Source organism: Cetorhinus maximus, chromosome 20 (genome assembly GCF_964194155.1).
Source record: "Cetorhinus maximus chromosome 20, sCetMax3.hap1.1, whole genome shotgun sequence".
NCBI lineage: Eukaryota > Metazoa > Chordata > Chondrichthyes > Lamniformes > Cetorhinidae > Cetorhinus > Cetorhinus maximus.
Genome location: NC_135898.1, coordinates 2,080,616 through 2,205,615, shown reverse-complemented (window position 1 = coordinate 2,205,615; position 125,000 = coordinate 2,080,616). Strand labels below are relative to the sequence as shown.

The 125,000-nt window shown below is 46.2% G+C and overlaps 2 protein-coding genes across 3 annotated transcripts; one reads left to right on the top strand and one right to left on the bottom strand.

Moving 5' to 3' along the window:
* The first annotated feature begins 46,320 nt into the window (after nt 1-46,320).
* On the top strand, nt 46,321-70,231 carry aspdh (aspartate dehydrogenase domain containing). 2 transcript variants are annotated; one of them, XM_078565389.1, is made up of 7 exons: nt 46,321-46,571; nt 57,866-58,010; nt 58,601-58,685; nt 61,882-62,031; nt 65,490-65,716; nt 67,743-67,900; nt 70,098-70,231. In XM_078565389.1, exons 1-7 carry the CDS (start codon nt 46,412-46,414, stop codon nt 70,133-70,135), a joined length of 963 nt encoding a protein of 320 aa, XP_078421515.1. In that variant the 5' UTR covers nt 46,321-46,411; the 3' UTR covers nt 70,136-70,231. The 2 variants fall into 2 exon arrangements, with proteins under 2 accessions (XP_078421515.1, XP_078421516.1); XM_078565390.1 differs by lacking the exon at nt 46,321-46,571 and adding an exon at nt 57,435-57,555.
* A 7,730-nt stretch (nt 70,232-77,961) lies between these two features.
* LOC144694782 (AT-rich interactive domain-containing protein 5B-like) lies at nt 77,962-98,111 on the bottom strand. Its single transcript, XM_078565369.1, has 6 exons — nt 97,991-98,111; nt 96,993-97,182; nt 96,051-96,103; nt 87,453-87,550; nt 84,690-84,876; nt 77,962-80,861 (listed from the first exon to the last, which is right to left on the bottom strand). The coding sequence occupies exons 2-6, from the start codon at nt 97,180-97,182 to the stop codon at nt 79,041-79,043; spliced, it is 2,349 nt and encodes a 782-aa protein (XP_078421495.1). The 5' UTR covers nt 97,991-98,111; the 3' UTR covers nt 77,962-79,040.
* Between the last annotated feature and the right edge of the window lie 26,889 nt (nt 98,112-125,000).

Here is a 125,000-nt window from a genome sequence, read left to right as displayed (position 1 = left end):
GTGTGTGTGTATTTGTGTGTGTGTGTGTGTTTGTGTGTGTATGTTTGTGTGAGTAAGTGTGTGTGAGTAAGTGTGTGTGAGTAAGTGTGTGTGTGAGTAAGTGTGTGTGAATATGTGTGTGTGAGTAAGTGTGCGTGAGTAAATGTGTGTGTGTGTATTTGTGTGTGTGTGTGTTTGTGTGTGTATGTTTGTGTGAGTAAGTGTGTGTGAGTAAGTGTGTGTGAGTAAGTGTGTGTGAGTAAGTGTGTGTGAGTAAGTGTGTGTGTGAGTAAGTGTGTGTGAGTAAGTGTGTGTGAGTAAGTGTGTGTTTGTGTGTGTTAGTGTGTGTGAGTGTGTGTTTCTGTGTGTGTTAGTGTGTATGAGTGTGTGTGTCAGTGAGTATGTGTGTGTGAATGTGTGTTAGTGCGTGATGAGTGTATGTGTATGTAAGTGTGTGTGTGATAAATGTGTGTGAGTGTGTGTTAGTGCATATGTGAGTGTGTGTTTGTGTGTGTGTATGAGTGTGTGTGTATAAGTGTGTGTTAGTGTGTGATAAGTATGTCTGTGAGTGTGTTTTTGTGTGTGCGGTGTGTGAGTGTGAGTGTATGTGTGATTGTGTGTGCGTGTGTGTTTTTGTGTGTGTGGTGTGTGAGTGTGAGTGTATGTGTGAGTGTGTGTGTGAGTGTGTGTGTGTGTGTTTGTGAGTAAGTGTGAGTGTGAGTGTGCGTGTGAGTGTGTGTGAGTGTGTGTGTGAGAGTGTGTGTGTGTGTGTGTGTAAGTGTGTGTTAAGTGTGTGTGTATGAGAATGAGTGTGTGTTTGAGAGTGAGAGTGTGTATTAGTGTGTGATAAGTGTGTGGGTGTATGAGTGTGTGTGAGTGTATTTTTGTGTGTGAGTGTGTGTGTGTGAGTGAGTGTGTGTGTGTGTATGTGTGTGTGTGTGTGTGTATTTGTGTGTGTTTTTGTTTGTGTGTGAGTGTGAGTGTGTGTTTGTGTGTGTTTGTGCATGTTTGTGAGTATGTGTGTGTGAGTATGTGTGTGTGAGTATGTTTGTGGGCGTAAGTGTGTGAAAGTAAGTGTGTGTGAGTAAGTGTGTGTCAGTAAGTGTGTGTGTGAGTGTGTGTGTGACTGTGTGTGTGTGAGTAAGTGCGTGAGTAAGTGTGTCTGTGAGTGTGTGTGTGTGATAAGTGTGTGTGATAAGTGTGTGTGAGTGTGTGTTTGTGTGTGTGTGAGTATGTGTGTGTGAGTATGTGTGTGAGAGTAAGTGTGTGAGTGTGTGTTTGTGTGTGTTAGTGTGTGTGTGTGTTTGTGTGTGTGTTAGTGTGTATGAGTGTGTGTGTCAGTGTGTGACTGTATGTGTGTGTGTGAGTAAGTGTGTGTATGAGCAAGTGTGTGTGTGATAAGTGTGTGTGATAAGTGTGTGTGATAAGTGTGTGTGAGTGTGTGTTAGTGTGTATGTGAGTGTGTGTTTGTTTGTGTATGAGTTTGTGTGTTTATGAGTGTGTGTATGAGTATGTGTGTGACTGTGAGTGTATGATAAGTGTGTGTGAGTAAGTGTGTGTGTGTGTGATAAGTGTGTGTGTGTGTGTTAGTATGTGTGAGTGTGTGTTTTTGTGTGTGTTAGTGTGTGAGTGTGTGTGTATGAGTGTGTGTGTATGAGTGAGTGAGTGTGTATTAGTGTGTGAAAAGTGTGTGTGTATGAGTGTGTGTATGAGTGTGTGTATGTGTGAGTGAGTGCGTGTGAGTGAGTGTGTGTGAGTGAGTGTGTGTGTTAGTGTGTGTGAATGAGTGTGTGTGAGTGTATGTTTTTGAATGTGTGTGAGTGTGTGTGTATGAGTGTGTGTTAGTGTGAGATAAGTGTGTGTGCATGAGTGTGTGTGTGTGAGTGTGTTTTTGTGTGTGGGGGGTGCGTGTGTGAGTGTGACTGTGTATGTGAGTGTGTGTGTAAGTGTGAGTGTGAGTGTGTGTGTGAGTGTGTGTGTGAGTATGTAAGTATGAGTGTGAGTGTGCATGTGTGTGTGAGTGTGTGAGTGTGTCTGTGAGTGTGTGTGTGAGTGTGTGTGCGTAAGTGTGTGTATATGAGAGTGTGTGTGTATGAGAGTTAGTGTGTGTATGAGTGTGTGTTAGTGTGTGATACGTGTGTGGGTGTATGAGTGTGTGTGAGTTTGTTTTTGTGTGTGAGTGTGTGTATGTGTGAGCGTGTGTGTGAGTGTGTGTGAGTGTGTGTGAGTGTGCTTGTATTTGTGTGTGTGTGTGAGTGTGCGTGTGAGTGTGTGTTTGTGTGTGTTTGTGCATGTATGTGAGTATGTGTGTGTGAGTATGTGTGTGTGAGTATGTGTGTGTGAGTAAGTGTGTGTGAGTAAGTGTGTGTGAGTAAGTGTGTGTGAGTAAGTGTGTGAGTTAGTGTGTGTGTGAGTGTGTGTGTGAGTAAGTGTGTGTGAGTAAGTGTGTGTATGAGTGTGCGTGTATTTGTGTGTGTGTGTTTGTGTGAGTGTATGTTTGTGTGTGTGAGTAAGTGTGTGTGAGTAAGTGTGTAAGTGTGTTTGTGAGTAAGTGTGTGTGATAAGTGTGTGTGAGCAAGTGTGTGAGTAAGTGTGTGTGAGCAAGTGTGTGAGTAAGTGTGTGTGAGCAAGTGTGTGAGTAAGTGTGTGTGAGTAAGTGTGTGTGAGTAAGTGTGTGTTTGTGTGTGTTTGTGTGTGTGTTAGTGTGTATGTGTGTGTGTGTCAGTGAGTGTGTGTGTGAATGTGTGTTAGTGCGTGATGAGTGTGTGTGATAAATGTGTGTGAGTGTGTGTTAGTGTGTATGTGAGTGTGTGTTTGTGTGTGAGTGCGTGTAAGAGCGTGTGTGTGTATAAGTATGTGTTAGTGTGTGATAAGTGTGTGTGAGAGTGTGTGTGTGTCTGAGTGTGTTTTTGTGTGTGAGGTGTGTAAGTGTGAGTATATGTGTGAGAGTGTTTGTGAGTAAGTGTGTGTGTGAGTGTGTGTATTTGTGTGTGTGTGTGAGTGTGTGTTTGTGTGTGTGAGTAACTGTGTGTGAGTAATTGTGTGTTTAAGTGTGTGTGTGTGTGATAAGAGTGTGTGATAAGTGTGTGTGATAAGTGTGTGTTTGTGCATGTATGTGAGTGTGTGTGTGAGTGTGAGTGTGTGTGTGAGAGTGTGATTGTGAGTGTGATTGTGAGTGTGATTGTGAGAGTGTGTGTGAGAGTGTGTGAGAGTGTGTGTGAGTGTGTATGTGAGTGTGTGTGTGAGTGTGAGTGTGTGTGTGTGTGTGTGTGTGTCTGTGAGTGTGTGTGTGAGTGTGTGTGTGTGAGAGTAAGTGTGTGTATGTGAGTGAGTGTGTGTATGAGTGTGTGTTAGTGTGTGATAAGTGTGTGGGTGTATGAGTGTGTGTGAGTGTGTTTTTGTGTGTGAGTGTGTATATGTGTGAGTGAATGTGTGTGTGAGTGTGTGTGTGTGTATTTGTGTGTGTGTTTGTTTGTGTGTGTGTGCATGTGTGAGTGTGTGTTTGTGCATGTATGTGAGTATGTGTGTGTGAGTATGTGTGTGTGAGTATATGTGTGTGAGTAAGTGTGTGTGAGTAAGTGTGTGTCAGTAAATGTGTGTCAGTAAGTGTGTGTGTGTGTGTGTAACTGTGAGTGTGACTGTGTGTGTGAGTAAGTGTGTGTATGAGTGTGCGTGTATTTGTGTGTGTGTGTTTGTGTGAGTGTATGTTTGTGTGTAAGTGTGTGTGTCAGTAAGTGTGTGTGTGAGTAAGTGCGTGAGTAAGTGTGTCTGTGAGTAAGTGTGTGTGATAAGCATGTGTGAGTGTGTGTTTGTGTGTGTGAGTATATGTGTGTGAGTATGTGTGTGTGTGAGTATGTGTGTGTGTGAGTAAGTGTGTGTTTGTGTGTGTCAGTGAGTGTGTGTGTTTATGTGAGTGTATGTTTGTGTGTGTGAGTAAGTGTGTGTGTGAGTAAGTGTGTGTGTGAGTAAGTGTGTGTGTGAGTAAGTGTGTGTGAGTAAGTGTGTGTGAGTAAGTGTGTGTGAGTAAGTGTGTGTGATAAGTGTGTGTGATAAGTGTGTGAGATAAGTGTGTGTTTGTGTGTGTGAGTATGTGTGTGTGAGTAAGTGTGTGTGAGTAAGCGTGTGTTTGTGTGTGTTAGTGTGTATGAGTGTGTGTGTCAGTGAGTGTGTGTGTGTGAATGTGTGTTAGTGCATGATGAGTGTGTGTGTATGTGAGTAAGTGTGTGTGATAAATGTGTGTGAGTGTGTGTTAGTGTGCATGTGAGTGTGTGTTTGTGTGTATGAGTGAGTGTGTGTATGAGTGTGTGTGTATATGTGTGTGTTAGTGTGTGATAAGTTTGTGTGTGTCTGAGTGTGTTTTTGTGTGTGTGCTGTGTGAGTCTGAGTGTGAGTGTATGTGTGAGTGTGTGAGTGTGTTTTTGTGTGTGTGTGAGTGTATGTGTGAGTGTGTGTGTGAGAGTGTTTGTGAGTGTGTGTGAGTGTGTGTATTTGTGTGTGTGTGTTTGTGTGTGTGAGTGTGTGTTTGTGTGTGTGAGTAACTGTGTGTGAGTAAGTGTGTGTGTGTGTGAGTAAGTGTGTGCGTGTGAGTAAGTGTGTGTGTGTGATAAGTGTGTGTGATAAGTGTGTGTGATAAGTGTGTGTTTGTGCATGTATGTGAGTATGTGTGTGTTTTTGTGTGGGGGGGGTGCGTGTGTGAGTGTGAATGTGTGTGTGAGTGTGTGTGTGAGTGTGTGTGTGAGTGTGAGTGTGTGTGAGTGTGTGTGAGAGTGTGTGTGTGTGTGTGTGTGTGAGTGTGTGTGAGTGTGTGTGAGTGTGTGTGAGAGAGTGTGGGTGTGAGTGTGTGTGTGTGACTTTGTCTGTGTGACTGTGTGTGTGTAAGTGTGTGTGAGTAAGTGTGTGTGTATGAGTGTGTGTGTATGAGTGTGTGTGTATTTGTGTGTGTGTGTTTGTGTGAGTGTATGTTTGTGTCTGTGAGTAAGTGTGTGTGTGAGTGTGTCTGTGAGTAAGTGTGTGTGATAGGAGTGTGTGAGTGTGTGTGTATTTGTGTGTGTGTGTTTGTGTGAGTGTATGTTCGTGTGTGTGAGTAAGTGTGTGAGTAAGTGTATCTGTGAGTAAGTGTGTGTGATAAGTGTGTGTGATAAGTGTGTGCGAGTGTGTGTTTGTGTGTGTTTGTGAGTATGTGTGTGTGAGTATGTGTGTGTGAGTAAGTGTGTGTGAGTAAGTGTGTGTTTGTGTGTTAGTGTGTGAGTGTGTGTTTGTGTGTGTGTTAGTGTGTATGAGTGTGTGTGTCAGTGAGTGTGTGTGTGAATGTGTGTTAGTGCGTGATGAGTGTGTGTGTATGTGAGTAAGTGTGTGTGTGATAAATGTGTGTGAGTGTGTGTTAGTGTGTATGTGAGTGTGTGTTTGTGTGTGTGTATGAGTCTGTGTGTGTGTATATGAGTGTGTGTGTATAAGTGTGTGTTAGTGTGTGATAAGTGTGGGTGTGAGTGTGTGTGTGTGTCTGAGTGTATTTTTGTGTGTGTGGTGTGTGAGTGTGAGTGTATGTGTGAGTGTGTGTGTGTGAGTGTGTTTTTGTGTGTGTGGTGTGTGAGTGTGAGTGTGTGTGTGAGTGTGTGTGTGAGTGTTTGTGAGTAAGTGTGTGTGTGAGTGTGTGTATTTGTGTGTGTGTTTGTGTGTGTGTGTGTTTGTGTGTATGAGTAACTGTGTGTGAGTAAGTGTGTGTGTGAATAAGTGTTTGTGTGTGATAAGTGTGTGTGATAAGTGTGTGTGATAAGTGTGTGTTTGTGCGTGTATGTAAGTATGTGTGTGTAAGTGTGTGTGTGTGTGAGTAAGTGTGTGTTTGAGTAAGTGTGTGAATAAGTGTGTGTGTGAGTAAGTGTGTGTGAGTGTGTGTGACAGTGTGTGTATGAGTGTGTGTGAGTGTGTTTGTGTGAGTGTGTGTTTGTGTGAGTGTGTGTTTGTGTGTGTGAGTGTGAGTGTGAGTGTGAGAGTGTGAGAGTGTGAGAGTGTGAGAGTGTGAGAGTGTGAGAGTGTGAGAGTGTGTGAATGTGTGTTAGTGCGTGATGAGTGTGTGTGTATGTGAGTAAGTGTGTGTGTGATAAATGTATGTGAGTGTGTGTGTGAGTGTGTGAGTGTGTGTGTCCGTGAGTGTGTGTGTATGAGTAAGTGTGTGTGATAAGTATGTGTGTATGAGAGTGTGTGTGTATGAGAGTGAGTGTGTATGAGTGTGTGGGTGTATGAGTGTGTGTGAATGTGTTTGTGTATGTGAGTATGTGTCTGTGAGTATGTGTCTGTGAGTAAGTGTGTGTGAGTAAGTGTGTGTTTGTGTGTGTTAGTGTGTGTGAGTGTGTTTGAGTGTGTGTTAGTGTGCATGAGTGTGCATGTCAGTGAGTGTGTGTGTGGATGTGTGCTAGTGCGTGATGAGTGTGTGTGTGTATATGAGTGTGTGTGTGTGATAAATGTGTGTGAGTGTGTGTTAGTGTGTATGTGAGTGTGTGTTTGTGTGTGTGTATGAGCGTGTGTGTGTATGAGTGTGTGTGTGTATAAGTCTGTGTTAGTGTGTATTAAGTGTGTGTGAGTGTATATGTGTCTGTGTGTGTTTGTGCATGTATGTGTGTATGTGTGTGTGAGTATGTGTGTGTGAGTATGTGTGTGTAAGTGTGTGATAGTAAGTGTGTGTGAGCAAGTGTGTGTGAGTAAGTGTGTGTGAGTGTGTGTGTGACACTGTGTGTGACTGTGTGTGTGAGTAAGTGTGTGTGAGTAAGTGTGTGTGAGTAAATGTGTGTGTGTATTTGTGTGTGTGTGTTTGTGTGAGTGTATGTTTGTGTGTGTGAGTAAGTGTGTGTGAGTAAGTGTGTGAGTAAGTGTGTGTGAGTAAGTGTGTGTGATAAGTGTGTGTGAGTGTGTGAGTATGTGTGTGTGAGTATGTGTGTGTGAGTAAGTGTGTGTGAGTAAATGTGTGTGTGTGTATTTGTGTGTGTGTGTGTGTTTGTGTGTGTATGTTTGTGTGAGTAAGTGTGTGTGAGTAAGTGTGTGTGTGAGTAAGTGTGTGTGATAAGTGTGTGTGAGTGTGTGAGTATGTGTGTGTGAGTATGTGTGTGTGAGTAAGTGTGTGTGAGTAAATGTGTGTGTGTGTATTTGTGTGTGTGTGTGTGTTTGTGTGTGTATGTTTGTGTGAGTAAGTGTGTGTGAGTAAGTATGTGTGAGTAAGTGTGTGTGAGTAAATGTGTGTGTGTGTGTATTTGTGTGTGTGTGTTTGTGTGAGTGTATGTTTGTGTGAGTAAGTGTGTGTGAGTAAGTGTGTGAGTAAGTGTGTGTGAGTAAGTGTATGTGTGAGTAAGTGTGAGTAAGTGTGTGTGAGTGTGTGAGTAAGTGTGTGTGAGTAAGTGTGTGTTTGTGTGTGTTAGTGTGTGTGAGTGTGTGTTTCTGTGTGTGTTAGTGTGTATGAGTGTGTGTGTCAGTGAGTGTGTGTGTGTGAATGTGTGTTAGTGCGTGATGAGTGTATGTGTATGTAAGTGTGTGTGTGATAAATGTGTGTGAGTGTGTGTGAGAGTGTTTGTGAGTGAGTGTGAGTGTGAGTGTGAGCGTGAGTGTGTGTGTGAGTGTGTGTGTGAGTGTGTGTGTGCGTGTGTGTGAGCGTGTGTGTGAGTGTGTGTGTGTGAGTGTGTGTGTGTGTGAGTAAGTGTGTGTTAAGTGTGTGTGTATGAGAATGAGTGTGTGTTTGAGAGTGAGAGTGTGTATTAGTGTGTGATAAGTGTGTGGGTGTATGAGTGTGTGTGAGTGTATTTTTGTGTGAGAGTGTGTGTATGTGTGTGTGTGTGTGTGTGTATTTGTGTCTGTGTTTGTTTGTGTGTGTGCGTGTGTGAGTGTGAGTGTGTGTTTGTGTGTGTTTGTGCATGTTTGTGAGTATGTGTGTGTGAGTATGTTTGTGGGAGTAAGTGTGTGAAAGTAAGTGTGTGTGAGTAAGTGTGTGTCAGTAAGTGTGTGTGTGTGAGTGTGTGTGTGACTGTGTGTGTGAGTAAGTGCGTGAGTAAGTGTGTCTGTGAGTGTGTGTGTGTGATAAGTGTGTGTGATAAGTGTGTGTTTGTGTGTGTGTGAGTATGTGTGTGTGAGTATGTGTGTGAGAGTAAGTGTGTGAGTGTATGTTTGTGTGTGTTAGTGTGTGTGTGTTTGTGTGTGTGTTAGTGTGTATGAGTGTGTGTGTCAGTGTGTGAGTGTATGTGTGTGTGTGAGTAAATGTGTGTATGAGCAAGTGTGTGTGTGATAAGTGTGTGTGATAAGTGTGTGTGATAAGTGTGTGTGAGTGTGTGTTAGTGTGTATGTGAGTGTGCGTTTGTTTGTGTATGAGTTTGTGTGTTTATGAGTGTGTGTGTATGAGTATGTGTGTGACTGTTAGTGTATGATAAGTGTGTGTGAGTAAGTGTGTGTGTGTGATAAGTGTGTGTGTGTGTGTTAGTATGTGTGAGTGTGTGTTTTTGTGTGTGTTAGTGTGTGAGTGTGTGTGTATGAGTGTGTGTGTATGAGTGAGTGAGTGTGTATTAGTGTGTGAAAAGTGTGTGTGTGTGAGTGTGTGTATGAGTGAGTGTGTGTGTGTGTGTGAGTGTGTGTGTGAGTGTGTGTGTGAGTGTGTGTGTGTGTGTGTGAGTGTGTGTGTGTATTTGTGTGTGTGTTTGTGTGTGTGCGTGTGTGAGTGTGCGTGTGAGTGTGTGTTTGTGTGTGTTTGTGCATGTATGTGAGTATGCGTGTGAGGATGTGTGTGTGAGAATGTGTGTGAGTAAGTGTGTGATAGTAAGTGTGTATAAGTGTGTGTCAGTAAGTGTGTGTGAGTGTGTGTGTGACTGTGTGTGTGTGTTTGTGTGAGTGTATGTTTGTGTGTGTGAGTAAGTGTGTGTGTGAGTAAGTGTGTGTGAGTAAGTGCGTGTGTGAGTAAGTGCGTGAGTAAGTGTGTCTGTGAGTAAGTGTGTGTGATAAGTGTGTGTGATAAGTGTGTGTGATAAGTATGTGTGAGTGTGTGTTTGTGTGTGTGAGTATGTGTGTGAGTATGTGTGTGTGAGTAAGTGTGTGTTTGTGTGTGTTAGTGTGTGTGTTTATGTGTGTGTTAGTGTGTATGAGTGTGTGTGTCAGTGAGTGTGTGTTTGTGTGAGTGTATGTTTGTGTGTGTGAGTAAGTGTGTGTGTAAGTGTGTGAGTAAGTGTGTGTGAGTAAGTGTGTGTGATAAGTGTGTGTGATAAGTGTGTGTGAGTGTGTGTTTGTGTATGTGAGTATGTGTGTGTATGTGTCTGTGAGTAAGTGTGTGTGAGTAAGTGTGTTTGTGTGTGTTAGTGTGTGTGAGTGTGTTTGTGTGTGTGTTAGTGTGCATGAGTGTGCGTGTCAGTGAGTGTGTGTGTGGATGTGTGCTAGTGCGTGATGAGTGTGTGTGTGTATATGAGTGTGTGTGTGTGATAAATGTGTGTGAGTGTGTGTTAGTGTATATGTGAGTGTGTGTTTGTGTGTGTGTATGAGTGTGTGTGTGTATGAGTATGTGTGTGTATAAGTCTGTGTTAGTGTGTATTAAGTGTGTGTGTGAGTGTATGTGTGTCTGAGTGTGTGTTTGTGTGTGTTTGTGCATGTCTGTGAGTATGTGTGTGTGAGTATGTGTGTGTGAGTAAGTGTGTGATAGTAAGTGTGTGTGAGCAAATGTGTGTGAGTAAGTGTGTGTGAGTGTGTGTGTGACTGTGTGTGTGACTGTGTGTGACTGCATGTGTGAGTAAGTGTGTGTGAGTAAGTGTGTGTGAGTAAATGTGTGTGTGTGTATTTGTGTGTGTGTGTTTGTGTGAGTGTATGTTTGTGTGTGTGAGTAAGTGTGTGAGTAAGTGTGTGAGTAAGTGTGTGAGTAAGTGTGTGTGAGTAAGTGTGTGTGTGAGTAAGTGTGTGTGATAAGTGTGTGTGAGTGTGTGAGTATGTGTGTGTGAGTATGTGTGTGTGAGTAAGTGTGTGTGAGTAAATGTGTGTGTGTATTTGTGTGTGTGTGTTTGTGTGTGTATGTTTGTGTGAGTAAGTGTGTGTGAGTAAGTGTGTGTGAGTAAGTGTGTGTGTGAGTAAGTGTGTGTGAATATGTGTGTGTGAGTAAGTGTGCGTGAGTAAATGTGTGTGTGTGTATTTGTGTGTGTGTGTGTTTGTGTGTGTATGTTTGTGTGAGTAAGTGTGTGTGAGTAAGTGTGTGTGAGTAAGTGTGTGTGAGTAAGTGTGTGTGTGAGTAAGTGTGTGTGAGTAAGTGTGTGTGAGTAAGTGTGTGTTTGTGTGTGTTAGTGTGTGTGAGTGTGTGTTTCTGTGTGTGTTAGTGTGTATGAGTGTGTGTGTCAGTGAGTGTGTGTGTGTGAATGTGTGTTAGTGCGTGATGAGTGTATGTGTATGTAAGTGTGTGTGTGATAAATGTGTGTGAGTGTGTGTTAGTGCATATGTGAGTGTGTGTTTGTGTGTGTGTATGAGTGTGTGTGTATAAGTGTGTGTTAGTGTGTGATAAGTATGTCTGTGAGTGTGTTTTTGTGTGTGCGGTGTGTGAGTGTGAGTGTATGTGTGATTGTGTGTGCGTGTGTGTTTTTGTGTGTGTGGTGTGTGAGTGTGAGTGTATGTGTGAGTGTGTGTGTGAGTGTGTGTGTGAGAGTGTTTGTGAGTAAGTGTGAGTGTGAGTGTGCGTGTGAGTGTGTGTGAGTGTGTGTGTGAGAGTGTGTGTGTGTGTGTGTGTGTGAGTAAGTGTGTGTTAAGTGTGTGTGTATGAGAATGAGTGTGTGTTTGAGAGTGAGAGTGTGTATTAGTGTGTGATAAGTGTGTGGGTGTATGAGTGTGTGTGAGTGTATTTTTGTGTGTGAGTGTGTGTATGTGTGAGTGTGTGTGTGTGAGTGAGTGTGTGTGTGTGTATGTGTGTGTGTGTGTGTGTATTTGTGTGTGTTTTTGTTTGTGTGTGAGTGTGAGTGTGTGTTTGTGTGTGTTTGTGCATGTTTGTGAGTATGTGTGTGTGAGTATGTGTGTGTGAGTATGTTTGTGGGCGTAAGTGTGTGAAAGTAAGTGTGTGTGAGTAAGTGTGTGTCAGTAAGTGTGTGTGTGAGTGTGTGTGTGACTGTGTGTGTGTGAGTAAGTGCGTGAGTAAGTGTGTCTGTGAGTGTGTGTGTGTGATAAGTGTGTGTGATAAGTGTGTGTGAGTGTGTGTTTGTGTGTGTGTGAGTATGTGTGTGTGAGTATGTGTGTGAGAGTAAGTGTGTGAGTGTGTGTTTGTGTGTGTTAGTGTGTGTGTGTGTTTGTGTGTGTGTTAGTGTGTATGAGTGTGTGTGTCAGTGTGTGACTGTATGTGTGTGTGTGAGTAAGTGTGTGTATGAGCAAGTGTGTGTGTGATAAGTGTGTGTGATAAGTGTGTGTGATAAGTGTGTGTGAGTGTGTGTTAGTGTGTATGTGAGTGTGTGTTTGTTTGTGTATGAGTTTGTGTGTTTATGAGTGTGTGTGTATGAGTATGTGTGTGACTGTGAGTGTATGATAAGTGTGTGTGAGTAAGTGTGTGTGTGTGTGATAAGTGTGTGTGTGTGTGTTAGTATGTGTGAGTGTGTGTTTTTGTGTGTGTTAGTGTGTGAGTGTGTGTGTATGAGTGTGTGTGTATGAGTGAGTGAGTGTGTATTAGTGTGTGAAAAGTGTGTGTGTATGAGTGTGTGTATGAGTGTGTGTATGTGTGAGTGAGTGCGTGTGAGTGAGTGTGTGTGAGTGAGTGTGTGTGCTAGTGTGTGTGAATGAGTGTGTGTGAGTGTATGTTTTTGAATGTGTGTGAGTGTGTGTGTATGAGTGTGTGTTAGTGTGAGATAAGTGTGTGTGCATGAGTGTGTGTGTGTGAGTGTGTTTTTGTGTGTGGGGGGTGCGTGTGTGAGTGTGACTGTGTATGTGAGTGTGTGTGTAAGTGTGAGTGTGAGTGTGTGTGTGAGTGTGTGTGTGAGTATGTAAGTATGAGTGTGAGTGTGCATGTGTGTGTGTCTGTGAGTGTGTGTGTGAGTGTGTGTGCGTAAGTGTGTGTATATGAGAGTGTGTGTGTATGAGAGTTAGTGTGTGTATGAGTGTGTGTTAGTGTGTGATACGTGTGTGGGTGTATGAGTGTGTGTGAGTTTGTTTTTGTGTGTGAGTGTGTGTATGTGTGAGCGTGTGTGTGAGTGTGTGTGAGTGTGTGTGAGTGTGCTTGTATTTGTGTGTGACTGTGTGAGTGTGCGTGTGAGTGTGTGTTTGTGTGTGTTTGTGCATGTATGTGAGTATGTGCGTGTGAGTATGTGTGTGTGAGTAAGTGTGTGTGAGTAAGTGTGTGTGAGTAAGTGTGTGTGAGTAAGTGTGTGAGTTAGTGTGTGTGTGAGTGTGTGTGTGACTGTGTGTGTGTGAGTAAGTGTGTGTATGAGTGTGCGTGTATTTGTGTGTGTGTGTTTGTGTGAGTGTATGTTTGTGTGTGTGAGTAAGTGTGTGTGAGTAAGTGTGTAAGTGTGTTTGTGAGTAAGTGTGTGTGATAAGTGTGTGTGAGTGTGTGAGTATGTGTGTGTGAGTAAGTGTGTGTGAGTAAGTGTGTGTGAGCAAGTGTGTGAGTAAGTGTGTGTGAGTAAGTGTGTGTGAGTAAGTGTGTGTTTGTGTGTGTTTGTGTGTGTGTTAGTGTGTATGTGTGTGTGTGTCAGTGAGTGTGTGTGTGAATGTGTGTTAGTGCGTGATGAGTGTGTGTGATAAATGTGTGTGAGTGTGTGTTAGTGTGTATGTGAGTGTGTGTTTGTGTGTGAGTGCGTGTAAGAGCGTGTGTGTGTATAAGTATGTGTTAGTGTGTGATAAGTGTGTGTGAGAGTGTGTGTGTGTCTGAGTGTGTTTTTGTGTGTGAGGTGTGTAAGTGTGAGTATATGTGTGAGAGTGTTTGTGAGTAAGTGTATGTGTGAGTGTGTGTATTTGTGTGTGTGTGTGAGTGTGTGTTTGTGTGTGTGAGTAACTGTGTGTGAGTAATTGTGTGTTTAAGTGTGTGTGTGTGTGTGATAAGAGTGTGTGATAAGTGTGTGTGATAAGTGTGTGTTTGTGCATGTATGTGAGTGTGTGTGTGAGTGTGAGTGTGTGTGTGAGAGTGTGATTGTGAGTGTGATTGTGAGTGTGATTGTGAGTGTGTGTGAGAGTGTGTGTGAGAGTGTGTGAGAGTGTGTGTGAGTGTGTATGTGAGTGTGTGTGTGAGTGTGAGTGTGTGTGTGTGTGTGTGTGTGTGTGTGTGTGAGTGTGTCTGTGAGTGTGTGTGTGAGTGTGTGTGTGTGAGAGTAAGTGTGTGTATGTGAGTGAGTGTGTGTATGAGTGTGTGTTAGTGTGTGATAAGTGTGTGGGTGTATGAGTGTGTGTGAGTGTGTTTTTGTGTGTGAGTGTGTATATGTGTGAGTGAATGTGTGTGTGAGTGTGTGTGTGTGTATTTGTGTGTGTGTTTGTTTGTGTGTGTGTGCATGTGTGAGTGTGTGTTTGTGCATGTATGTGAGTATGTGTGTGTGAGTATGTGTGTGTGAGTAAGTGTGTGTGAGTAAGTGTGTGTCAGTAAGTGTGTGTCAGTAAGTGTGTGTGTGTGTGTGTAACTGTGAGTGTGACTGTGTGTGTGAGTAAGTGTGTGTATGAGTGTGTGTGTATTTGTGTGTGTGTGTTTGTGTGAGTGTATGTTTGTGTGTAAGTGTGTGTGTCAGTAAGTGTGTGTGTGAGTAAGTGCGTGAGTAAGTGTGTCTGTGAGTAAGTGTGTGTGATAAGCATGTGTGAGTGTGTGTTTGTGTGTGTGAGTATATGTGTGTGAGTATGTGTGTGTGTGAGTATGTGTGTGTGTGAGTAAGTGTGTGTTTGTGTGTGTCAGTGAGTGTGTGTGTTTATGTGAGTGTATGTTTGTGTGTGTGAGTAAGTGTGTGTGTGAGTAAGTGTGTGTGTGAGTAAGTGTGTGTGAGTAAGTGTGTGTGATAAGTGTGTGTGATAAGTGTGTGTGATAAGTGTGTGTGATAAGTGTGTGAGTATGTGTGTGTGAGTATGTGTGTGTGAGTAAGTGTGTGTGAGTAAGCATGTGTTTGTGTGTGTTAGTGTGTATGAGTGTGTGTGTCAGTGAGTGTGTGTGTGTGAATGTGTGTTAGTGCATGATGAGTGTGTGTGTATGTGAGTAAGTGTGTGTGATAAATGTGTGTGAGTGTGTGTTAGTGTGTATGTGAGTGTGTGTTTGTGTGTATGAGTGAGTGTGTGTATGAGTGTGTGTGTATATGTGTGTGTTAGTGTGTGATAAGTTTGTGTGTGTCTGAGTGTGTTTTTGTGTGTGTGCTGTGTGAGTCTGAGTGTGAGTGTATGTGTGAGTGTGTGAGTGTGTTTTTGTGTGTGTGTGAGTGTATGTGTGAGTGTGTGTGTGAGAGTGTTTGTGAGTGTGTGTGAGTGTGTGTATTTGTGTGTGTGTGTTTGTGTGTGTGAATGTGTGTTTGTGTGTGTGAGTAACTGTGTGTGAGTAAGTGTGTGTGTGTGAGTAAGTGTGTGCGTGTGAGTAAGTGTGTGTGTGTGATAAGTGTGTGTGATAAGTGTGTGTGATAAGTGTGTGTTTGTGCATGTATGTGAGTATGTGTGTGTTTTTGTGTGGGGGGGTGCGTGTGTGAGTGTGAGTGTGTGTGTGAGTGTGTGTGTGAGTGTGTGTGTGAGTGTGAGTGTGTGTGAGTGTGTGTGAGAGTGTGTGTGTGTGTGTGTGTGAGTGTGTGTGAGTGTGTGTGAGTGTGTGTGAGTGTGTGTGAGAGAGTGTGGGTGTGAGTGTGTGTGTGTGACTTTGTCTGTGTGACTGTGTGTGTGTAAGTGTGTGTGAGTAAGTGTGTGTGTATGAGTGTGTGTGTATGAGTGTGTGTGTATTTGTGTGTGTGTGTTTGTGTGAGTGTATGTTTGTGTCTGTGAGTAAGTGTGTGTGTGAGTGTGTCTGTGAGTAAGTGTGTGTGATAGGAGTGTGTGAGTGTGTGTGTATTTGTGTGTGTGTGTTTGTGTGAGTGTATGTTCGTGTGTGTGAGTAAGTGTGTGAGTAAGTGTATCTGTGAGTAAGTGTGTGTGATAAGTGTGTGTGATAAGTGTGTGTGAGTGTGTGTTTGTGTGTGTTTGTGAGTATGTGTGTGTGAGTATGTGTGTGTGAGTAAGTGTGTGTGAGTAAGTGTGTGTTTGTGTGTTAGTGTGTGAGTGTGTGTTTGTGTGTGTGTTAGTGTGTATGAGTGTGTGTGTCAGTGAGTGTGTGTGTGAATGTGTGTTAGTGCGTGATGAGTGTGTGTGTATGTGAGTAAGTGTGTATGATAAATGTGTGTGAGTGTGTGTTAGTGTGTATGTGAGTGTGTGTTTGTGTGTGTGTATGAGTCTGTGTGTGTATATGAGTGTGTGTGTATAAGTGTGTGTTAGTGTGTGATAAGTGTGGGTGTGAGTGTGTGTGTGTGTCTGAGTGTATTTTTGTGTGTGTGGTGTGTGAGTGTGAGTGTATGTGTGAGTGTGTGTGTGTGTGTGTTTTTGTGTGTGTGGTGTGTGAGTGTGAGTGTGTGTGTGAGTGTGTGTGTGAGTGTTTGTGAGTAAGTGTGTGTGTGAGTGTGTGTATTTGTGTGTGTGTTTGTGTGTGTGTGTGTTTGTGTGTATGAGTAACTGTGTGTGAGTAAGTGTGTGTGTGAATAAGTGTTTGTGTGTGATAAGTGTGTGTGATAAGTGTGTGTGATAAGTGTGTGTTTGTGCGTGTATGTAAGTATGTGTGTGTAAGTGTGTGTGTGTGTGAGTAAGTGTGTGTGTGAGTAAGTGTGTGAGTAAGTGTGTGTGTGAGTAAGTGTGTGTGAGTGTGTGTGACAGTGTGTGTATGAGTGTGTGTGAGTGTGTTTGTGTGAGTGTGTGTTTGTGTGAGTGTGTGTTTGTGTGTGTGAGTGTGAGTGTGAGTGTGAGAGTGTGAGAGTGTGAGAGTGTGAGAGTGTGAGAGTGTGTGAATGTGTGTTAGTGCGTGATGAGTGTGTGTGTATGTGAGTAAGTGTGTGTGTGATAAATGTATGTGAGTGTGTGTGTGAGTGTGTGAGTGTGTGTGTCCGTGAGTGTGTGTGTATGAGTAAGTGTGTGTGATAAGTATGTGTGTATGAGAGTGTGTGTGTATGAGAGTGAGTGTGTATGAGTGTGTGGGTGTATGAGTGTGTGTGAATGTGTGTGTGTGAGTGAGTGTGTGTGCGACTGAGTGGGTGAGTGTGTGTGTGTGAGTAAGTGTGTGTGTGAGTAAGTGTGTGTGTGAGTAAGTGTGTGTAAGAGTAAGTGTGTGTGTGTGATAAGTGTGTGTGTGTTTGTGTGTGTGAGTGTGTGATAAGTGTGTGTACAAGAGTGTGTGTGTATGAGATTGTGTGTGTATGAGAGTGTGTGTGTGTATGAGTGTGTGTATGTGTGTGTGTATAAGTGTGTGTTAGTGTGTGTATGAGTGTGTGTGTATGAGTGTGTGTGTGAGTGTGTGTGTGTGTGTGTGTGTGAGTATGAGTGTGTGTGAGTGTGTGTGCGAGTGTGTGTGCGAGTGTGTGTGTGAGTGTGTGTGTGTGTGAGTATGTGTGTGAGTGTGTGTGTGAGTGTGTGTGTGAGTGTGTGTGTGAGTAAGTGTGTGTGATAAGTGTGTGTTTGTATGAGATTGTGTGTGTGTATGAGTGTGTGTTAGTGTGTGATAAGTGTGTGGGTGTATGAGTGTGTGTGTGTGAGTGTGTGTGGGTGTGTTTTTGTGTGTGTGGGGTGCATTAGTGAGTGTATGTATGAGTGTGTGTGTGTGAGTGTGTGTGTGAGTGTGTGTGAGTGTGTGTGTGTGTGTTTGTGAGTGTGTGTGAGTGTGTGTGTGAGTGTGTGTGTGTGTGTGTGTGATTGTGTGTGTGTGTGTATGAGTGTGTGTGTATGAGTGTGTGTGCATGAGTGTGTGTGTATGAGCGTGTGTGTATGAGTGTGTGTGTGTATGAGTGTGTGTGTGTGTGTGAGTCTGTGTTAGTGTGTGATAAGTGTGTGTGTATGAGTGTGTGTGTGTATGAGTGTGTGTGTGTGTGAGTCTGTGTTAGTGTGTAAGTGTGTGTGTGTGTGTGTGCCCCCACTCCCACCCGCACAAGGCCACATGGTAGACACTGATGAAAACAAGAGCTTGAGCAAACCTGTGCTTGTTGGCAGTTTCAGGCAGGCTAGATTAGCCGAAAATCCTCTCAAAATGGGCACTGCCTTTTAAAAAGTGGGCAAAGGGTCACCATGTCCCCAACCGTGCTTTGAATGAACCCCACCAGGCATCAGCCGCACGACCTCAGTTCCTCTCTCTAATCCAATACTTACTCCATTGATGTTACGAAGTAGATGAAGAGGGAACCAAAGATCAGAAAAAACACCATCATTATCTGTCAAAGAGACACAAGTCACTTCATGTGAACAAGGAGCGCTGTCAGCTGTTCTACTGCACCCATCTGTGTACGTCTTAGATTGAGATACAGATGGAGGGGCCACTGATGGGAGAGACTTGAGAGGATCTCCACATTTGTTCCTCTATCTGAGAACACAGTCCCACATCCCACTCACACCATCCCACATCCCACATGCCACTCACCCCATCCCACTCACCCCATCCCACATCACACATCCCACATCCCACATCCCACTCACCCCATCCCACTCACCCCACATCCCACTCACCCCATCCCACATCCCACTCACCCCATCCCACATCCCACATCCCACATCCCACTCACCCCATCCCACTCACCCCATCCCACATCCCACATCCCACTCAGCCCATCCCACTCACCCTATCCCACATCCCACATCCCACTCACCCCATCCCACTCACCCCATCCCACTCACCCCATCCCACATCCCACATCCCACTCACCCCATCCCACTCACCCCATCCCACATCCCACATCCCACTCACCCCATCCCACTCACCCCATCCCACATCCCACATCCCACTCACCCCATCCCACTCACCCCATCCCACATCCCACTCACCCTATCCCACTCACCCCATCCCACATCCCACATCCCACTCACCCCATCCCACTCACCCCATCCCACTCACCCCATCCCACATCCCACTCACCCCATCCCACATCCCACTCACCCAGACCCACATCCCACTCACCCCATCCCACATCCCACTTACCCAATCCCACATCCCACTCACCCCATCCCACATCCCACTTACCCAATCCCACATCCCACTCACCGCATCCCACTCACCCAGACCCACATCCCACTCACCCCATCCCACATCCCACTCACCCAGACCCACATCCCACTTACCCAGACCCACATCCCACTTAACCCATACCCCATGACACTCACCCCATCCCACATCCCACTCACCTCACCCCCCATTCTACTCACCTCATCCCATATCCTGCTTATCCCATTCCCCATCCCACTCACCCCATCCCACATCCCACTCACCCCATCCAGCATTCTATTCATCCAGACCCACATCCCACACACCCCATCCCATATCTCACTTAACCCATCCCACATCCCACTCTACATCTGCTCAACAACCCCTGAAGTGCAGTACCCAGCAATAATCAGCCACCCCTGTGGTGTTTAAGCAGAGCTTTATACTGTATAACTATATCATAACTTCTACCGCATTGTATTCTAGCTGCCTTGTGTTAAAGACCAACATTGTTTTAGCCTTTTTCATTCTGTTTTGTACCTGCTCACCAGCCTTTCCTGGTTTCTGTCCTAAGAGCCCCAAATCTCTCTGCTCCATCTGGGGCTGTCAGGAGCATTTTCTAATCTCCAAACAGCTGTTAGAGCTCTGGAGTGAATATAAATCAGAAATATAAAGGAACATGCAATAAAAGGGGAATGCAATAATCATTCAATCATCATGCAGACTGGACAAACCAAATTTGCATGGGTGGTTTGGAGGACAAGTTCAAGGATGCATTTCAGACAGCTTCCTCGGATAAGGTGTTCAGGAACAGGCTATTTTTGATCTAGCATTATGTAATGAAACAGGGTTAATTGGTAATGTTATCATAAAGGGTCATCTGAGGAATCATAATCATAATCATAATTGTGACAGAGTTTCATGTTGAGTTTGAGAGTGATGGAGTTAAGTCCAAAACACTAGAGTATTCAACTTAAACAAAACCAATATTATAGGTATGAGGCACGGATTGACAAAGAGAAATTGGGGAATGAGTTTAAAAGGTATGATGGTAGTTAAGTCGTGGCAAACATTTAAAGACACAATTCATAATTCTCAACAAATATATACTATTATTATTGTTGGTTATCCCTCGCTAGCGAGGATGATTGTCTTCCATGAGTCCGAAGATGACTGAGGAGACCGAATTGGGCTGCAGACCTTACAGCACGTAAGGCATTGTTGTAATGGGATATCTGGCCGTGTGTTACCAGCTCAGGTCATGGGATGCCTGGTCTTGTGTTACCAGTTCAGGTCATGGGATGCCTATCGTGTGTTACCAGTTCAGGTCATGGGATGCCTGGTCTTGTGTTACCAGTTCAGGTCATGGGATGCCTATCGTGTGTTACCAGTTCAGGTCATGGGAAGCCTATCATCTGTTACCAGTTCAGGTCATGGGATGCCTGGTCATGTGTTACCAGTTCAGTCATGGGATGCCTGGTAATGTGTTACCGGTTCAGGTCATGAGATGTCTAGTCATGTGTTACCAGTTCAGGTCATGGGATGCCTGGTAATGTGTTACCGGTTCAGGTCATGGGATGCCTGGTAATGTGTTACCGGTTCAGGTCATGGGATGCCTGGTAATGTGTTACCGGTTCAGGTCATGGGATGCCTGGTAATGTGTTACCGGTTCAGGTCATGGGATGCCTGGTAATGTGTTACCGGTTCAGGTCATGGGATGCCTGGTAATGTGTTACCGGTTCAGGTCATGAGATGTCTGGTCATGTGTTACCAGTTCAGTCATGGGATGCCTATCGTGTGTTTCCAGTTCAGGTCATGGGATGCTCTTTTTGCTACTTTTGCTTTTCCTCTTCATTTTGTCATCTTTGGGTCTCAACATGCTGGGATCCCTCCCACGGACACTGCCACCATCTGGTCCAATTCAAGGCAATGGCCTCCCAGGAGTTAATATCAATGTTGTATTTTTCACGTTGGCTTTCAGCACATCCTTGAAGCACTTCTTCTGTCCTCCTCTGGTGCGTCTCCCCTAACTGAGCTGAGAGAATAAGAACTGCTTTGATAGCGTGGTATCTGACATCCAAACCTGATGACCAACCCAGCAAAGCTGATGGTGAATGATCATCATGAAGTGTGGATGTCCTCTCAAATTTGTGACCATTCTTCAGCTGCTTCATGATGCTATGCTAGCGATGATCCAACAACATACAAGTATACATACGAGCATACAAATCAGAGCAGGAGTAGGCCATTCGGCCCCTTGAGCCTGCAATGGCTGATCTGATTCTGGCCTCAGCTCCACATTCCTGCCTACACCCGATAACCTTTCACCCCCTTGCTTATCAAGAATAAATCTACTGCTGCCTTAAAAATATTCAATGACCCAGCCTCCGCCACTCTCTGGGGAACCAGACAGGTCAGGTGACAGAAGTATGTGTAGGCGAACAGTTTGGGTCCAGTGACCACAATGTCATTAGTTTTAAGTTAATTATGGATAAGGATAGGTCTGGTCCTCGAGTTGAGATTCTAAATTGGAGAAAGGCCAATTTTGTGGAAATGAGAAAGGATCTAGGAAGAGTGGATTGAGATAAGTTGTTTTCTGGCAAGGATGTGTTCAGTAAGTGGAAGGCATTCAAAGGTGAAATTTTGAGAGTGCAGAGTTTGCATGTTCCTGTCAGGATTAAAGGCAAAGTTAACAGGCGTAGGGAACCTTGGTTTTCAAGGGATATTGGCGATCTGGTTAAGAAGAAGAGAGAGGTGTATAGCAGGTATAGGCAACAAGGAGCAAATGAGGTACTTGTAGAGTATAGAAAATGTAAGAAAATACTAAAAAAGGAAATCAGGAAGGCAAAAATAAGACATGAGGTTGCTTTGGCAGATAATGTGAAGGTAAACCCGAAGGGTTTCTACAAGTATATTAAGAGTAAAAGGATAGTAAGGGACACAATTGGTCCCCTTGAAGATCAGAGTGGTCGTCTATGTGTGGAGCCTCACGAGATGGGGGAGATCTTAAACAGTTTTTTTGTATCAGTATTTACTCAGGAAGCTGGCATAGTGTATAAGGAAGGAAGGGAAACAAGTAGTAGTTTCATGGAACATATAGAGATTAAAGAGGAGGAGGTGCTTGCTGCCTTACAGCGAATAAAGGTAGATAAATCCCCCGGGCCTGACATGATATTCCCTCGGACCTTGAGGGAGACTAGTGTAGAAATTGCAGGGGCCCTGGCAGAAATATTTAAAATGTCCTTAGCCACGGGTGAGGTGCCGGAGGATTGGAGGGTAGCTCATGTTGTTCCGTTGTTTAAAAAAGGCTCCAAAAGTAAACCAGGTAATTACAGGCCAGTGAGCCTGACGTCAGTAGTAGGTAAATTATTGGAAGGTGTTCTGTGTGATCGGATATATAATTATTTGGACAGCCAAGGGCTGATTAAGGATAGTCAGCATGGCTTTGTGCGTGGTAGGTCGTGTTTAACAAACCTTGTAGAGTTTTTCGAGGAGGTTACCAAGATGAAGGAAAGGCTGTGAATGTTGTCTACATGGACTTTAGTAAGACCTTTGACAAGGTCCCACATGGGAGGTTAGTTCAGAAGGTTCAGACACTTGGTATCCATGGAGAGGTTGTAAACTGGATTCGAAATTGGCTGTGTGGGAGAAGACAGAGAATGGTAGTGGATGATTGCTTCTCAGACTGGAGGTCTGTGACTAGTGGCGTGCCTCAGGGATCTGTGCTGGGACCATTGTTATTTGTTGTCTATATCAATGATCTGGATGATAATGTGGTAAATTGGATCAGCAAGTTTGCTGATGACACTAAGATTGGAGGCGTTGTGGACAGCGAGGAAGGCTTTCAAAGCTTGCAGAGGGATCTGGACCAACTGGAAAAACGGGCCAGAAAATGGCAGATGGAATTTAATGCGGAAAAGTGTGAGGTGTTACATTTTGAAAGGTCAAACCAAGGTAGGACATACACAGTAAATGGTAGGGCACTGAGGAGTGCGGAGGAACAAAGGGATCTGGGAGTTCAGATGCATAATTCCCTGAAATTGGCGTTACAGGTAGACAAGGTTGTAAAGAAAGCTTTTGGCATACTGGCCTTCATAAATCAAAGTATTGAGTATAGGAGTTGGGATGTTATGGTGAGGTTGTATAAGACATTGGTGAGGCCAACTTTGGAGTATTGTGTGCAGTTCTGGTCGCCTAACTACAGGAAGGATATCAGTAAGATTGAGAGAGTGCAGAGAAGATTTACTAGGATGTTGCCGGGTCTTAAGGAGTTGAGTTACAGGGAAAGATTAAACAGGTTAGGACTTTATTCCTTGGAGCTGGGAAGAATGAGGGGAGATTTGATAGAAGTTTACAAAATTGTGAGGGGTATAGACAGAGTAAATGCGAGTAGGCTCTTTCCACTTAGATTAGGAGAAATAAACACGAGAGGACATGGCTTTAGGGTGAAAGGGGAAAGGTTTAGGGGGAACATTAGGGGGAACTTCTTCACTCAGAGAGTGGTGAGAGTGTGGAACGAGCTACCATCTGACATGGTAAATGCGGGCTCACTCTTAAGTTTTAAGAGTAAATTGGATAGATACATGGATGGGAGAGGTCTGGAGGGTTATGGACTGGGCGCAGGTCAATGGGACTAGCAGAATAATATTTCGGCACAGACTAGAAGGGCCAAATGGTCTGTTTTCTGTGCTGTAGTGTTTTATGGTTCTAAGAGAGTTCCAAAGGCTAACACCTCCCCCCCACTTCAAGAGAAAAAATGTCTCCTGATCTCAGTCATGAATTGGAGACCCCCTTATTTTTAAACTATGTCCCCTAGTTCTAGTCTCAACCACAAAGGGGAAACATCCTTTCAGAATCCTTTTCCAGCCTCCTCCCCATCAGAGGCAAGCAGAGACAATCCTAAAGAGGGCTGCTCAGTCACAGTTACAGCTCCTGAAAAGCATCGCTCCCTTGCCTGAGTGCTAGACGACCATCTTGTAATGGCCACCTCTGTGCCAGATCATGACTAACAGCTTCCTGTCTGTAGAATCCTGCTCCTGTTGCCATTTATTGGTCGCTGAAGCACTGGAAGGTGTGCTCGGAAAGAAAGATGCCCGTGCGTGATATCCTTTAGTGTGGAAAAGCTGTTGCAGGCCAGCGTCCACATGTATCTTGACAGAGCGAAACCTTGATCCAATGACAAGGAAACCAGTACGATTGAAGGGTTCACTCTGCTGCAGCCATTGTCCAGCGGAACAGCCATTGAGATATACCAGATGACACGTCTTCCTCCACTCTTCCTGTTCTGCTGTTGAGGACTTGTTTGGCAGAGCCCTGTCTGCTGAGTATTTCTAGGGTCCCTGACAGGCCTTTAACAGTAACCAAAGCGACCCAGGACATAAGGAGCCCCACTGTACTTCACCCTGTTTCGAATGACCCTTTCTTACTCGTTGCCCAGGTTCGGTGGTGCAGGTGAGGAGGTGGACTCTGGAACCTCAACAAATACATATATTCCCTGAGAATCAACTAGCAAGGAATATAAAAAATAGATTTAAAGACTCCTAGAAGTATGCCTTTTGAAAATCCAAATGCACTACATCCACTGGTTCACTCTTACCAGCCTGCGAGTTGCAGACGTGATTTCCTTTTAAACCTGTGTTGATTTTATTAGCAAAGTAAAGGAAGTTAGTGAGACTAAAGCCAGCAAGCCACCTGAGCCTGACGGCCTACACCTGAGAGCTGTTAGCAGTGTCAGCAGAAAGGCATTGACTGATCTTTCAAAATTTGTGAGATTCAAAATCGTCCCTGTGAGTTGGAAGTTAGCAAACATAACACCACTATTCAAAAAAGGAGGGAGAGATAAACAGAGCACTGCAGGCCAGTCAGTCAAACATCAGGAGCAGCAGAAATACTAGAATCTATCATTAGGGATGCAATATCAGGAGTTTCTTCTCTCTTTTATTTTGGAACTGATTTTTGATAGCTAGTGGAATTTGACCACAGAGAGCATTGCACCCCAGCCTGATCTAATTCTCAAGCAGAAACCCATGGGTTTATATATTCTAGCCAGTTACTGGATATTCACCCGGGAGAGAGAGCTTCCCTGGTCACTGATCTGCTTCCTTGCCCAGGGTGTTGGAATCTGCTCCTTGCCTCCCACACTAGCTATGTTTCTACTCAACTCTTGTGCTCCTAAACATAGGTGTCTCTGGTGAAACTTTTCACTCTCGGTACTCACAAACCCTCGGCCAATCAGCGACTGAGCTGATATAATTCGCTGCGCCCATTCTTGGACTGCAAACATCATACGGTCAATCTTTGCCTTCGATGTTTCTGTGGTATTCAGATGTTGAATCTCCTAAAACACATTTAGCACCAACAGTTAGGTAAAGCAACACTCAAAATCATCAGCCTGCAAATGGCATTAACAACTGTTCTGGGTTTCAACACCCTGAGCCTCACTGGGACAGTCGTGTTGGTTTGGGAGCTACAGGCCATGTGCTGTGGGCTACACAAAGCCCCACAAGTGAGTGCCTCATCCCTAACTGCTGTTGGGATTTGGAAACATCCCAATAAGGGCTAGGGTTGCTAACTCTAGTTGGCCGTATTCCTGGAGGTAACTTCCATGATTTCCTTTTTCCAAGTGTCCCGTGAGCACACGCCCATGATTGATCACTCAACATCCCTTCTCATGGTCTCTTGGCAACCGATCAGAAAACGAAAAGACTCTTCATTACCTGATTGGATGATTCTTGGCTCTCAGTAAAACAGCCATTTTTCCCCAATGTCCAATACCTTTATAACAAAAATACAAGTCCTCAACCTTTTTACAACATGATTTCTCATGTGGCCCAATGATTTTTCTCCTGTGTTTTGCTGGGAGCAATGTGCTGGAGATGAGCCTTTAATTCCTGGAGACTACGGGGCAATCCTGGACAGCTGACAACTTGAGAGGAGGGGCATTGAGAAGGACTGGGGTGAAAGGTGACAGATGCTCTCCACTTGTCCTCTTGGAGTCTTGGACAACATCTTTCATTTAACAAACACCACCGGAACAGAAAGTCTGGGTAATTTATTTGCTTCACTGTTTGTGGAAACTCACTGTGCAGAAAGTGGTCGCTATATTTTTTCAGTTGGACATCCTGAGGCAGTAGCGAAATTTGGCTTCATCCCATCCCTTCTTTAACCCTCTGAAACAAAATTGAACTGGTGCTCCATGGTGTCTGGTGGCCCAGCCCAGACTGGGTAAAGTTATTAACCTTTCAGTTCCTTGTCTCTGTTTCTGTCAAAATCTTTGTCTTTGTTTATGGATTTACCTAATTATCCGTGTCTGCCTCCCTTTCTCTCTCTCTCTCTCTCTCTGGGTGGAATTTTCCACGATCCCAGCGGCAGGAATCGTGGTGGGTGGGGCACTAAATTTGGAGCGATGACAAAAGTCGGTTTCCCGCTGGCAAGAAATTAGTCTGGAATTTTGTTCCCCTGCCTTTCACAGCAAGATAAATGCTTTCCCGTTGATCCATGTCTGAAACCAGGTTTGCACCCCTTTGCATCATATGAATGCTCAACTCGCCGGAATCATGTTCTCTATCCAAATTTAAATGTCCCGCCAATGGATAATTCGAACAGTCTGTTTCACGACGGTAGGTAAGTGGTGAGCACCTGGCGACTCTAACCTCAGTGACCTGAAGATGCGTAGATGCTGCTTTCACCTTCCTTTAACAGCGATGCTGCAAGATCTCAGGGCTTGTCAGAAGTTGCACCAAGGCTGGTGCACGGGAGGCAGTACCAGTCGGGAGACAGTACCAGTCAGGAGACAGTACCAGTCGGGAGACAGTACCAGTCGGGAGACAGTACCAGTCGGGAGGCGGGAAGACAGGGGTATGACTGTGGGGCGAGTGAGTTGAGCACATTGGGGGTGGGGGAAGAGGTGCAGGCAGAGGCATGACTAAGTAGGAGGGATGCGTGGGCTGTTGTCAAAGATATAAAGGGTAGTAAATGTGAGACAGTCCTGGGACTGAGGTCACTCTGTCAGGGGCAGAATCAGAAGACAACCCTGGGGCTGAGCGGGCCACGCTAGAGGGCTCTGCATGGCATTCATGTCTTGGTCCCGGTCCTGGGAGGGGGAGGGCCTCTCTGCGCAGGGATGGTTGGGCACAGTGTGATGTGCAGGGCGTGGTTAGTCAGTTACAGATGTTGGTCTTGGGAATTGGAGGATTTGTACTGGGCAGCAGATGGCACAGTCATGGTCAGGAGAGGCATCTGCATCCTGATATGTGGAAGTTGGTAAGTCATGGGGGTTATTAGATGGTCTCATGTGGGCTGAGAGGCTCCCTGAAAGTCACAGTGCACGTGGCCTCAGGAAGAGGAGGGGGCAGGTTGACAAAAGGCCTGGGGACATCTACATGAAATGGTTCAGGGGAAGGACAGGAATATCAACATTTATAAAGATTGGCTCCAAGGTGACGGGGGAGGCAGGAGAGTGATCGGAGCAAAAGGAATGTGGATGTGGTGAGGACGGGGGAGGATAGGAGGGACTTGGAGGGTAAGAGGGGGAGGGTGAACGCTGGTTGCCCACACAAAACACAGCACAACCATGATGATCAACAGCTAGGAATGATGCAGTTGAAAACTAGCGCTTGAAGAAATTTTCCCGGGGAGAGGTCTGAGTGTGTGGGAGGAGTCAAGGACTGCAATTCTGGGCCGATTGAAGAGGCACCCGAACAATTATCAGCTCAAGACACACACATCATGGCTTAGCTGAGAACTGTTAACGTGTCAAACATCAATTCAGGGAGTTTGGCACCTCAGCTCATGGAGCACATTCAGGCGAGAATCTGTTCATCCTTGGGGAAACATTTGATTTGATCTGATTGCCCACATCTATCACAGAGGCAGGTAAAAAGGGAAGGAGGATCAAACAGTTAAGGGGCATGGCTGCTGCACATGAGCAACAAGCTCAAGACAAGGCTCCACATTATCGTTTGAAAGGTCATGGCTTACAGGCCACAACACTTGCTCTCATGAAATTGGTGCGAGGCTGGGCTAGTGCCGAGACTAAAGGAGGCAGGCTGACAGTAGCCTGACTGAGGGTAAGAGCATATGGCTACATTCACCCTGACCAAAGTCCATTCGTGAATGAGCGGTCATTTCGGAGGGGGGTGCTCTGCCAGCTGTGGACCTTCAGGATGTGCTTCACTTACAAGGGGTGACCTGGGGATGCAATGTCTGAAATGAGGGCAGGCCTTGGGCTTCACACTGGCTTCCTGGCTTGGCGATGGAGGGAAAGCAGTCCAGGGTAAGGTGCAATCATGTCTCTATTCTATTTGTCCACAGGGATACAGAGAGGGGTGCAGAATGCAGGCTGCAGGCAACGCTGCCTTCTTGATGGGTTTTATGCATGTGGGGAGAAGAAGGGCCCGAGACTGTATGGCACAGCTCAGGGAAGATCATTGCCCTGAGGAACAGGAGCCAGCGGGGCCCCAGGAAGACCCAGATGCTGACAAGCGGGGACAAAATCCATGGAGGCGTTGGCGCCATCAAGGGTCCACGGAAGACACCTTTCTTACACGGAGATGTGCGAGAGACAGTGCCACAAAAGTCTTCACTTGTCAAGGGATGTGGGAGAGTTATCTGCCACACTATCAGTGAGGATCTCACTCCGCACGGACTGGGAGGCCATCCAGTGCCAGTTGCGCTGAAGGTAATTGCTGCACTCAACATTTTTGCCAGTGCATTGTTCCAGAGCTCCACTGGGGACCTCTGTGGAATCTTACAGTCGTCTAAGCGTAAATGCATAAGGGAGGTGACTGATGCCCTTTTCCAATAAAGCACATAATTACAGGCAGTTCACCATGGATGAAGTAAGCCAGACTGCCAGAGCTGTGGGTTTCACAGCAATCTCTGGCTTCCCACAAGTGCAGGGCACCATCGACTGCACACATGTGGCCTTAAGAGCCTCTTAGCAGCAGCCAGTAAAATCTATCAATAGAAAAGGATTCCACTCACTAAGAATGCAGCCGATCTGTGATCACCAAAAGCAGTAATGCATGTTTGTGCAATTTACCCTGGGAGCTCGCACAATTCTTACAAATTTAGTCACTCTCAGGTACTGCAGATCTCCGAGGGTCCTCAGTACATTCAGGGTTGGCTGATCAGTGATAAGGGGTACCCCCCAAAAGATGTGGCTAATGACATCTGTTCGGGGGCCACAGAGTACATCAGAGAAGAGGTACAATGTGGCACATTCTGCAGCACAGTCCATAATAGAGCAGACCACTGGCATGCTGAAGATTCGTTTCAGATGCTGGACTTATCAGGCGGTGGTCCCTGGTACTCTCACAGAGGGTATCCTACATCATCGTTGTTTGCTCATTTGCCAAGGGGGAATGAGTTGCCATGTGGATACATGGAGGAGTTGCACATCTGCTCAGATGAGGAGGATGTGAAATGGGATGAATTTGAAGTGGACAAGGATTCTTATATCCCACAGGAAGAGACCACTGCACAGGCATGACATGGAAGTGACCGTGAGACCCTCATTGTAACAAAGTTTCAGGGTGAATAAGGTTCAGACTAGCTGCTACAAGTGCATTTCTCCTGTCCTTTCGATGCAGGGTAGACACTGAGACCTTCTTTGTCATCCTCAACATTATGAATGAAGGTCATCCATCTCAGAATGAAGAGTCACATTCATGTGTTACTATGGCCTCATCCTGGGAAGGTTAAGCACCCTAGGGAGCATGTGTCTGTTCTGTAATGGGATAAACACTCCACCAGCGCTCAATCTGAAGCAAGAAGACATGGTGCTGTCCTTTCAACTATTGCACCAACATTTCACTGGCCATGACAGTCTTCAAGAGGCAGGAACGCTACTGCAAACATCAATGCCCTCAGGGCAGTACGCCAGGAACTCAGCAAGTCGGCTCAAGGAGGAAAATCATCAGTCACGATTGACCATCTGAAGACGGGTCTGAATCCGGACAGTGGCATCTCTCCACATGCCATCTCTCCACATGCCATCTCTCCACATGCCACCTCTCATGTGGGATTAATGGGGAGGCCTCATCCCCATACTGAGCCCGAGGATGACATCTCTCTTCAGGATGCTGTGATCTGTCACTCTACATCATGGAAGAGAACCAGCCAGTTTGGTGACTGTTGTAAGCACAGAGAGTGCTTCAGCAGGACCATCGTGTGATCATTGACAAGCACTTATGGCCCTGTCTTCATCTGAAGCTTCCCAAGTTAACATCCAGCATTGCCTTGGCATCTGGGAGAAACATGGCCCAGTCAGTGTTGACACAGCATTTAATGATAACTCTGTATCCCCGTAAACACTAAAGAGCACTCAGGAGATGTGCAGGAGCATCACCCTCATCCCATCACAGTCCTCCACATTTTCATTCTGCCAGAGTGCGATATGTACAAGGAAGCCTAAGACACTGATTGCACTGTCACGTTGAGAGATCCACGTCGATTGTCCTAATGAGACCTACCACACGGATTCCATCAAGACAAGCTAGCCAGACCTTTAGGTGCAAACTAGCATCCTCACATGTAACAGACAGGCACCATGAGGCTAGACATGTACCTATCACATCACTCATTGCTGTCTGGCAGACATTTCACCAAGTGCAAACAACTTCCATTGCTCTGCATCATACACGTGGAGAGTAACTGCTGTGTCCTGTAGTCTGAGATGGCTTTGGCAGTTATCCTCTTGAGCTCCTGCTTCCATCTCTGATGTGCTCACTTGCCAGAGCCACAACATCAGACAAAATGTGGATGGACTCCTCCACCCTTCGTTCTGATAAACTGATGGCGTCTGACGAGTCTGCCTGATGTTCCCTTACCTCTCTTTGCAGCTCCAACATTTCTCTGAGCCAATTCCAGAGTCTCGCCGTCAGACTCGGACTCAATAGGGACCTGGTCTCCAGCATTCCTCTGAGTGTCAGAGACCTCGGCTGACACCGCCTCTGCCTGCTTTGGACACCTGTCCATGGGATGCTCAGCAGATAGCGACCCCCGAGCCTGCTCTAGAACTAGGACCCACCGAGGTGTGTGTGTGTCTGGGCTGGTGCAGGGTGCAGGTGAATGCAGGGACGAGTCTTCATCAGATGGGTCTTCAGCATCCTCATCCAAGGCGGTCTGGGCATTGGGGCTGATGCGCTGGCTGGTGCTCTCCCTTCACCTCTACACAGCTACCTCCATTATAGGTCACTCACAGTTATTGTTCACATGTGGCCAATGTATACTGGATGGACCCTCACTGGCTTGTTGGGGGAGGCCAATCTCACCTTCCGTTCAGGAACTATCCCTTTCCTCACCAGATCATAGTGGGTGTGTCCTCAAATCGGGCAGCCCCTCTTCGGTCTGGGTATCTACATGTTGTTGTGGGAAATCTGGAGTGGGTTCCCTGCAGCAGGCTCAGTGAGCCAGGCAAAAGCTCATTAAATTCGGCGGGGCCATGGAGATCCCACCGGTGGGCGGGGCCAGAAGATCCCGCCGGTGGGCGGAGCCATGGAGATCCCACCGGTGGGCGGGGCCATGGCGATCCCACCGGTGGGCGGGGCCAGAAGATCCCGCCGGTGGGCGGGGCCAGAAGATCCCACCGGTGGGCGGGGCCATGGCGATCCCACCGGTGGGCGGGGCCATGGAGATCCCACCGGTGGGCGGGGCCAGGAGATCCCACCAGTGGGCGGGGCCAGGAGATCCCACCGGTGGGCGGGGCCAGGAGATCCCACCAGTGGGCGGGGCCAGGAGATCCCACCGGTGGGCGGGGCCAGGAGATCCCACCGGTGGGCGGGGCCAGGAGATCCCACCAGTGGGCGGGGCCAGAAGATCCCGCCGGTGGGCGGGGCCAGAAGATCCCACCAGTGGGCAGGGCCAGGAGATCCCACCGGTGGGCGATGCCAGAAGATCCCACCGGTGGGCGGAGCCAGAATATCCCACCGGTGGGCAGGGCCAGAAGATCCCACCGGTGGGCGGGGCCAGAAGATTCTGGCCCTTGCCCTGCTTAAAGACAGATGCATTGAGTGTGAGCTTGTTGGGAGAGTCCAATCTCACATCTCTGTCCTCACCAGCCAGCTCTGCTGCCTGCTCCACCATGGCAACCCCTCCAGTCTGCTCTGTCTCCCTCTTGTCCTGCATAAAGACGGATGGATTGACTGTGAGCAGCATGGATGACAGAGCAGATCAGAAACATGCGTGTTTGTTGTGTGTGCTGAGTCCTTCCCAGTAAGGGATGAAAACGCCATTTGTGCAGGATCTTCGAGGAGATGTTGACGTTAAAGTGGCTGTCAGACAATCAGTGCTGACGTCCCTTGTGCTGCTGTTGTGTGACATCCATGTGCAGTGTAACTCTTAGACTGCCTGATGCCCTAATGAGAGTGTGAGTTTGGAGTGAGCAGAAGATTGACTTTCCTTGACGGAGCAGATCAGATCATTCATTGTCTTCCTGCATTGCAGGGCTGTCCTCTTTTGAGCTCCACAAATGCTGACCTCCCTGGAGACTTCCTTCTTGGATGGTGTAGTTCAGGTGATGGACCTCCTGCTCCCACCCTGAGGAGAGAGGAGCCCCACTTACCCTTGCCAGCCTGGAGGAGAATCACCAGGGAGGCCTTCACTGAACAGTTGAGCAGAGAGTTTTGTTCGTTTGACAGACATTCTGAGGATGTGCACTACACGTCTGTCCTGCAGAGAGTGAATGTGTGTGTGGGTGCTGTTTAAATATGGCTCCGGGACCTCAGACCCCATGATATAATGTCAGGGCAAACGCATCACTGCCCTCCCCCACCACAAGATTCGATGAGCTCCTCGCTGATACATAAATAACGAACTGAAAAGCAGAAGTCAGGCATGAAAACCTGTCCCATTGCCCAGCGGGAATCACACTGATTTTCCCACCTGCCGCCACACTTAGTCCCCAAAACAGAAAATTCCACCCTGTATCTCCATCTGTTCTCCATCTTTCTAGCTCTCTATCTCCCTCTCTCTGTTCCTGTGTCCCCCACGCTCTCTCCCTCGACTTCACTCTTTGTTTCCCATTCTGTCCCTATCCCTCTTTCTCTCTGTTTCTCTCCAGTCATTTCTCGCTCTCTTTCTCTGTCCACCTCTCTTGATATTTCTCTCTCTCTCTTCACTCACTTGCTTTGTCCATTTCTCTCTCACACTCACGTTCTTTGTCCCTGTCTGTGTCTCTCTCCCTCACTCTCTGTCCAGCTCTCTCTTTCACTCTCTCGCTCACTCCCGAGCTCTCAGTTTAAAGATATAATCTGTGTTGGGTAAAGCGGGCACGTTGGTGGCTATGGAATTTACCTGTTAAACCCAGTGGACAGCTGTCCTGAGCCTCCATCAGCTGTTCACACTGTCGGTAAGTACAGAAGGCTGCAGCAAAGTGGAGAATTTGGGCAGGTTCGCACAGTCACCTGGAATTCAGTAATGCTGAGGGGAGCTCTCAGGGGCAGTGTCCTTAGAAGCAAGTTTCACATTATAAGTGACACCCTTTGTCATTGACTCTAGTGGAACTGATGAGCAGCATTCATCCAACAGGAATGGCAGCCCTGGCTCAGTGGGTCACACTGTTGCCTCTGAGCCAGAAGGTTGTGAGTACAAGCCCCAACACTCGAGGCTTCAGCCCACAATCCAGGCTGACACTCGCAGTGCGGTACTGAGGGAGTGCTGCACTGTCAGAGGGGCTGCCTTTCGGATGAGATGGTAAACTGAGGCCCTTTAGCCTTCTCATTTGGATGTAGAAAGTGCCATGACACTCTTTGGACGAGAGCTGGGGAGTTCTCTCTGGGTCCTGGCCAATTTTTATCCCAAAATCAACATCCCTAAAACACAACTGATCATATGGGATCTGGCACAAATTGGCTCTTGTGATTCCTACATTACCACAAGGACATGCTGGGTTGTGAAAGGGGCTTGGTCAGCCCAAGATCTTTCTTTGTTGCCTCTATGCAGGGCAGCTGGATGTGGTGGAGTATACCTCTGTCGTCAAGCCTTCCTTTAATTGCTCCAGGACAAGGTGGTTGATATTGTGCTTTCCAGAGATGGTAACTTTGTGAGTCAGTGACTTGCTTTTCCTCCTCGTCCACTAGTTCAAAGGGAAAGAAATCGAGAAATTAATCCAAAATGCAGTCGGCTGGCTTGGAGAGGTATTTCAGGGTACAATGTGCTGAAACTCATCCACCCTCCAATGACATCTGTGTTTGATACAAGCTCACTCACTTGGCACTCAGAAGGTTGTGGCTTCAAGTTCCACCCCAGGGACTTGAGTATGTGGTCTAGACTTCACAAGCACTTCACTGATGTTGAAGCTTTTTTGGATGCCCTAAAGTCTTCCCCTAACAAAAGTAAGGTTCCCCCACCTTATCCTCATCTTCCACCCTGCAACACAGCTTCTGCCGCCTTAATTGAGCACACTTCACAACATATCATGCCCGACCCATGATCTTTATCCTCCCCTCTCTCATGCTCTCTCTCCGGCCTCCTCTTACCCATGAGGCCCACCTCATTTTTCTGTGACCTCATTTCTCCTGGGGCAGAGATGTCATCATACAGAATACAAGTGACCTCTGACACTTAGTCCCTAGGTTCTCCTGGACGGCTTTTGATTGAGGGAGTGGGATTTTGCATTTTGTATTTTTCCCTCATTGCCCTGTTGTTTTCCCTCTCTTCCATTGTTGAGGAGGATGGGTGGGAGAGGGCAAGGGTGGAACTTTGTTTTGGGGCCACCTTAGTGTGTGAGACAGACGTGAAGGACAAGCTGCAGTTCTGCCTATCAATTCCCTCCATTCGTAAACCTGTTAAGCTGTAGATCAGGCAGTTTCCCTTTCTGCATCCAGACCCGCTGATACCGTTCATAGCTCAATCTTCTCAGCTTCAATCACCTTCCCTTGAAAACCATAAACAGTCTCCTTCTCAAAAATTTACCCTCCATCCCTCTGTACAGTCACTCCATCCCTCCATCCCTCTGTACTGTCACTCCATCCCTCCATCCCTCTGTACTGTCACTCCATCCCTCCATCCCTCTGTACTGTCACTCCATCCCTCCATCCCTCTGTACAGTCACTCCATCCCTCCATCCCTCTGTATGGTCACTCCATCCCTCCATCCCTCTGTATGGTCACTCCATCCCTCCATCCCTCTGTACTGTCACTCCATCCCTCCATCCCTCCATCCCTCTGTACTGTCACTCCATCCCTCCATCCCTCTGTACAGTCACTCCATCCCTCCATCCCTCTGTATGGTCACTCCATCCCTCCATCCCTCTGTATGGTCACTCCATCCCTCCATCCCTCTGTACTGTCACTCCATCCCTCCATCCCTCTGTACAGTCACTCCATCCTCGATCCCTCTGTACAGTCACTCCATCCTCCATCCCTCTGTACAGTCACTCCATCCTCGATCCCTCTGTACAGTCACTCCATCCCTCTGTACAGTCACTCCATCCCTCGATCCCTCAGTACAGTCACCCCATCCCTCCATCCCTCTGTACTGCCACCCTATCCCTCGATCCCTTTTTACTGTCACCACGTCCCTCGATCCCTCTCTACTGTCACTCCATCCCTCTGTACTGTCACTCCATCCCTCCATCCCTCTGTACTGTCACTCCATCCCTCCATCCCTCTGTACTGACACTCCATCCCTCGATCCCTCTCTACTGTCACTCCATCCCTCTGTACTGTCACCCTATCCCTCGATCCCTTTTTACTGTCACCACATCCCTCAATCCCTCTCTACTGTCACTCCATCCCTCAATCCCTCTCTACTGTCACTCCATCCCTCGATCCCTCTCTACTGTCACTCCATCCCTCTGTACTGTCACTCCATCCCTCCAGCACTCTGTACTGTCACTCCATCCCTCCATCCCTCTGTATGGTCACTCCATCCCTCCATCCCTCCATCCCTCTGTACTGTCACTCCATCCCTCCATCCCTCTGTATGGTCACTCCATCCCTCCATCCCTCCATCCCTCTGTACTGTCACTCCATCCCTCCATCCCTCTGTACTGTCACTCCATCCCTCCATCCCTCTGTACTGTCACTCCATCCCTCCATCCCTCTGTATGGTCACTCCATCCCTCCATCCCTCTGTATGGTCACTCCATCCCTCCATCCCTCTGTACTGTCACTCCATCCCTCCATCCCTCTGTACAGTCACTCCATCCCTCCATCCCTCTGTACTGTCACTCCATCCCTCCATCCCTCTGTACTGTCACTCCATCCCTCCATCCCTCTGTACTGTCACTCCATCCCTCCATCCCTCTGTATGGTCACTCCATCCCTCCATCCCTCTGTATGGTCACTCCATCCCTCCATCCCTCTGTACAGTCACTCCATCCCTCCATCCCTCTGTACTGTCACTCCATCCCTCCATCCCTCTGTACTGACACTCCATCCCTCGATCCCTTTTTATTGCCACCCCATCCCTTGATCCCTCTGTACCATCACTCCATCCCTCAATCCCTCTGTACTGTCACTCCATCCCTCAATCCCGCCATACTGTCACTCCAACCATTTTTACTGTCACCCCATCCCTCGATCCCCCTGTACTCTCACTCCATCCCTCTGTACCATCACTCCATCCCTTGATCCCTCTGTACCATCACTCCATCCCTCGATCCCTCTGTACTGTCACTCCATCCCTCAATCCCGCCATACTGCCACTACATCCCTTCATCCCTCTGTACTACCATTCTATCCCTTCATCCCTCTGTACTGTCACTCCATCCCTTCATCCCTCTGTACTGTCACTCCATCCCTCGATCCCTCTGTACTGTCACTCCATCCCTTCATCCCTCTGTAATATCACTCCATCCCTCCATCCTCCGTACTGTCACTCCAACTCTCGATCCCTCTGCAGCGGGAGTTCAGGGATTTAGGCAGAAAGTTAAAAAACAGGAGCTCTAGGGTTGTAATCTCAGGATTACTCCCTGTGCCACGTGCCAGTGAGGCTAGAAATAGGAAGATAGTGCAGCTAAACACGTGGCTGAACAGATGGTGTAGGAGGGAGGGTTTCCGATATCTGGATCATTGGGATCTCTTCCGGGGCAGGTGGGACCTGTACAAGAAGGACGGGTTGCATCTAAACTGGAGGGGCACCAATATCCTGGCTGCGAGGTTTGCTAGTGTCACTCGGGAGGGTTTAAACTAGTATGGCAGGGGGGTGGGAACCAGAGCAATAGGTCAGCAGGTGAAATAAAGGACTGGGAACCAGTGAATATGGCCAGTAGGACTAAGAGGAAGGGCAGGCAGGTAGAAATTACTGAACACAGTGAGACTGGGGGTCTGAAATGCATTTGTTTCAATGCGAGAAGTATAACAGGCAAGGCAGATGAGCTTAGAGCTTGGATTAGTACTTGGGACTATGATGTTATTGCTATACAGAGACTTGGTTGAAGGATGGACAGGATTGGCAGATAAACATTCCAGGATTTAGATGTTTCAGGCAGGATAGAAAGGGATGTAGAAGAGGTGGGGGAGTTGCACTGCTGGTTAAGGGGAATATCACAGCTGTACGACAGGAGGACACCTCGGTGGGCTCATGCAGCGAGGTAATATGGGTAGAGCTCCGGAATAGGAAGGGTGCAGTCACAATGTTGGGGGTTTACTATAGGCCACCCAATTGCTGGCGGGAGATTGAGGAACAGTTCTGTAGTCAGATTTTGGAAAGATGTAAGAGCAATAGGGTTGCTGTGGTGGGTGATTTTAACTTTCCCTATACTGGGAAATCACTTAGTGCTAGGGGTTTGGATGGTGCAGAATTTGTAAGGTGCATCCAGGAGGGCTTCCTGAGACAATATGTAGATAGTCCAACTAGGAAAGGGGCAATACTGGACCTGGTATTAGGGAATGAACCCGGCCAGGTGGTCGAAGTTTCAGTAGGGGAGCATTTCGGGAAAAGTGACCACAATTCAGTAAGTTTCAAGGTACTGGTGGATAAGGATAACAGGAGTCCTGGGGTTAAGGTGCTTAATTGGGGGAAGGCTAATTATAACAGTATTAGGCACAAACTGAGGAATCTAGACTGGAGGCGGATGTTTGAGGGCAAATCAACAACTGACATGTGGGGGGCTTTCAAACGTCAGTTGATAAGAATTCAGAACCGGCATGTTCCTGTTAGGATGAAGGATAAGCATGGCAAGTTTCAGGAACCTTGGATAATGAGGGATATTGTGAGATTGGTCAAAAAGAAAAGGGAAGCATTCGTAAGGGCTAGAAGGCTGGGAACAGATGAAGCCCGTGGAGAATATAAAGAAAGTAGGAAGAAACTTAAGCAAGGAGTCAGGAGGGCTAAAAGGGGTCATGAAAAGTCACTGGCAACCAGGATTAAGGAAAATCCCAATGTCTTTTATACATATGTAAAAAGCAAGAGGGTAGCCAGGGAAAGGGTAGGCCCACTCAGGGACAGAGGTGGGAATCTGTGTGTGGAGCCAGAAGAAATGGGAGAGATACTAAATGAGCACTTCCCATCAGTATTCACCAAAGAGGAGGACTTAGCGGTCGATTTGTCTAGGGAAGAGTGTGTAGATAGCCTGGATCATGTTGAGATCAAAAAAGAGGGGGTGTTTGGCGTCTTGAAGAATATTAAGGTGGATAAGTCCCCAGGGCCAGATGGCATCTACCCCAGAGTACTGAGGAAGGCAAGGGAGGAGATTGCTGGGGCCTTGACAGAAATCTTTGTATCCTCACTGGCTACGGGTGAGGTCCCAGAGGACTGGAGAATGGCCAATGTTGTTCCATTGTTTAAGAAGGGTAGCAGGGATAATCCAGGAAATTACAGGCCGGTGAGCCTTACGTCAGTGGTAGGGAAATTATTGGAGAAGATTCTTTGTGACAGGATTTACTACCATGTGGAAGCAAATGGGTGTATTAGTGAGAGGCAGCATGGTTTTGTGAAAGGGAGGTCGTGTCTCACTAACTTGATTGAGTTTTTCGAGGAAGTGACAAAGATGATCGACGATGGAAGGGCAGTGGATGTTATATACATGGATTTCAGTAAGGCCTTTGACAAGGTCCCTCATGGCAGACTGGTACAGAAGGTAAAGTCGCACGGGATCAGAGGTGAGCTGGCAGGATGGATACAGAATTGGCTTGGTCATAGAGGACAGAGGGTAGCAGTGGAAGGGTGCTTTTCTGAATGGAGTGCTGTGACTAGTGGAGTTCCGCAAGGATCAGTGCTGGGACCTTTGCTGTTTGTAGTATATGTAAATGATTTGGAGGAAAATGTAACTGGGCTAATTAGTAAGTTTGCAGACGACACTAAGGTTGGAGGAGTTGCAGATAGTGAAGAGGATTGTCAAAGGATACAACGGGATATAGATCGGTTGGAGACTTGGGCGGAGAAATGGCAGATGGAGTTTAATCCGGACAAATGCGAGGTAATGCATTTTGGAAGGTCTAATACAGGCAGGAATTATACAGTAAATAGCAGAACCCTTAAGTGCATTGAAGGGCAGAGGGATCTGGGTGTACAGGTCCACTGGTCACTGAAAGTGGCAACGCAGGTGGATAAGGTAGTCAGGAAGGCATATGGCATGCTTGCCTTCATTGGCAGGGGTATTGAGTATAAAAGCTGGGAAGTCATGCTGCAGCTGTATAGAACCTTGGTTAGGCCACACTTGGAATATTGCGTGCCATTCTGGTCACCATGTTACCAGAAGGATATGGAGGGGTTGGAGAGGGTGCAGAGGAGGTTTACCAGGATGCTGCCTGGCCTGGAGGTTATTAGCTATGAGGAGAGGTTGGAGAAACTCGGATTGTTCTCACTAGAGCAAGGAGATTGAGGGGCAACTTGATAGAAGTTTACAAAATGATGAGTGGCATGGACAGAGTAGATAGCCAGAAGCTTTTTCCCAGGGTGGAAGAGTCAATTACTAGGGGACATAGATTTAAGGTGAGAGGACAAAACGTTAGAGGAGATGTGCGGTGCAAGCTTTTTACGCAGAGGGTAGTGAGTGTCTGGAATTCGCTGCCAGAAGCAGGTACGATAGTGGTGTTTAAGAGGCAGCTTGACCAATACATGAATAGGATGGGAATAGAGGGATACGGACCCCGGAAGTGCAAAATGTTTTAGTTGACGGGCAATATGATCGACGCAGGCTTGGAGGGCCGAAGGGCCTATTCCTGTGCTGTACTTTTCTTTGTTCTTTGTTCTTTGTTCTAATGAGGTAGTCGATGCGCTGGTGTTAATTTTCCAAAATTCGCTAGGTTTTGGAAAGGTTCCATCAGATTGCAAAATAGCAAATACAACCCCTCTATTCAAGAAGGGAGGAAGGCAGAAAACAGGAAACTATAGGCCAGCCAGCTTGATGTCTGTCGTGGGGAAGTTATTAGAATCGACCTTTAAGGAAGTTATAGCTGGGCAGTCAGAAGAGTTCAAGGCAAGGGGGAAGAGTCAGTGCGGTTTTGTGAAAGGAAAATCATGTTTAACCAATTTATTGGTGTTTTTTATGGAGTAACATGCACAGTGGATAAAGGGGAGCCTGTAGACGTGCTGTACTTGGATTTCCAGGAGGCATTTGATAAGGTGCCACATCAAAAATTATTACAGACAATAAAAGTAGTAGGTGTAGTGGGTAACATATCAGCATGGATAGAAGATTGGCTGGCTGGCAGAAAGCAGAGAGTATGCATAAATGGGTCTTTTTCTGATTGGCAGGATGTGACGAGTGGAGTCCCAAAGGGGTCTGTACTGGGGCCTCAACTTTTTAGGATTTACATCAATGACTTAGATGAGGGGATTGAAGACATGGTTGCTAAATTTGCAGATGACACAAAGACAGGTAGGAAAGTATGTTGTGGACAGGACATGAGGAGGTTGCAGATGGATATAGATTGGTTGAGTGAGTGGGCAAAGATCTGGCAAATGGAGTTTAATGTGGGAAAATGTGAAGTTGTTCACTTTGGCAGGAAGAACAAAAAAGCAGAGAATTACTTAAATGGAGAACAGCTGCATAATTCTGAGGTGCAGAAGGATCTAAGTGTTCTAGTACATGAGTCACAAAAAGTTAGTATGCAGGCACAGCAAGTAATTAAGAAGGCTAATGGAATGTTATCCTTTATTATGACAGGAATTGAACATAAAAGTAAGGATGTTATGCTTCAGTTATACAGGGCATCGGTGAGACTGCACCTCGAATACTGTGTGCAGTTTTGGTCTCCTTATTTAAGGAAGGGTGTAAATGCATTGGAGGCGGTTCAGAGGAGGTTTACTAGATTGATACCTGGAATGAGTGGGTTGTCTTATGAGGAAAGGTTGGACAGACTGGGCTTGTTTCCACTGGAGTTTAGAAGAGTGAGGGGTGATTTGATTAAAGTATACACGATCCTGAACGGCCTGGACAAGGTGGATTTTGAAAGGATGTTTCCCCTTGTGGGTGAGTCCAGAACTAGGGGGCACTGTTTCAAAATTAGGAGTCGCCCTTTTAGGACAGAGATGAGGAGAAATTTTTTCTCTCAGAGGGTTGTGCGACTTTGGAACTCTCTGCCTCAGAATGTGATGGAGGTGGGGGTCAGTGAATATTTTTAAGGCAGAGGTAGATAGATTCTTGTTAGGCAAGGGAATCAAAGGTTGTCGGGGCTAGATGGGAATGTGGAATTCCAAACACAAGAAGATCAGCCATGATCTTATTGAATGGCGGAGCAGGCTCGAGGGGCCGAATGGTCTACTCCTGGTCCTACTTCTGATGTTCTTTATCTTCACACCGAATGCAGCCACAGTGAGACTCACCACATTGATACATAGAGACAGACTGCACTGATACACTTAGGGAAGCTAAATGACTTTATATAATTGTAAGGCTTTGCTTTTCCTTTATCGAGAAAACACCACAAATCAACAAATATTTCACACTTTACCAGAGCTCTTTCGCCTTGAGACATTCCACACAGCACAGTACATGAGTACCGGATGCCTCTGTATAATAGGATGAACAGCAGGCCTCCAAGGAACACTGTGAACGAGGACCCAATAGCACCCCACCACATATCCTGACTCAGGACACGGCAGTTCTGACTTGGCTGCCTGATGTCCTTAGTAGTTTCACCGAAAACTAGGGGGCTGATGAGATCAGTCTCGTTAATGTCAATATCTGACAAGAATTGCACCTGCATCTTGTCTCACTTCCCTCACACTGTCATCTTGCTCTTACTTCCCCTCACTGGCTCACTCTTCAGACCTACTGATGTTATCAATGATCCCCATTGTGAGTCACTCTTAGAATCATAGAATCTTGCAGGACAGAGAGAAGCCATTTGACCCGGGCTCCTTGATGCAGCTATCCAATTTAGTCGCACATCCAACATTTCCCCCATGACTCTGCCAATTAGTTCTCTTCAAATACATGTTCAATTGTCTTTCAGGTAGTCCCTCCTGGCTTTACCAACCCTCTGTGTGAAAATATTTTTCCTCATTTCACCTCTTGTTTTTTGCCATTTATGTTAAATCTCTGACCTGTGGTTACTGACCCACTTGTTAGAAGAAATAGTTTCTCCTTACTTGCTCAATTAAAACCCCTCATAATTTTGAATAACTCTGTTAGGTCCCCTCTTGATCTTCTTTGGCCTCAAGAGAACAATGTCAGCTTCTTTAATTTCTCCACATTACTGAATTCCCTCATCCCTGGTATCATGTTGGTAACCCTTGGGATAAGGGAGGCATTTTCAGGATGGCAACCTGTAACCAGTGGAGTGCCACAGGGATCAGTGCTGGGGCCTCAGTTATTTACAATATATATTAATGACTTAGATGAGGGAAGTGAATGTACTATCACCAAGTTTGCGGATGACACAAAAATAGGTGGGAAGGCAAGTGGTGAGGATGACACGGGGAGTCTACAGAGGGATATAGACAGGTTCAGTGAATGGGCAAAAAAGTGGCAGATGGAATATAATGTGGGAAAATGTGAGGTTATGCATTTTGGCAGGAAGAACAGAGGAGCTGAATATTATTTAAATGGAGAAAGACTGCAGAAAGCTGCAGCACAGGGGGATTGGGGATCCTCGTGCATGAATCACAAAAAGCTAACATACAAATTCAACAGGTAATAGGGAAGGCAAATGAATGTTGGCCTTTATTTCAAAGGGAATGGAGTATAAAAATAGGAAAGTCTTGCTCAAACTATACAAGGCACTAGTTAGACCACACCTAGAATACTGTGACAGTTTTGGTCTCCTTATCTCAGGAAAGATATACTGGCATTGGAGGTAGTCAAGAAGGCTCACTAGGTTGATCCTGGGTATGGAGGGATTTTCTTATGAGGAGAGGTTGAGTAGGTTGGGCCTGTACTCATTGGAGTTTAGAAGAACGAGAGGCGACCTTATTCAAACACATAAGATTCTTAGGAGGCTTGACAGGGGAGATGCTGAGAGGTTGTTTCCCCTTGTGGGAGAGTCTGGGAGCAGAGGGCATAATCTCAGAGTAAGGCTCACCCATTTAAGACAGAGATGAGGAGGAATTTCTTCTCTCAGAGGGTAGTGAATCTGTGGAATTCTTTACTACAGAGGGCTGTAGAGGCTGGGTTGTTAAGTATATTCAAGGCTGAGATAGACAGACAGATTTTTAATCAGTAAGCGAATCAAGGGTTATGGGGGAAAGGCAGAAAAGTGGAGTTGAGGATTATCAGATCAGCCATGATCTCATTGAATGGCAGAGCAGACTCAATGGGCCGAATGGCCTACTTCTGCTCCTGCATCTTATGGTGTTAAAAAGTGAATCAAGTTGCTTTATTTCTCACACACACTTGCCCCAAAACTTAAACCAAATCTTGATGTCTCACTCACACAACTCAGCTGATTGCATACACACAAAATCTAGATACAGTTGAAGGTAAAACAGTAATTATAAAAATGGAATTTAACTCAGTCTCTATTTCGTTATGGGCTCAATGTTTCTTGGTTGACTTCTGGAAGCAGGGATTTCTCCGTGGCGGTGAAGGATCTGCCAGAGGTTGAGAACTCAGGTGAGCTTGGTGAGGGAACAGGTTGCAAGGTATATAGGCTGCTCAGTAAACTACAATGATGGGCGGCTCTTTGCAGACTCTCACTCTCTGAGGCAAGTGGCTCTCTTAGTCTCTGAAGATGTCTCTCTCAAAAGTCAGTTTGAACTTCTGTTAATATTTGTTGGCCGGGAGCAATGACAGCCAGTGTAACATGGGATCTCCGTCAAGTCATGGTCCAAATAAGCTATTGTGGTGATCCATTAAGCAGCTGAATTCTTCGCACAGCTGTAATTCCAGTCGCATTTTTTGTACAATGAATGTGTCGATGGAGTTTCGTTTACATGCTAATCTGACAAACATTGAGACAATGTCAAGAAGACAAGGTAATGTTTTGTAATCCACAAAAGCATTTGGTGGTCTTTGGAAGTCAGCTTGAATTTCAATCTTGAAAAGCAGCGTTTTGAAAGATATTGTTTTTTAAAGACATGTGTCCTGCTCCCTTTACCATTCTGTCTATGTCCTACCACCTTATTCAATATTTACAACCTTACCAAGATTTTAACCACTCACAAACTTCAGAATTGTACTCCATATACCCAGGTTCAGGTCTCATATGTGAAACAAGATCAGCAACAATCCTAATGCTGATCCCTGCGAGACTCCGCTGCAGACTTCCTTCCAGTCAGAAAACCATCCTCCTCACTCTTACTCTCTGCCACCTATCCCTTACATAATTACATATCCAAGTTAGGACTGGCCCTTTAATATCATCTACTTCCATTTTGTGAAGAAGTCTGTTGTGGGGCTACTTTATCAAATACCTTTTGAAAGTTCATGTCTATATAAACATCTCCCGCACTAGCTTCATCAAGCCCCTGTGTTATTTCATCAAAGAACTGAACCAGCATTGGTCAGACCAGATTTACCTTTGATAGATCTGCTCTGGCTATCGCATGTTGAGAGACTGAGTAAAATAGTTCTACATTCCCTGTAGTTTAGAAGAATGAGAGGTGATTATTGTTGGGTGTTGGATACCGTACAGTAGGTCTTAATCAAGACTTTGTCGTCTTTGGTAAGTTCACTGTATGTATTTATTAACTACAAGAACTATGTACCTATATACCTAGATGCAGTTAAGAGTTCAAGACAGGAGCTGTCTCCATGCTTGCTTATGCACATGGCTCTGTCCAACACAAGAGTAACCCCTCGATGTGGGTCATGTGCTCTCTTACATCACTGTGTGGGCAGTACTGCATTCAGCCCCATGTTAACCCTACATGTGCCAGGCCCTTATACTATAGTGATTCATTGCTACATACAAGATTCTGAAGGGGCTTGACAGAGCAGACATCGAGACGTTGTTTCCGCTAGCTGGAGAATCGAAAACACCAGGGCACAGTCTCAGATTAAGGGGATGATCATTTAGGACTGAGATGAGGAGAAATGTCTTCACTCAAACGGTTGTGAATCTTGGGAATTCTCTAGCCCAGAGAGTTGTGGATGCTCTGTCACTGAATGTATCGAAGACAGTGATAGAGAGATATTTGGTCTCTCAAGGAACCAAGGGATATGGGGAGCAGTTAGGAAAGTGAAGTTGAAGCCCTTGGTCAGCCATGATCATTTTGAATGACGAAGCAGGCTCAACGGGCTGTATGGTATAATCATGCTCCTGTCTCTCATGTTCCTGTGTTGTCAATGATCCCATTCAGAATCAACCGCAGAAATAGCACCCAACATACACCGTACACTCTCACAGAAACACTGACACAACATACTCACAGATACAGCCCACTAACCCAACACGCTCAAAATCTTGACACCCTCACTCCACACAGCCAACACACTCAAAAGGCACCCTCATAGGCACACTCACCTGACACACCTACTCGACAACACTTTTGGATCCAGTCCGTACTCAGTGGTTTTTCAAAAGGAAAACGTCAGCAGAGGAACTGGAGTACAAATTGTACATTGTGACAGGCCAAACACTACCTGAATCAGGCACGGTGAGTTCCACAGCATTCCTGCTCTAGGATGACTAATCACTACTCATTTTTTTATGCATCAACTCGATTCTTGCAGATCAAGCCACAGAGACAGGGAGAGCCAGAGCCATTGATTTATTCCTGAGAGAGGGGGGAAAACCAGTGGCTCTGAATTTGATCCTCCCACATACACAGAGGAGTTGCCAACCCTCCAGGATTGTTCATTAATCTGAAGGATGCTGCTGTGAACAAAGGCAGGAGAACAGGCACATCAAAAGAGTTGTATCTTTTGTATATTTTCTTTGAACACTCTTCTTAATAACCTGTAAACATATTGGGACTAGTGAAAAATGATTGTTTGACTGACAGCCAAGAGTCATCCTATTGAGTATCGAGCAACCTGTTGGTTTTCCAATCAGTGCTGCAAGGCAGAGAATGCTCCCTGGGTGGAAATATCAAGCATCCAAGGTGGGGAATGTGGGATGGTTGCGTGGTAGAAAGCTATGTAGTGAAACCACCAGGACTATGTCCAAGCACACACACAACTCAAGCAGTCAATGAAGAGAGGGGACTGTGATCACACACAACAGTGGGAGATGGAGGCAAGCAGTCAGCAAACTAAATAAACAACGTGACCGCTGTTCTATCACCATGCCAATTTATTATTAACTTACTGGGTTAAAGTCCATCTCTGCAGTTTCCAAACCTTTATACAGTCCTCGTGATTCTGGAAGAAGCTGAGGGTTCGGAGTGTGGGAAATTCCAGCTCATCATTCATTGCTGAGGTTTGTGCTGGTCATTATTAAGGTTTTGTGTTATGTTTGGCAGTTTCATTTCAGGTTCTGAATTAGAGCTACGTTTTGTTGACACAAGTGTAAGGAAAGACATATTTCGGAATTACCTTTTACAATCTCACAACACCCCCCAAAGTGTTTTACAGCCAATGAACTACTTCAGAAAGTATTAATCAACATTTCCTGAAAGTTTTCTTCATGCAAGGCATGATTCAGTGCACGATACCTTTCAATTTTTTGCACGGCAGCTCACCAGGCACATTGCTGTTGTCATGTAGGAAGCATAGCAGCCAATCTGTGCACAGCAAGCTCCCACAAATAGCAATGTATTTGTGTGAGGCATTGTGAAGTGGGCTCCAAGCAAGCCTAGACCATGTGGATTTGATACTCCCATGTTCAGCAATCGCTGGCCGGAGTGAACACAGCCTGTTGTTAATATAAATTCGCCAATATCTCTGTGCTGGCAACAGCAGAGACCCACGAGCTGCCATTTAAATTTGACAACATCGAGTGAGATTCCCTCACCTTGACCAACAGGCTGTTGTGGGACTTGGAAACAATTCAAGTGAGACCAGGGAAATCAGAGTTCACCTGAGAAATGCACCCACCCTCAAAATACAAATATAAAAGCCTCCACATTCCCCCTCTGACTGTGTCTTTCAGGAGAGAGAGCTCAGGAGCAGGATCATACCAGAGGTTGCAAATGGCTCAAGAGGGCAAGCTTCGGAGAATTGGGATCATCGGTTTTGGTCACTTAGGTAGGTTGGCATTTTCAGGTAACCTTCCACATCCTCAGGACATCCCCAAAGAATTTCACAGCCAACAAAGTTCTTTTGAAATATTGTCACTCTTGTAGAAAACGCAGCATCCAATTTGCACACAGGGAAGATTGCACAAACACCGAGATGATAATGATCAAAGAAGTTGTTTTTAGTGATGTTGATTGAGGGATAAATATGGGTCAGGATACTGGGGATAACACCCCTGCTCTTCTTTGAAATAGGGCAATGGGATCTTTGACATCCACCTCTAGCAGGAAGATAGGGTCTCAGTTTAACATCTCATCTGAAAGACAGTACTTCTGTCAGTACAGCACTCCCTCAGTACTACACAGGAGTGTGAACCTAGGGATTTGTGCTCAAGCTTTAGAATGGGATTTGAACGTGGAACATTGTGACTCAGAGGTAAGTAAAATGCTACCAACTGGGCCTCAACTGCCATGTTGGTTGGACAGAAAAAAGGGTTAAATCTCTCCAGCACTTTCTCACATCCTCAGGACATCCCAAAGACTGCACAGCCAATTAAGTTCTCTTGAAGTGCAGTCAACTGTTGGAATGTCGGAAACGTGGCAACCAATTTGTAGAATCATAGAATGGTTACAGCACAGAAGAAGGCCATTCTGCCCATTGTGTCTGTTCTGGCTCTCATAAGGAGCAATTCACCTAATGCCACTCCCTGCCCCCTTCCAACATCTCTGCACATTCTTCCCTTTCAGATATTTAGAAAATTCAAATGTTGTAAAATTTACAGCACAGAAGGAGACCATTCTGCCCATCACGTCTTTACTGGCCAAAAAATGAGCCATCAGCCTTATCCCATTTTCTAGCATTTGGTCCGTAGCCCTGGGGAGACTTCAGCTGCATATCCAGACACCTTTTAAATGAAAACAGAATTACCTGGAAAAACTCAGCAGGTCTGGCAGCATCGGCGGAGAAGAAATCAGTTAACGTTTCGAGCCTTCATGGCCCTTCGGCAGAACTGAAGCATAGTTAGGAGAAGGGAGAAATATAAACTGGTTTAAGGTGGCGGGGGGGGGTGGAGAGAGAGACGTTGAGGGTGTGGTGATTGTGGAGAATCAAAAGATGTCACAGACAAAAGGGTCAAAGAGGTGTTGAAGGTGGTGATATTTGTCTAAGAAAAGTGCTAATTAAGAATGGAAGACAGGATATTCAAAGTACAGCTCTAGTGGGGGTGGGGTGGACAGACTAACGAGGTTTTAGTTTTAGATTTAAAAATAATGGAAATAGGTGGGGAAAGAAAAATCTATATAAATTATTGAAAAAAAAGGCGGGTGGGGGGGGGAGAGAAACGGGGTGGGGATGGGGGGAGGGGGAGTTTAAGATCTAAAGTTGTTGAATTCAATATTCAGCCCGGAAGGCTGTAAAGTGCCTAGTCGGAAGATGAGGTGATGTTCCTCCAGTTTGCGTTGGGCTTCACTGGAACAATGCAGCAAGCCAAGGACAGACATGTGGGCAAGAGAGCAGGGTGGAGTGTTGAAATGGCAAGCGACAGGGAGGTTTGGGTCTTTCTTGCGGACAGACCGCAGGTGTTCCGCAAAACGGTCGCCCAGTTTGCGTTTGGTCTCTCCAATGTAGAGGAGACCGCATTGGGAGCAACGAATGCAGTAGACTAAGTTAGGGGAAATGCAAGTGAAATGCTGCTTCACTTGAAAGGAGTGTTTGGGCCCTTGGACGGTGAGGAGAGAGGAAGTGAAGGGGCAGGTGTTGCATCTTCTGCGTGGGCATGGGGAGGTGCCATAGGTTGAGGAGTAGGGGGTGATGGAGGAGTGGACCAGGGTGTCCCGGAGGGAACGATCCCTACGGAATGCCATCGGGGGGGTGAAGGGAAGATGTGTTTGGTGGTGGCATCATGCTAGAGTTGGCGGAAATGGCGGAGGATGATCCTTTGAATGTGGAGGCTGGTGGGGTGATAAGTGAGGACAAGGGGGACCCTATCATGTTTCTGGGAAGGAGGAGAAGGCGTGAGGGAGGATGCGCGGGATATGGGCCGGACACGGTTGAGGGCCCTGTCAACCACCGTGGATGGAAAACCTCGGTTAAGGAAGAAGGAGGAAATGTCAGAGGAACTGTTTTTGAAGGTAGCATCATCAGAACAGATGCGATGGAGGCGAAGGAACTGAGAGAATGGGATGGAGTCTTTACAAGAAGCGGGGTGTGAGGAGCTGTAGTCTAGGTAGCTGTGGGAGTCGGTAGGCTTGTAATGGATATTGGTGGACAGTCTATCATCAGAACTTGAGACAGAGAGGTTAGGGAAGAGAAGTGTCAGAGATGGACCATGTGAAAATGATGGAGGGGTGGAGATTGGAAGCAAAATTAATAAATTTTTCCAGGTCCCGACGAGAGCATGAAGCAGCACCGAAGTAATCATCGATGTACCGGAGAAAGAGTTGTGGGAGGGGGCCGGAGTAGGACTGGAACAAGGAATGTTCCACATACCCCATAAAGAGACAGGCATAGCTGGGGCCCATGCGGGTACCCATAGCCACACCTTTTATTTGGAGGAAGTGAGAGGAGTTAAAGGAGAAATTGTTCAGTGTGAGAACAAGTTCAGCCAGATGGAGGAGAGTAGTGGTGGATGGGGATTGTTGGGGCCTCTGTTCAAGGAAGAAGCTAAGGGCCCTCAGACCATCCTGGTGGGGGATGGAGGTGTGAGGGATTGGACATCCATGGTGAAGAAGAAGCGGTTGGGGCCAGGGAACTGGAAATTGTTGATGTGATGTAAGGTGTCAGAGGAATCACGGATGTAGGTGGGAAGGGACTGGACAAGGGGAGAGAGAATGGAGTCAAGATAACGAGAAATGAGTTCCGTGGGGCAGGAACAGGCTGACACGATCGGTCTGCCAGGACAGTTCTGTTTGTGGATTTTGGGTAGGAGGTAGAAGCGGGCCGTCCGAGGTTGGGCGACTATCAAGTTGGAAGCTGTGGGAGGAAGATCTCCAGAGGAGATGAGGTCAGTGACAGTCCTGGAAACAATGGCTTGATGTTCTGTGGTGGAGTCATGGTCCAGGGAGAGGTAGGAGGAAATGTCTGCGAGTTGACGCTCAGCCTTTGCGAGGTAGAGGTCAATGCGCCAGACAACAACAGTACCACCCTTGTCAGCAGGTTTGATGACAATGTTGGGGTTGGACCTGAGAGAACGGAGTGCAGTGAGTTCAGAGAGAGACAGATTAGAATGGGTGAGAGGAGCAGAGAAATTGAGACGGCTAATATTGGAGGTGGGTGAAAGGATCCGTTGAACGGGGAGAGGACTCCTGCCCAAAGAAGTGAGCACGGAGACGAAGACGGCAGAAGAAGAGTTCAGCATCATGCCGAGCCCGAAATTCATTGAGATGAGGGCGTAAGGATATGAAACTAAGTCCTTTGCTGAGCACTGAACGTTCAGCATCGGAGAGGGGAAGGTCAGGGGGTATAGTGAATACGCGGCTGGGGCTGGGATTGGAAGATGGGGTGAGGACGGAGGGACAAGCAGGGGTGGAGGGTCCCAGATGGGTGTTGGTGTCGATGAGTTGTTGGAGCTTGCGTTCCTTAGCACTTGAGAGAAAGAGAAAAAGTTTCTTGTAAATGAGTTGAGAGTTTCTGACTCTACTACCCTATCAGGCAGTGAGTTCCAGACCCTTACTACCCTCTGGGTGAAAACAATTTTCCTCACCTCTCCTCTAATCCTTCTACTTTAAATCTATGTCTCCTAGTCACTGACCTCTCTGCTAAGGGAAGCAGGTCCTTCCCAACCACTCTCTCCATGCCTCTCGCAACCTTTACACTTCAATCAAATCTCCCAAGAAAGAGTGAGGAAATTAAGAAAATTACTATCAGCAGGGAAAACAAATTGGAGAAACTTAAGGGACTAAAATCTGACAAATCCCCAGGACCTGATGGCCCTCAGGTTCTAAACGAGATAGCTCCAGATATAGTGGATACGTTAGCTATGATTTTCCAAAATCCCTTAGATTTGGGAATGGTCCCATTAGATTGGAAGTTGGCAAGTGTTTTATTGCTTTTCAAGAAGGGAGGCAGAGAGAAAACAGTGAACTACAGGCCAGTTAGTCAATCATCAGTTGTTGGGAAAATACTGGAATCTATTATTAAGGAGATCTTAACAATGCACTTAGAAAGCATGGTATGATGAGAACAAGTCAACATGGTTTTACTGAAGGGAAATTCTGTTTAACAACTTATTTCAGTTTTTTGAGGATATAATTAGTAGGGTAGATACAGGGAAACCAGTAGATGTAGTGTACCTGGATTTCCAAATGGCATTTGATAAGGAGCCATACAAAAGGTTAATTGGCAAGGTAAGGGCTCAAGGAGTTAGGGGTAATATTTTAGTATGGGTAGAGGATTGGTTAACGGATAGAAAGCAGAGAGTGGGCATAAACAGGGTTTTTTCAAGTTGGCAGACAGTGAATAGTGGAGCGCTGCAAGGATCAGTGCTGGGGCTTCAGCTATTTACAATCTATATTAATGACTTCGATGAAGAGACAGAGAGTAATGTATCTAAGTTTGCTGATGTTACAAAACTAGGTGGGAAAGTAAGCTGTGGGGAGGACACAGAGAGGCTGCAAAGAGATATAAGCAGGTTAAGAGAGCAGTCAACAAGATGGAAGATGGGGTATAATGTAGAGAAGTGTGAAGTTATTCGCTTTGATCATAAGTATAGCAAAGCAGAATATTTTATAAAAAGGTGTGAAACTTGCAAGTCTCGATGTTCAAAGAGACTTGGTTGTGTTTGTACAAGGAATGCAAAAAGTTAACAGGCAGGTACAGCAAGCAATTAGGAAGGCAAATGGCATGTTGGCCTCTATTGCAAGGGGATTGGAAATCAAGAATAAAAAAGTCTTGCTACAGTTGTACAAGGTTTTGGTGAGACCACATCTGGAGTACTGCGTGCAGTTTTGGTCTCCACCTTTAAGGAAGGATATGCTTGTACTGGAGACGGTGCAGCAAACGTTCACTAGATTGGTCCCTGGGATGAGGGGGTTGTCCTATGATGAGAGACTGAGTAAATTGGGCTTAGATTCTCTGGAGTTTAGAAGAACGAGAGACAATCACATTGAAACATATAATTTTCCGAAGGGGATTGACAGGATAGACACTGAGAGATTGTTTCCACTGGTCGGCGAATCTAAAACACAGGAGCACAGCCTCAGGGGAAGGAGCCGATCATTTAGGACTGAAATGAGGAGAAATTTCGTCACAGAAAGGGTTATAATTCTTCAGAATTCTCTACCCCAGGGGGTTGTGGATGCTCCATTGTTGAATATATTTAAGACTGAGATAGACAAATTTTTGGGAATTGAGGAAATTAAGGGGTATGGGGAGCAGGCAGCAAAATGGAGTTCAAGCTCAAGATCAGCCACGACCATAGGCCTTGTGGTCTACTCCTACTCCTGTTGTGTTCTCCCCTCAGCCTCCTCTGTTCCAAGGAAAACCACAGGCTCTAGTCTATCCAATCTTTCCTCATAGCTGCATTTTTCCAGTCCTGGTAACATCCTCATAAATCTCCTCTGTACCCTCTCCAGGTACCCCCTTACATCCTTTTTGTAATGTGGTGACCAGAACTGCACACAGTACTCAAGCTGTGGCCTAACTAATGTTTTATATAGTTCCAGCATAACCTCCCTGCTCTTATATTCTATACCTCGACTAACAAAGGAAAGTATTCCACACGCCTTCCTAACCACCTTATCAACCTGTCCTGCCTACCTTCAGGATGCATTCCAAAGTCCCTCACTTCCTCGAAACCTCTCAGGCATCACATCACACTTCTCTGGGCTGAATTCCATTTGCCAATTTTCTGCCCATCTGACCAGTCCATTGATATCTCCCTGCAGTCCACACCTTCACAATCAGCCACACGGCCAATTTTTGTGTCATCTGCAAACTTCTTGATTGTGCCCCCTACATTTATGTCCAAATCATTAATATATACCGCAAAAAGCAGGGGACCTAATACTGAACCCTGCGAAACACCACAGGAAACAGCCTTCCAGTTGCAAAAACACCTGTCAACCATTCCCCTTTGTTTCCTGCCACTGAGCTAATTTTGTATTTTTTTATTCATTCATGGGATGGGGGCATTGCTGGCTAGGCTCACATTTATTGCCCATCCCTAATTGCCCTTGAGAACTGAGTAGCTTGCTAGGCCAGTTCAGAGTCAACCACATTGCTGTGGGTCTGGAGTCACTTGTAGGCCAGACCAGGTAAGGACGGCAGGTTCCTTCCCTAAAAGACATTAGTGAACCAGATGGGTTTTATGACAATTGTAAATGGTTTCATGGTCATCATTTTAACCCCAGATTGTTTTACTGAATTCAAATTTCACTATCTGCTGTGGTGGGATTCAAACCTGGGTCCCCAGAGCATTACCCTGGGTCTCTGGATTACTAGTCCAGTAACAACACCACTACACCAGCTCCCCTCAGCTTACTACATGCCCCTGGATCCCATAGGCTTTTGTGTTTTTAACCAGTCTGCCATGTGAGAGTGTTATGGCACAGCAGATGGTAAATGCTGAGCTGTTCAAATCCCAGAGGGAAACTTGAAACAACCACCACAACTATTTTATAATTTGTATTTATTTTGAGATGTGTACCTTGAATTCAGTAGTAATAAGACCACCGAGTCTTATAGGTTTCTTACAAAACTAAATTAAACCTTTATTGACAGAAAAATGATTTTAATTTCATACATAGGCTTACAAATTACTACTATGATAACTCCTAGCTCTCCTAGTTAATCTAACTCCCAGTTACACCTCCGTTAAAGCAACAATAAAACTCATAGATTTAAACAGACCCAGGCAAAGTACACCCCCTGGACAGTCAAATTCAAAATGAGTTTTTCTCAGTTTCAGTTCCTTGTAGACAGCAGCTTGAGGCTTAGATGCTGGGGGCTTTTCACACTTGTGTTAGATGCCTTCTCCCCTTACGCATAACCTTTTAGACATGTTTCTCCCTTTTTAATGTAAATCTCATTGTTTCAATATGTCTTTGGACTTTACCTTTCTAATAATAAAAATCTTTCGTAGTACTCAATTTTATCAGTAATCTTTGGGAAAAATAAACACGGTGTTTGGCTTTGCCTCTGTTGGCTAGGTGTCACACCTTACCATCTCTTTGAAATTCACTACTCGGGTCTATCTAAAAATGCAAATTTTCCTTCTACACCTCACATTCTGCAACTTCAACCATGTTTACCTAATTAACATGTCAAACCTAGCTTCTCTTCTGACACATCAAAGCCTTAAGTCCTACACACAGACACACACACAGACACACACACACACACTATTCCTATCCTTACAATAAATTCCAATAATATTATGAAAATTATTATATTTTCCTGACAGAGACCTTGACAAAAGCCTTGCTAAAATCCATGTAGGCCACCTGCACTACCATCATCAATGCTCCTCATTACCTCTTCAAAAAATGCAATCAAGTTAGTCAGACACAATCTCCCCTTAATAAATCCATGCTGAGTGTCCTGGATCACTCTGAGCCTTTCTCAGTGACAGTTTATCCTGTCTCTCAGAATTGATTCCAATAATTTGCCCACTACTGAGGTCACTGGCCTGTAATTAATCGGTCTATCCCTTGCTCCATTTTTCAATAAAGATACAACATTTGCAGTCCTCCAATCCCCTGGCATAACACCTGTATCCTGTGAGGATTGGAAAATGATGGTCACAGCATCTGTTATTTCCTCCATGGCTTATTTTGACAGTCCAGGGTACATTACACCCGGCCTTGATGACTTATCCACTTTCAAGGATGGCAATCCCCTTAATACTATCTCTCTCCCTCGAAATTTCCTCTCTCCCTGTGTTTATCACATCCAATATTCCACACTCCTCCTCCTTAACTACAATGTCTCATCATCCCCCTCTTTTGTAAAGACAGGCGCGATGTATTCATTAAGTATGTACCCAAGTCTTCCACCTCGACACATAGGTTACCTTTTTGGCCTTTAAGGGGCCTACTCTCCCCTTAGTTATCCCCCTACTCTTAATGTATTGAGAAAACACCTTTGGGTTCTCCTTGATTTTATTTGCCAATATTCTTCCATGCCAACTCTTTGTTTTCCTAATGTCCTTTTTGATTTCTCTCCTCCTCTTTCTATACTTGTTGTGTGTGGTGGCTGAGTTGGGACTATTGATAGAGTTTATCTGCAGACACTTCTTGGGAGGAAACTTTAAGATTATTTACAAGGTACCCAGCAGCAACTACACGTGTGCTTTCAACTCCAACTCTATCTCTACACAACTAACTACTGAGGCAGCCTGCGCTACTCTCCTATTGGGTACGAAAGATCATGTGATCTTCCTTACCAAGCATTATCCTTAAAGTTATATCACACACTAAATAAAACCATAGTTACTATAATACTCCTCTTGGCTTTCTGTAGTATTGAGTTCTCGGTGTCTGACATAAGTTTTCCTTTTCTGCCTTGTCCCACCCTGTAAGTTCCTTGACCATGCGGGGGCTCTAGATTTGGCCATCCACCCTTTTTCTTTGTGGGAACATGTTTAACCTGAATCTCTGGAATCTCACCTTTGAATGCTCCCACTGCTCGGACACTGATTTACCTTCAATAAGCTGTTTCCAGTCCATTCTTGCTAAATCACTCCTCAGCTTAGTAAACTTGGCCAAAGTCCAATTTAGAATTTTAGCTCCTGTTCTATTTTTGTCCTTTTCCATAACTATGTTAAAACTAACTGAATTATGATCACTACCATTTAAATGTTCTCCCACTGCCACTCCTTCCACCTGCCCAGCTTCATTTCCTAAAACTAAGTCCTGAACTGTACCCTCTCAGGTTGGATTTGCTACATACTGACCAAACAAGGTTCTGCTGTATACAACTCAAGAATTCTGTTCCCTCAATTCCTTTCACACTGAATCTTCCTGAGTTAATGTTGGGTTAGTTAAATCCCCTAACTATTATCATTTATTATGAGGGGAATTGAATACAAAAGTAGGGAGGTTATGCTTCAGTTGTACAGGGCATTGGCGGGACCACATTTGGAGTATTGTGTACAGTACTGATCCCCTTATTTAAGGAAAAATGTAAATGCATTAGAAGCAGTTCAGAGGAGGTTTACCAGACTAATACCTGGAATGGTTGGGTTGTCTTATGAGGAAAGGTTTGACAGGCGAGGCTTGTATCCATTGGAGTTTAGAAGAGTAAGAGGTGACTTGATTGAAACCCTTAAGATCCTGAGTGGTCTTGACAGGGTGGATGTGGAGAGGATGCTTCCTCTTGTGGGAGAATCTAGAACTAGGGATCACTGTTTAAAAATAATGGGTCGCCCATTTAAACCGGAGATGAGGAGAATTTTTTTCTCTCAGAGGTTCGTGAGTCTTTGGAATTCTCTTCCTCAAAAGGCAGTGGAAGCAGAGTCATTGAATATTTTTAAGGCAGAGACAGATAGATTCTTTATTAACAAGGGGGTGAAAGGTTACCTGGGGTAGGCAGGAATGTGGGGTTGAGGTTACAATCAGATCAGCCATTATCTTATTGAATGGCGGAGCAGGCTCGAGGGGCTGAGGGGCCTACTCCTGCTCCCATTTTGTATGTTTGTATGCATGTTCATATTACTGCTCAATCGTTTTGCACTTCTTAGAGATTTGCCTACATATTTGCTCTTCTACACCCCTCCAACTGTTGAGGTCTATCATATACTCCTGAGAGTGTGGCTGTCCCTTTTGTCGTTCTTTCACTCAATCCATATGACCTAATGTGATGGTCCTTCAAACATATCATTCCTCCTCACAGCTGTGATTGTTTCTTTGGCCAAAATTGCCATCTCCCCCTCCTTTTTTATCCCCCTCTCTATCTTGGCTGAAAACCCTGTAACCAGGAATGTTAAGGTGCCATTCCTCTCCCTCTTTAAGCCAGGGTGTTCTGTCACCGCTCAGTGACACCCTTGACCCTGGCACCAGGGAGGTAACACACCATCCTGGATTCACGTCTGAGGCCACAGAAATGCCTATCTATTCCCATAACTTATCGAATCACCTATCATTATTGCTCTTCCAATCTTCCTTGTTCCCCCCTGTACACGTGAGCCACCCATGTTACCATGGACTTGGCTCCGGCTGCATTCACCCGATGAACCTTCACTCTCATCAGTATTCAGAGCTCTCCAGGGTCGGAGAGTGGGATGTAACCCGAGGACCCCTGCACTACCTGCCTGTTTCTTTTCGACTGCCTGATGGTCACCCACTCCCTCTCTCTGTGCATATTCTTAAACTGCAGGGTGACCGCATCGATAAACACGCTATCTACGTAGCTCTCAACCTCACGATACTCCATAGTGACGCCAGCTGCTGCTCACGTTCTGAAACCCAGAGCTTAAGATGCTGCAACTAACAACACTTCCTGCACAAATGGTTATCCAGGACAGGGACGTGTCCTGGAGTTCCCATGTAGCACAGGGTGGGCACACTTGAGGTTGGAGCAGCCCTACAATTTCTCTATTTATTGACTATAACTTGGTTACTGCAGATGAACCTTACTGCTGGTAAAAAAAAACCTTACCAATACCAACAAACCTTTACCAATACCAATGAAACTTACAACTATTAATAAACCTTACTAATACTGTACTGATAGACCTTTCCAACACTTAGTCCATCTTACTCATGGTAATAAACCTTAAAAATAAAAGATAAGAATGACCAGCTGCTCACTTGTTGCTTATTGTTAATAGTTAATATCATAAACGTTCTTTACACTCCACAAGCAGCAATACTCACAAGCCAATCAAATTACGACTTTGCTGTTTTGTTACTGTTCACTTCTTTTTTCAAACTTAAGGCACTCCTAGTCCTGAGTCTGCCTCACTCCTGAAGGTAAGTGTCCTAGGCCTCACTCCCCTCAGGCTTTATTCATCTGCTCCCAGCTGTGTTCCACCTTCAGGCCCACCTCACACCCAAAGGTAAGCGCTGGTCCTCTTTTCTCCCTCTCTTCAGGTCTCATAGGTAAAGCAGGCTCCCCCAAAAAGCAATGTGATAATAACTATCTGTTTTAGTGAAGTTGGTTCAAGAATAAATGTTGGCCCGGACACTAGGGAGAACTCCCCTGTTTAATGGGGTCACTCTGATTGTCTTTCCAGGGGAATCTCTGGATACCTCCTATTCAGATGATATCCTGAAGATAGGATGTCTCACTCAGTCTTGATATTTGCAGAGCTTTAGTGATGTTGAAGAGTATATAAGCTCGAACTCATCTCTCTTCATACCTGGCAGGTCAGTACCTGACAGAGATGATTGAGGAAGAAGGGCATCAACATGGTATTGAACTGGCCTTTGTGTGGAACAGAAACCCGAAAAAGATGGAAGGGAGAGTCCGAAAGGAGCTGCAGCTGGAGGATCTGAACAAGTTTGTTGAGAGGTGAGTGATCTCACTTTCATATAAGAGGAATGGTGCAGCCCCCAGCTGGAGTATTGTAGTCAGTACTGGGCAACAGGAGGATATCATGAGCCTTGGAAAGGGTGTAAAGGTGATTTACCAGAATGAGGGCTAGCAGGGTGGAGGGGTTGAAAGATGAGACTAACTGGGCAGAAGACAAAACAGTTGATGGCAAAATGGGAGATGGAGAGAAGAAATGTTCTGTAGACAAGTTTAAAAAGCAGACTGTGTGAGCAGAGAGACATGGGGCTGAACAAAGTCCTGAGAATTTGGTTCAATGGACCTTCAGATCAACCTGCCAAGAGCATCCTGTCCTCAGTACCCGGGAAATGAAGGGGCAAGGGGTGGCGAAACCCAGCGCCTTGCTATGCCGGGATTTGTGTAATCTCGTGATCACTTGTTTTATTGGTCTGCCTTCCTCCCAAGAGCAAGGAGGATCCATCTCAGACCTTGCCTCAGATTCTTGTCTTCACGGTGAAGGAATTAGAAAAACAGCAAGGGAGCTTTTTGCAGTTTGATGGATTTCACATTGTTGTCCAGGGCCACGATTATTGGCTGTTTCCCTTCTCCAGATGCGCTGACCTTATTGTCGAAGTTGCTCATCCTCGGATAATAAAGGAATATGGTGAGGAGTTCCTCAAACATGCAGATTGTATGGTAAGTTTGCCATTGTAGATGCATCCCAGGATACTGAGGGTGGAAACTGCAGAGGCACTAGTGATAATCTTCCAGTCTTCCTTAGACACAGGGGAGGTGCCAGAGGACTGGAGAACTGCGAATGTTATACCCGTGTTCAAAAAGGTGTGCAAGGATAAAGCCGGCAACTACAGACCAGTCAGTTTGACTTCAGTGGTAGGGAAACTTCTGGAAACGAGAGTTCAGGACGAAATCAACAGTCAATAAGACAAGAACAGAATAATTAAGGAAAGCCAGCATGGGTTTCTTAAGGGAAAATCAGGTTTAACTAACTAAACTGCAGTTTTTATAAGGAGGTAACTGAGACGGTTGATAAAGGAAACACTGTTGATGTGGTGTATTTATATTTTCAAAAGGCATTTGATCCAGTGCCACACAACAGACTTGTGAACAAAATTCTAGCTCATGGAATAAAAGGGAAAGTAGGCACTTGGATAAGCATTTGGCTGAGTGTCAGGAAACAAAGAGTAAAGATAAATGGTTGTGTTTTAGGTTGGAGGAAGGTTTGTTGTGGAGTTCCCCAGGGATCAGTGTTGGGACCCTTCTCTTCCTGTTATATATTAATGATTTAGACTGTGGTGTGCAGGGCATGATTTCAAAATTTGTGGATGATACGAAGATTGGAAATGTTGTGAACTGTGATGGGGATTGTCTTGAACTTCAAAAGGACATAGACATGTTGGTGGATTAGGCAGACAAGTGACAGATGAAGTTCAATGCAGAGAAGTGTGAGATGATTCATATTAGCAGGAAAGATATGGTGAGACAGTATAAAATAGAGGGAGAGAGTCTGAAGAAGGTGCAGGAACAGAGGGACCTCGGTGTATACGTACATAGGTCTTTGAAGATGGCAGGGCATGTTGAGAGACCAGGAAATCAAGTAGGTAGCATCTTAGGCTTTATTAATAGGGGCATTGAGTAGAAGAATAAGGAGGTCATGTTGAAATTGTATAAGACATTAGTTAGGCCTCATCTGGAGGACTGCATCCTGTTCTGGGCACCATACTTGAGGAAGAATGTGAAGGCATTGGAGAGAGTACGGAGGAGGTTCACAAGAATGATTCGCAGCATAAAGACCTGTAACTATGAGGATAGATTGGAGATGTTGGGACTGTTTTCCTTGGAGAAAAGAAGGCTGAGAGGAGACTTGATAGAGGTATTCAAGATCCTGAGGGGTATGGACAGGGTAAATAGTGAGAAACTGTTCCGACTCAAGACATCATCAAGAACTAAAGGGTACAGATTCAAAATAATTGGCAAAAGGAGAAAAAGTGATGTGAGAGAAAAACATTTTCACCCAGAGGGTTGTTGGAGTCTGGAACGAACTGTGAGAGGGTGGTGGAGGCAGGTTCGATCGAGGTATTTGAAAGGGAATTGGATCGCTACCTGAAAAGAAGAGTGTGCAGCGTTACGGAGATAAGGCAGGGGAGTGGGACTAGGGGGAATGCTCTTTCAGAGAGCCAGTGCAAACTCGATGGGCCGAATGGCCACCTTCTGTACTGTAAAGAGTCTGTGATTCAATTCGTTGGTAGCTTTTAATGGAGTCCATAGGACACAGAATAAAAGTAACTTTCTTTGAGTGAAGAGTGGAGTGGTAGGAGGAGGTGCAGATAAAACCCTGTTCCTCTCTTTGCCCCTTGTTGAAATCCTTAACTCTCATTCCTTAAAGAACACCCCATGGGTGACAACAACAATTAACAGGATCTTCAACAATGAGAAACATTGGAAAGCACCTAACAGGGGCAGGATCAAAGCACAAAATTGGACTAGAAGTGGCGAGATTAAGATGGGTGATGAAAAGCTCCATCAATTAGGTGGAGTTTTAAAGGGAAGCCTGAAAGGAGGAGAGGGAGGTGAAGTGGAGGAGAGGGAGGTGAAGTGGAGGAGAGGGAGGTGAAGTGGAGGAGAGGGAGGTGAAGCGGAGGAGAGGGAGGTGAAGCGGAGGAGAGGGAGGTGAAGCGGAGGAGAGGGAGGTGAAGCGGAGGAGAGGGAGGTGAAGCGGAGGAGAGGGAGGGGAAGCGGAGGAGAGGGAGGGGAAGTGGAGGAGAGGGAGGTGAAGCGGAGGAGAGGGAGGTGAAGCAGAGGAGAGGGAGGTGAAGCGGAGGAGAGGGAGGTGAATTGGAGGAGAGGGAGGTGAAGTGAAGGAGAGGGAGGTGAAGCGGAGGAGAGGGAGGTGAAGCGGAGGAGAGGGAGGTGAAGCGGAGGAGAGGGAGGTGAAGTGGAGGAGAGGGAGGTGAAGCGGAGGAGAGGGAGGTGAAGCGGAGGAGAGGGAGGTGAAGCGGAGGAGAGGGAGGTGAAGTGGAGGAGAGGGAGGTGAAGTGGAGGAGAGGGAGGTGAAGTGGAGGAGAGGGAGGTAAAGCGGAGGAGAGGGAGGTAAAGCGGAGGAGAGGGAGGTGAAGTGGAGGAGATGGTTCAGGGAGGGAATTCCAGACAATGCCTTTCAGTTAAATGATAACACAGTTGTCCATGTGGGGCAAAAAGCAGGGAATTTCCAAAAGTGAAGCTCCTCTCAGTAAGTGTTTTGCAGCATTGGCCCCGGACTAATTGGACTGAGACTGCCTGTTGGATGCTTCCAGTCATCATGTGACACTGACCACCCACTCGACCTGGGCAAAGTTCAAAACAAGGCTCTAAGAGTGACCGGACAACGTATCCACAGGCCGTACCTCACTGGGGCACAGAGAAGGTGATTGATTGTTGCCACTGGCTGTGAATCAGTACCCACAGAGGAGACACTGAGATTTTACAGCTGCAGTTAGAAGCAATGTTTCCACATCAGGCAATTGGGAGATTGGGGAATGTCAAACAAGGGTTTGCAGATTGGCAACATCACAACATACAGGGAAATGGAATTAGACAAATCTAGTTAAACATCCAGCACAGGTATCGGCTCAGTGGGCTGAATGGTTTCCTTCTGTACTGTAAATTCTTTGATTAAGTGCGAGCCAAAAAGAAGAGAAAGAACCTGCAGCACTTTTCAAACTCACAAACAAAACAGTTAAAGAGGCTGATCACTCCTCACCCAGTCGCTCAGAAATTCCAACACCGGAGACAGGCACAACTCCCAAAAAGTACATTTCAGCCCAGTGCACGGCCTGCTGAATGATTGCATTTCCCAGCGTTTTCCACACTGGAATAACTCTTTCCTGGCTCACAGATTGGGTCTCCAACAGCATTTGCCGAACAGGAAGTGGACACCAAATGTCACGAGGCAGCAAGGAGATACGGACACACGCTGTATATACCCAGTGGGGCACTCTGGGGGGCACAAGACATCCAAAAGATGGCCAACAGAGGAACACTGAAGGTGAGCAGTCATGGGTTCCAGAACTAGGCAGAGCTCCTCAATGCGGACAGAGAAGTTGATTTTTCTTCATTTCTCTCTTACTGTACATGTATAGTTCCAGAGTCACCAAGAACAGCTTAAGGTCTCACTGGGTTAGAAGGTTAGAAGTGAATTGAGGCATGTACAGGAAAAAGAAGATAATCTGAATGTGGAGGGGTGGAGCAACAGAGTATGTGAAGGAGTAAGGAGCCCGATGGGCTAGTGTGTGTGTGTGAGGGTGGGGAGTTGGATGGGGCACAGTGTGTGTGTGAGGGTGGGGAGTTGGATGGGGTACAGTGTCTGTGTGGGTGTGGAGTTGGATGGGGTACAGTGTGTGTGTGAGAAGGTGAGGAGTTGGATGGGGTACAGTGCGTGTGTATGTGGGTGGGGAGTTGGATGGGATAGAGTGCGTGGTGTGCATGGGGAATTTGATGGGGTACAGAGTGTGTGTGGGTGGGGAGTTGGATTGGGTACAATGTGTGTGTGAGGTTGGGGAGGTGAATGGGATACAGTGTGTGTGTGAGAGGGTGGGGAGTTGGATGGGGTACAGTCTGTGTGTGAGAGGGTGGGGATTTGGATGGGGTACATTGTGTGTGAGAGGGTGGGGATTTGGATAGGGTACATTGTGTGTGAGAGGGTGGGGATTTGGATGGGGTACAGTGTGTGAGAGGGTGGGGATTTGGATGGGATACAGTGTGTGTGAGGGTGGGGAGTTGGATGGGATACTGTGTATCTGCGGGTGGGGAATTGGATGGGGTACAGTGTGTGTGAGAGTGTGGGGAGTTGGATGGGGTACAGTGTGTGTGAGAGTGTGGGGAGTTGGATGGGGTACAGTGTGTGTGTGAGAGTGTGGGGAGTTGGATGGGGTACAGTCTGTGTGTGAGAGGGTGGGGATTTGGATGGGTTACATTGTGTGTGAGAGGGTGGGGATTTGGATGGGGTACAGTGTGTGTGTGTGAGGTTGGGGCATTGGATGGGGTACAGTGTGTGTGTGAAGGTGGTGAGTTGGATGGGGTACAGTGTGTGTGTTTGTGGGTGGGGTGTTGGATGGGGTACAGTGTGTGTGAGAGGGTGGGGAGTTGGATGGAGTACAGTGTGTGTGTGAAAGGGTGGGAAGTTGGATGGGGTACATTGTGTGTGTATGTGGGTGGCGAGTTGGATGGGGTACAGTGTCTGTATGTGGATGGGGAGTTGGATGGGGTACAGAGTGTGTGTGAGAGGGTCGGGAGTTTAATGGGGTACAGGGTGTGTGAGGGTGGGGAGCTGGATGGGGTACAGTATTTGTGTGAGAGGGTGGGGAGTTAGATGCTGTACAGTGTGTGTGTGAGAAGGTTGGGAGTTGGATGGGGTACAGTGTGTGTGAGACGGTGGGGAGTTGGATGGGGTATAGTGTGTGTGTGGGTGGGGAGTTGGTTGGGGTATAGTGTGTGTGTGGGTGGTGAGTTGGATGGGGTATAGTGTGTGTGTGGGTGCGGTGTTGGATGGGGTACAGTGTGTGTGAGAGGTTGGGGAGTTGGATGGGGTACAGTGTGTGTGTGAGAGGTTGGGGAGTTGGATGGGGTACAGTGTGTGTGAGGGTGGGGAGTTGGATGGGATACTGTGTGTGTGTGGGTGGGGATTTGGATGGGGTACAGTCTGTGTGTGAGGGTGGGGAATTGGATGGGGTACAATGTGTGTGTGGGTGGGGAGTTGGATGGTGTACAGTGTGTGTGAGAGGGTGAGGAGTTGGATGGGGTACAGTGTGTGTGTATGTGGGTGGGGAGTTGGATGTGATAGAGTGTGTGTGGGTGTGGGTGGGGAGTTGGATGGTGTACAGTGTGTGTGAGAGGGTGGGGAGTTGGATGGGGTATAGTGTGTGTGTATGTGTGTGGGGTGTTGGATGGGGTATAGTGTGCATGTGAGAGGGTGGGGAGTTGGTTGGGGTACAGTGCATGTGTATGTGGGTGGGGAGTTGGATGGGATAGAGTGTGTGTGGGTGTGGGTGGGGAGTTGGATGGGGTACAGTGTGTGTGTGAGAGGGTGGGGAATTGGATGGGGTACAGTTTGTGTGTGTGAGAGGGTGGGGAGTTGGATGGGGTACAGTGTGTGTGAGAGGGTGGGGAGTTGGATGGGGTACAGTGTATGTGAGAGGGTGGGGAGTTGGATGGGGTACAGTGTGTGTGTGAGAGGGTGGGGTGTTGGATGGGGTACAGTGTGTGTGAGAGGGTGGGGAGTTGGATGGGGTACAGTGTGTGTGTGAGAGGGTGGAGTGTTGGATGGGGTACAGTGTGTGTGAGAGGGTGGGGTGTTGGATGGGGTACAGTGTGTGTGAGAGGGTGGGGAGTTGGATGGGGTACAGTGTGTGTGTGAGAGGGTGGGGAGTTGGATGGGGTACAGTGTGTGTGAGAGGGTGGGGAGTTGGATGGGGTACAGTGTGTGTGTGAGAGGGTGGGGAGTTGGATGGGGTACAGTGTGTGTGAGAGGGTGGGGAGTTGGATGGGGTACAGTGTGTGTGAGAGGGTGGGGAGTTGGATGGGGTACAGTGTATGTGAGAGGGTGGGGAGTTGGATGGGGTACAGTGTGTGTGTGAGGGTGGGGAGTTGGATGGGGTACAGTGTATGTGAGAGGGTGGGGAGTTGGATGGGGTACAGTGTGTGTGAGAGGGTGGGGAGTTGGATGGGGTACAGTGTGTGTGTGTGAGGATGGGGAGTTGGATGGGGTACAGTGTGTGTGAGAGGGTGGGGAGTTGGATGGGGTACAGTGTGTGTGAGAGGGTGGGGAGTTGGATGGGGTACAGTGTGTGTGAGAGGGTGGGGAGTTGGATGGGGTACAGTGTGTGTGAGAGGGTGGGGAGTTGGATGGGGTACAGTGTGTGTGAGAGGGTGGGGAGTTGGATGGGGTACAGTGTGTGTGAGAGGGTGGGGAGTTGGATGGGGTACAGTGTATGTGAGAGGGTGGGGAGTTGGATGGGGTACAGTGTGTGTGTGAGGGTGGGGAGTTGGATGGGGTACAGTGTATGTGAGAGGGTGGGGAGTTGGATGGGGTACAGTGTGTGTGAGAGGGTGGGGAGTTGGATGGGGTACAGTGTGTGTGTGTGAGGATGGGGAGTTGGATGGGGTACAGTGTGTGTGAGAGGGTGGGGAGTTGGATGGGGTACAGTGTGTGTGAGAGGGTGGGGAGTTGGATGGGGTACAGTGTGTGTGAGAGGGTGGGGAGTTGGATGGGGTACAGTGTGTGTGAGAGGGTGGGGAGTTGGATGGGGTACAGTGTGTGTGAGAGGGCGGGGAGTTGGATTAGCCATAATTGCTTCCAAAGGTAAGAGAATAGGTGCGGACTCCCCTTTGTGTGTCCTGCTCAAATACACCACTCGGCAAAGATGATGCACTGCAGCAAGAGGCCTCATTGGAAAGGCCTGAGTGGTCAAGCGTATCTGGAAGTTGACCTTTTACCCTTTCCTACAGGCCCTGAAGGTGACAATGAGCAAACATCCGGACAGCTTCATCCTGCAGGGCCATCTGCAAGAGCTGAAGGAAAGCCTGAAGGGCCAGCGGTCTGTACTGTACGAAGGCCCCGTGAGGAACCTGTGCCCCCTTGCACCCAACAATGTCAACACCATGGCTGCTGCAGCAATGGCCGGACACAACTTGGGCTTTGACCGGGTGCAGGGCTGCCTGGTAGCTGACCCAAGGTAATTCCCATGGCTGGGTTATTGAGTTCTCTTTCAGAGATACTGCAAGCAAGGTAAATTTTCAGTCCGATTGATGTCCATTGCCAAAGAAAAGTATCAGATTGGCACCATTACAGTCACGAAGAACATTTGATAAGAACTGTTATTTGCAATAATTAAGCACACAGATCGTCGGCAAAACCAGTGTTTACCAGTGAATCCATAAATTAACAGTGAGATTTTCAGCTGACTGTCAAATCCTGAACTCTCATTTAAAAAAAACTCTTTCCAATCCCTTATCTTCCTTTCATCTTCCTTGTCAATCACTTCAGTTACACACATCCTGATTGAGCTGGGTTTTTTTTATTTTTTAGTCATTCATGGGATGTGGGGGTCGCTGGCTGGGCCAACATTTATTACCCATCCCTAATCGCCCTTGAGAAGGTGGTGGTGAGCTCCAACAATCACAACCATCTTTCTTTGTGCTAGGTACGACTCCAACCAGTGGAGATGTTTCCCCCTGTTTCCCATTGACTTCAGTTTTGCTAGGGCTCCCTGATGCCACACTCAGTCAAATGCGGCCTTGATGTCAAGGGCAGTCACTCTCACCTCTCACCTCAACAGACCCTTAGACTGAAGACAGTTCAGGAAATTTATGAACTATCAAAGAGAAATCTTACTTTTCCATCACCCTCAGCCACACTCCTTTCAAGACACGTGACCTGATAAGGTATTTTTTGCACACAGACGTTCACATCTGGTCAATACGAAGACCTGGCCATCATAAAGTTGGCACAAAACAACAACAGTGTGTACTTATAGTAAAATGTCCCACAGTATCACACAGTGTTCCTAGACAAAATCTGACATTGAGCCACATAAGGGGATATTGGAAGGGGTAACCAGACACTTGGTCAGAGAGGAAGGTTTTAAAGAGAGTGTTAAAGGAGGATAAAGAGGTGGAGAGGTTTAGCGAGGGAATTCCAGAACCTAGGGCCCACCAGGTAGCTGAAGGCACAGTTGCTAATAGTAGAGTGAAGGAAATCAGACCAATCCATCATCGCTGTGACCTCCTGCCTGCACCTGCACCCTGGAAAATCCTCAACATAGCCATTTGCATAATGGGAAATGGTCATATCCTGAGGGAAACTGCGGGAATATCCAGGGAACCATTGGGAAGGTGTCAAATGTGCATCACAACAACAAGAAGGGAGATGCTCAAGATGCATTGTGACTAGAGCTGGATTCAAGGTGTAGCGTGACCAGAACTGGATCCAGTGTTCCAGATGCAATGTGACCAGAACTGGATCCAGTATTCCAGATGCAGTGTGACCAGAACTGGACCCAGTGTTCCAGATGCAGTGTGACCAGAACTGGATCCAGTGTTCAAGGTGCAGTCTGACCAGAACTGGATCCAGTGTTCGAGGTGCAGTCTGACCAGAACTGGATCCAGTGTTCAAGGTGCAGTGTGACCAGAACTGGATCCAGTGTTCAAGGTGCAGTGTGACTATAACTGGATCCAGTGTTCAGGGTGCAGTGTGACTAGAACTGGATCCAGTGTTCAAGGTGCAGTCTGACCAGAGCTGGATCCAGTGTTCAAGGTGCTGTGTGACGAGAACTGGATCCAGTGTTCGGGGTGCAGTGTGACCAGAACTGGATCCAGTGTTCGGGGTGCAGTGTGACGCGAACTGGATCCAGTGTTCGGGGTGCAGTGTGACCAGAACTGGATCCAGTGTTCGGGGTGCAGTGTGACCAGAACTGGACCCAGTGTTCAAGGTGCAGTGTGACCAGAACTGGACCCAGTGTTCAAGGTGCAGTGTGACCAGAACTGGATCCAGTGTGGGGTGCAGTGTGACGAGAACTGGATCCAGTGTTCGGGGTGCAGTGTGACTAGAACTGGATCCAGTGTTCGGGGTGCAGTGTGACCAGAGCTGGATCCAGTGTTCGGGGTGCAGTGTGACTAGAACTGGATCCTGTAATTAAGGTATTTTCAAATTTCCTTTGAATTAGATTTTCAATTAAGTTGAAATTCCTTCTGACCCTGTAGCCTGTTGAATTTTCACATCGTGGATATTGAAGTCACCGGTCCAGTGAACAAGGCCTCAGGCCATGAATTCACAGTAAAGACTAGCCGACAGAACCCTGCTCCTCCAGGAGAAGTGACGGGTATGGCAACCTATACTTCATTCTGGAGCAGCCTGCTCAGTAAGTACATGACTGTACCTCACTCTCAATACCCTGACGAATGAGAGGTCAAGCAGATTAATGTTTCCATAATTGTATCATCAGCCTGTACAAGATCTGACATTGTGGTGACAAAGAAATAAGGTGAAAGAGTTGCATTAATATAGCACCCGCTCACACCACAGAAATATATCCAAGTGTAAAGCAATTAACTTTTTGACATGTGGTGTGTTTTATTTAAGCAAATGTGATTTAGAAAAAGCTTGCAGACTAACAGTTTGCATTTAAATAGCACCTTTAAGTATATTACGATCTGGAATGTGCTACTCGAAAGACTGGTGGAATCAGATTCTATAGGAACTGTCAAAAAGACAATTGGACTCTTAATTAAAGGGAACTACTTTACAGGGCTGTGGGGAAAGAGCTGGGTCTGAATAGAAGAGCTTTTCCATGGAGCTGGTGCAGGCATGGTCCACACTGAATGGCCTATTTCTGTGTGGTAAGCATTTATGATTCTACAAGGCACTTCACAGGGAGATTATCAAGTAAGATTCCACACAAAGCCAGGTAAAGAGCCATTAGAAAGGGCATCCGAAATTTTATATAACACAGTGACAGTTTCAATCAGGGAGCTTCGGTCCAGTGAAGCCTCTTACCCACTGTGGATCTTTGATACATTTCTTGGTGTGCTGTTGACCAGAACCTGCTGGACTTCCTTCTTGAAACCCATTCAGGTTCCTTTTCCCACCACCCACCTCCATGCACCCGGTGATCTGTTCCACCACCTTTTCAACAACAAACTTTCCTCTTGCATCTTCTCTTCTCAGGTTATCGTCCTGAATAGCAAAGGGAATTCTGGAATATTATTCCAAAGGGAGGCCGGCAAACTGAGGGGATTGAGTTCTAATGGGTGCAAAATAATTGAGGGTTAAGGTCAAACTCCCACCCTGAGATTTCTTTATCCTCAGATAACTATTCGCTCCATGGGCTGATTCATCGTTTTAACAGGCAGCCTCTGCTGCCCTCTCCCGGACCTGTGTTGAGGCCACTAGACTCAAGTATTTAACATGCAAGTTGGTGACAGCCGAACACATGAAAAAACAAATTGTGTGCAGAATAACTTTAATGGATTGATGGAGAAAACACCAATGTCAAAGTCTAATAGTGCGAGCCAGGTGAGGCCTGGCCAGATTCTTACACTTTAACCAATTGTCTTTTTGACAGTTCCTATAGAATCTGATTCCACCAGTCTTTCAAGTAGCACATTCCAGATCTTAATACACTTGAAGGTGCTATTTAAATGCAAATTGTTAGTCTGCAAATTTTTTTTTTATCACATTTGTTTACAGGTTCAGCATTGAAGTTTGTTTTCTGTATACTCCTGGCTCAGTAAAGTTATTAAACCCAAAGGCTGGGGAGGCAACATTAACTCACTGATCCAGATTGTTAAAAAGGATTGTCCCCCTTCCCCATCCTCAATAAAAAACCTCCCACTGCCACCTCTCTGTGTTCATTCTCCACCCAAGTCATTGCTGTTTGATTGGATGAACAGCAAGATGGCTGTTTGGTTTGAAATGCAATCATGTACTAAAGGTCCTCCCTGGCTTGCTGTAGTCAGGAGTCCGCTGCCATGAGGCGCTGACTAGAAGCAGCCATGTTACATTCATTTCTTAATAAAGAGAGTAAACAAGTAGCACAGTACTCATTGAGCTTGTAACATGGTGTCAGAGGTGGAGCTGAGATTGAGTTAGAAGAGCTGTTTGGAGCACAGCTACTAAAAGAGGAGTACAAAAATGTTCAGAGCCACTGAAAAGGAAAAGCAAACAAAAGAAGCAGGCTCCAGTGGATCACTGGGCGAGAGAAACAATGGCTGTGAAATTTTCTCTTCTGGTGCCTGTTGAAATGAAAGGCAATAGGCGGCAGAACTGGCAGTTTTCCCACTTGCATTGGCCACCCAACTACGAGACTGCAACAGATTTAATTAACAAGCTGGAGCAGTGACTGGAAGCAGCCATGTTACATTCATTTAAATATTTCATAATAAAGAGAGAGTACAAGAAACACTGTACTCATTCAGCTCATAACAGTGATTCTCATGGTCTAATGAAGATTCACCCACCTGAAACCGGAGGCTGCAAGTTGTAGTCCAAGGTTTACTTGCTTTGATCTGTTTGTTGAATTGCTAACATTTTCCATCCCCTCACTGCCATTTCCCTAGATTGTAAAGGTCACGGGGGCAAACTCTTTCTGTGCTGAGGAGTCGTCCAGTTCGTATGTCCTGAAGGAATTGAGCCATTGATCAGGTTCTCGGAGGTATGCCCATCTTGTAAGACATGAATAAAGTGCAGTTGCAAACCATTTTTCACTGTCTGCTCTCTTAGATTTGTGACACTGGAGGCTATATTTCTGGACCAATACTTGGGTCAGCAGTACACCCTCAGACTGGGAAGCACCAGGAATTAATTGGTCCTCAAACAAGCCAGGGGATACTGGCACAGTTCCCAGCTGCACAGGTTGGTCAGCTGAATGAGGAGGGGAATGGGTTCCAGAGATAGGAGAGCAATTATGGCTCCTTTGGAGTTGGGACTACAATCTTGGTCTCCTGGCTCCATTGGAACATCATTATTTACCTGTCATTGGTGGCCGCAGCTACTTTCTGGTTACATATTTAAGATGCCTAACATATTTCAGGTTTCAGCCCCAAACACCTAATTCATGGTATTTTTGGCACTTGTGAAATACATTTTCATTGGGAAACCAGGGAGAAGAGAAAGTTCATGAAGAGAAAATGGTGTAAAGTCTATCAGTTTCGAAAATGCCCTGCATGAATAAATTCCTGTCAGTCAGAGCTCAGGTTAATGTCCATTCTGAAGAGGACTTCAGTGATCACTAACACAGGGCCAGGAAGAACCCAATCAGGCCTTGGAAGGCAGAATGTTAATGTTGTGCACATGTCCAAAAATATGACAACAGAATTCACTGGTGTTGAAGCTCCCATGACTGAACTGTGCTTAAACTACACCATAAATAGGGAACTTGATTTTTTTTTTATTATTCATTCACAGGATGTGAGCTTCACTGGCTAGGCTAGTATTTATTGCCCATCCCTAGTTGCCCTTGAGAAGGCAGTGGTGAGCTGCCTTCTTGAACTGCTGCAGTCCCTGTGGTGTAGGTACTCCCACTGTACTGTTCGGGAGGGAGTTCCAGGATTTTGACCCAGTGACAGTGAAGGAACGCTGATATATTTCCAAGTCAGGATGGTGAGTGGCTTGGAGGGGAACTTGCAGGTGGTGGTGTTCCCATCTATCTGCTGCCCTTGTCCTTCTAGATGGTAGTGGTCGAGAGTTTGGAAGGTGCTGTCTAAGGAGGCTTGGTGAATTCCTGCAGTGCATCTTTTAGATTGTGCACACTGCTGCTACTGTGCGTCGGTGGTGAAGGGAATGAATGTTTGTGGATGTGGTGCCAATCAAGCGGGCTGCTTTGTCCTGGATGGTGTCGAGCTTCCCAGGTGTTGTGGGAGCTGCACCCATCCAGGCAAGTGGAAAGTATTCCATCACACTCCTGACTTGTGCCTTGTAGATGATGGACAGGCTTTGGGGAGTCCGGAGGTGAGTTACTCACCACAGGATTCCTAGCCTCTGACCTGCTCTTGCAGTCTTATATTTATATGGCTAGTCCAGTTCAGCTTCTGGTCAATGGTAACCCCCAGGATGTTGATAGTGGGGGATTCAGTGATGGTAATGCCATTGACAGCGCAAGAGCAATAAGTAGATGGGTTGATAGATACACAAAGAACAGATCAAATCCAACTGATCCACTGAGTGGAGTGCAACATTTAAGCATAAGCTACAATGCAGTACTCAACTGAAAAACACACTTGATCCAAATCATTCTCTGCTCAATGTGAGAAACTTTGAAACAGAGCAAGGGACACAACTGTGAGAGGAAGACGTGAGGAAAGCATGTTACATCAGAGGGGAACATATGATTCTCTGTCTGACTGGGATTTTGCAAAGAGACCTGATATGACACATGTATCAAGGCAAGTGTGCGAGGGAAAGGATCAATGTTTCATCTGTTTGAGCATGTAAGTGGATGGGGGGCATTCAATTGTGCAAGGGTATAAGTATAAGGGTATCTGGTGTAGCAAGGGTTACTGGGAACCAGTACCGTCCACAATGTGATGTAAATAGACACATGACCTGCGACTAGAGTCAGTTGCAGACTGGGCAGAAACCTGTGTAGAAGCAAGCATGGAGTTAGGTCCTAGATTGGGCTATACCCTGTATATTTGTACATAGCTGTGTTATCAGTGAACACAATGTCCAATCATATGAGACTCAGAATCTCTTGGTGAGACCTAATGAACATACAATATACAACATGGTGGCAGCAAATAGAAAAACCCAGAATCTCAGAGAAGCTGGAGTAGGAATTCAAAAGCTGGAAAATTAAAGGAGCAGCATCCTGACCTGACTGAAATCACCTGAAGGAACATCACCTGAAAGGAGATCCAGTGCAGAATTGGAGGCAGAAAGGCAGAAGAAAAATACTCCACTGTACAGCTGAGGACTCCACAAGATCTCATGGGAGTCCACCAGTGAATGCCCACAGAGTGCAGAGTCAAAAGGACCTAACAGGGGTCAGCAAAAAACATTCAGTTCTGAGCCAGGATTACCCCAAAAAGCTTCAGTGCTGCCAAAACAGTAAGAGCAGCCCATTTTACAACGCACTGCGACCTGCCCAGGTTCAGAATCAGTGCCATACCACATGGCAGCTGAGCTCATTGTAGAAAAGAAAATGGAAGGTTTGAAACCCTCGTCCAAAGCTGGCAATCAATGGTAAAACACCCGAAAATCCTCCGAGATCACAAGGAAGCCCCAGAATCGTTGCTTGAATAAATTGCTGCACAAAACTAAAGGCAAAGTGGTCGGGATGGCCATTGCTGCAGGAGCTCACCAAAACGTGGCAAGCAACAGGAAGACTCTCTGGGAAAAACGGTCACCACTGCGCCATCTTTAAAAGCTGCAGAGCATTTCCAGCTGTACTTACCTGAACGGACAACAAAACCAACATTACCAGACCAGTTTGGACTGATCCAAGGGCCAGACCAAACACAACATTGGTGTCTTTGGCAGAAACGATTCTTAAGATACATGGTAACTTCAGGATTGGCTAAAAGGACAGAAGCTGAACAAGCGAATACACTACTTTATTCAGCAGGAACGATAGCCAAAGATATCTTTGTAAGGCAAGGAATAAACAAAAGCAAATATGTTCTGTTGAAGAGTCATACGGACTCGAAAATTTAACTGTGTTCCTCTCCGCAGATGCTGCCAGACCTGCTGAGTTTTTCCAGGTATTTTTATTTCTGTTAAGGAATAAACCAATCCTCAGATTTAATGAAGTTCTAAGATCATTTGATATATATTTTAATCTAAGAAGCTAAATTAAACTAAATTTTAGAGAGAGTGAAATTCAACAAACCTGTCCAACATCCTGGAGAACCAGTTGACTCTTGTATAAATGAATTATAGAGTTTGGCTGAAGTCTGTGACTATGGTGACCTTAGGTCAGAACTCCTAAGGGACAGAATTATTGTCGGAGTGGTTGACAATGGCCTTTCAGAGGTACTATAGGCCAAGGAAGATCTAACTCTAGAAAAAGATAGCCAAATAGTCAGGCAGTCTGAAATTCGCCGATAGCACTGATTCATTTTATGTGGTGAAAGCAAACCATGGTACAAAGTAACTCCATGTGTCCAGCTAGTGAAACAACAAAGGGGCAGAGAGTATCCAGGCCAAGGAAGGAAATAACCAAACAGACTACGAGAGGGTGGGTGACCATGTCAGCGCTGTGGAGCCAGACGACCGCACAGACGAGAACATTGTCCAGCAATTTCAGTGCAGTTTCAACTGCAACCGCCTGGGATACTTTGGAAAACTATGCAAAGCCAAGATATCCAGACCAGCAGAGGATCCCAAGATCCCAAGAGGATCCATGAGATTGAGGTACCACACCAGGAAGAGACCAACCATTCTGTTGGGCAAGATCAAGGATCCTGGATTCTCTTTTTGGAATGTGGACATTTCAGTCAACGGTCACCTCACTAACTTTAAATTGGACACGGGAGCCACTGTTACGATCCCCTCAGATAAGGAACCATGGCTGAGAGAGCCCTGGCTACAAACGACAGATACACTGGAGGAATCCGACTTCTGGTCATAGGCATGATCCTCGAACCACTAAGGCATGGCAACAAGCAGATATCTGAAGTCATGTATGTCATCCGAAACCAATCTTTCTCTCTGTTGAGCAGAGATGCCCGTGTTGTCCTTAACGTTCTTCAAATGGGAGAAGACGTGGGAGAAGACGTCAAGACAACCTCTGTTGTCAAATACACAAAACTGCAAGTTCCTGTGAGGCTCACCAGTAAAGAGACTCCCGACAGGGACTTCAGCTCTGAATTGGCTTCACTCTCTGCAGAGTCGGTTTGTCCAGTTTCTTTGCAGGTGGCAGGAACTCTTCTTTGGCCAGACCAGCCGAACCTTCAGGTAATTACCACAGTACCTCAAGCGGAAGACACAGGAAAATGACCAGCAAAAGAAGAATGAGCCCCAACCCCAGGCTCCAATGGTCACACTACCTGAAAACACCACGGCACAAACATTGCAACCTCCAGCCAATGTGCAAAGCTGCAAGACGATGCTGGAGAAAGGAACTAGCAACGATCAGCTCACCAGAGCATCACCTCCCTGAGGCATGGAGACACATGGAAGAACACATTGTTGTGATAAAAGCCAAGCTGCAAGGTGAGCCCACTGATGAGGAACATCCATACGACAGGGAGAAACATCTTCAACTTCCATGAAGATCATGGTGGACCATACGCACTGGCTCATACCACGAATGAACGGAGTGAAGACACTCTCCGAAAGAACGGGACAAACCGGTGGTCCCCAAGCAGAACAGTGGGGAGTTTGACAAAGAGAAGCTCAACTCGAAGGAGCAGAAAAAGCATATCAGAAGAAGACAATCAAGTGCCAGAAACACAGACTACAACGGAAACTCTAAATTAACAAAGATTTCCCAAAACAACAGAGCCGACCACTCCTCCAAATGTGTCCAGAACAAGATTTGGAAGAATTGTCAAGGCTTGAGACTGCCTGAATTTATAACCCCTCTCTATTCAATAAGGGAGGGAGATAGAAAACAGAAAGTGATAGGCCAGTTAGCATCGATCGTGGATGTTGTTATAGCTGGGCACTGAGAAAAACTCTAGGTAATTGGGAAGAGTCAGCATGGTTTTGTGAAAGGGAAATCATGTTTAACCAATTTATTGGAGTTCTTTGAAGGAGTAACATATACTGTGAATGAAGGGGAACCTGTAGACATGCCAGTAGAAGGCACTTGATAAGGTGCCACATCAAAGGTTATTGCAGAAAATAAAAGCTCATGGTGTAGGGGTAACATATTGGCACAGATAGATGATTGGTTAGCTAACAGGAAGCAGAGAGTTCTGGTCGCCACACTATAGCAAGGATGTGATTGCACTGGAGAGGGTGCAGAGGAGATTCACCAGGATGTTGCCTGGACTGGGGCGTTTCAGCTATGAAGAGAAACTGGATAGGCTAGGGTTGTTTTCCTTGGAGCAGAGAAGGCTGAGGGGGGACCTGATAGAGGTATACAAAATCATGAGGGGCATAGATAGGGTAGATAAAAATAAACTTTTCCCCTTAGTGGAGGTGTCAATAACCAGGGGGCATAGATTTAAGGTAAGGGGCAGGAGGTGTAGAGGGGATTTGAGGAAAGATTTTTTCACCCAGACGGTGGGTGGCATCAGGAACACATTGCCTGAGGGGGTGGTAGAGACAGGAACCCTCACAACATTTAAGAAGTATTTAGATGAGCACTTGAAATGCCATAGCATACAGGGCTATGGGCCAAGTGCTGGGAAATGGGATTGGAATAGATAGGTGCTTGATAGCCGGCATGGACACAATGGGCTGAAGGGCCTGTTTCTGTGCTGAATAACTTTATAACTATGACTGTATGGCTGAGTATGCATAAATGGGTCTTTTTCTGATTGGCAGGATGTGACGAGTGGAGTCCCACAGGGGTCTGTACTGGGGCCTCAACTTTTTACGATTTACATCAATGACTTAGATGAGGGGAGTGAAGACATGGTATCTAAATTAGCAGATGACACAAAGATAGGTAGGAAAGTATGTTGTGAAGAGGACATGAGGAGGTTGCAGACAGATATATGTAGGTTGAGTGAGTGGGCAAAGATCTGGTAAATGGAGGGAAAATGTGAATTTGTTCACTTTGGCAGGAAGAATAAAAAAGCAGAGTATTACTTAAACGGAGAATGGCTGCAGAATTCCAAGGTGCAGAGGGATCTAGGTGTTCTAATGCATGAGTCAGAAAAGTTAATATGCAGGTACAGCAAGTAATTAAGAAGGCTATCCTTTATTACGATAGAAATTGAACAGCCAAGGATGTTATTCTTTATTTATACAGGGCATTGGTGAGACCACATCTCATTTTGGTCTCCTTATTTAAGGAAGGATGTAAATGCATTGGAGGCGGTTCAGTGGAGGTTTAGTAGATTGATACCTGGAATGAGTGGGCTGTCTTTGAGAAAAGGTTAGACAAACTGAGCTTGCTCCACTGGAGTTTAGAAGAGTGAGGGGTGACTTGATTGAAGTATATAAGATCCTGAAAGGTCTCGACAAAGATGGAAAGGATGTTTCCTCTTCGGGGTGAGTCCAGAAATAGGGGATATTGTTTCAAAATAAGGGGTCACCCTTTTAGGACAGAGATGAGGAGAATTTTTTTCTCTCAAAGGGTTGTGCGATTTTGGAACTCTCTGCCTCAGAAGGCCGTGGAGGTGGAGCCGTTGAGTATTTTTAAGGCAGAGGTAGATAGATTCTTGTTAGGCAAGGGAATCAAAGGTTATCGGGAGTAGATGGGAATGGGGAATTTAAAATACAAACAGATCAGCTGTGATCTTTTTGAATGGCAGAGCAGGTTCGAGGGGCTGAATGGCCTACCTCTGCTCCTAATTCATATGTTCATATGTAAAGTCAGAGACTTGTTGGGAAGAAGGGGTAGCATGATTGTAATGTAAATATGTTGGGTAGCAACTTGGGTGGGGGAGGTGTAGTATAAGGGTATCTGGCATAGCAAGGATTAACGTAGGACTAGGAAGCAGTACCGCCCAAAGTATGATATAACGAGACACATGACTTGAGACTAGGGTCAGTTGTGAACTGGACAGAGACCTGTGTAGAAGCAAGCATGGAGTTAGCTCATAGCTTGGGCTATACCCTGTAGGTATGTACATAGTTATGTCTTAGCAATGAACAATCAATGTTCAACCGTACAAGACTCAGAACCTCTTTGTGAGACCCACTGAACATACAACAAGAATGAGTGTGCAAAGAGGATTCTGAAACAGTCCTGCGCAACTGCTCTGGTCTGAATTCGACAGAGAGCAGTTCCAGATTCAGAGAATCCACAGTAAAAACAGCCATTTTACAAACAGCTTGAGCATCACGAAACAGACTGAGGGTAAAATGGACTTGGAGACCCTGCCCCAAATAACCATTCACCTCAGCCACTGAATACAGATATCACAAGAGAGAGAGAGAGAGACCCTGTAAGCAGAGGAGAGAGCAATTTCCAAATGAATTGTTTTACAGTCATAACTCTTGATTGGCTAATTTTTTTTTCACTTTTGTTCCCATGAGGGAAAATTAAAAGGTTGCTTTGGAAGTTTAATTCCTGGTGCAATTGTACAGGCCGGACAGCAGGTAGTGCCCTTCAGGTGAAGGTCTGAAAATCAGTCACCAGTCAGGGCAGTGAAGCCATGCCCCTATCCCAGCAAGGATGGAGCACAGGTAGACCACTCTATCCATCCCACCACAATGTCAGATAAGGTGAAGCCATCAGTCTGTCCCATTCCCTTGTCCGTAGACAAGGTACCAGCATCCTAGTGCCTGCACTAGTCAAGTGGCAGGGACAACACGATTCTGAGATAGTCTTTAGCTGCTGTGAGCAAAAGAGACAAAGAGAGATGGAGAAACTTATATTTCTATCATGCCTTTCAGAGAATCCCAAAGTACTTTACAGCCAACAAAATGTAGTCACTGTTGTGATACAGAAAACGTTGCAGTCAATTTGCACACAGCAAGTTCCCACAAACAGCAATGTGATAAATGGCCAGATAATCTGTTTTAGTGATGTTAGTTAAGGGAATAAATATAACTGGAGTTAAGATACATTTCAACCAGGCCCTCACTGAATGGCTGATCAGGCTCAAGGGGCTGAATGGCCTCCTCCTATTCCTATGTTTCAGACAGATATCTCACAATCAACCAGTACACTTTGTTATTTTACTCACACACAAAAAGATGTGTTATTTCAAATTTTCATTTTTTTATATATAAAATCACATCAGAAGGTCCATGTTTTGGAAATAGTTTGTCAAGTCCTATGCAAGATTTGGGAATTGCAATCACTTGGAACTTGCGACTTGAATTCTTCTGTGTTCTGCCTCAAAATCTCAACAAGCTTCTTTGACTCCAGACATTTTTCTGTTATATTTATGAGGGTTATTTACACAGGAGCTGCTGAAATTGGCTCCAGAGGCCGTTTCCTGACGAGGTTCTGACCCTTTCCTTTACCCTTAGGGTCAAAGGTCTCAGCCTTCCAAGTTGTTGGCTAATTAAAGTCCCTTAAATAGTTTTGGGTGAAGAAAGCAACTTTTTTTCCTATCTTCACCCAGTTGAAAATGTGAGAGGCTCCTTCAAATTGGAAACAAGCACTTGCAAGTTAAAGTATTACTCCACCAGCCAAACACAGTTGGTCCACTTTACATTTTCAAAAACTTGCACAAACTTCTGATGAGCACCGAGTTTTTGGCATCCTGCCCAGAGTGGGCCATGCATGACCCACAGACAGTGGAGTTGAGGTTTAGGGGGTGCTCCAGCCCACCCCATTCAGAGTCTGCATTGGTCTATTTCTCCTTCTGTACCCATTCCTCCACAAACCACGCTCCGGCTCAACACCCTGAGGTCTCGAGTCTCTTCAACCGGAGCAATGACAACCATTGGGAGGGTGGTGGTGGAGAACTGTCATTACAGAGCTCCAGTGGCTATAGTTTGTGGCCTGCATGGAAAGGGGTCAGGTGTGGAGACGTGTACAGTCTGTGACGATAAAGGTTTTCATAGGATGTGCCTGCAGCCAGGTGCTTGTACAGATCTAGAGGATGCCCAGCGGAGCTCAGCACCTGTCCTTGAATGGTTGGGATCATGAAAGAATTGACAGTGAATGAGGGTATGTATGGTGAGTAGAAGGTCGGGCTCTTCACATGGCTCAAGTGATGGCCATAGCTGGCTGGGAAACATGTCCTCACTCCCTCATAGAAGGCAGGATCCTGAGGTGTCAGTGCTGTTGGCAGCCAGGTAGGAACTTCAGGTAGTGCGTTCTTTTGGTCACTACCCAATGCCTTACCGTCAACAACCCCCTGGCTGTCCTTGGCATCCAGATCCTTAGCAATGAGTAGAGGGGAGACAATGCGAAGCTTTTTCCCATAAGCCGTGTCCAGCTCTTTTTGGCTTCTCTGTATAGGCTGGGCAAGTTGGCAATTGAGGGGCCCACTCTTGGCGTTGGTTGGCAGCCCGGCACTCTTGGCCCGCTTGGCTGGAACCCTCCGGGGGAGGGTGACACTAATGGGTGGGACCCAGCAGGCTTTGGGGTGGCCTTCGGAGGAAGAGGAGGCCTGGCCAGTAAACAAGCTCTTCCTTAGTGCAGAGGAGCTGTTCTTGGTCTCTGTGAGCCAGGACACCTGGGTCTGGGCTGTGTTGGCTGCACTGGCTCGGGGGAGGCTGAGGTCTGTTGGTTGATCGTTTGAAGTGTGCGTCCTCCCGTAGTGCCTCGCCATCTTGTGTGCGTCAGTTGTCAGAGCTGGGACTGCAGCGCTGCTCAGCTCTCTGAAGTTTCTCTGATTAGCGCAGCAACCAAAAGGACTCCCTTTGCTGGGGTAATGGAAAAAGGGTTTCACTAGCCCGTGCATGTAGGGGTTGCAACAAAAATTGCTAAAGCCCTGTGGGGACTGCGAATGCTCAACTGCCCTCCCTTTTGGATCCCTTTCTTCCTGTGCTTTTTGGCCATCAATGGAGGAGATCCGGTCCAAGGAGTGAAGCTGGTATTTGGCCAGGTGATTGTTGAAGGGCCACTCCGAGCGGTAATCCAGGTGGCCTTGTCTCGGGGGTTGAACATGATGAATCACAGACGGTCTGTGAATGCTCACCTCTGGAGGGGAGCCACAGACAGGAGGTGAGTGCTGGACCTCACTGCCCTGTATTGACTTGACCCTGGCAGGGGTTGATGCAATGCCCACACTGTTAAAGCTGAGGGAAGTTGCATCACTGCCTTGAGCAAGGAATTTCTTCTTGGCCAAAGGAGACATTATTTCTTGGTCTCTTTTGGAGCGAAGGAGGGACAGGTGACTTTTGTCTGCTTCAGGCAGCAACTGTGCTGGAAGGTCATCCTTACTGGCTGATGATGCTCGTGGTTGGTGAGAACCATTCCAGTCATCTTCACAAATGGCAGTGTGTGCCCCAGCCATCTCCTCCGACAGGCCCATGGCCACATCAGTGGTGATGCAGTGTCCATTATGACCCACGACCTTGTTGCCCATCAATGCCATGGAGACCGCTTCTGGTGAGGGGCCATTTGCGTCCCAGAGCTCTTTAGATATCCCACTCCGTGTGGGCCTCTCGCTGGCTCTCGATACATCTTGCAGTGCAGACTTGTTCCCACAGCCATTCTGGTGCGTGAGTTCATTTAGTGACTGGTCTTTGGAGTCTTCGCTCCCAGTTGTAGTGTTCTTTGGGTTTGGGGACTCCTTGTCCACAGGTACTTGTTCGTTCTTATCCGTTCCTATATCTTCAGAAACCACTTGAGGAAACATCTGTGTGGGAGACACAAGGGTCAAGTCTTTAAGCACAAGGGTAAGGGAGAGCTGATAAAACAAGGTGAAGGTGAAAATCAAGCTCTCGACATCGCTGAGAAGCAACTTTCATGTGTGGTACAAGAAGAAAGCTGATGCCATTTCAACAGAAGCTTCTAAAGTTAAATTGACCTCACATAGTATTTACAGCCCAGAAACCGGCCTTTCCTGCAGAACTGGCCCATGCTCCACATGTGCTTCCTCCCACCACACTACACACTTCTCACTCTAGGAGCAGGCCATTTGGCCCTTCGAGCCTGCTCCCCCATTCGAAAGGATCACCGCTGATCTGGTTGTGGTCTCAACTCCACTTTCCTGTCTGCCCCCCCACCACCAACCCCATAACCCTTGACTCCCTTGTCAATCAAAAGTCCCTTATCTAACTCAGCCTTGAATAAATTCAATGACCCAGCCTCCGCCTGCTTGCTGATCTAGTAACCATCCTCAGAACATAAATTGTCCTCATCTCCACCTTAAAAAGGGGATCTCTTATTCTTGAACTGTGTCCCTTAGTTCTCGTCTCTCGTACACGTGGAAACGTCCTCCTGCTATCTACCCTCAAGAGCTTATATATTTCAATAAGATCACCTCTTATTCCTCCAAACTCTAATGGGTATCAGCCCAACCTGTCCAACCTTTCATCATAAGGTAAGCCCCTCATCCCAGGAATGAGTCAAGTGAAGCTTCTCTGAACTTTGTTTTTCAGGTCATGGACCTGAAACGTTAACTCTCTATCTCTCCACAGATGTTGCTTGACCTGCTGACTTTTCCCAGATTTTTGTGTTTTTATTTCAGCTTTCCCACATCTGCAGTATTTTACTTTTTTATAGGTTTGGAGCCTACTTAACTCAAGTTAGGCGCGGCCAGAGTAATGAGGCAAGTTTGGGTGAAAATTAAGCTGTCGACATCGCTGACAGCCTAATGGTGCATGAACATTTATTTAATAGCAATCATAATACCACTGAGTTCAACATAGTGGTTGAAAGTGAGAAATATAAAACAGGTAGTAAGATTCTAGATGTAGGAAAGCCTGACTCATGGGATGAGACATAGACTGTCCCCAGTAAACTGATCAAATCTGTCCTAAACAACAGGAGGTCAGCAGAGGTGTTGAAAGAATTAAATGTGACACAATCAGTTCATACCCCTAAGGGGCAAGAGCGTCAGTGGTTCTCCTGATACTGGGGCTCCGTGGGTTAAATTATTAGGAAAGAATACACAAACTCAAGTTGTATTCCCTGTAATTTAGGTTAAGGGACAATTTGATCCATGTTTAAGTTCTTCAGGGAATAGATGGGGAAGATAGAGAGAAACTGTTTCTGCTGGCTGCAAAGCCTAGAACTTGGGAGAACAGTCCAAGAATTACAGCCAAACCTTCAGGAGTCAAATTAGCAAACACTCGATGCACAAAGGGTAGTCCAAGTTGGGAACTCTAGAATTTACTACCTGTTTTATGTTTCTCACTTTCAACCAGCATAAGACCATAAGACCATAAGACAGAGGAGCAGAAATTAGGCCATTCAGCCCTTCGAGTCTGCTCCGCCATTCAATCATGGCTGATAAGTTTCTCAACCCCATTCTCCCGCCTTCTCCCCGTAACCTTTGATCCCCTTACCAATCAAGAACCTATCTATCTCAGTCTTAAATAGACTCAATGACTTGGCCTCCACAGCCTTCTGTGGCAATGAATTCCATAGATTCACCACTCTCTGGCTAAAGAAGTTTCTCCTCATCTCTGTTCTAAAATGTCTTCCCTTTACTCTGAGGCTGTGCCCTCGGGTCCTAGTCTCTCCTACTAATGGAAACATCTTCCCCACGTCCACTCTATCCAGGCCTTTCAGTATTCTGTAAGTTTCAATCAGATCCCCCCTCATCCTTCTAAACTTCATCAAGTATAGACCTAGAGTCCTCAAACGTTCCTCATATGTTAAGCCTTTCATTCCTGGGATCGTTCTTGTGAACCTCCTCTGGACCCTCTCCAGGGCCAGCACATTCTTCCGGAGATATGGGGCCCAAAATTGTTCACAATATTCTAAATGTGGTCTGACCAGAGCCTTATAAAGCCTCAGCAGCACATCCCTGCTTTTATATTCTAGTCCTCTCGAAATAAATGCCAACATTGCATTTGCCTTCCTAACTACTGACTCAACCTGCAAGTTAACCTTAAGAGAATCCTGGACTAGGACTCCCAAGTCCCTTTGCACTCCGGATTTCTGAATTCTCTCCCCATTTAGAAAATAGTCTATGCCTCTATTCTTCCTACCAAAGTGCATGACCTCACACTTCCCCACGTTGTATTCCATCTGCCACTTCTTTGCCCATTCTCCTAACCTGTCCAAATCCTTCTGCAGCCTCCCCACCACCTCAATACTACCTGTCCCTCCACCTATCTTTGTATCATCTGCAAACTTAGCCAGGATGCCCTCAGTTCCTTCATCTAAATCATTAATGTATAAAGTGAAAAGTTGTGGTCCCAACACTGACCCCTGCGGAACTCCACTAGTCACCGGCCGCCATCCTGAGAAGGACCCCCTTATCCCCACTCTCTGCCTCCTGCCAGACAGCCAATCTTCTATCCATGCTAGTACCTTGCCTCTAACACCATGGGCTCTTATCTTACTGAGCAGCCTCCTGTGCGGCACCTTGTCAAAGGCCTTCTGGAAGTCCAAGCAGATAACATCCCTTGGCTCTCCTTTGTCTAACCTACTCGTTACCTCCTCAAAGAATTCTAACAGATTTGTCAGGCATGACCTCCCCTTGATGAAACCATGCTGACTTTGCCCTATTTTACCATGCACTTCCAAGTATTCTGAAATCTCATCCTTAATAATGGACTCTAAAATCTTACCAACGACCGAGGTCAGGCTAATCGGCCTGTAATTTCCCGTCTTTTGCCTCACTCCCTTCTTAAACAGGGGGGTTACATTAGCGATTTTCCAGTCCTCTGGGACCCTCCCTGATTCCAGTGATTCCTGAAAGATCACCACTAACGCCTCCACTATCTCTTCAGCTATCTCCTTCAGAACTCTGGGGTGTAATCCATCTGGTCCAGGTGATTTATCCACCTTCAGACCTTTCAGTTTTCCTAGCACCTTCTCCTTGGTAATGGCCACCATACTCACCTCTGCCCCCTGACCCTCTTGAACTTTGGGGATGTTACTCATGTCTTCCACCATGAAGACTGACGCAAAGTACCTATTCAGTTCCCCCGCCATTTCTTTGTTCCCCACTACTACTTCTCCAGCGTCATTTTCCAGCGGCCCAATGTTCACTTTTGCCTCTCTCTTACCCTTTATATATATAAAAAAACTCTTGCAATCTTCTTTTATATCACTGGCTAGTTTACCCTCATATTTAATCTTCTGCCTCCTTATTTCTTTTTTAGTTGTCCTCTGTTGGTCTTTGTTGAACTCAATGGTTTTATGACTGAAATTCATCGATTTTTATTAAGCAGATGTGTTGAGGGATATGGGGCAATGGTGGGAATATGGAAATGCAGATCAGCCAGGATCTCACTAAATGGTGGATAAAGGCTGGCAGAGCTAAATAGCCTATACCTGACCCTACATTCCACACCTACTATTTCAGAGCCTTAAATTATCCTGTGGGTTCTGGGTAGTCACATCAGGTTCAAAATAAAGACAACTTCAAGACAATCCATCAACCTTGTGCTGCCTGTAGTGCAGCCACAGCATTACTCTGCCTGTGTGGCTTCTTTATCACCAATCTCAATTTGTGAAGTGGTCAATAGTTGAGGTTGGTGGAGTGACCAGAGCCCCATGAACGTACCCCGTTAGTCTCGCTGCTCAGTTGCATGCTGTCTTTCAGTCGTTTCCGTTTGCTTCTTTCCTTCTGATCAGTACTGGATCCTTTCCCCTCCTTGTTCTTAATGACATTGTACTGTTTCCGAGGCTTGAAGGCTGGCAGTGGCTTGTCCTCCTCTCCTTTGATGTGACGTTCATACGGTAAAACCAGTCTGCCAGGGAGAGAGAGAGAGAGGAGGATCAGAGCGGATTTCCACCACCACACTATGAGTGCACCTGATATATGCTGTTGCCCCTGTGTCACTCCTTCCTACCCACTGCTCACCATCAACGGAAAGCAGAGCCCTACCAGCTAGATGTGAAACAACAGGGCAGTTCTTATCGTCTCCTGGTCAACATTCCTCTCTCAACGAGCACCATACAGAAATGCAGCTTTCAGCTGTGGCTCAGTTCATAGCACCCTCGCCTTTGAATCAGAGGGTTGTGGGTTCATGTCCCACTCCCGGAAACCAAGAACTGTGATTGGACTCGAACGAGTTGCAATCTGTGACTGTTGGTAACTCGAAACAGTTTCCTCTACTCTGTCCCCATCAAACACTCCCAGGACAGGTACAGCATGGGGTTAGATACAGAGTAAAGCTCCCTCTACACTGTCCCCATCAAACACTCCCAGGACAGGTACAGCATGGGGTTAGATACAGAGTAAAGCTCCCTCTACACTGTCCCCATCAAACACTCCAGGACAGGTACAGCACGGGGTTAGATACAGAGTAAAGTTCCCTCTACACTGTCCCCATCAAACACTCCCAGGACAGGTACATCACAGGGTTAGGTACAGAGTAAAGCTCCCTCTACACTGTCCCCATCAAACACACCCAGGACAGGTACAGCACAGGGTTAGGTACAAAGTAAAGCTCCCTCTACACCATCCCCATCAAACACTCCCAGGACAGGTACAGCACGGGGTTAGATACAAAGTAAAGCTCCCTCTACACTGTCCCCATCAAACACTCCCAGGGCAGGTACAGCATGGGGTTAGATACAGAGTAAAGCTCCCTCTACACTGTCCCCATCAAACACTCCCAGGACAGGTACAGCATGGGGTTAGATACAGAGTAAAGCTCCCTCTACACCATCCCCATCAAACACTCCCAGGACAGGTACAGCACAGGGCTAGATACAGAGTAAAGCTCCCTCTACATTGTCCCTGTCAAACACTCCCAGGACAGGTACAGCACGGGGGTTAGATGAGACTAAAGCTCCCTCTAAACTGTCTCATCTGTATCTGCAATTTAAATGGATCCCATTTTTGGAATTTGATTGGTTGGTTGATGGGAGAGTGGTGTTTCAGATCTTACCACTCTCAGCTCTGGGATTGTACAGTTCAAAGGTTAGGATTGCTGTGAATCTGATTAGTCTGATGGATGGTAGGGTCTCTGCAATTACATAGACAAAGGAAATATCAAAGGCATCGGACAAAGTCATCGTGGATTTATGAAAGGGAAATCACGTTTGACAAACCTACTGCAGATTTTTGAGAACATAACTAGCAGAATAGATAAGGGAGAACCAGTGGATGTGGTGCATATGGATTTTCAGAAAGCTTTTGATAAAGTCCCACATAAGAGGTTAGTGTGTAAAATTAGCGCATGCGGGATTGGGGATAATATATTGGCACGGATTGAGACTTGGTTAACAGACAGGAAACGAAGAGTAGGAATTAATGGGTCTTTTTCAGAGTGTCAGGCGCTAACTAGACAGGTACCGTAGGGATCAGTGCTTGGACCCCAGCTATTCACAATACATATCAGTGATTTGGATGAAAGAATCAAATGTAATATTTCCAAGTTTGTTGACAAAACTAGGTGGGAAGAGGATGTTAAGAGGTTTCAAGGCAATTTAGACAAGTTGTGTGTGTGGGCAAATACATAGCAGATGCAGTATAACATGGATAAGTTTGAAGTTATCCACTTCGGTAGAAAAAACAGAATGGCAGAGTATTATTTAAATGGTGATAGATTGGGAAATGTTGATGTACAAAGGGACCTGGGTGTCCTTGTACACCAATCACTGAAAGCAAACATGCAGGTGCAGCAAGCAGTTAAGAAGGCAAATGGTATGTTGGCCTTCATTGTGAGAGGACTTGAGTACAGGAGCAAGGATGTCTTACTGCAGCTGTACAGGACCTTGGTGAGACCACACCTGGAGTACTGTCTGCAGTTTTGGTCTCCTTACCTAAGAGAGGATATACTTGCCATAGAGGGAGTGAGCAAAGGTTCACCAGACTGATTCCTGGGATGGCAGAATTGTTGTATGAGGAGAGATTGGGCCGACTAGGCCCTGTATTCACTGGAGTTTAGAAGAATGAGAGGAGATCTCATTGAAACATATAAAATTCTGACAGGGATGGACAGACTGGATGCAGGGATGATGCTGGGAGGTCTAGAACAAGGGGTCACAGTCTCAGGATATGGTGTAGACCATTTAAGACTGAGATGAGGAGAAGCTTCTTCACTCAGAGGGTGGTGAACCTGTGGAATTCTCTACCACAGAGGCTGTGGAGACAAAGTCACTGAATATATTTAAGAAGGAAATAGATAGATTTCTGGACTCTAAAGACATCAAGGGGAATGGAGAGAGAGCGGGAGTATGGCATTGAGATAGATGATCAGCCATGACCATACTGAATGGTGGAGCAGGCTTGAAGGGCCGAATGACCCACTCCTGCTCCTAGTTTTTATGTTTCTATGATGTAAGCCCAAAATCTGCGTGGGCCAGTGCCACCTACCTCTCATAGTGGCGACGGGTACACGTAGCAGCACTGGTACTCCCAGGGTTTCCACCCAGCTCGTCATAGATGTTCTTCCAGAGGCGGCTGGTTGTAACCTGCAAGGAGAAACCACACAGGTACAGTAGTCGCCTAGTTATTATGATACAGAACCAGCAACGCACAGCCAGTGAATCCAAATATCATTGCTCCAGGCTGGGAATAAATAGCCCTCTATAAAGAAAGCATGGAAGCTGCCTGATTGCTGTAAAAACCCTTGCCCTTGAGGGAAGGGACTTGTCATCCCCCATCCGGCATATGCTGACACACAATTCAAGTCCCAGCTGGAGTTCATTGGGTAAGACTCTCTCATCTCTAAATCAGAAAGACATTTATTTCAGCTGCACTCCATAGAGACCTGAATGTATAATTCAGGCCAACGCTCTCTGTGGGACCGAGGAAGTGCTGCACTGTTTGAGGATGTCATGTTAAACTTGCCCCTGCAAGTGGATATAAAAGAATTCCATGACCACTCTTTAAGGAAGAGCAGAGGTTCTGGCTAATACTTTTCTCACAACCAACATCACCAAAACAGATTTTCTGGTCATTATCATCCTGCCCTTGAGGACACTTTATCATCCTGCACAAATTGGCTGCCTTGTTTCCTACATCACACTTGTCACTACAATTCAAAGAGTATTCATATGGTGTAAAATGCTTCAAGGAGTCCTGAAGTCCTGAAATGCATTGTAGAAATGCAAGTCTTTCTAATCCCAAGAACCCCCAATAAAACAAGAAAGGCTATGAGCACATGTCTCTTAATTCACTCAATCTGAGATGTGGCACAATGGGAATCACTGGACACTCCAAGACGCAAGATTCATCCAGTTCACCTTCTACCATCCTGGTAGTTGTACCATACAACAATAATGGTGTTATTCACTGACAGATTCAATCAAACAACAATCTGTACGTAGCAACTATTGTAGTCAAGGCAATCTCCAGTCAAACAAATCTTCTAATAATAACTATCTCATTGGGAAAGGACCAAGAATTATTTTATTTGGTATTGTGTGTCATGGATTTTTATATCACTCATTCTCTACATAAGCAAGCAAGTTCTTCAATGGAAGGTTAAAGCGGAAAATTCTTGTTGATAATATTAGTGACGGAAGATTGACCACATTGGTACAGTATCTCTGTCTAATATTTTAGCCTTAACATGTCTATTCTTATACTTGTGTACATGCACACTTCCTGTTACAATGCTGATCTGCACTCACTATTTCTCAGTAACACTTTCATTTCAAGATCTGACTGTTAGAATGGGAATTCCCCCACTTGCTCAACAACAATGAGCTGTCACCATGCAGGACTCTCGTCGGTAGGTGACGCTCTCGCTGTCCCTTGTGGATTTATGCACCAGCATCCACACCTTGCTGAGTCTCCTGTGCTCTGCAGCATCCCATTCGTTTCAGGGTCTGCAAGTTCCCCACTTTTTATAACGTTCTCTGACCAGCTTTTTTCATCAGATCTATGTATGCCTCCTTCAACTTTTCTCCCTCTTGATTGTCTGGAATGCCGGACTTCATCTTGAACTCCCTGTCAAACATCATGAGCAATGCTCCGATAAGTATACTGAATATCAGCAACAACAACTCTGAGGCTCCAAGGAGGGAGTCGGTGATGGAATGGATTGTTTGTCTTCTGTGGAGGAATAGGGTCCTGTCCAGTCTTCAAATGGTATAAGCCCTGGTGAGACTACACCTGCAGTCTGCCAGCAATTTTCATCTTGCTATTTGAAGAAGGAGATTTTGTCACCACAAGGTGCAGGGAAGGGCTACATGGCTGAATGAAGGGAATGACAGAGATGGAAAGAGGAACCAATACTAGGGATAGCAAGAACTTGTCCCTTTCACATCCAAAAGCACTCCAAAGCCAAAGAAGGTTTTGTCAAGTGCAGTCACTAACGGAATGTAGGATTTGGGACAGCCAAGTTACACATAGCAAGATCCCAAAAACAGCAATGAGATAATGACCAATTCATCTGTTTCAGTGATGTTGGTTGAGGGTTTGATGGAAGTGTTTAGAATTATGAAAGGTTTAGACCAGTTGATATAAGAAAGTTGTGCAGCCATGTATAGCTGCTCTTGTTTAGAAATTAAGGACAAGGCAACAACATAGAGACTGGAGGAGGAAACCTTTTCACTGAAAGGTGTGAGTTTGTGGAATAGACTGGTGGCACTGAGGTAGAACAAAGAACCCTAATGGATTCCATCAAACACTGCAGCAGATTGTGGTCAACAAATTGGACCCAGGATGATCAGAAAAGTACCAATGGATGACTATGGACAGGAAGGCTAGATGGACCAAAGGTCTTGCCTGAAATACTATTTTTGACAGCTGGAACAACTTCTCACTGTGACCCCTCGGGCGCAGGTCTGTTCATTGGTAACAGATCATCGGAAAAGCTGAAGAGCAGTGAACTGAATTCTTAGTGACCAATGCCTGCCAAAGAATGCTCAAACTGCAAACAAACATCAGCTGGGCAGTTAACACACACGACTCGTCTGTCCTCTTCGTAGCACCATAAGCCATTTCATGCTGCTGTCTTTATCTATCTCCTTTGCATAGCACTGCTTTTCACTGACCCTCACCTCGCTCTCCCCTTTGCCACAGCCTCAAAGACCCTGAAATACCCGCACACCTCGTGACTCAGTTGGAAAATCACTCTTTCCATATAAATCAGTCAGGAAAAGTCTTTATCAGACTCTTTAAAGCATTAAAATCTGTTCTTCCACATCACAGTGAGAAGAAAACAAGAGACCTTGACACTGATTCACAATATTTTAGAATGGAGCATTGTTGGAGCATCGATCCTCATTTGGATACCAAGCGACTACAGAGTTCAGTGTCAGCATCAGACTTGTTCCTCATTCTGCTGGTCAAAGAGGTCATGACATTGCTTCTGGGGCAGAAGGGGGCAGAGAGTAGAAGAGAGACTGGTAAGGGTTTTTGAGTGCCTGGCCACTTGATTCACTGACAACCTCAACTGACACGTGCACACATACCTGTATGTAACTGTGCTGCACCTGCCTGCAGGGTGTTTGATGCGATACTGGAGAGGGAGTTTTACTTTGTAACTAACATTTACTGTTTCTGCCCTGGGAGTGTTGCTATTCCTAATGAAAAGTGGAAAAAATATCACCCCCCCCACCTCAAAAAAGGGGGAATACAGGGATGTACCCACACATCAGCACCACAAACATGCATGTGTGAATAGAAAACTCACACAGCTTCTGCTGTCTCACATCAGAAAGATAGAGAGAAGAGGCAGAGCAAGCAGCAGAGCGAGAGCGAGAGAGAGCAAGTTGCAGCCTGATGATGTGCTCCCAACTGTCCCAAAGTGCTGCTGATAGCAGTTTCTTATTTTAATTCCTAAGCTCCACGCAGATGGTGCAACTGCTACCAATCTTACAGCAATCACCTGAACAGGGAGGAAGAACAAGGAGACAGCAGTCACATTGTCCCCAGCGCCCAGCGCCCAGCGCCCAGCGCAGAAGATGCTGTAACTGCAAAATGTCACAGCGGAGAGGGAAGATAATTGACTTTCTGAACTGGCACTCTTCATACCCTCTCTTCAGTCCATCCTGCCCCTCGCCAGGCACAGGGAACCAGAGGCACAAATAGGAATAGAGACTAAGAGGTTGACAGGCACGGTCTGGAGAACACCTTTGTGGTCCTCTGAAAGACACAAGCCCTGATCCCAAACAAAGGAGTCTCCTCCTCTCCATTTCCCACGGAGGCGCATGTGGAAGAAATTGAGTTGAGAGCAAACAGATTCCACCTCATTCCTGAACAATTGGGCTGACATAGGCCATAATCTGAGCCTGAGGTGTGGGGTGCAGAATCCTGAGACTCCAAGGCTTCTCTCTCTCTTGGATCTGAACAGTCTTCAGGGGCGATGGAGAGAAGACTCAAGATGTCTGGTTTACAATCAAATAGATTCATGTGAGTGCTGGTGTTTCACAACTGATTGCTGCCTATTCTGGAGCAGGCCATCCCTTTGCTCCCCTCAGCAAGCTGAATGCTTACAACATGCAATGGACTTGCTGCCGCTCGGCAGTTCTGAGCTGAGGAATCCTGGGAACCAAAGCCTGGATATGTACCCATGACCTAGAGTTCAAAGGCCAGGGTTCAATCTCTTATTGGAATGCAGGGATTTAGATCCAGCTGGATTCGAAGCCAGGTTATTGAGAGGAAAGTGCAATTGGTTGGACCAATCAAGACTCTGATTGGTGAAAAGAGGCATTTATGTCCTGTGTTTTTGTTGGATGGAAACTCAATCCCAGGAGGGACAGGGCAGTGCTGAAACCCCTCCCTTCAGTTTTTAGTTCAAAGAGTTCAGAACATTCTTTTGGTATGTCATTCACACAGTTTAGGGTTGCCAACTGTGGTTGAGCATACTCCAGGAGGTTTTGTCACATGACTAAATGCCTTCAACTACCCAGCCCCATGCTGGTCAGCTGACACATCTTCCTGGATATGACCCCACCCCCAGCCCAAACTTTCTGCACCAATTAGAAACAGAAGGTTCCCCCTTACCCAATTAGCTGATTCTCCACAGTCCATCAAATTGTCTTTCGCCCTTTCCCCAATCTTTTTGTGGCTAAACCTAAAAAGCCAATGACTTTTCTCGCAGCAATGTCCTGAGCTTAATCTACAAGTCCTGGCGATTCCAGAGAAATCCTGGCAGGTTGGCAACCTTAACACAAAGGGACAGAAAGATGGGCAACTTGAAAGTGTCTTAAGCAGATGTTTCTAACTGACTTTCTCTGTTGCACCTTTAAAATACCCACACCAAGTTACCAGGATTGAGAGAGTCAGAAGATGATCGGTTGGTCTATCAAGCCTGTCCCACTTGCCATGAAGGCTGGAGCATCACAACTGATCAGGGCTCAATCTCTTATTGAAATGCAGAGATTTTGATCCACTGAATTCCAACTGGATTCAGAGCCAGGTTATTGAAAGGAAAACGCAATGGAGCATCATGACTGGACACTCCCTCATCACCGTGCATGCCATGCAATGGAACCAGCATGTGATAGACAGAGCTAAGCGATCCCACAACCAACTGATCAGGTCTAAGCTCCGCAGCCCTGCCACATCCAGTCGTGAATGGTGATGGACAATTAAACAACTCACTGGAGGAGGAGGCTCCACAAATATCCCCATCCTCAATAAGGGAGGAGCCCAGCACATCAGTGCAAAAGATAAGGCTGAAGCATTCGCAACCCCAGCACGGATACCACGCTTCAGCTAATTCAGTTCACTCCATGTGAGATCAAGAACGGCTGAAAGCATTGGATACAGCAAAGGCTTTGGGCCCTGACGACATTCTGGCAATAGTACTGAAGACATGAGCTCCAGAACGTGCCGCATTCCTAGTCCCAGTACAGCTACAACACTGGCATCTACCTAACAACGAGGAAAATTATCCAGGTATGTCCTGTCCACAAAAAGCAGGACAAATCCAACCCGGCCAATTACCACCCCAGCAATCTATTCTTGATCATCAGCAAAGTGATAGAAGGGGTCATCGACAATGCTATCAAGCGGCATTTACTCAGCAATAACCTGCTCACTGATGCTCAGTTTAGGTTCCACCAGGGCCACTCAGCTCCTGACTGTATTACAGCCTTGTTCCAAACATGGACAAAAGAGCTGAAATCCAAAGATGAGGTGAGAGTGACTGCCCTTGACATCAAGGCCACATTTGACCAAGTGTGGTGTTATGACCCAGCAGTTGGTAAAGCTGAGTTGGAAGGAAACTTTAAACAAATGTCAGAGCCCATATTTTTTAGAGATATGTTTGAGATGCAACTCTAAATTCAGGAGTCAGAACACCAGTTCTCGAGAGGTTTTATATTAAACTAAATGAAACATTTTATTAATTTACACAAGTTAAATATATATACACATGGCTTCAAATTACTATTATCATAACTTTTAACAAATTCCTAAGCTAATCTCCATTAAGGCAACAGTAACCCTTAGACTTAACCAAACACCAGGCAAAGCATTTTCACCTTACGATTTCAAAATGAGGTTCCTGTCACTTTGGTTCCTGTAGATGCAGGAGGCTTACAGCTGCTTTGATCTTACATTACCTCTGCTCTGCACACACAAAACTGAAGTTATACCTAGCACAACTCATTGAATGTAAATTCTCATTGTATCACCAGCCTCTTTGAACTCCACCTCTCCTAACAATAAAACCCCTTTCATAGTACCAATTTTATTAGTAACATAAACATATTGCTTGGTCTCTGCCAGCTAGGTGCCAGATTTCACCCCACTTCTTGAATGCTCTACTCAAAAAATGCAAATACACTCTATCTCTCTTACATCTCAATACTATTACACATCAAAGCACCCAGACAAGCTGGCTTTAATCCAGTTAAGACACACCCACTGACTAATCCTCTATATTAAAAGAAAAATATTTTCCAATAATATTATACACATTAATAGCTCCATAACAGTGGCGTCAAGGAGCCCTTGCAAAACTGGAGTCAGTAGGAGTCAGGGGGAAAAGTCTCCGCTGGTTGGAGTCACACTTGGCACAGAGTCAAACTTGGTTGTGGCTGTTGGAGGCCAATCATCTCAGTCCCAGGATACCACTGCAGGAGTTCCTCAGGGTAGTGTCCTCAGCCCAACCATCTTCAGCTGCTTCATCAATGACCTTCCTTCCATCATAAGGTCAGAAGTGGGCATATTCACTGATGATTGCACAATGTTCAGCACCATTCGCGACTCCTCAGATATTGAAACAGTTCGTGTCCTAATGCAGCAAGACCTGGACAATATCCAGAGTTGGGCTGACAAGTGGCAAAAAACATTCGCGCCACACAAGTGCCAGGCAATGACCATCTCCAACAAGACAGAATCTAACTATTTCCCCTTGATATTCAACGGCATTACCATCGCTGAATCCCTCACTATCAACATCTTGGGGGTTACCATTGACCAGAAACTAAACTGGACTAGCCATATAAATACTGTGGTTACAAGAGCAGGTCAGAGGCCGGGAATCCAGTGGCGAGTATCTCACCTCCTGGCTCCCCAAAGCCTGTCCACCATCTACAAGGCACAAGTCAGGAGCGTGATGGAATAGTGCAGCTCCAACAACACTCAAAAGGCTCAACTTCATCTATAACAAAGCAGCCTGCTTGATTGGAGCTTCATCCATGAACTTAAACATTCACTCCCTCCATCACTGACACACAGTGGAAGCAGTGTGTACCCTCTATAAGATGGAGCCACTCGCCAAGCCTCCTTCAACAGCATCTCCCAAAACGCGACCTCTACCATCTAGAAGGACAAGGGCAGCAGACAGTTGGGAACACCACCACCTGGAAGTTCCCCTCCGAGCCACTCACCATCCTGAGGTGGTAATATACTGCCATTCCTTCACTGTCGCTGGGTCAAAATCCTGGAACTTCCTCCCTAACAGCACTGTGGGTGTACCTAAACCACATGGACTGCAGCGGTTCAAGAAGGCAGCTCACCACCACCTTCTCAAGGGCAATTAATGCTGGCCCAGCCAGCGAAGCCCATAAAAAACCCTCCCTCCCTCATGAGGTCTAATCTGTGTGAGGGAAAAAAGGCAGAAAGATTTGTCAGGAATCTGAACATTTCTTCTCTGAACCCCTGTGGATCATAACTAGTGAATGTTTTATGACAGTTTTTGTTCAACAATGAATTAAAAAGGTGCATCCAATGTGGATCATATCTATGGGTGAACCTGAAATCTGCCATGCCGAAATTATTTTCAAGATGGGTGCCAAAGGGTATAAGAGCATTGTCCCATTATTCCTCCACTTGCAATCCGACAAACCTATTCCCAACTCCTCCTTCCACATGTCTCGACTCTTTATTTACTGTCAACTTAACTACAACGCATCTTATCCAGGGAGTTTACGCTCTAATTGTCAAGTTGCAGGTCACACTCCAATGCCTTTTGGCTTTCCTTTGGTATGACCCTCTACTGCAGACCTGGTCAAAATTCCACCTGACCAGTTAACAACGACAACAACTACTACTACTTGCTTTTATATAGAGCCTTAAATGTAATCAAACATCCCAAATAGCGTCACAGCAGCATTATCAGATCAAATTTGGCACTAAGCCACATTAGCCAACATTAGGGCAGGTGACCAAATGCTTAGTCAAAGAGTCTCCGAAAGGCGGACAGAGTCCTACCGAGGCGGAGAGATTTATGCAGGGAATTCTAGAGCTTTGGGCCTCGGCAGCTGAAGGCACGGCCGCCAATGGCTGAATGAAAGAAATCGGGATGCACGAGATGTGGATCCTCATGACATCTCATTTTTTGAATCAACTCTACTCAGGTTTTATCACCAAGCCTTTCAAGACAGTGAATTTCAAGGTTTGACTGACACGTATCTTGTCATTGGGAGGTTAAACATCAGCTGCCCAACAGGTTAACAAGACAAAACCAGCAATGGATAGCTTGATGGGATTGTAGATGGACAGTGTCCTCATCTTTATCCAGTGGAAGAAAATCTTTAATCAGTACTGAATAGAAAGATTACTCACTGCTTCATAACCACCCAGCTTCTCAACTGCCTTGTACAGTGTCAGCAGGTTAACTGTGGAGAGAAAAAAGGTTCACAGTGTCAGCAAGATTCAAAATCTCCATTCAGATCAAAATGATGAGAGGTCACTGCAATTCACAGCCCCCTTTTCAGGCAACCGTGCATAGTCCACACAGGAGGAGTTAACAGAAATCTTGGGACAGCTTATAGACCCTCAAACTGACAGATATAAGAGCAGGCCCTTCAGGAGAATTCCCTTTCTCTCCTATCCCTCCACACAGGCCTGGCCTTCAGCTCCAGGCCCATATCAGCTGGGTGTGGAACATTGGCTTGAATTCAGGGCAACAAGGAATGGGTAATAAGTGTTAGCAGTAAGATCAAATGTCAGCCTTGGCTCTGGAGTGATATTCTCTCCTCTGAATCAGATAGATGTGGGTTCAAAACACCCTCTCCAGAGACTTGAAAGCATAACCCAGGCTGACACTCCCTGTGCAGCATGGAGGTACCTTCCTTTGGGTAAGACACTAAACCAGCTCAAGTGGAAGTAAGATCCCACGATACTATTCATGGAAAAGTATTGGACCTCTCCGCGTCCTGAGCAATCTTTATCCCTCAACCAATATTCAAAACAGATTATCTGATCATTATCAGATTCCATTGTGGGATCTTACTGTGCACAAATGGGCTGCTGTGTTTCCCAACAGGAACTACACTTCAAAGGTACTGCTTTAGCTATGGGCTGCCCTGAGGTTGAGAAAGGTGCAAAATAAATGCAAGTCTTTGACTTTTTCATTGGGTTTGTGGTGGAAACATTGGACAGCCAATGCAGAGAGATATGTCCCAATCTGCAACACTGCCCGACCTTCTCAGCATCTGCACAGACAGGCAGCTTCTCCAAATCCAGTCACCTCTGACCCCTATTCAAAGGATGGATGAAACACACCTTGCTTAAACCCCAAGTGCGGGATTCTCTCGATGGGAGTGCCCCTCTCCTTCATAAACTTGTACAGATCGACGAGGAAGTTCTGCTGGCTCATGTCGCAGGGTGCCAGGTTGTTCACCTCGAGGATCTCGCCATCCATTCCATTGTCCTCTACCAGTACAGTGGGAAGTTCTTTCAATTCGCATTGCATCTGGAATGGGAAAAGAGCAGAAGGGGTGAGCTAAGCCCGTTCTCACTGGCAGAGGGCAGATAGAGGATAAAGAATATGATCCCCAGTCAGCTGATTACATGTAGAAGATCAGATACCAGAGAAAGAGTTACAGGCTCAAATGCAATCAAAGGGCTTCAGCTACATATCGAATACTAGCTACACCTCAGCCCAGGGATGATCAGTTCTGTGGATGTGTGCAGTCAGTGTCCACTCTGATCAGCTGTATTTTGGTGACTCTCTTCCAACTGAGGGGACCAGACACCAGGGACACTCAATTGAGGGACAGGGAAGATGTTCACTGGTTGTCAATGGAAGCCAAAAGCTAGTTTTGGTGCAGCACCCACTTCCACTTATGATCGTCAGCCCAATGTGCCATCATGGGAGTGAAGAGACTGAACCCTGCCACATAGTGCAGAGTTACAGGGAGGGGAATGAGATTTATCAGGACAACCTATACTGCCTTATCATTTAATCAAGGAGCTTGGTGGAATTGTGTAGCTAGGCTGGTGAAGGAATAAACATTGTGCTTTTCTTGAGCTCAAAGACAACAAGGTAATGAATCTAAAGAGTTTCCATTCACCACGTCTTGTCCATTGAACACTTTGGTTTCCGACCTTTTAAATCATCACAGCATCAAATATTACCTCAAAAGTCAGGGCGACCACTGAAACTGCCTGGTCTTTCACATCGCATCTTCTTGAATTCCGAAGTTACACTTTGTGGTGAAAAACAAACATCTCTTTCACGCATGTGATTACAGGAAATGTGAGTGCTAGGCGGTAAGTACCTCAGCCTGGTGATTATCTGAGTCAGCAGTGATAATGGCTGAAGCAGCTAGATCTCGTCCGTTATAATAGACAGGTTACCCCTTCGTCCTTAAAGACCTTCCCTCCAGTCTGGCGGCTGCATTAGAATCAGAAAGATGGTGAGAAGGTTGTGTTCAGCTTTTTATTCTCCAGAGTACATTTTTGAGTTGCTTCCTTGGGGCAAATCACAAACAGAATCAATGTATCCATCAGTCACAGCTTCCAACTGCAGTGACATTTCCAATTCCAGTCAAATAAAAACAGATCACAATCCTTCAACTGTTATTGGAAAATCTACTATCATTGATTTACAGCTCTCTCTCCTATTGTCCTGTATCAATCCCGATCTAATCCCAGTGCCCCACTCTCTCCCTATAGACCTGTATCAATCCCAGTCTAACTCTCCTGCCCCACTCTCTACCTATAGCCCTGTATCAATCCCCAAACTAATCCCACTGCCCCACTCTCTCTCCATAGCCCTGTATCAATACCCAAACTAATCCCACTGCCCCACTCTCTCCCCATAGCCCTGTATCAATCCTCAAACTAATCCCACTGCCCCACTCTCTCCCATAGCCCTGTATCAATACCAAACTAATCCCACTGCCCCACTCTCTCCCCATAGCCCTGTATCAATCCTCAAACTAATCCCACTGCCCCACTCTCTCCCCATAACCCTGTATCAATCCTCAAACTAATCCCACTGCCCCACTCTCTCCCCATAGCCCTGTATCAATCCCCAAACTAATCCCAGTGTCCCACTCTCTCTCCATAGCCCTGTATCAATCCCAAACTAATCCCACTGCCCCACTCTCTCCCCATAGCCCTGTATCAATCCCGATCTAATCCCAGTGCCCGACTCTCTCCCCATAGCCCTGTATCAATCCTCAAACTAATCCCACTGCCCCACTTTCTCCCCATAGCCCTGTATCAATCCCAAACTAATCCCATTGCTACACTCTCCTCTTTCTCTGCACAAGTTGGCTTCTGTGCTTTGAGTAATTATCCACCAATCCTTCAATAGTTAGGATGGTCTTGTGGCTAAACATTCACATGCTAACAGTCCTCTGAGTAAAGGAATTTCTCCTAACTTTTCTTCACTCTCAGTGACAATGTTAAATTCATGACCCTTCACTGACTGTCAGACAGAAGAAAGCGTGCATTCACTTGACATTGAATACCCAGAGAACTTGTCTGCTCCAAACACTGTAATTTAATCCCATCTCTACTACACCCCTCAACCTCACTCCAACTTGACCCGTCTCCTCCAACCTCCCTGACCTACTCATCTCTAATAACCACTATCCCCAATCTCATTCTAGTTTTACCCCCATCTCTGCCACACCCCCAATCTCATTCTAGTTTTACCCCCATCTCTGCCACACCCCCAATCTCATTCCAGTTTTACCCCCACCTCCAAACCCACTCCAGTTTAACCCCTGCTTTCTACACATTCCCTCCCCACCCCCCCACCCTTAAAACAGAGGAGGGTAGGAAGCGATCAATTCTTGACTAAACCGTCATAAGGAGGAAGGGGATGGGGGTTCCTGAAACCCCAACTCTTCCCAGATCTTCCCATTCACTGTCTCAGCCCAGGAGTTCACCCAGTTTACAAAAGACAGCAAAACAGAGGAACCCAGGAAAAGAAGACTTCCATTTCTACAGAGCTTTTCACCATCTCAGGATAACCTAAAACATTTCACCGTCAGTTAAGGGCCTTTAAAGTATTGTCACTGCTATCACTAGGCTAATGAAGCTGCCAATTGAAGAGTTTCTTTATAGGAACAGGAGTGTTGATCTTCACAGATACGGGGTGGAAATTGGTCTGGAACAAAACTAACTTTTTTGTGCAAGAACAAAGAGGATGCAGGACCATTCATTGCAGCATTGCTTTCTACCTACCTACCTTACAGCCGATAATCAAAAACCCATTCCTACCCCACAATCCTTTTCATAAATATATCAAAGCCCAATCACCCTTCCTCCCCTACCTACTGCCAGAAAGAAACATAGAGAGACACCCTGCACACAGCAAAAACCACAGAGACACACACACACACACAAACACACACACACAAACGTACACACTCACACACAAACATACTCACCCACAAATACATTCATACACACACAACACCATCTGTTCACAGATATAATTATCTCAACCTTTCACTGTTAAGTACATACTGTAGAATTTCCCTTTATCACTCATTTCCTCTTTGGAAAAAGAAAGATAAAGCTGCAGAAACACAACGGTGCTAGTTCCTAAACATAATCTGCTGTGTACTGGACATTTTCTGCTTTATTTAAGGTTATTATAAGTGGCTTTAAACTCAAGTATTCAAAATAACAACTGTCACTTAACTGACATGCACGTCTTCTCGAAAACATAGCTCATTGATTCAAAATTATAACTTGCTGATCTCCTGATCAGAATGCACCTGACGGCTCTCCAGTCCCAGTCTTACCCAATTTTAAAAACTGTGCTCATTGTGTTTCCCTGGGTGGTGCTGCAACTGGTAATGATTGATGATTCAGCCCCTCTATCAGCTAAGCACCACTATTAAGAAGGTCATCTCAAACTGACTCCTGGAGTACAACTGAAGATTACAATTTCTGTCTGCTCCTTCAATAACTCCTTTCACTATCAATTCATGGACCTCACAAGATGCAGTCCTTTCTCATCATCGACTTTACAGCACTGAAACAGGCTATTCGTACCAACTGGTCTATGCTGGGCTTTTATGCTCTACACAAGCCTCCTCCCACCCTACTTCATGTCACCTCAATTTCACTTCTCCAGTTTTTCGCCATAGCTCTAAACCTTTTCCTCTTCGTTTACTTGTTCAATTCCCTTTTGAAAGTTACAGTTGAATCTGCTTCAATTCTCATTGCAGGCAGTGAATTCCAGATGCATAAAAAAATCATCTCCCCTCTCGTTCTTTTGCCAGTTGTATCATCTGGTTGCTAACCCTCCCAACAGTGCAAACAGTTCCTCCTCATTTACTTGATTTAAAACCCTGCATGATTTTCAATGCCCCTCATAAAGATCCCCTTAACCTTCTCTGCTTTGAGAACACCAACAGTTTCTCCAGATAACCAAGATCCCTCATCAGTGGTGCCATTCCAGTAAATCTGCTCTGCACCCTCACCAAAGACTTGACAACCTTTCAAAAATGTCATGCCTTGAATTGGACAAAATTCTCCAACTGAAGCCTAACCAATGATTTCTCAGAGATTCCACTCAACCTTCAATGCCTTTCTTTCTCTCCCATTATTAAAGGGTCCATCTGATATATTCGCCGCCCAACTCCAAGACCAGATTATAATAAGGCCAAAATATAAATTATACCTACCAGTCAACATGCAATTGTTTCACACATGGAGTCGAGTCTAAGCACAATTTTCAGGTTAGACGTTAGGCAGCAGGGAGAAAATTGCACCAACATTTGAATCAGGTCTGGTTGGAGCATAGAATCTGTTGAAGATAGTTGAGGCTTCACGGTATAAATTGTCACCATGCACATGAGAGTCAATTTCTACACAGTTTATCCAGGTCTGGCCCAGAAGACAAACATTGAGAAGTATCCCAGGCCCTCTCAATCGTCTTTGTCAATAATCAAACCAGCTCATAAATGCTCGCACGCACGCACCTCAGAACACCCAAACCAGTGTTGAGCGTGCACAGTCAATTTGCCACTGCTGACACTGCTGCCAGACCTGCTGAGTTTTTCCAGGTATTTCTGTTTCTGTTTTTGTTTTGAGCATGCACATGCTGCAGGTCCCAGTTAGCACAAATGTGGAAGAGAGGATCCACGAGAACAAACATACCAGTTTAGGTGTCAGATGTGGCTCAGTGCGTAGCATTCTCACCTCAGAATCAGAAGGTCATGGGTTCAAGTCCCACTCCAGAGGCTTGAGCACAAACTCCCGGATAACACTCACTGCCAACATGTTCAGATGAGATGTTAAACCAAGGCCCTGTCTGCCCATCACTTAGATACAGCCACTATTTAAGGAAGAGCAAGAGAATTCTCTTCAATGTCCTGCTGAGTATTTATACCTCAACCAGGATGATTTGGTCATTGTCACATTCCTGTTAGTTGAAGCTTGCTGTGCACTAATTGGCTGCTATGTTTCCAAACATTACAACAGTGACTACACTTAGTACATTGCTTGTTATGCTGCACTTTGGGATGACCTAAGGTGATGACAGGCACTGGAGAAATATAAGCTCATTCTTTCTTTCTTGAATGTATTCACCAGTCAGCTACCACAATGTCAGCAACAAGTCTCAATTCAAGTTTGATTTACTCTGTTCAGTACACTCGCACGCTCCATAATGACTCCTCAGCATGATGTGAAATATTGTGGAAAATCAGTTCTATTCCTGACACAGCAGAACTAAAAATAAGTGAAAAGCAACAAGCTTCTTCCGTCATCAACTTTCTCTCATCTGCTTATGTTGGCATGATTCTGCTGTTTGAGCCTATTGCAATCATTTGAGTTTTGCACATCAGAAAACTTGGCATTGGAGATGGGATCCTGAATGTAAAGGTTCTGTTCAGAATTAGAACACCAAAGCAGGAAGGTCAGGGCCACACAGTCACCAGCAGGTCACCTTCTGGCCCAGTGATTGCCCCTCGTGCACTTCAGGGTCACTGGTACACGGGAACAGGAGGAAGCCATTGAGTCAGATCATTTTTCTGTCTTTGCTTCGTATCCCTCGATACTCACACAGGAGAAATAAATCAGAGTCTTAGCTACAGCCCTTTCAGGTGGGGAGTTCCAGATTTACCTGTTGTCCTTGTGAGGTATGGGGATTATGAGACAGAATGCCTGAGCCTGTGTGAAACAGGCGTCAGCAATGGAGCTTCCACCTCGCAGGCCCTCTCTCCCAGGTGAAACATTAAACCAAGGACCTGTCTGCCCTCTTAGGGGGATACAAGAGATCCTACTATTCAAAAAGAACAGAAGGGTTCTCCACAGTGTATTTGCCCTTACTTATCCTCAAACAACATTCCAAAATACGATTATCTGGCCATCTAGCTCATGGGATCTTGCTATGCACAAATTGCCTACATTACAACAGTGACCACACTTTAGAAGTAATGCAAAGCATTTGGGAATGCTCAGAGGTGTGAAGGGAGTGATGTAAATGAGAGCCACAAATCAGAGCTCGCACATTTTCATGATATGCTCGAGCAGCAACAAGAACTTGAAGTCGTGTTGTACCTTCAACAAAGAGAAACGCTCCAAGGCATTCCAGAGGAATGAGAGGAAAGTAAAATGAAGATCAAGCCAAAGGAGCAGTGGCCAAAAGCTCAGTTAAATAGGTGGCTTTTGAGGAGGGCCTTTAATGAGGAGAAGAAGCAGGGGATTTGAGGGTAGGATTCCATGGCTTGAATTCCTTTAAGTGAGAGATGGACCTGCTTGTCTGGGACAGAGATCAAAAGGAGACTTATAGCAGGAACGATTGAGGCCAGAGTGAGGCCCTAGACAAGTTTTGTCTAAAAGAATCTCCTTTCCCAAATTGGCCTGGCTTTGATTTGGTTTCTCGCCTTTGTCAGGAGGTCACGTGCTTTTGGTTGGGGTGATATACAAGGTATGGTGGTGGTGGTGGTGTCTGGATGGACCACAGAGCCTTTTCCTGTCTGTCATTGTTTGTAAATTGATCTGTGGCAATTACACAAATCGGATTTTTAAATTCGCAGTCACATTTTATTTCTATCTCATTTCCAAATATAGAAATGACTTCCATCAACCCAGAAACCCAATACTTTTAATGCAGGCCAGAGATATGCAAACTCTAGCGAGTTTATGGTCAAAGAAACCCCATCCTTGTGCCTTTGTCCCTACTGATGAAAACAGACCCTCCCTCTTTCCTCAGTGAATAACACAGTGAGGGGGGCAGCTCCTCCTGCTCTCAAGTGAGACTCAACCTTATTCACTCAACAACCTGGACTGAGATAAACTGCTTGAAGCACAGCACAATGTCCCCAAGGCACTTCACAGGAACATGACTGGACAAAGTCCTGACACCAAGGCATATCAAGAGGTATTGAGGACAGGTGACAAAATGCTTGGTCAAGGAAGCAGGTTTTAAGAAGCATCTTAGAGAGTGGCGGGGGGGGGAGGTGATAAGTAGAGAGGTGTGGGGTGGGAATTTCAGAATTTAAGGCCCAGGTAAGAGCGAATAAAATCTGAGATGGTCGAGAGGCCAGAATTGGAGGAGCGTAGGAATCTCGGAAGGTTTTAGGGAGAGAAGGTTTCAGAGATAGGGAGGGGAGAGACTGCCGTGGGATTTAACCTGGAGAGTTATAACTTCGGGCAGGGAGAACCAATGGTTGGCTGTGCTGGATGAATGGGTCACCCGTTGCAGGGAAGGTTCTGCGTTCAGTGCCTGCCTTCAGTAAATTCATCTCAGTTGGGGCAGTAATCTAGGGTGGAGGGAGCAGGGTTCTTACTAAAGGCCTCAACACCTCTAGTGGCAGAGGTGGGGGCAGAAATGACTAAGAGATCTTCACCCAGATCAGCATCCAGAGACAGTCCCCTCCACTGACCATGCTGAGTATGGACAGGATAGCAGTGAATCCTGCAATGCCCACTATCTGTCATTCCAGGATCAACACTGGGCCACTTGGAAACAAAACAGGCAGCAGAACTACCCACAGGTGAATGAACCCAAGCAGTTGTTTAGAACTGTTTCCCACTTGCCAGCAGATTAGGACTTCCCCTGATCAAATCAAGACAAGAGAATAGTGATCGTTCTCAAATGCTGAACTGCCTGGGTTTTTTTTCTCTTTTCCCTGTAGTGTCTCATGTAAACATCACCCAAAACACATTTCACCAGAATTTTATTACAGCAAAATGACCACACTTTCTAAAAAAACACATGCACGTCGAAATAAAAATCCCCCTGTGGGTACTGAGTCACACAGTGAGCCAACCTGCTTCCTGTGTGTGTCTTGAGAACAATGCTGGAGTGGTGCAGTGCATTACAGACATGATATAGGGACGTCGGCGAGAAAGGGAGAAGCGAGGGGCTGGAAGAGCCCCAGGGAGACACTTCCACCCTCCCTCCCCACTCTCACACTTGCCATACTGTAAGATTGGGAAGCTGCGGTGGAGGGGGGGGTCTTTGACTCTGACAGACCTCCCATCCCATTTTGCAGAGAGGGCAGCCAGAGTGAGGAGACCCCCGTAAATGTACTGGGTATGAGGGTTGTTAAAGGAACATGTCACAGAAGGTGAATTGGCACAGTATGGTGAACTATGTCAGTGACATGCTCACAGCAACGACATGTGGGATCTCAGCTCTGAAATGTGTCTCGAAGCTCACTCACTGCTCCCCACTCTCCCGCCACTTCAGTGCACAAGCAAAGCCACACATGACACCCCCCTGGAGTGCCAACTGCAAGAATCTGAGCAGCTCTGCACCGCACAAAAATACTTCAACAGACACTCAAACAGCAGCAAACACGGTTCACCAGCCTGGTCCAGGTACTCAGGGAGACTCAGACCAGCCTCCTCCAATCTACCACATGATGCCAGGCACAACCCTTCACAACCAGTTTTAACCTCCACAGAAATTGTACACGGCTCCCGTTTAAAACAGGGACGGCAAGTTGGGAAGAAGACAGACAGACAGCTGAGGAAACTGGGGGACAAGCTTACTCACACACTCACACACGCCGTCACTTCAATGACAATTCACAGCATCCAGTTAAAACTATTGAGCTCCAACCGCTTTGCTAAACTCAGCAGGTTGACATTCAGTGAAGTTACACACATTTGCACTGTCCCCGTCTCGACAAGGTCCATATCCTGCGCGTTACTCACTTGCAAAAGTTCCCTGAGAGTAAACCAGACCAGAGCCCCTGTAGGCATCCAGACCACCGCAGAAAAAGACCCTGAAAGGCTTTAAATGAGCTGCATTTGCAACAGGCGGAGATCGGGCATTGCTGAGGAGGTTTGCCTTGTGAGACTCGCTGGGTGCAGGGTGCTCGCCGGCCAGTTGCACTTTTGCCAAGAATCAGTGACTTTTAGCCATCCCCGATTGGCAGCCTCTGCCCGGAATCCCCTTCGCCACTCGTGCGCCGCTTTAGTCCATTCGCCCGGTCCGCGCTGCAAATTTTCAACACAAACTCCTCCAAATGTGGAACTTTCTGACAGCAAGCCCCGCCCCCTCCCTGAGCTGATTGGCCAGAGGCTCTCGCAATGAGGTACCAGAGCCCGACTGCCGATTGTGGTCCCCACCCCTTAAAAGGGTCATGACAGCACTGCTTTAAGCAGCAACTCCTGCACCTCACTGCAAACTCCAGCATCTTCCCGACGCCACATTCGCATTTGGGCTGCAATCTCGACCAGGAGACGCTAACTCTCGCCCCTGTGTTCCGGTCCAATGAAAGAAGGAGGGACCTGCATTTTCATGGCGCCTTTCACCACCTCAGCAGAACTCAAATCGCTTCCCTCAAGTCCATTTGATGTGTGCACACTGCGGCGATACAGGAAACACAGCAGCCAACTGACACACAGCAAGATCCCACCAACAGCCCAGAGATAATAAATAACCAGGTCAATTTCAGTGACTTTGATTGAGAGATAAATATTGATCAGGACCCGGGCGGAAAACATCCTCCTCGTCTTCAAAACGGTGCAGAGGAATCATTTCCATCACCTCGGGGGGCAATTGCTTCTGAGAAACAGCACGCCTGACAGTGCAGCATCCCCTCAGTGCTGCAGTGGGAGTGTTGGCCTGGCTTGGGTGCTCGAGTCTTTGGAGTGGAATTTGAACCCACACCTTCTGACTCGGGGTCAACTGCACCATCCACCGAGCCGCAGCCCATTACATTCTGTCTCCCCAGGGCAAATCCCAGAGTAACCACCCTCAGCTCACAGCAAAATACAATTACCTCCCAAATTGGAGCAAACTGCTCCCCTCAATATATCTCATGCAGATCAGAACAAACAACATTCTCCTCACCTCCTCTCTGGTTGTTTGTCATCTGCAATTATCTTAATTCCTCTGCTTTTTCTGTGCCCAGGTTACGGGTTGCCCAGCCATTGGAAACAGTTTCTCCTCACTTACCCTGTCAAAATGCCTCATCATTTTCAACACCTCTATTCAGCCCCTGTCACAGCAGTTCCACTTCGGTGAGAACATTGCAATCCAGGTTTTAGTTTCCAGCAACTTGAGCGCAAAATCCAAGCTGACACTCAATGCAGTACTGAAGGAGTGCTGCACTGTCAGAGGGTCAGTACTGAGGCAGTGCTGCACTATCAGATGGCCAGTACTGAGGGAGTGCTGCACTGTCAGGGAATCAGTACTGAGGGAGTGCCGCACTGTCAGAGGGTCAGTACTGAGGGAGTGCTGCACTGTCAGGGAATCAGTACTGAGGGAGTGCCGCACTGTCAGAGGGTCAGTACTGAGGGAGTGCCGCACTGTCAGAGGGTCAGTACTGAGGGAGTGCCGCACTGTCAGAGGGTCAGTACTGAGGGAGTGCTGCACTATCAGAGGGTCAGTACTGAGGGAGTGCCGCACTGTCAGAGGGTCAGTACTGAGGGAGTGCCGCACTGTCAGAGGGTCAGTACTGAGGCAGTGCTGCACTATCAGATGGCCAGTACTGAGGGAGTGCTGCACTGTCAGGGAATCAGTACTGAGGGAGTGCCGCACTGTCAGAGGTCATAGAGCCATAGAAGTCTACAACACAGAAAAGGGCCCTTCAGCCCCTCAAGTCTGCGCCAGTCAAACAAGAACCTAACTATTCTAATCCCATTGTCCAGCACTAGGCCCATAGCCTTGTATGCCATGGGCATCGCAAGTGCACATCCAAATACTTCTTAAATGTTATGAGGGTTTCTGCCTCTACCACACTTTCAGGCAGTGAGTTCCAGATTCCCACCACCCTCTGGGTGAAAAAATTCTTCCTCACATCCCCTCTAAACCTCCTGCCCCTTACCTTAAATCTATGCCCCTTGGTTATTGATCCCTTCACCAAGGGGAAAAATTCCTTCCTGTCTACCTTATCTATGCCCCTCATAATATTATACACCTCAATCATGTCCCCCCCTCAATCTCCCCTGCTCCAGGGAAAATAACCCCAGTCTATCCAACCTCTCCTCATAACTAAAACTCTCCAGCCCAGGCAACATCCTGGTAAATCTCCTCTGCACTCTCTCCAGTGCAATCACATCCTTCCTATAATGTGGATTCCAGAATTGCAGACAATACTCTAGCTGTGGCCTAACCAGCGTTTTATACAGTTCCAGCATAAAAGGTCAGTACTGAGGGATCGCCATACTGCCAGAGAGTCAGTCTGAGGGAGTGCTGCACTGTCAGAGGGTCAGTACTGAGGGAGTGCTGCACTGCCAGAGAGTCAGTCTGAGGGAGTGCTGCACTGTCGGAAGGTCAGTAGTGAGGGAGTGCTGCACTGTCAGAGGGTCAGTACAGAGGGAGTGCTGCACTGTCGGAGGGTCAGTACTGAGGGAGTGCCGCACTGTCGGAGGGTCAGTACTGAGGGAGTGCTGCACTGTCGGAGGGTCAGTACTGAGGGAGCGCCACACTGTCCGAGGGACAGTACTGAGGGAGTGCCGCACTGTCGGAGGGTCAGTACAGAGGGAGTGCTGCACTGTCGGAGGGTCAGTACTGAGGGAGTGCTGCACTGTCAGAGGGTCAGTACTGAGGGAGTGCTGCACTGTCGGAGGGTCAATACTGAGGGAGTGCTGCACTGTCAGAGGGTCAGTACTGAGGGAGTGCTGCACTGTCAGAGGGTCAATACTGAGGGAGTGCTGCACTGTCAGAGGGTCAGTACTGAGGGTGCGCCGCACTGTCCGAGGGACAGTACTGAGGGAGTGCTGCACTGTCGGAGGGTCAGTACTGAGGGAGTGCTGCACTGTCGGAGGGTCAATACTGAGGGAGTGCTGCACTGTCAGAGGGTCAATACTGAGGGAGTGCTGCACTGTCAGAGGGTCAGTACTGAGGGAGTGCTGCACTGTCAGAGGGTCAGTACTGAGGGAGTGCTGCACTGTCGGAGGGTCAATACTGAGGGAGTGCTGCACTGTCAGAGGGTCAATACTGAGGGAGTGCTGCACTGTCAGAGGGTCAGGACTGAGGGAGTGCTGCACTGTCAGAGGGTCAGGACTGAGGGAGTGCTGCACTGTCGGAGGGTCAGTACAGAGGGAGTGCTGCACTGTCAGTAGAGATTCTGATGTATGGATATCGTCTGAAACGTTGGCCGGGATTTTCCTGCCCCATCCGCGATGGGACCCGTCATGAAGCTCGTAGAACGGAAAATACGGAGAGGCAGCCAAGCATCCCTTGAGTTTGGGTGGGAATTTCCAATCCACGGGAATTACTCTCTGTTAACTCTGTTTCTCTCCACAAATCCACGTTGCTGCGCATTTCTCACAATCTCTGTTTTTCTTTCAGATTTGCAGCAGCTGCAGCATTTTGCTGGAGTACTCCAGGAAATTAGCTGATAGCTACAGCAAGCATTTAGAAAGACAAATGGAACGTTAGACTGATTGAAAGGGGATTGGAGTACAAGGAAGTCTGAGTACAATTGCACCGGGCTTTGTTGCAAGCACACCTGGACTACTGTGCTCAGTATTGCTCTCCTTTTGGAAGGATGGATAGGCTTGTATTGGTGACAGTACAACACACGGTCATCAGATTGGTTCCCACAATGAGAACCTTGTCCTATGATGAAAGGCTGAGTAAATTGAAAGTGTCTGGAGTTTTGAAGAATGAGAGGTGGTTGCAGCCCTTCCCTCTCACGAGATGATGGTTTGTGCCATGCTCTGTATGAGCATTGCCAGGTATGCTCAGGAACCCCACCCTGACATTGCAGTCTCTGTCCCACCTGCTGTAGAGGAAGACAGTGGCTGAGAAGGTGCACGATTCACTGACCCCTGTTTTCTCTGGGCCCTCTTCTTGGCCAGCTGAGCTTTCTCTTTCCCCTCACCTCTTCCAATGCCCCTCTGAACAGTCAGCCTCCAGAAGTCACAGCCATCGGCGACTGTCTCCCAGTTGTCAGTGTCAATGTCCACCATCTTCATATCCTGCTTGCAGGTATCCTTAGAGTGGAGGCATTGGATGCCCAGAAGGTCATGACCCAGTGGCCAGCTCACCCTCTCCCACCAGTCAAGACATGGAAGTTTGTGCAGATGTTGTGGATGTGCCAGTTTCCTGTGCTTGATGAGTTCAGGTGGCATAGCATCAGCATCTGGAGCTTTGCCCGTCACACGTGAGTTAATAGCTTTGCTAAGCTCCTCTGGTCATGACAAGCAGGCTTTCTATGTAGTCCAGAGCTTCCTCAGTGACAGTGTTCTCCCAGGAGTACAACTCAAGGTAGTGTTCCACTCATCTTCCCATCTGTTTATTGCAGTCAGTGATAACCACTCCTGCCTTTCTTTGCAATGAAGCTGTTTTCTTTGCTGATGGATCTGTTGCCTATTTGATCCCTTAATCCATGCCCCTGGAATTCCCTGTGTCGAAGGACACCTGGATATTCTGGAAAAGTTGCAACCAGTAGTCATTGGCGCACCACCTAGCAGTCTCTTGAACTTCACTTCAAGCAGACCTTCATACATTGAGTTTTCTCACTCGAGTCTCTCTTATAATCACTGAGAGTGGACCACTTGTCTTCAATGGCAGGTTCCATCACAGTGATGTTAGCTGGAAACCAGTCAGCATTTCCCTGCTTTTGCTTCCCATTTGTTGATGGTGCAATATTGTAAATGGTGTTTGGAAGTATGCTCCATTTCACTTCTGCACTCGGTGTGTTAATGCCAGAGAACGCCTGCTCAATCGAGTTGTGAAATTGTTGGTTTTTATCCAGGTAGGCAGTATGCCTGGCGTTGAAATGAGCACAGCATTTCTGCTTTGTATGAAAAAACCTCAAGGGTTGCAACCTGATCGCTTGATATTAACCTATTATTAAATCAGACCCTCATCTCCTCTGTTCTGATGAAAAAAGCCCCAATTTTTCAAATCTATCATTTCAATTGTATTTACTCAGACCAGCTAGCATCCATCTGTTGAAAGGTCATTGACCTCAAACATTAACTCTGTTTCTGTCTCCAGCAATGCTGTTTGAGCTGTTGAATATTCCAAGCATCTGCATTACTTTGCTTTTATACAATCCCGTGTGCTGTGCCCTCTTTAGTACCTTAATGTCTGGGTAGAGAGTCAAGCCCAAATCTTCACATGGCCTCCAACTGTGGTCTCACTAAGTTTCGTCACAATTCATCGCTACATCTTCATTTTTATATTGTCTTGCTGTAAACCCAGTATTTCATTGTTATTTTTCTAATGGTCATATTCACTTTTAAGATGCTGATTTCAATGGCTTGTAAACTGAGCCCACAAATTGTTCTCTGTTCTTCCACATCAGTCGGCCTCCCACCATTCAAAAAATATAATGATCACTTTTACCAAAATGTACCTCACAAATCTACCTGTCACTTTCCAAACCCATCTTATGTGAATCATATGGGTGCTCAACATGACAAGTAAACTGAGAATCTATCCATAAGAGGGATTACAAAGGTTGGAGAACCGTGAAACCCCTCTTTGAGTCCCTGACACACTGGGTGGGAAGCGATCAAGGGAAACATCAAGAGGTTTTTCATCCTCAAAGGTGCCCAGAAAGCTAGAAAGGAACAGAGGGAAATGTCCCAACTCCAGAAAAACATGCAGAATCTGCTGCGGCTGCAGTCGATGGGGGTCGATGTCAAGGAGGAACTCCAAGAGGTGAAAAGCCAACAAGCCTCGCTCTTTGCCTCGGAGGCCTCCAAGATCATCTTCCGGTCCAGAGTCCGCTCCGTGGAGCAGGATGAGATGTGCTCACGTTTCTTCTTCCAAAAGGTACACAGAGAGAGCTCTGTGATCAGCAGCCTGAAGGAAGAAGACGGCTCAGTAAAGTCATCGCAGTCCGACATTTTGAGGATCAGCAAATCCTTTTATGCCGGATTGTAAGACGTGAAGCCCACGGACAGCACGGCCTCCCAGTCCTTCCTGTCCTCTATCACGGAGGTCTTAGACAACAGTACGCGGGAGAGCCTGGACAAACCGCTAACTCCTGACGAACTGACTAAGGTCCTCGAGTCCTTCGAGAAGAGTAAAACTCCCGGAAGCGACGGCTTGCCGGCGGAGTTGTATTCGGCTCTGTGGGACTTGATCGGCCCAGACCTGCTAGGAGTGTACGAGAGTATGCTCCTGGCCAGCAGTATGTCAGAATCCATGAGGAAAGGCATCATCATCCTCATCTACAAGCACAAGGGGGAAAGGGAGGAAATTAGGAATTGGCGACCCATTTCACTGCTGAATGTGGACTATAAGATTCTGTCCAAGGTCTTCGCCAATCGGGTCAAATCGGCTCTGGAATTGGTGATCCACCCTGACCAGACCTGCACTGTGCCGGGCAGGAAGATCTCTGACAGCCTCGTGCTGCTCAGGGATACGATTGCCTATGTACAGGACAGGGGTGTGGACACCTGCCTCATCAGCCTGGATCAGGAGAAGGCCTTTGACAGAATATCGCACACCTACATGGTGGATGTGCTCTCCAAAATGGGGTTTGGGAGGGAATTCGAAATTGGATCCAACTGCTCTACACTAACATCAATAGCGCAGTCTCAATCAATGGGTGGGAATCAGATAGCTTTCCGATTAAATCTGGAGACAGGCAGGGCTGCCCTCTCTCCCCTGTCCTGTTTGTGTGTTGCATCCCCTTTGCTGAGTCCATCAGGAAGGATCCGGGCATAAGAGGAGTGACGATCCCAGGCAGTGGAGGCACTCAGGTAAAAGCCTCCCTGTACATGGACGATGTCGCCGTCTTCTGCTCGGATCCGCTGTTGGTGCGCAGACTGATCCACATCTGCGACCAATTCAAACTGGCCTCGGGAGCCAAGGTAAATCATGGGAAGAGCAAGGCCATGTTCTTTGGGAACTGGGCTGACCGATCCTTTGTCCCCTTCACCGTCAGGGCTGACGGCCTGAAGGTGCTGGGGATATGGTTCGGAGGGACCAGGGCATGCGTTAGAAACTGGAAGGAGCGAGTGTCTATGGTGAAAAGGAAACTGGGCATGTGGGAGCGACGCTCCCTCTCCATTGCGGGTAAGAACCTGGTCATCAGGTGTGAGGCACTCTCGCTGTTGCTGTACGTGGCGCAGGTCTGGCCCATTCCAGACTCCTGCGCGACGGCGATCACCCGAGCCATTTTCTGCTTTATCTGGAGGTCAAAAATGGATCGTGTCCGCAGGGACGCGATGTACAAGCCTCTAGATAAAGGGGGAAAAAACGTGCCCAACATCCCCCTCATACTGATGGCCACCTTTGTGAGTGGCTGCATCAAGCGGTGTGTAGATCCTCAGTACGCAAACACCAAGTGTCACTACGTGCTGAGGTTCTACCTGTCCCCGGTGTTGTGAAGGATGGGTCTGGCCACGCTGCCGCGGGTAACGCTCCAAGTAGTTGGACCGTGCCGTACCACCTGTCCCTCGTGGAGAAATTTATGCAGAGAAACAGCTTTGACCACAAGTCCATCAGGCAGTGGTCAGCACATAACGTCTTAGAGGCCCTGAGGGAAAAGAAGAGGGTGGATCCTGTGGGATGGTTCCCTGAGCAGACTGTCAAAGTCATTTGGCAGAATGCCTCATCTCCAGAACTTTCCAACAAGCACCAAGATGTAGCTTGGCTGGTGGTGAGAAAGGCCCTCCCTGTCAGATCATTCCTACACGTCAGGAGTCTCACCCCCTCTGCACGTTGCCCTCGAGGTGGCTGTGGTGGGGACGAGACCGTTGTTCACCTCCTTGTGGATTGTGCCTTTGTAAAGAAGGTCTGGAGAGAGATGCAGTGGTTTCTGTCGAGGTTCATCCCGAGCAGTTCTGTGACACAGGACTCTGTGCTCTACGGGCTGTTCCCAGGGACACACACCGAGACAAACATCAACTGCAGCTGGAGGATCATCAACTCGGTGAAAGACGCTCTTTGGTCTGCCTGAAAATTGTTGGTCTTCCAGCGCAAAGAGTTGTCCCCGACCGAGTGTTGCGGACTGGCACATTCCAAGGTCCAGGACTACGTGCTGAGGGACGCACTAAAGCTTGGGGCAGGGGCGCAAAGGCGCAATGGGAAAGGGTCGCTGTCTAAGACCTTTCTGCCACAGTGCACCGAGGGACTGGGAACTGTTTAAATCCCCTCGGGCTGTACAGCTCAAAATGAATGTCTGCAAATGATTGTAATATTGTTTGTACTGATGCACCTGGTGATACATGTTGTAAAAGTTGAACCTGATTGTACCCTTGTAATGGTGTTTTTGAAATGGTTTGGAATGTGGTTGAAGATATTTTATGAATAAAGTATATTTTTGCAAAAAAAAAGATTCTATCCATCAGATTCCCTGGCAGTTTCTTGATGGAGTTTTACCACATCAGACACAGCTACACAAAACTACAGAAAAACAATTGTCAAAATTAAACTAGTCAGTCACAGAATTCCAGAGCTGTCAACACAGACTGAGGCAACAGAATAAAACAGTCACACTGAAACTTACTTTTACACTAGATTGGATGATAAAATTATTGGGAGAAGAGTTAGATACCGAAGAACCAGTAGTATAGAGTGGAATCTGATGGTCAAAGAGTAATTTCTGGCAGGGAAGGAGGTATTCAACCTGTCCAATCCATGCCATCTCTGTGCACAGTGATCCAATCAGTCCCAATTCCCTGCACCATATCCATAACCCTGCAGGCTTATTCTCTTCAAGTGCCCCAATCAATTTCCTTTGGTTGTTTCTACTTTCGCCACCATTATGGGCAGCAAGCTAAAAAGGTTCCTTCTCACATTCCCCTACATCTCTTGTCCAAAGCCTTAAATCTGTGTCCTAGTCCTTGTACTCAGTGTCCATGGGAACAGTATTTCCTAGTACACTTTATCCAAACCTGCCATCATCTTGTCCGCTTCTGTCAAATCTCCCCTCAATCCCCTTGGCTCCAAGGAGAACAACCCCAGCTTCTCCAGCCGAACCTTGTAACTGAAGTTCCCCCATCCTTGAAACCATTCTGGTGAATCTCCTCTGCACCCTCTCAAAGACCCTCACATCCTTCCTAAAGTGTGGTGACCAGAACTGGATACAATACTCTAGTTGTGGCCCAACCAGAGCTTTATAAAGGTTCAGCATAACTTCCCTGCTTTTGTGCTCAATGCCTCTACTTGTGAAGCCCAAGATCCCATAAGCTTTGCTAACCACTCTCTTAGTATGTCCTGCTTGCTTCAAAGGTCAGTGCACATACACCCCGGGGCCTGCACACTCTTTAAAACTGCGCCATTAACTCTATATTGTTCTCCCTCCCCATTCTGCCTTACAATTCTCTAGACAAATATGTTCCCTTTAAGATACCGCATATTGGCAGTTGTTCTAAAGGTACCATACACATCAAAAAAATTTAGAGGGGCAATGATCCTCACTCCCCGAAGCTTTTCCATCATCTAAGGGGCACGATTCAGATGTGACAAGTTATGTGTCACAGGGATCAGTGCTGGAGCCTCAACTATTGACAATTTATATCAAGGACTTGGATGTGGGGAATGAAGGTATGGTTTCTAAATTTGCTGACAACACAAAGATAGATAGGATAGTAAGTTGTGAGGAGGATGTAAGGAGGCTACAAAGGGATATTGATAGGTTAAGTGAGTGGGCAGGAAAAATAGAAAAGAGGCATATTATCTAAATGGTGAGAGATTGCAGATCTCTGAGATGCAGAGGGATCTGGGTGTCCTAGTGCATGAATAACAAAAGGTTAGTATGCAGGTACAGCAGGTAATTAGGAAATCTAATAGAATGTTATCATTTATTGTGAGGGGAATTGAATAGAAAGTAGAGAGGTTATTGCTTCAGTTGCAAAGACACTGGTGAGACCACATCTGGAGTCCTGTGTACTGTACTGGTCTCCTTATTTAAGGAAGGATGTAAATGCATTGGAAGCAGTTCAAAGAAGGTTAACTGGAATGGGCGGGTTGTCTTATGAGGAAACGTTGGACAGATTAAGCTTGTATCAACTGGACTTTAGAAGAGTAAGAGGCGACTTGATTGAAACATATGAATTACTGAGGAGTCTTGACAGGGTGGATGGGGAGAGGATGTTTCCTCTTGTGAGAGAATCTAGAACTAGGGGGTCACTATTTAAAAATAAGGGGTCTCCAATTTAAGACAGAGATGAGGAGAATTTTTTTCTCTCAAACGGTAATGAGCCTTTGGAACTCTCTTCCTCTAAAGGCATTGGAAGCAGAGTCTTTGAATATTTTTAAAGCAGAGGTGGATAGATTCTTGATAAGCAAGGGGGTGAAAGGTTTTCAGGGGTAGGCGGGAATGTAGGGTTGAGGTTACAATCAGATCAGCCGTCATCTTATTGAATGGTGGAGCAGGCTCGAAGGGCCGAGTGGCCTATTCCTGCTCCTAATTCGTATGTTTGTGTGATGGAATACTCCTCGTTTATGCAGATGAGTGCAGCTCCAACAACACTCAAGAAGCTTGACACCATCCAGGACATAGGAGTCCATTTGATTAGCACCCTATCCACTCTGCCACAATTGGCCTCATGGCTGCAATGTGTACCATATGTCAGATGCAGGGCAACAACTCACCAAGGCTTCTTCAACAGCACCTTTGTGACCTCTACCACCTGGTAGTCGAGGGCAGCTGGAGCATGGGAACACCAGCACATGGAACTCCCCCTCCATGTCACACCCCATCCTGAGTTAGAATTTTATCGCCATTCCTTCACTGTCACTGGGTCAAAATGCTGAAACACCTAACTAATGAGACATCACAGAGGCTGCAGCAGTTTACGAAGGCAGCCAGCTCACCATCACCTTCTCAAAAGCAATTAGGTATGGCCAAGCAATGCAATTATCCCATCCACAAATAATCCAAAAAAAAGGTCCACATTCAGAATGTAAAGCAAGGTTTACAGCACCATTAAATAAAAGGAGCAGAAAAAGTCTTGACTCAGAGTATTAAAACAATTGCACAGAAAATAAATAAAGTTTCTGTAGCAGCATAGAAATGGCCTCCTTGAAATGATATCCATTTTGCAGCAGCTCACACTGCCATTAATATAGTTAGTGATACTTATTATTTGGAGTGTAAATGAAGGAGGCTAAGATGGAGGGCTTTGTATGTTTTTTAAGGGGGGGATTGCAGATATAATAGTGTTGCCTTCAAGAACAATTTTGTTCTGTTTGCCATTGCAAGATGGTAAAAAATAAAATCCATTACAAAATGGGTGCTGGCTCAGAGGAGAATCTAGGCCTAAATCTTTTGCAAATCAACCTCTCTTCGACATTCCCACTGGATAGCAAGAAGTGTGAAAAAGAATATTACGATAAAAAAACATGGCATTTCTAAGGTTCCAAGATGATTGAGTGCAGCTTGCATCCTGATATACTTTTACACCATGATATGAGAACGCTGACCTGGCTCATCATATTGACAAGGGCAGGGTGAAGGCAGCAATGCTGACAATAGATTTGGAAATGCAGCAAAAATCTGGATTTTCATTGTATTCAACTGCAATGTTTTTATTGTAATTGTCACCTGCTCCTTGACAGTGATGTATCAGGAATTATCAGTCAAGCACTGGTGTGGAAGTGTATTAAAGTGACTGTAGTAATTGTAAGTTAAACCTATTCTTACTGCTCTGTACAGACGAATCAGCCCTAAGCGTGGGGAATCTGAGGGGCAGAGGTTTTTAGCCTTGGTCTAGGAACAAGCACGTAGCCTCACCAGGAGTCTGTAAATAAAGTTTACTGTTTCTTACAAGAAACCAGCCCTGCATTCCAAGTTTATTACAATTGGCAATAAGGATAAATAGCTCCGACACTGCACCTCACCTTGTGGCTGTGAGTAGTTCATTTTTTTAAGGGAAGTAAGAAAAGAAGTATACTCACCAGCAATGCTTCACTTTGGCAGAATTGACCCACACGACTAAGCCATCGAGGACTGGAGTCAATACATTGAGCGATTAGGTTTCTACTTTGCAGCTAACAGAATAACAGCGGAGGAGAAACAGAAGGTAATTCTCCTCAGTGTCTGCGAGAGCAAACCACATAACCTAATCCGTAGCCTGATGGCTCGGAACGCACCAAATTCCAGATCCCACACTGAGCTAGTTGACCTCATGTAGGGACATTTTCAGCCTAAACCCTCGGTGATCGTGCAAAGATTCAAGTGTAACTCTCGAGTGAGGGTACATCACAAAGTTAAAACAGTTAACAGAACACTGTAACTTCAGTGATATTTTAAACAACATGTTGAGCGATTGTTTGGTTTCTGGTGTATACGACGATGCCATTCAGCACCATTTGCTTGTAGAAGCTGAGATAGACCTGAAGCGTGCCATGGAGATAGCGCTAGCAATGGAGAGCACTGAGAGGGGCCCACAGGCTTTGCAGAGTGTGCAACATGGTGCCATTCTTCAGTTAGGGCAGGAACCTGCCAACCGGCATGGCGTGAAAACCAGGGATAAAACCGTGAAGCGGGACACAGTCCCTACCGCTAGAAAAACCAAAAGAAATACTGGAAGCAGCTCACCAGTAATCGAGAAGTTAAAGTGTTACCGTTGTGGGGGATATCATGCACCCGAAGTCTGCAGATTTAAAGGGGCAGAATGTCACCACTGCCACAAAAAGGGGAATGTTGTTAAACAGTGCAGGGCGAGATCAAGGCAGCCATTCAGAAAGCAGGTCAAGTTAAATGAAGTGCACAATATGGATGAGCCAGAAGTTACTGAGGCTGACGTTTATTCCCTACACAATCTGAAGGCCAGGAAAACTGAACCAATCACTGTTACCCTTCAAGTAAATGGAAAGCCTCTGCCCATGGAGGTGGACACAGGAGCATCGACCACAGTGGTGGGAGAAAACATCATTAAATACCTCAGAGAAGGTAACCAGCCATTGGGTTTGGAAAATATCGCTGCTCAGTTAAACACATATACAGGAGAAGCAATACAGGTGAAAGGCATCACCTCTGTACCTGCATCATACAGACAACAGACAACTCAGCTGCCAATAATTGTTGTAACAGGAGAAGGACCGAGCCTTCTGGGCTGTGATTGGTTGAAGGAATTCAAACTAAACTGGTCAGAAATTTCCCATGTCAGGATAGGAGGAATTCCAGAGTTCTGAAAACGTATGACAGAGTATTCTGGTATGAGTTGGGGAAAATCAAAGGTCTACAAGATAAAATACACGTGGACCCTGAAGCAAGGCCCTGGTTTTTTCAGGTAAGACCTGTGCCTTACACTCTAAAAGAAAAAGTAGATGCGGAATTATGTCGTTTGGAGAAATTAGGAATAATCCAGCCAGTCCAATTTTCAGAATGGGCAGCACCCAAAGTCTCTGTGCTAAAACCAGACCAAACCATTTGCATCTGCGGAGATTGTAAATTAACAGTGAACAAGGCTGCGAAATTAGACAAATGCCCAATCCCAAAGATTGAAGATCTGTATGCTAAACTTGCAGGAGGAAGATCCTACACTAAAGTGGACATGGGTCATGCATATTCACAGCTAGGGCTGGGCAACACATCAACAAGTTATGTCACCATAAACATGCACAAGGGCCTGTACTAATACAAAACATGCCTAGCCTTCCGTGTGTCCTCTGCCTGTGTGATTTCCTAAAGAACCATGGAAAGCCTAGTACGAGGACTTCCCCAAGTTATAGTGTACCTGGACGCTGTCCTGATCACAGGATCCACGGAAGCAGAGTGTGAGGCAAACCTGGAAGAGGTTCTGAAGAGATTTTTGGAGGCTGCGTTCATTTAAATAAAGAAAAGTGCACCTTCCAAGCAAAGGAAGATGCGTATCTGGGTCATTGAGTGGATGCCCAAGGGTTGCATCCATTAGAGGGGAAAGTCAGGGCAATCAAGGAAGCGCCCTCTCCTACCATCTTTTTTAGGCACGGTAGACTATTAATGTCGATTCTTGCCTAATCTATCTACAGTGTTAGCCCTTTACACTTATTATTGAAAAAGAACCACAGGTGGTCCTGGAAGGCACAGCAAGAGGAAGCCTTCACTAGGTTAAAAAGCTTTTACACTCGACTTGTCTGCTAGTGTACCCATCTAAGGAATTGACACTCACTTATGATGCATCTCCCTACGGAGTGGGAGCAGTATTGTCACACAAGATGGAGGATGGATCTGAAAGACCAATAGGATATGTATCCAAAACCCTTTCTGCAGCCGAGAAAGGATACTCACAAATTGAAAAAGAAGGCTTATCTATCGTATTTGGAATAAAGAAGTTCCATCAATATTTGCACGGTCCACACTTCACCACAGTGTCAGATCGCAAACCACGGTCAGGTTTGTTTAGTGAAGATAAGGTAATCCCACCAATAGCCTCTGCTAGAATTCAAAGATGGGGCTTTAATTTATTCAGCATACAAGTCCATTTTTATGCACCGTCCAGGTGTGCACATAGCAAATGCAGATGCCCTCAGTCATCTCCCTTTTCCAGATGGTATTACACATGCTCCAGTACCTCAAGAGGTAGTACTTGTTTTGAATTTCCTGGACTCCTCACCAGTCTCCATGAGACAGATAAAGAATTGGACAAATCGGGATCCAATTTTAGCGAGAGTCCGTAAACAGGTATTACAAGGATGGTCAAATGCACAAGTCTCTGAAGAATTAAAACCATTCTTTGTATGTAGATCCAAACTGAGTTGTCAAGATGGTATCTTGTTATGGGCAGCAAGAGTCATTATCCCTGTGCAAGGAAGAGAACCATTATTGGAAGAACTTCATAATACGCGTCCTGGTATTTCAAAAATCAAGATGCTCGCACCAGGTTATATCAAGTATAGACAGTGATATAGAAAAAATGGTGAAGCATTGTCTCCAGTGTCAGCAACAGCAGACATTTCAGCTCCACTGCATCTGTGGGAGTGTCCTGGTCAACCCCGGGTTAGACTACATATAGATTATGAAGGTCCATTTCTAGGTACCATGTTTCTTGTGATTATCAATACACATTCCAAATGGATGGATGTGTTCGATGTGAGATCACCCACTTAGTCTGCAACCATTGAAAAACTGCGCCAGAGTTTCAGTGTTCATGGTTTACCTGAAGTTATTGTGTCAGGCAATAGTACTGCTTTCACTAGTACTGAACTCCAAAGATTCGTGAACATAAATGGGATTAACTACGTCAGATCAGCACCGTATCATCCCTAGCAGAAAGAGCTGCGCAAACTTTTAAAACAGGCATGAAGAAACTATCCGAAGGAACGCTAGAAACACAAATTCCAAGATTCCTGTTCAGCTATCGCACAACTCCTCATGTGACCACTGGTTTAACATCTTCAGAATTGTTAATGAAGCGCTGCCTAGCACAAGATTGAGTCTAGTGTTCCCTAATTTAGAGGGGAAGGTGGAGAGAAACCAGGGGAGTGAGAAAGTGAATCATAACGTTCACAGTAAAGGTTGAGATTTACTGTGGGAGACACAGTTTGTGTACGAAATTTTGCAACTGGACCGAGATGGGTCCCTGGTACAATCGGCTCTGAAACAGGACTTTTATCTTATCAAGTAGAAGTGGAAAACAGGATTGTTAGTGAACATGTGGATCATCTCGGAAGTTGAGAAAACCTCCAAAAACCAGTTAATCTACCTGAAATCGAAGTCAATCCTTCGACCCCTGAGGTGCTAGATGGACAAAGGATAGACAGGCCTGATGTCTCTGAAGTAAATCATTCTGAACTGCCATTGTCTAAGGATGTCCCTGATGCTGAAGTTCCTGTGCAAGTCGATCCAATGGAAGAACCTCCAGTTGTAGAGTTGCGTCGCTCTACCCGAATCCGAAAACCTCCTCAAAGACTAAATTTATAAGGGCATGAACTGTATATAATTGTATATAAGATGGGTTAAGCTGTTTTTGTAAATAAGAGGGTAAAACAAAATTAAAGGGGGAGGAATGTAGTAATTGTAAGTTAAACCTATTCTTACTGTTATGGGGATCATGTGACTGTACAGACGAATCAGCCCTAAGCGTGGGGAATCTTAGGGGAGGAGCTTTTTAGCCTTGGTTTCGGAACAAGCATGTAGCCTCACCAGGAGCCTGTAAATAAAGTTTACTGTTTCTTACAAGAAACCAGCCCTGCATTTCAAGTTTATTACAGTGACAGTATTTATTTTTCTTTAATTGCTGCTTCCCAGATCCTGTGGGAATACTTAGCATCTCTCCAATGTTCCATAGGTTTGAGCTAATCTTTGCAGTATTCCTCGAAGAGAATAGAACCTGGTATAACTTGGCAACTGAGGTAACTACACAAAGTGATCACCACGTAGATCAGGAATGATTTGCTACATTGAATCACGTTTTCTGGAGCACTGGCACAATATTACAAAGATAAATCATGGTTTCCAAGAGGACACAAGTTCCAGGTGGCGGAAGCAGATTCAATATTATTTTCAAAGGGGAATTGGATAAATACTTGAAAAGGAGGAAACTCTGGGACCACAGGACAGAGCAAGGGGATTGGGACCAATTGGACAGAGTCTAAACAGGCAAGTGGGCAAATGGCCCTCCTGCTGTGATGTCTGATGTCTGATTCAACGAGGAATTTTATCAGAGAGAGGAGGTGACTGCCTCTGTGATTATGGGTCAGTCAGCGATTTCTCTTCTGCTGTATATTGGCAGGCCAACAATTTTCAGGATTTACCATTCCTACAGAGTTTGCTGAATACAAGAGACAGAAATTTGGCACTCAGAGCAATATGCCGGATTCTGTCCAACGAGCAGGATGACACCAAAGTTGAGACAAACAGGCCCTGAATATAAAGCTGACACCAGTTTTAAGGATTATATAATGAATCTTCACTTAGTTCCAGTTAAGTGAGTGGCATTATCAGATCAATACAGTTTCAGGAATTTACTACTAGTTACTCTGTGCTCTGGTTTCACAACTTCTTGCAGAGCTGCAGCGGTAAAGAAATTTTTCTTCTCAAATATTTTTCTTTCATGGGATGTGGGCATCGCTGGCTTGTTCAGCCATGTAGGCCAGACCAGGGAGGGACGGCAGATTTCCTTTTCCTGAAGGACATGAGGGAACCAGATGGGCTTTTACAATAATCAGCGATAGTTGTCGTGCTCACCATTTCTATTATCCAGATTATTAATTGAATTTAAATTCCATCAGCCTGCTGCAGGGAGATTCAAACCCATATCCCCAGGGTATGAGCCTGGTCCTCAGGATTACTAGTCCAGTGACATGACCACTACACCACCGTCTCCCCCATATGACATGCTTTATACTCCACCACCTTCCTAATGGCTGGCAGATTTTCACTGCTCAGTTGCCCTATCATTAACGTGTGGGGGTGGGTAACAATTGTAGAATAAGGGGCTGGCACATATAGGGTTAATGTGGGACTGAGTTCAGTGACGCTCACACGGTGATGTAAGAAGGCACATGACCCAGGGTCAATGTGGTGTTGAGCAGAGGCTTATGTAGACCTAAGCATGGAAACAGCTCCTAACCTGTACACTTTACTGGACATGTGTAAATAGTTCCAGTCATTAATCCAGACTTACAGTTAACCTACAGAAGACTACAGAGACTTCTTTAAGGCATGCCAATCTGTAACCAACACCCTCCCAACAGTGATAATGGCCTCACAGTGGTCTGGGAGCCTTCCCACACCATTAACACCAGGCTGCCACCATATTGAAAGGGGCACAACACTGAGTGTTCCAAGTGTCTCCCTGTTTTAGGCTTTTTAATATGAAAACTGGGTCCTAAGTGCTGAGTAAGACTCAAACCACCATTGTGGGGGAAGCACCATGGGTGATGGAACTGAATAGGCCAGACAAAGATTAGTGTTGTCCTGGAGTCACAAGGAATGGAAGATTAATTATCCAGATACCTTTGGGAGAAAAATCCAGCAGAAAAATTACCAGGGTGTTAACAAGAAATGGCATTTTTTTTAAATCACTTGAACACTAGGTTTTTTGGTCCTTAAAATATTCGAGATGTAAGAAAAAGTCAATTTGACTTAGAGTCATGAATCATCCAATTGGGTAGCAGAGTCTGCTTGCTTTCTGATTGGCTGTGGAAAGATGGGGCGCAACAAGGATGAACATGTTGGACAACCAATGGTGAAACATGGGTCGGGGCATGGCATCCTGGGATGTTGGCCAAAAGCAGGAGCGTGACGGTGAGAGGTCATGTAATGCAATCGTCAGGAATATGGCCAACTAAGAGTTGACAACCCAACCTTGGAGTAGCAGGAGCACTCCACAAAAATAACCTGGGCTCCTGCCATCGTGGGACTCCATCCTTTGTCAACCGCATCCCAACCACGACCACTCCCCCCCAAACCCCACCCCGGCTCTCTGTGAATCCTCCCCACCTACCCAGGGCAACCACCTCAACCATGATCCTCAGCCCATCCCAAAGCAATATGCTGGTACCACCCCATGTCTGAGAAAGAGAGGGGGAGTACAGGGAAGAGGCTGCAGGAGAGAGTGCAGGTGAGGTGAGAGAACACAGAGGGAACAGTATGAAAGTAGGCACGTGGAGGAAAGACAGCACCAGGCAGAATGCAAGTGACAGCAAGAAGGAAAATGCAAGATTTTACTACTAGTTACTCTGTGCTCTGGTTTCACAACTTCTTGCAGAGTTGCAGCGGTAAAGAAATTTTTCTTCTCAAATACTTTTCTTTGATGGGATGTGGGTATTGCTGGCTTGTTCAGTTGTGTAGGCCAGACCAGGGAGGGACGGCAGTCCAAGAGAATACAGGGGAGAGAAAGCAGGAGCTGGAACAGTTTGAGCAGGCCTGAGTGTCAATTTGCTTGAAGCAATACTGCTGCATCTCTGCAGTAATACAGCGAGAAATCTCAGTGTCAGTCTGCTGACACTTGAACCTTTCATGACTCATTTCTAAAGTTGAAATTCAACAGAATGGGGAATGAGTGGCA

Coding starts and splice junctions, on each gene's coding strand:
- LOC144694782 (XM_078565369.1), bottom strand. CDS start 97,182: ATGCAATGCGAATTGAAAGAACTTCCCACTGTACTGGTAGAGGACAAT. Junction 87,551..96,050: donor AGCTGGGTGGTTATGAAGCA/GTGAGTAATCTT, acceptor TTCTCCTTGCAG/GTTACAACCAGCCGCCTCTG. Junction 80,862..84,689: donor TGAGCAGCGAGACTAACGGG/GTACGTTCATGG, acceptor TCTCCCACACAG/ATGTTTCCTCAAGTGGTTTC.
- aspdh (XM_078565389.1), top strand. CDS start 46,412: ATGCACCCACCCTCAAAATACAAATATAAAAGCCTCCACATTCCCCCT. Junction 58,011..58,600: donor CTGAACAAGTTTGTTGAGAG/GTGAGTGATCTC, acceptor TCCCTTCTCCAG/ATGCGCTGACCTTATTGTCG. Junction 67,901..70,097: donor ATTCTGGAGCAGCCTGCTCA/GTAAGTACATGA, acceptor CCATTTCCCTAG/ATTGTAAAGGTCACGGGGGC.